The sequence below is a fragment of the Populus trichocarpa genome, chromosome 4 (assembly GCF_000002775.5).
Source record: "Populus trichocarpa isolate Nisqually-1 chromosome 4, P.trichocarpa_v4.1, whole genome shotgun sequence".
Classification (NCBI taxonomy): Eukaryota; Viridiplantae; Streptophyta; class Magnoliopsida; order Malpighiales; family Salicaceae; genus Populus; species Populus trichocarpa.
This window is the reverse complement of record NC_037288.2, coordinates 10,406,285-10,550,463: the sequence shown is the minus strand read 5'-3', so window position 1 is coordinate 10,550,463 and position 144,179 is coordinate 10,406,285. Positions and strand designations below refer to the sequence as shown.

Sequence of the window (144,179 nt, the reverse complement as noted above, 5' to 3'; positions counted from 1 at the left end):
AGAAATAGAGCTAGCTATGATTTGAGTGAATGTGATGAAGGATAGAGAAGTTATCATGGTTAGGTTGTTGAATGGTTTGAACCATAAGATAGCGAATGTTATGGAGTTACAATAATATATAGAGTTGGAATAGATGTTGCATATGGCTACAAAGATATAACGGAAATTTAAGAGAAAGGGTAGTTCATGAAAAATTCATAATTTGATTTTTTTTTTATTTGAAGGCAAAATTAAAGGCAGAAAAGGTTTGCCCAAACCAAGCCAAACATAGAAGTAAAAACTAAACCACATAAGAGTAAGAAAGAAGTCTTCACCAATATTATAGGTAAATGTTATTCTTAAACACCTCATCATCATTATATTAAAAAAAAATTATATATAAAAATAGGTCACATAACTTTTCAATATCTAAACAAAGAGAATTATGATCTTATGTGATCATAGAGAGGTTGAAACTAAAAGTGATAGCAATGATAAGGAGATGTTATCACTTGAGGATGCTAGTGATGATGATGTAGAGTATCCAATTAAAGGTGAATTGTTTATGATTAGGTGAGAAATGAATGTTCAAGTCAAGAAAGATGATTTGGAGCAATAAGAGGAGAATATTTTTCGTACAAGATGTCATATCAGTAATAAGGTATATAGTATGATTAAAGGTGGTAAGAGTTATGCTAATATAGCTACCACTATAGTTGAATCAGAATACTGCAAAGAACCATATTCCTTTTAGACTTTAGTGGTTAAATAAATATGGTGAATAAATAGGTTTTGGTTTCATTTTTTATTGGAAGATATAATGATAAAGTTTTTCCTATTTATCCAGGTCATTTATTATTAAAGAGGTTGTGGTAGTTTGATAGGAGGGTTGTACATGATGGATTTAAGAATGGGTTTTTATTTGTAAAAGATGGGAATTCATGACTCTTGTACCATTATCACCAAAATATATTTATGAGGACCGATTGAAATTGAAAATAAAGAGTGAGATCAAGGGGAGTGAAAATACAAATTTGGTTGTGAGTCATGAGAGAAGAGAAAAGTCAAATTCGACTAAGAGAAAAAAATGGAGAGTTAGTCAAAAGTGGAGAGAAAAATAGAGGAGTGAAAAAAATAGAATAGAAAAGAGTGATGAGGGAAAAACAAGGAAACATACGAGTTTTTATGCAAAAGAAAGTGAGATCAAGAGTGGTTTTTATACTAACTAGCCTATGTTTATACTTTTATATAAAGAGACATATTTTAATGCTAATGAACTTAATCCTTTTATTCTTAGTGTTGTTGTTTCCTTGTTATAGGAATTTGATGATGTGTTTCCTGAAGATGTTCCTAATGGTTTACCATCATTAAAGGAAATGCAATATCAAGTTGATATTATACATGGAGTTGTGATTCATAATTGACCAACTTATAGAAGTAATTCTGAGAAGACAGAAACTTCAAAGGTAAATTGAGGACCTTATGTTTAAAGGTTATATAAAAGAGAGTATGAGTTTATTTGTGGTTCTTGTGTTACTTGTACCTAAGAATGATGGATCTTAGAGGATGTGTGTTAATTGTTGTGCTATCAACAACATTAAGGTAAAGTATAGACATCTGATTCTTATGCTAAATAACATGTTGGATGAATTGTATAGTTCATGTGTTTTTACTAAGATTGGTTTGAAAAATTGATATCATCATATTATAATGAAAGAAAGAGATGAATAAAAAAAACTACTTTTAATACTAGTTATGGTTTGTATGAATAGTTAGTCATGTCGAATAGTTAGTCATGTCGAATAGTCTTACTAGTACACCTAGCACATTTATGAGATTGATGAAATATGTTTTGCATGTATTTATTGGTAGATATGTTGTTGTTTATTTTGATAATATCTTATTATATAATAAAAGTATAAATGAGCATATTGAACATTTATGATATATGTTTAATGCTTTAAAGAATGAAAACATATATGTTAATTTAAAAAAGTATAATTTTGCATGGAAAAGGTTGTCTTTTTCTTTTATATGCTATTAGTACAAAAGGTATAGAGATGGATGAAGGAGAAATGGAGGTTATCCATGAATGGCTCACACCTAAATCAATTACTAATGTAAGAAGCTTTCATGGTTTGACTAGTTTTTATATAAGATTTTTTAAATATTTTAGTACAATTTTTATATAAGATTTGTTAAATATTTTAGTACATTAGTCGCATCATTTACAGAAGTTGTTAAGAAATCTATATTGAGCAAGAGAATGCATTTAATTTAATTAAAAAAAGTCTATGCTTAACATGTTTATTAGCATTACCTTACTTTTCTAAAGCTTTTGAGATTGAGTGTGATACCTCAAGAATAGGTATTGAAGTTGTTTTAATGCAGGAGAAGTGAATAATTACCTATTTTAGTGAAAAACTTAGTGAAATAGCATTGAATTACACGACTTATGACAAGGAGATTTATACATCAATAAGGAATTTGAAGACTTAGCAACATTATTTGTGGCCAAAAGAATTTATTATCCATTTGGATCACGAGTCGCTGAAGCACTTGAAGGGACAATGTAATTTGAATAGAAGGCATGCCAAGTGGGTAGAGTACATTGAAACATTTCTATATGTTATTTGATTAGTACTTAAAAGTGCATTTTTATCAAGGTTTTATATATCATCATTTGCACTTGAAGTATCAATAACTCCTTAACTAAAGCATGTTTTATAATAACAAGTCTGATACCATAAGATACCTTTAATTTATGGTACATGTTCATCTTAAATGCAAGCCTATCACATAAATAAAAGGATTGATTGATGAGTTTAAGTACAGAAATTGAAAGGACAAAGAGAGGGCCAAACTTAGAAAAGAGATGCTGGTTCAATCCAAACTGGAACACTGTTCGGTCATCAGGTCATATCTGGAGCTGTAGATCTTGGATTTAGGTCTACCTTATATGGATAGAAAGCTAAGACATAGGCATAAAACTTTTATGAGGAGTCCAAGATTTAAAAAGGCCATTTTCAAGTCCAAATTGTAGCAACAACGGAGAAGTCTGAATCTGTCCTGCAGCCCAGATACTGTTCAGTGTTCAGCCCATATCTCGAGTTCTAGAAGTCCAAATGACCTCAACTTTTTTTCCTGGAAAGCTGAGACAATTTTCTAGAACTTTCATGTTCAAGTCTATTCAAATTATGATGTTATCAATGACATTTTTGGCAAACAAGAAGATAAGGATTGTCACCAAGTCAAGATATGGCCACCCACTTAACAATTAGTCAACAAATCAATAGTTCTGAATTTTGGCCTATAAAAGGAGGCATTTGCCATGTATATAGGCATCTTGGTTTGCAGATCAAGATCATGCTCTTGCTCTCTCTTTATATTTTGTAATGCTTAAGTTTTGCTTATATTAATCTCTTGCTTATGCTTTTCATTTCCTTTCCTTGTTTATTTATGTTTCTCTTTTTCATTATGTTTAGCTAAGTTTATCATGTCAAGGTGAAAAGGTTACACTAATGGTGTAAGAATAAGTATAGTATAAACTCAACATGGACCTTAATGTTTGATACTAACATGTTTTGTATTTGTTATCTTGTTCACTTTTAATACTTTGCTTGTTAAATGGTTAATCTAGATTTATGTTGTATAACCCTTGGTACAACAAATACTTGGCACTTTCATAGCCCAACCGTATGGTATAACTGACACCTGTGCTATGAAAGGAACTTGATTTGTTGTTAACATAAGTTATAATCATGAATGCCTAACAACATTTACAAGTATTAGCATTATTCGAATAAGATAACTAATGTAATCATGTTAACAATTTATAATCCGATTGGAACCACCTTTGTGTGTGGTTTCCAGTTGAGTAATAAAAAGAGTTTATACTATACTTGTTTGAAATACCATTAGTGGATCCTCTAACCTTGACAATTATTTTATCCTTGTTTAATCCTTATATCAATATCACATCTCAAAGCTCTATTTATTATTGTTGTTGTTGTTGTTGTTGTTATTTATAATTTATACAATAAACCTCCATGTGGTTCGATCCCGGTCTTGCCGGGTTATTTATTACTTTGACACTCTTGCATTTGGGAGAAGACATCAATATTTTGGTCGTGTCATTATTAAGTACTAGAAAGGTGAGGATAATATAATGGTTGATGCATTATCTTAGAGGTAGGTTTTACTAACTACTTTAAATTTCAAATTATTAGGTTTTGAGTATGTTAAAGCTTTGTATGCCAATGATAGTGATTTTGCTAATGTGTATGAGCTCATGAGATGTCAGCCTATGGTAAGTTTTATAGACTTGATGGTTATTTATTTAAAGAGAATAAACTTTGTATGCCTCATAGTCATATACATGAATTGCTTGTGTGTAAAACTCATGAGGGTGGTTTAATATGACATTTAAGTGTTAGGAAGAATTTAAAAGTTTTGTATGAACACTTTTACTAACCTAAAATGAAATGTGATGTACAAAAGGTGTGTGATATATGTATCATGTGTAAGCAAGCTAAATCTAAGGTCTTACCACATAGTTTATATACTTCTTTGCATATACTTTAGGAACCTTAGGTAGATATTTTCATAGACTTTGTATTAGGTTTACTTAGATCAAGAAAAGGTAGGGATTTGATTTTTATTGTTGTAAATATGTTTTCTAAGATGATATATTTTATATAATGTCATAGACAAGATAATACAATTAATATTTATTATTTATTATTTAGGGAGATAGTATCACTTTATGGTGTTCCTATGAACATTGTTTCCTATTGACATGTTAAATTCCTTAGTTACTTTTGAAAGGTTTTATAGGTAAAGTTAGGAACTAAGTTATTATATTTTTCTTGTCATCCACAAAAGAATAGTCAAATGGAAGAAGTATGTAGGACTTTAAACTACTTTATTACATAATTTAATTTAAAAGAATTTGAGAAATTAGGAAGAATATTTTTCATTTATAGAGTTTACATATAATAAAAGTGTGTATTCTACTACTAATCATTCACCATTTGAGATTGTTTATAGTTTTAATCTAATAACCCTTTTAAATTTGATTCATTTAATTGTTAATGAAATGGTTAGTCTTGATGGAAAAAGAAAAGCAAATATGGTGAAGACACTTCATGAGAGTTTTCAACAATATATAGATAAAAATAACGAACAATATGCATCTAAATCTAACAAAGGTCATAGGCATATTACCTTTGAACCAAGTTTAAGGGGTTTAGGTGCATATGAGAAAGGGAAGATTTTCATCCCATAGGAGGTATAAATTACATCCTAAAAGAGATGGTCCATTCCAATTTCTTGAACGAATCAATGACAATACATATAAAATGGATCTTCTTAGTGAGTATAGAATTGGTGCTAGTTTTAATGTTTATGATTTTTTAACTATTTGATGTAGATGATGACTCAAGGTCGAATCATTTTGAGAAAAGAAAGAATGATAACAATCAATAAGTATCACCAAATGATCCATTAGAGGTGATAATTGGACCAATTACAAGATCAATGGCTAAGAAGATTAAAAAGACATTTAATGGGATAATTCAAGATATTTAAGCTAAGTCAAGCATCAAGATTACAACAAGAAATGATCAAGCTTTAATTAATATAATCCATACAAAGGAAGGAGTTGGCTATTAGGCTTGAGGCATGTGGATTGGGATTATTTTCCTAATGTTTTATTTTATGTTAATAGATATAACTTTTGATCCAATTGTTTGATTGGGCTATGATTTTTTCAGAAGATTCTAAAGGTCTTGTTTCCTATAGATTTGAAATTTTGTAGCAATCACATGTTGGTAAGGAATTTTTATAAAGCTCAGAATTTACTCATATCTTTCAGGAACCCACAGCGCTGCCATCTGCGCGCAGCCATGATCACCAGATTCCCTTGATGCCAAATACATTCCCAGTCAATAGCAGGCCTTACAGGTACCCGCACTATCAAAAAAATGAGATTGAAAAATTGGTCAAGGAGTTCTTACAATCGGGAGTTATTCGCCCCAGTCGCAGCCCATTTTCGTCCCCGGTTCTGTTGATTAAGAAGGCAGATGGATCTTGGCGATTTTGTGTGGATTATCGGGCACTAAATGAGATCACAATTAAAGACAAGTTTCCCATTCCTGTCATTGACGAGTTGCTTGATGAATTGCATGGCACGAAGTTCTTTTCAAAACTGGACTTACGATCCGGGTATCATCAAATTAGAGTCCAGCTGGAAGACATCCCAAAAACCGCATTCCACGCTCATGACGGTCACTATGAGTTTGTGGTCATGCCGTTCGGGTTGACAAACGCCCCAGCAACTTTTCAGAGTCTCATGAATGACCTCTTTCGCCCTCATCTACGGCAATTTATATTGGTACTTTTTGACAATATTCTGGTGTATAGCAGGTCTTGGATGGATCACTTACGACATCTTCGGCAAGTGTTGAACATTCTCTCGGACAACCAGCTGTATGTCAAGCTCTCAAAATGTCAATTTGGGGTACTTACAGTGAGCTATTTGGGGCACATCATCTCTGCCGAAGGAGTGGCAGTAGACCCGGCCAAAATTCAAGTTGTCCAAAATTGGCCAATTCCAGCAACTCCCAAGGATGTCCGTGGGTTTCTCGGGTTGGCTGGATATTATCGCAAATTTGTGAGAGGATTTGGCGTCATAGCTGCCCCATTAAATCAGCTCTTATCCAAGGAGGGATTCCGCTGGTCTGAGGAGGCCCTCATGGCTTTCAACAAGCTGAAGCAAGCCCTCACGTCTCCACCTGTGTTGCGGCTTCCAAATTTCGCACAACAATTTGCAGTGGAATGTGACGCGTGTGGTGATGGGTTAGGAGCAATTTTATCCCAAGACAACCAGCCAATTGCTTATTATAGCGAGGCATTGAAGGGTAAGGCGAGATTACTGTCAACCTACGACAAGGAGATGCTCGCAGTAGTGAAGGCCGTGCGGAAATGGCGAGCATATTTGTTAGGCCGAACCTTTGTGATCAAGACCGATCATAAAAGCTTGAAGTACCTTCTTGAGCAGCGACTTACCTCCCCGTCTCAAGCCCGTTGGCTGCCCAAGATTATGGGGTTCGATTATAACATCCAGTATCGCAAGGGCAAGGAAAATCAAGGAGCTGATGCCCTCTCTCGCATTGCAGCAGCCCAATTACACGCCATATCTGCTCCTATTACCGACTGGTGGAAGACTCTACAACAAGAAGTCCAACAGCAGCCTTATCAAGGAGCTGATGCCCTCTCTCGCATTGCAGCAGCCCAATTACACGCCATATCTGCTCCTATTACCGACTGGTGGAAGACTCTACAACAAGAAGTCCAGCAGCAGCCTTATTACAGCAATGTAGCAACCAGACCGTCTTTGAAATTGGTCCAAAGAGATGGGGTTTGGATGCAGAACGGGAAGATACACTTGAGCCCTACATCTTCCTTGATACCTGCGGTTTTGGCCGATGGACATTCCTCTCCTGCAGGTGGGCATTTTGGCTATTTGAAGACCTTGACCCGCATCTCTTCCAGTTTCATATGGCCTGGCATACGAACTTCGGTCAAAAACTTCATTAAGGAATGTGAGGTGTGCCAGCGTTGTAAACATGAAACCTTGAAACCAGCTGGGTTACTTCAGCCCCTTCCAATTCCGCAGCGCATTTGGACAGACATATCTATGGATTTTGTTGAAGGCTTACCATCTTCGCAAGGATATAGCGTTATCATAGTGGTGGTGGATCGGCTCTCCAAGTACAGTCATTTCATGCCACTTAAACACCCTTAACACAGCTGTGACAGTAGCGAAATGTTTTCTTGATAATGTGGTCAAATTACATGGCATGCCGAGTTCTATAGTAAGTGATCGGGATAAGGTTTTCGTCAGCTCCTTCTGGAAATCCTTATTCTCGCTGCAGGGCACATCACTTAACTATAGCTCCAGTTACCATCCGCAAACGGACGGCCAAACCGAAGTAGTTAATCGGACCTTGGAGCAATACTTACGCTGCTTCACTTGCGACCACCCAAAGGCGTGGAAGGACTGGCTGGCTTGGGCGGAGTATGGTTACAACACGGCGATTCATTCAACGACGAGGTTTCACCTTTTGAAGCAGTTTATGGGATCCCTCCTCCATCAATGATCTCATATATACCAGGAACTACCAAGCTTCCAGAAGTGGATCAGTTGCTGCGAACCAGGGAAGTCATCCTGCGGGACCTCAAACGAAATCTCATTGTCGCACAGGGACGCATGAAATCTCGGGCTGATTTGCATCGTCGAGAGGTCACATTTCAGGTTGGAGATTACGTGTTCTTAAAACTGCATCCATATCGTCAAAAATCAGTAGCCTTCAGGAGTTCCTTAAAGCTGTCTCCCAGATTTTTTGGGCCCTTCAAGGTTCTCGCTCGCATTGGACCAGTGGCATACAAATTAGACCTTCCCACAGGATCACGCATCCATGATGTTTTCCATGTCAGTTTACTCAAGAAACATTGGGGAGATATAGCCAAAGACACTGTGGTCACCCTTCCTCCAATAACGACAGATGCTGTGGTGTTACCAGAACCAGAAACAGTCCTAGATAGAAGGGTGATTCAGAAGGGGAAATACAGGCCAAGAACGGAGATATTGGTGCAGTGGAAGGGGGCCTTACCAGAAGATTCTTCGTGGGAAAATTTATGGCGATTTGCAAAAACTTATCCTCAATTCAGCCTTGCGGACAAGGAAAATTCAAGGGCTAGGGAATGATAAGAGCTGGGCACGTGAAGCACTTGCTGCTACTGCATGGGGAGCATCTGCATACTATTATTATTATTATTATTATTATTTCATTGTTTTATGTTCTATTTATTTCATTGTTGTTTGAGTCAGTATTTGAATTAGTCAGTATTTGAATTGGTCAGAGGATAAGGGATTAGCCAGAGTATCCCTAGTCTTCAGCTTCCCACTTTTGTAGTTCCTATTATTAAGTTTATCGTTGTAGGGAATAGCCTATTTAGGCCACTGTTCCGAAGACGGAAGGTATGCAATCAATAAACAAGCACCTTTCTCTTTTATTTCTTTCCTTCTCTAAATTCTTCTTATCAGTCTTGTTTCCTATAGATTTGAAATTTTGTAGCAATCACATGTTGGTAAGGAATTTTTATAAAGCTCAGAATTTTCTATTCAAAATTTGCAATATTTTCCTAATAGGTTTTGGATTTTTTTTTTTCTATTTTTTTTAGAACTTTTTGTTATTTTTCTAGCCTTGTTAATGAAGTTTTACTTAGTATAAATAGGATTATTTAACTTAATTTTAGCCTTTTTTATAACTAGAATGTAAACTCTATAGCTCAAGAATCACTAACACCTTTACTTTAATCATCTACATGTCTAGAGAAGAATAATAAAGGGGTAAAGAAACCACAGTTTAGCAAGTAAAGCTCCACAAGCACTACCTAGCCTAGCACAAGTTTCATATATACATATATTTTTGCATTGCTAATAATAAAACTTAAAAAAATTAAAAAAATGTTAATATTTCATAGTTCAGAAAACATGTCGTAAAAAAAGTAATCAATACATGTTTTTACTTGGCATTCAATCTCATAAACATGATTTTACTCTCAAATCAAATTGCTATAGTTATATTATACTTGTGACCAGCCCATTAGTCGATTATTCTTGATCAACTATTGTAACTTGTTGACAAGGGGTCATTGCTAATTATTATAACTCATTAATGAGCCATTAGAACTAGTTCTTGTGTCGCCCACTCACCAAAGGTCATTACATCATTCATAGCTATTTAAGAGTCATTATGCAACCATTTGCAAATCCGTTCCAAAATATTTTCTTTCATAAACCAGTTTATAAAACATTCTTATAAAAAATCTATATCATGCACTCAACAATTTCACATATAAGCAAATCAATTTAAACATATCAAGTGTTTGATCTTCTTTTAAGGAGTGTAATATATATATATATATATATATATATATAGAGAAAATATACAATTAAAAAAAATATTTATTCTGTTTAAAAATAATAGTGTGTGTAGATTTACTTCTCTTGCTTTAATAACCAATGTTCAAAATCTGAGCTCCAACAACCTGTATATGGAACTTCAATCCCACTTCACTTATCTTTCTGCACCTATCAAAGGACAAGTGACTCTCATAATTTGTTTTCTCTAAACTATCATGAAATTTATAAAACTAAGGTAAATATACTTTCATATATATATATATATATATATATATATATATATATATATATATATATAAAGAGAGAGAGAGAGAGAGAGGGGGGGGCTACATGGCCCAACTTTTTTTTCTACTTAGTCTAAAATAAAATTATATATAAATTTAGGTTAGGGTATTACATTTACAAATCCATATTATTGATAATGAGTTGTTGCTGCTAACACAATTCATAATAAGAGTTATAATATATGGAGGAAAGCCAAACTCATCAAGAGTAGTTTTCAAAGATCTCCAATCTATATGATCATAAGCTTTAGCTAGATCAATTCTCACTACCATGCCTCTATAACTCCTCTTCATGGCACAAATATTATGAAGATCTTCTTAAGTAAAGAAGATACTGTCATAAGCTTTTCTACCAGAAATGAAGCTAGTTTGCATCAGGATAATCAAACCATCCAACAGGAGGCGAATTCATTGAACAAGAACAATGGTAAGAAGCTTGTAGACTATATTACATGAGATGATAGGACGAGTTTAATTATAAGTTAAAGAATAATTTTCTTTAGGAATTAAAACAGTAAGAGTTTCTACAAGAGAATGAGGGACCTGCCCTATAAGAAAAGCATCATGCACCATTCGCCAGATAATGGCTTCATGCTCATGGCAGTTGTATAAACTTCCTGCTTAGTGATTGGGGGCAAAGATAGTACTCCTATCAGATTCTATTAAACGAGGTTGCTTATCAATCTCAATTGGCGCTGCAGAAATGTCTGAAAATATTACAAAATCTTGTGCAAAAATTATTTTGGCCCTCCCAACATTTGAGCATGTTAACTCTTTGTCACTTTTTTTATAAATTATAATTTACATTCTATACTATTTACATGGTTGATAACATTTTAATACTGAGTTAGACGCTCTAACTCAGTCAATGAAGAAGTTTAAAAATATTATAAAAATATCATTATAATTGATTTAATATCCAAAATATCTTTACATATTATATATTTATCACAAGGGCCTCGTATTTCTCTTGTATGCTATTCATTTTCTTCTCAAGCATGTCAGGAGCAATCCAAAAACATAACCACCTCCATAAAAATTCAAATTCAATATAAATGAACATTTTATATCAAATGATAAAAGGAAAAAAAAAACCCTAAACTCATAAACCAAAAAACCCTAAAACTTAGAATCTAAAAACCATAGGAACAAATATTAAATATATCGAATCAAGAAGATATTAGGAACAAAACTTTCCTAAGTTTTGTAACTAGTTTATAATTCTAGCATAAAGTATCCATGTTTAATTGATTAAAAAGTAAAGACATAATATCAATAAAAAAAAAAAGAACTATGGAGTACTCAACTGCAAATTTAAAAATTCATAATGCTAGCAAGGTAGATTATGAGGTCAATGAAATGGGAAAGTAATTGAAAAAAAGGATATGACGTAATATATAAGCCGACAGAACGGATGATGAAGGAATTGATTTCTACAATTTGATAAGAAAAAGTTAAATCATTCAGAATTATCATTTGCTTGAATAAGAGAGATTTATTATATCTGTATTTTTGTTATGTCTCGTAAATATTTGATATATGGGTAAATTTTGCATAATTACAAGGAACTTCACGCAACCCTTGATCAAGATCCACTCCAACTTAAAGTTGCATCAATTGCTAGATCCAAGAAGTAACTGTAATTATATTTTCAATTTCAAAACCTTTTTTTTTTTTTCAAGAAGGGTAGAAATCGACCTAAATTTAGAGAGAGAAGAGAAGATGGGATGTTTTGAATAAAAAAAAAAAAAGAGATGAAGAGAGAGGGAACAGGGAGATGAGAAAGTAGTAGAAAGAGAAAAACAGTAGAAAAGAAAAAGAGGAAATCAAGGAAAGGGAAAAAAAATCAAGTTGGGGATATTTTTGTATTTTCATTAAAATTTAAATCTAGCTATAAAGTGTAATTTTTAAAAAGATAAAGACAAAAGTGTTATCGTGTTAAAATATTAGGAGCATCAAGATAGTTTTTCACTAAGAACCATCATTCAACTTCGTCCTTTCAGTTTGATTTTGTTTCCTGCGAGCTATAGTGTGCAAATGAAATAAACTTGTAACACAATCATCGTCTTTTAGCCATTCAACATGAGATTTTTAGAACCATATTATCTCCTCTCAAGCTAAATTTTTATTCTAATCATTTAATAATTCATCCTCAATATTAATCAAGAAATCAGAGTACTTAGTGATGGTACACCAAAAAAAATTTAAAAAATTATTATTATTATTATTAATCCTAGTCATTTGAGTTAGGCTCGAATGACCTCACCCCTTCAAATTGTTCGGGCCAAACCCGAACAACCTAACATCGTCCATCCAAACTGCTCACTAAGCTATTTGGTTCACAACCAAGCCTGAAACAAGATGACTGCCATGCTTTTTTATGTCTTGAACAAGTACCGCTCATGTGCATATACCTCAACGTATTTTTTAAGTTCCAAGAAGTTTGTGCACCACCCATTAGCACACGTCTAATTTTTATGGTGCACCTTCAAACCATCGATTAGTGTTTGTGGCACACACCAAATTCTTTACACAACAAAAGCATCAATCTCTTCATTAATGGCAAGAGGCACCACAATCAATAGCAAGCATCAACATCTTCATCAATGGTACAATAATCAACAACTCATTCTTTACTCACCATAAGATAGTTCTTCATCATTTCTCACTCTTCATGATGTAACTTCATGTGATCGAGGTATATAAATACCTCAAGTCACTATGTAAGTTAACATGAGAAACAACACAACACAAAAATAAATCCTCACAACAGGACTTGAAACACAAAGCAGAGCATACAATGTCACAGAGCCACACTACTACTCCTACACTCCTACTCCTGCTCATATACTACATTGTTCATATTCTTCATTACTAAATTTTCATGCTCAACATACTCCTCTCATTCTACATTTACTGATTTATTCATTGAAGGATCCTCTATTCCGATAAAAGACTTGTTTTGCAGGATATTTTGTGAAAGTTATCTCGTCAACCTACTAGACAAGTCATAACACCGGCCTAAATATTAATCATGGAAAGTTCAATCAGTTCATGCAAATCATGTCAACCTGTCACTGAATCAGTTCATATAAATCCTCATGGTTAGTATAACTATGAGTATTCATCTGATGAAGAAGATTTATTTCAGCTGATGGGAGGCACAAGCAAGAATCACAAATAGGAGAGGAACGTGGACTGACCTCAGGGTCGACCTTACCTTAGACGTATTCCTAAAATTCCACCTTGACAACCACTTGTCTATGTGAAGGGTGTTAGTAAAGATGAACTTGATGGAGATCATGGGACCTTGTCAAATGAAGATAAATAACCACAACCCGGGAGATAGAAATCGATTAACATGATTAAAGGTCGGTATGAGCAAGAACCTTTTGATGAAAAGGATGTTCTATGTGAACCTGATGGAGATGATGATGGAGATGATGATGAAGATTTATAGCATAAAGAAGATCTTCTAAACAAATACATGTAGAACTCGGTAATTTCTTACAAGTCTTTTGGAGATATTACAGAAAATTATTAAGGTGTTCCTTTAAATACAACAATTGAAGTATTGGAGGACATAGATGATGATGAACTCTAGTTTAAAATAGAAATATATGGGAAAGAACTACAAGTGGACTTCACAAGAACAAGAAGTATAACATCATATATGGATTTTTCCCTATCATACACGCACCATAAATTAAATTTTGAGGTTCACAAGTCAAAAACATGCTACTTTGTGAATAAGTTAGGTACAATATTATAATTAAAGTATTTGTTTCTTTGAAGTATAAGAGGTCGGTTTTTGACAGATAACTTGAGGATGAGTTTTTCTCAAGTAGGGGAGACAAATGTAGAACAAATAGCTCAGGAGTTTATGGACCAAATTTAGAAGGCCAAGCATGAAAAGAAGTTCGAGGAGAAACCCGGAACCATCTGATGTGAAGCTTGAAGTTATTTTTTTTATTTTAATTATTTTCATAGTTAATGTTGAATTTTAATTATTTCTCCTACTTAGTTTAGGGATTTTAGTTAATTAGTAATTTATTATTTAGAAATCATAAAGCTACATGGAAAAAGTTTTAATTAGAAATTCTTTTCTATAAAGGATTAGAACTATTATAAATAAGGGATGTCTTTATTTTTAGAAGATTCGGACTATTATTCAGATTCAATAAAAAAATACTAGAGAATTTTCTCTAGATTTTTGTACAGTTAGGTTTGTGACCTTAGAGTTTGAGAACTCTAATTTTATCTCTGTTATATGCTATGTCATGTAGTATTAGATCAGGTCAATATCTTGATACATGGAGAACCATAAAAAGAATAGTGGGAAAGTTGGTGGAGACCATCTCTGTAATGGTGATTAGGAGATGCAAACTATTTAGGATAAGGTAGATCTTTATTCAGTGGTGATAGCAACTTTAGAGAAACAAGTGCAAACTAGGTTTGGTGACATCAACACCAGATTTGATGAGCTTACATCCAGGCTTGAGGCACTAGGGCTGCACACCTGGAGAAAAAGAAAGGCACGCGTCAAGGATGAAGCCCGTGACCAACTTGCCACCGAACTGATTCGTGCAAATCCTTGTGGTTAGTATGGCTACTATTATTCATCTGATGAAGAAGATTTATTTTAGCTGATGGGAGGCACAAGCAGGAATCACAAAGAGGAGATGAACGTGTTTGGAGACTTACCTCGAGGCTAACCTTAACTTAGACCTATTCCTGAAATTCCACCTAGACAACAATTTGTCTATGTGAAGGTTGTTGGTGAAGATGAACTTGATGGAGTTCATAGGACCTTTTTAGATCAAGATAAACAACCCCAACTCGGGAGACAGAAATCTATCAACAAAGTTAAAGGTCAATATGAGCAAGACCTTTCGATGATGAGGATTTTCTATGCAAACTTGATGGAGATGATGATGAAGATCTTCCAAACAAAGACATGGTGAACTCGGTAATTTCTTACAAGTCTTCTGGAGATATTATGAAAGATTATTTTGGTGTTCCTTTAAATACAATTGTTGAAGTATTGGAGGATATAGATGATAATGAGCTCTAGTTTGAAGTAGAAAGATATGGAAAGAAACTACAAGTGGACTTTATAAGAACAGAAAGTATAACATCATACGTGGATTTTTTTTCTTATTATACATGCACTATAAATTAAATTTTAAAGTACACGGGTCAAAGACATGCTACTTGGTGAATAAGTTAGGTACAATATTAAATTCAAAGTATCTATTTCTTTGGAGTGTAAGAGGTCAATTTCTAACATATAACTCGAGGATGAGTTTTTTTCAAGTGGGGGAGACTAATATAGAACAATTATCCAAGGAGTTTATGGACCAGATTTATAAGCCCAAGCATTAAAAAAAGCCTGTGAAGAAACCCAAAACCATTTGATATGAAGCTTGAAGTTATTGTTTTCTTATTTTAATTATTTTTCTAGTTAATTTTGAATTTTAATTACTTATTTCCTTTTTAGTATAGGAATTTTAATTTAATTAATATTTTACTATTTAAAAATTCTAAAGTTATATGGATTCTATTAAGGAAAGTTTTAATTAGGAATTGTTTTCTATAAAGAAATAAAATTATTATAAATAAGGATGTCTGCGTCACTTAATTATGAGATATTTCTGAATCCCATTAATGCGATCAAGTAAGCATCTCTTCCTCTTAAAGTACACATCAATATTGCTAGAAATCTTCTCAAGGAGATCTTTAGTTGCATCAGTAATAGAATCAATAGCGTCAACAATTGAACTATCATTAGCACGCCAAGCATCATTAATGATTTGTTTGAAGTCTGCATGCTGCATCCATGCAGCTAGGATATCAAAGGGCCAGATTTCTCTAGCAGGGATACTTCTAGACAGAGATGACAGAATACGACTACGATCCGAGTTGTGTCTTGGTAAATGATGAACTGAGGCTTCGGGGTAAGGAAGACCATAGCTGATCAAGTCTGACCATTGCATTTTTTAGCATATGTAAAACTGCCATCCTTGAACCCAAAGTCAATGAGACTACACAGCTATCCGCCTGTCTCTTGAATTTGTCAGCCCTGCTACAAGAGAGAAAGTGCCATCACGCTTCTCATGAATACTCAAGTAATAACCATTAAAATCTCCGATTAGCTTCGAGGGGGCAATATTGATGTAGCCAAATTGAACAGGCCGTTCCACAAATTATCCCTAGCCGCCATAGAAGGACTAGCATAAACAGCCCACAAACCCACGCCTTGCCATCGAAGAAAGCCCTGAACATAGAGAGAAAGACACCATTGACGCTAATGCAGCACACAGATAGTAACATGCTGAGATTTCCATAATGCCCAATGCCACAAGAAAGAGCAGCAGCATCAACCTTGACAAAGCCTAAAGAAGATGACACCTCAGCAGCCCTTTTGTAGGCAATATGAGTTTCAAGAACGAAATTATTAATGGAGAAAAGGAGGAGCATAAGAAAAAATAAATCATGAAAGAAGTAATTGCACAGTGTCTCCCATAATGGAAACATCACCATTATCAGTATCCATACCAGTCGCAGCTGGAACAAAATCAGTATCATCCTGACTGGGGCCCAATTCAAGCAATTCACCGTCAGTGATGATGATAAAGTTCAAAGGATTCTTTACACCATGATTTCGCGCCTTTACTGCTAGTATCTTTGAAATTCTATGAACCATGCATGCTGGTTAGCATTATTATCAAATACCCAAAGAGAAAGCAACAGGTGGGTTAGCCAGAAACAGCCTCTTTAATATGAAGAGATTCAAACCAGTTGCTTATAAGATTTCCCAGAATCTGTGGCTTTTAGCTCTAGAATTACGTTGCTGCTTACGCGTAGCCACCATGCACTGCCCGTATTTCGATAGAAATATCATTTTGCAAACTCTTTCCACAATTGTTCGCTGGAACAGTATCTGCAGCTGAGTTGCTAGAGACCGGAGCAGTAACAGCACCAACCATCTTAGCCTTGTCAATAATATATAAAAGTCTATAATAGTCATCACCTTCGACGCGAGAAGATATGCAGTTTCTTTCAGTGGTAGTTTATTCGTCCCTCTGTTCTATTTATCCCAAAAGTTTTGCTTTGAAAGACGCAACATCTACATATCCTCTATTCCCAACATTTGGTGAAGAAGCAGCTGGCTTAAATGGATTTGAACTTTGAACTATTCATCATGAAATAATCATTCAAAACATAATTTGGTGGTCGTTTTTTTGTAGTTTCTAAAGTTTTCAGGATGAAGGGAATCCCATGCACGGTTTTCTTTTGTATATGTTGTTTGGAATTCAGAAAAGTTTGATTTATACTAGTTAGGTCTAAGCAAGAAGGAGCAAGGAATTTTTTCTATCCTAAGCTAAGTAAATATATAAAATTATTTTTTCAAAATCAATTATTAACTCATTTACATGAATTTATGAAATTAATAATAAAGTCTTAATTCAAATACATTATATAAAATGTCAATCTCATATGAAACATTTATATGTGATACGTTAATCTCATATTGTGTGCAAGCAGATTGTATATGTGCAAGAAGAAGATCAAATTTAGCATCTTTTAAAATTTAAATCAATGCTTTAGTAGTTCCGACAAAATTAAGTTGAATTTGTGTGATGTATAGTACCATACAATAAATGAAAAAAAAAAAGTGTGTTGCTTTTGTTAAATTTTATGAGTTGAATTTATAGGGAAATAAGAAGTAATCTAGCATGAGGGGGGATACGATTTTCGACTTTGGCTCTCTTAACTCAAAAAAATATAGATTTTAATTAAAAAAGGATGGGTGATTTGATGGATAAAAAATATATTTTTTTAGCTAATTTAGTTAAATATAACTTGGACTGATTTAATATGAAGCCCGGTTTGTTCACTAGAAAGTAGTTTTTAAAAAAAAAAATAGTTTTCTTTTGGAAAGTGAATTATTTTCCGATGTTTGGTAATGTCATAGAAATAAGTTGGAAAACACTTTTCAGTTGAAAATGAACTGGAAAATAACTTATTAATATTTTATTTTTAAGTTTATTAAAATAATGAGGAACAAATCTTACAAATTAAAAAGTTGAATGAGAATGAAATTGAAAAAAAATCTAATTTTATAAATTATCTCCAATAAAATAATAACAAACAAAATAATGGAGATCAATTTCAATAGATAAAAAAATTGAAAGATGATGAAATTAAAATAATAATAATTACAATTTCATAAATTATTTCAAATAAAATAAGTATCAATCAAAAGAATGTACATCAAATAAATTTTAAATAAAACAAAGGCAACAAAGAGCCAAGCAAGTGGGTTTGGGAAGGCTAGGCGTGTGGGCTTGAAAGACCCAACATGCTTGGGCCTGATTTTTTTTTATTATTTGAATGGGCAAATGATGCATCATTCATCCTTTTTTTAGAAGAAAAGAAGAAGAAGAAGAAACCAGATGACACATTATTTGCAGTGGTGGGTGATGTGTTGTCTACAGTGTCAAATAACTTCGTCAAATTGTTTAATTGGTGATCAAGAATCACTAGAAAATCTCCTCTCCCCTCTTTGGACACAAACACCATTTTTCAAGGTATTTTTTCATCTAAAAACACTTGAGAAACACAGTTGTAAACATAAATGAATCCGTTTCTAAGTTCAAAACAATGTTTAATTGGTCAAAAAACACAAAATTTATCTTAAGTCAAAAAGTATTCTCAATGTCAATTTACCTGTCCCCCGAGTTAAGGGGCAAAAACACCCCAATGACATTCCTATCGTGAAATGAAACCATTGACACCAAGAATGATGTTTTTGATTTCTAGGGTGTGGTCAACGATAACTTTTTTTTTTTTTCAGCGTAATTCAGTAACCTCTCATCTCACTTAAACTCAAAAACTTAAATATGAATAAAATAAAATCCAAAACCAAATCATATAATTCTCAAATTAAAAGGATCAAAAATGATTTTGGACAGAATCCTAAGCTTAAAAGCACTAATACAATTTGTTTTTAAAGAGCTTCCATTTCACCAAGCTTTTAATTTTAGTCCCCTCATTTTTTTATTTTTCTCAAACAATAAAATTAAATTATTATTTTTTTGAAAAATTGAGAACCAATGTCGAGATATTTTTAAAATAATAATAACTAGAAAGAAAGAAATATAAACTAAATAATGAAACCGAATCACCGATCGCTAAAAGGATGAATGTGGGGGAAAAAAGTTCAATAGCCAAACTAAAAAAAAAAAAAGAGAAACTAAGGACTAAAAAATAAAAATATCATCCTTTAAAAAAAAATACCACTTCACTTAACTTTCAATTTGTGTCCCATCATTTATAACTCATTGCAAATAATTAAATTGATTTATTCTCTCTATAAAATCAAGAACCAACTTAATACCAAGATAATTTTTTAAATCATGAAAATCTAGAAAAAAAAAATACATGAATCTCAATTCTAAATTAATAAAACATGCAGGGATTAAACTGGAAAAAAAATTAAAAAAAAAATGAAATAACTATGCAAATCCAAAGTGGTCACAATCTTTTACTAATCCCCTTTCCAGTTTTTTTTTTTTAATATCATACAAAAGAATCCTTGATCTTCGAACTATTTAAGTTCAATATTTGTATTTTTAATTTATATATTTATATCCAATGATATTATTTATCATCAAGAAATCATAAAACGTTGTATAGAATAACCATTTTAACCACAAAGAAAAAGAAAAAAAAAAACTTGCTGCAGCCTCTTTAACCGACAGATCACACGCATGCTGGGATTGAGCTCTTTAGACATCTCTTTTCTTGTCCTTTCCTTTCCCTCGTTTTAAATGGTTACAACCTAAAATGTGAAAATTGTATCCTTTGAGAGAGGAAGGTGCTGCTACTTATTACAGGCATGCAGAAATCTTTAAGAAATTGCTTGAAATTTGTTTGAATCGAATTTTATAAGATCACTGGTAATCATTGGTAAATTGCATAATCTTGGAACTGCACACACTGATCTGAATTTAGTCATGCCTTCAATTTTACTAAGACTCTTCGTTCCTGATTCTAGGACAGGAGAAGAGCTAAGAATTCTATCACAAGATCAACAAACAAAACTCAGCATTGGGAATAATAGGTAGGCCATAGCACATAGGGGAACGAAAGAAGAAACTGGTACACGGACAATGCTGATCATGCATGTTAAAACACTCCATTATTCTAATCCTCTAACTAACCACCACGTAGATGAGCTCAGCGAAAAGATGTCTTTTGCCAAATTCTATCCTCAAAAAACAACACCTCGTCAGCATAGAAACACAGCAAACATCCATTCATGTTTTTAAATTATCATGAAACTATAAGCAGATTTTTCATTCATATGGATGGGGAGAAAAAAATTAACGGGCTTTTGGAAGAGAATGTACTTTGTAACAATTGTTATGTAGACCAATCGTTCATTTACAATATAGACAGCAAACACTTGCGGTATTCACAAAGAACTCTATACAGTCTTCTTTTACCTTCTTCTCGTGCTGTAGCTTGTTTCATCCACGACACTAACCTTTGAAGCAAGATCAAGTCGTTTCATCGAATACCATCACCTAGAGGATCAAACCAAAAGACTTGGTTAAGTCAACATAGAAAAGATTCAGGAAAAACATGATATCAAACTTCATTCTACTTTTTTCATGTTAATAACAGCAGAAAACAATGATTTGCATATTTGAATGTTGAAGTAGCAAGCAAGTAGTTATGCTGAATGTGTCAGAAGAATGCTTTCAAAATGGAACATACGAGAGTGCAAATTATATTGCTGTTTCCGACTAATCTTGAGATAAAATCAATGTAAACCAGCTTTTACCATCCAGAAACCTGTGCATTCCAAGTATAAACAAAAACAAGAAGTAACCAAGATGGACATTTCATCCAAACTATCAAGACTTGCATGGCATCAGCAGATTTGATATGGGATCACTGAAAGTAAAATCATGTGAGAAATGAATTTTCTGCAATTGTGGTTTCTCAATGCCCCGTAGCTGGCAAACTAACTTGAGGCACAGCTACCTTTCATATGCACCAGGTAAGCAATTTGTAAGCCTCTTCAGTTCACTAAGGTGTGCGCTAGAATACATCACATCCTAAGTATCAATTTTATTAATTACTTTTTTGGCTGTTAAGCAACAAAATGCTGGCTAACCCGTCACCTCACAATTTCTTCCCACATGTTGCTGCTCATGACACTTGAGCAAAAGGCCAGAATAGCCGAAAGTCTTTTTCAATACTTCATGAGCCAACAGGGGACAAAAAAGTAGGTTTTCTGTAAACCTCTCAAATCTCAACTGCATAAAAAAGTTTTTAACACCCAGAAGGCGAGGTAAGGCAATATCTGACCCTCTAAATTGAGTGCAAAATGGAGTGCAATTAAGTAATATAAAATTGGAGTCATCAGAGACAAAAGAAAATCATGCAATAGAGCCAGCTCCTACAGCATTCAAAAGCACCCAATTCATCATTTAATATAGCTAACAAGACATGTCATTGCTATCCACAACAACAAAAGAAACTAGATTTACTCATGCAAGAAATGAGCATCCCTACGTTAAACCAAAAGAAGAATTTAATCAAATGCACAGGAGCAGGAAAAGTCTTGAAAAGAATTAAGTTTTTGGCAGCACAGAAAAGAAAAATAAAAATCTGTTGAACATTAAACTCATTGTGCTCCTCAGGTAGCAAAGGTACTGATTAATATAATTCCAGAATGAAAATTGCAAATTGAATGAGCAAGTTTAAACAAAATAAAGCAAAACAAGTTACCTTGCCACAGACTGGGCAGCTATCACTTCTTTCCATCCACTCATAAATGCAACCAAGGTGGAAATGGTGAGTGCATTTTGTCATTATCTTTGGGTTCTCTTGAGTATATTCTGCATAGGTAAGAGGGTAAAAAAATAACTTAATTGTCAACACACCAAGTCCATAAGAGCAAATTTTAAGCATCTTTAAAACAATGACAACAAGGAGGGTCACTATCCATCAGAAAACTGGTCTAGACTCCAAGATTTCACTTTTTTGCCATTGTGATGGCTATGGTTGCACTCTTCATAGAAACAGCTTCTTAATTACTGGAATTGGGCTTCTAAGGTTGGATCCAATTATTTGACAGGGTAGGATTAGAAGGAAATCCATGGCCTGTTGAAAAATAACCGTGACATGCTCATAGCTTCCACTTTTTTCAAGTTCATAACGTCTTCCAATATAGTTTTAACAAATTCCCAACTTCAAATTATCAGAGTTTTGTTTCTAAGGTTGGAACCAATGAACATGGAAGGAAAACATGGAGTGGAAGAACAACTGCAATATGGTGAAACAAATCTGACAAACTCAAAGCTTCCATCCTCTTCTGTTCTGTTCATAGTCATACCATCTCCCACTATAGTTTTGATAAAATCAAATGATTGTGCCAGTAGCTAGCTTAGCATTCCAACCAAAAAGACTAGATCAATGTCTCTTATAACTAAAAGTAGAATAATCTTTCTTGTTTTTTTTACATAAGTGTTGGGGCTTCTCAATATGCCTATAAAGTGAAAGTTTATTGAAATATCACTATTTGAATGATGGGTGCTATTCCCACCTAACATAGAGATATCAAAAGACAAACAAGTAAAAGAGTCCAAGGTGGCTTGGCTCATGCCAGGAGATGTAAGAGATTCTTAAACAACAAGCTAGCAAGGAAAGTGAAAAACAAAATTGTGTTCAAGACATGTTGGACTAACAATATCAGCAGAAACACAGTTACCATAGAATATCTTAATGGACACAACACCTATTAAAGCTATATCAAGAATTTTACCATCAAGACATGTTGGACAGACATCCTCTTCTTCTGAGGATGAATAAACATGTCCATTTGCAACTGTTGCTTTTGCAGATGAGAGCTTTAGTGAGGATCTAGAACGCTGTTCCTTGCCTCCATCTTCACAAGCAGACACATTCCATTTGTCTCCTGTGCTGAAGGATTCAGAATCAACATCACTATCACTTCTTAAGGGTTCTGATTCCTCATGTGAATGACTTGAACCCTTATCACGTCTTGAAACCAGACCATCACGCTGAAAGCGGATGCATCTGGGGTCAGCATCATAGGGCAAGGGCCGTGGAGGAGATTGGTACATGTCAGCAAGAGAGTTGTCAAGAGATGAAGAAGAAGTCAGAGATGCTGCCCCTTGAATGGATGAAGGGACAGAATGCAATTGCCCTCTTTGAAATATTGAGGTATACTACAAATATTGGAGGGAAAGAAAGAAAAAATTAAATAGTTAGAACTCCATCAGAAGGAATATTAACTAATATTGAATTACAATTCCAATTCCATTCAAATCAACTTGGAAATTCTGAAACAGTACTTTTTCGGTTTTTCCATACAAATGAGCTGCTCATTCAAATAAAATCAAATAAATGCATTGCACTCAAAAATACACTTTAGCTAAAACTAAGAATCTGGATGATTCTCCACATTAAGCAGCACACCAACTAATATGCTTTAATTTTTTCCAACAACTTTTACCACCCGTTTGATTACCTTGGTGGAAGACACCGATAGAAATATAGAATCGTCAGCTTAAAAGTGGTAGCAACAATGTTACATATAAAAACAAACATTGGTAACTTGTTGGGTATTTAGCTCATCCTTTAGAGCTCTAATATATTTCCTCCTTTTAACAATCAATAAATTGTCAACTTGTAAGAACCAACATCCAAGAGTAAAACAACACAGATGCCTTTCATCTTTAGGCATCAATGTTTCCCTGATACATTTTCTTATTCCTGATCTACATGAGGCAAGAAAGAATTGGAAATAATGAAAATGTCTTATGTAGCATTAGCAGCAAATATTCCTGACAGGTTATTACTCACAGGTTAAATAACAAACCTAATAATATATTAGATGCCATGAAAAAATAGTAATATATTAGAAGCTGCATATAACTTCTAGTCCTATTGCTATGACAGTGAAAGACAAACTTAAATTTCAAGAGTAACAGAAAAAGGAGGTAAGGCAAGGGGGGAAGCATACCACATGTAGGAAATTCTGAACAAAGCAACCAAGGCACATGCAGTTTCTATATACAGAATTCTCAGGATTCATATAATCCTCAAAATCATCAGCATGCAAACAGCAACAAACAGAACCCATGGTGTTACTTATCTCACTCTCTAGCAAATCTCATAAGCATCAAGAAGTATTCTCGTGCACAATAAATTGAGAATGAGAGAGGACTCTAAGCTCGCAGAAGTTAAATTGCCTCCACGAACCAGTATCCTCCCTCTCTTAGTCACCAAATGCCAATTGCCTTTTTTTCTCTGTTTGTTTGTTTTTTTTTCTTGTTAAACAATTGGTGGACCTAAATACTTCTTGACCTGTAAATCAGGAGAATCATGTTAAAAAAATCATGTCACTAATAAAGATAAAATCAGAAAGATTCGCTAAAATGATATCACTAGAGCTAAATAAGCAAGTAAATTTCTTCAAAAATTTCAGCATTCACAAGCACATAGCCCATAGACATTAAAAAAAAAAAGGACTTCATTTGATTGATCAATACAAGTTGTGACAGCATGATCAGTACAGAGAATCTTCAATTAACTACCAAACTAACTAAAATCGGTAACTTTCAGAATAAAAAAACTGAGGATCGTCTGTAAAAAAAATCGTTCTTTTTTTCTAGGAAAATAACAATCCTTGCTTGCTCTTTATGGGATCCTATCAAAATCAGAGAAAGGGTTCTTTCTTTTAATACAAAGTAACATTTTTTAACAATCAAAAACTGAAATTGAGAAAAAGAGGGAGACTTCCACAATCATCCCATAAGCAAACCCCAAGCAAAAAAAAAATCCTTTATGAACACCCCCCCCCCCCAAAAAAAAAAAAAAAGAAGCAAACTTTATCAAGCATGTCCAAAACCCATCAAAAAACTCAGTGAAAACAAAAGGATCAACACCAAAACATACACGGATCATTAAAATGAAAGATACCCAGTTGAGATTTTCATGTGTTCATGCCAAATTTGAGGTTTTGAAGAAAAAGAATTTGAGGGAGATTAAAAAAAAGAAAGTACCTTGTAAGAGCTGGGACAAGTCGAGGAGAAGAAACAAGAGAGGATATTTGGGTTATCTGTTTTAGTTAATGCTTCGGCGAGAAAAGCTACGAAAGCGCGGAATTAAAGCAGTGTCTGAAGATGTTTGTAATAGATTTTCAATTTGTTAAAAAAAAAAAGTTTGTTTTAAATTAAATTGTTTTGGTATGATAATATTAAAATTAAATTTTAAAAAATAAAAATATATATATATTATTTTAATTTATTTTTAAATAAAAAAATACTTAAAAAATAATCTTTCCTATAATTTTAAATACCTCCTATCTGTCCTTTCTTTGGTGGAGGGTGGTAGAATAAATCCACTCCAAAAAAAAAATTAAATCTAATATATGATTCTTATAATATATTAATTGATTATTAACGTATTCAAGGCCTTGGCAAATTTCATCATAGGAATAAAAAGGTTTTTTTAATTTTTATTCTCAAAATTTTTGAGGTTTCTTTGTAATTTAAATTTTTTTTAATTTTATTTTTTAATATTCAATTTATTAAGTATTGGAATTCATAATTTATTTTAATTTATTTTCTATAGTATTATCACAGTTTTATGATTCGTGTTGCAAGTTAAGCTAATTAACTTAGGTTTTTTTATTTTTTTTATAGTTTGATTTTTTTTCAATTTTATTATTTAATATTAAATTGATTGGGAATTAGATTTCATGACTTGTTTTGGTTTGTGTTCTATAAGATTATCTTGGTCTCATTATCTAGGTCACGGGTTTGGTCAGTTGACTCAGATGGTTTTTTGTGTCTTTTTTAATTGATTTTTTTTATTTTCTCCTTTAACATTGAGTTGATTGGAAATTGAGCCTCATAATTTGTTTTTATTTCCTTTTTACGAGGTTATTCTTGTCTCATGATCAAAGTTTGGCAGGTTAATTCAGGTTGATCTGACTTATTTTTTAGTTGAATTTTATTTTCAATTTCATCATTCAACATTGGATTGATTAAGAGTTAGGTTTAATAATTTTTTTTATTTTTTTCTATAGTGTTATCATGGTCTCATGATCTAGGTAGCGAATTCAATGAATCAACCTAACTTGATCTCAATTCATTTAATATATTGTCGTTTTAATTTTTTTTAATATAATCTTGATTTTTTTTAATCAAATATATTTTTATATGTCGTACATGTTGTCTTTGGATGTGTCAAATCGATCAATTCACATCATATCAATCATCATATGGTTTAAACTAGTGTATTGATCCACGCTCCGCGGTAGGTCAATAACAATTTTTTAAAAAATAAAAAATATATATTTTACATTTTAAAAAATATTTTTAAAAGAGACTTGGATCTGGCGGCCAAGGCACACTCAAGTCTCTTCGGTCTGGCGGCTTAGCCAGACCCAAGAGACATGGGTCTAGCAGCAATGTCAGACCCAAGATTTTTATTAATTATAGATTTATAAGAAAAACATGATTACTATAGCATTTTTGTTATTACATTTCAAAAATATTTTTGAAAAAAAATAATTTTTTTTATATGTTTGCTTTAAATTATTTTTTTATATTTTCAAATTATTTTAATATATTTTTTTAAAAAAATACTTTTGAACAAAAGTTATATTTGTAACAACCATAAAATCAAATTTCTATGGAAGGAATAACAAATTCATAAATATAAAAAATGAATTATTTCAATAGGAAAATATGACTTGAATTTTTAGATATAAAACATTAAATTAGATTTTTGTAATGGTTTGTTGTTTATAAATTATTTATATTTCATTTATAAATAATTTTTTGACCCACGTTACTTGGATCTGACAAACATGTCTAAATCAAGTTTATTTAAATAATAATAATAATAATCATACTAATAACACTAATAATAATCATATTAATAATAGAATTTCTATTGAATGAATAACAAATTTATAAACATAAAATATGAACCATTTCAATTGAAAAATATGATTTTAAATTTTAGATTTAAAACATTAAACTAGATTTTTGTGATGATTTGCTTACAATAATGAAGATATGTTTGCTTGGGTCTGGCAACCATGTGTGATGCCAGACCCAAGCACGAATTTGGCAGACCCAGGCGAGCGGGTCTGTTAGGCGCTCCGGCCAGATCCACGTTACTTGGGTTTGGCGCCCTTCATAGACCCAAGTTATTTGAGTCTGGTGTCCCTACGTGTTTAAGATTAGCGTGTCTAAAATAAATAAATAAATAAATAAATAAAAAGCATGACGACTCCAATCAATTTCAGACGCAAAATCCATCCACCCGTAATCCCTTGAATCCAGCAAAATCCAAAAGAAAAAATTAGAATAAACAACCCAATGCAATTATAGAGTACTTGTACCAACTCAGCGCAAAGATACAACATTTATACATGCCCAAAACAAAGAGAAACAACAAAGAAACCACTGTTATCCCATGCAAAATCAATTAAAATCTCATCCAACACACCAGACCAGCACTCTCCCAAGAACTACCACGCAACCAGGTATATCACAGGTAAGGTCTATATCTAACCACCAGCCGCTCCATACCAAACAAATTATGAGAATGGCAGGCCACCAAATACTCACTGACAACAAACAACTCAGGAAACCATAGCACACTATATATACCATGAAAAATAGCAAAAAACAAACCGCTCAAACTTATCACGAGAACCAACCAACTCCTCCCCAATAAACACTACTCTAATCTACATTGAAAATACTTATAGTCCATGGTAAAAAACTGAGCATTTTTAGCTTTTGTTATAATGTTTTTTATGCTAAAATACATACTAACAATATCTAAATATTTTTTTATATTAAAAAAAATATATTTTAACCTGTAGCACGACCAATCATCTAGTTACTTGACTATACAATTTTGTGGCATATATTGTTATGCTTTTTTATTTTTGTATTTAATTTTATCTTTTATCTTTTTATGAGTTATTTATCATAAGCTCATTCGAGGATTTCTTTCATAGTTAAATAAAAAAATAAAAATTTTATGTTATTCAAAATAGGAGGAGTTTCTCCAATCTAATATAAAAAAATATTTAAGAAATACCAAGTAAATAATTAAAATTATTAAATATCAAATCTCTTTTATCTTTTAGTTTTTCATTTTTCATTATAAAGTTTCCATTATTAAATATTTAATTCCATCTATAGATGGCAGTATTGTTCCTTGCCATATGTTGGGTTAGAACTCATGCTATCTTGGGCAGCAAAAAAAATTTTTCTGGAGAAATTATGATCTATTCTTTTTTTCAAGTGTTAGCAGTTCTTTTTGGTTGCGTTCATTTGTCAATTGAAATTGAAATTCTATTTAAATTATCTAAAAGATATATCCTCATAAATATAGGTATTAATTCTACAATTTGAATTAAAAAGATTAAAAAAGGGAACGAGACCAATTCTAGTTAATTTTATGTACAAAAAGTTAAGGACTGGATATTTTTCAATTGAATTTTAAATAAATCATTCACTCATTAATTAAAAAAATTATAGACAAACCTTAAAGTACCATCCAATTATCCAACTATTAATATACTCTCAGTTAATTAAGAGTGAGTAAAAAAATCAAAAAACTGATTAAATCAAGAAAATCAGAAAAAAATAACCGAAAAAATCGAACAGTGAAAAAAAACCAATTAAAATTTTGAAAAAACCAACCGGTTCGGTTCGGTTTCAATTTTATAAGCCTGAAACCGAAAAAACCGAACCGAACCCAAACCGAAAAAACCAGAAAAAAACCGAGTCAAACTGGAAAAAAACTGAGCCAAAATCAAGCCAAACCGAAAAACCAAGCCAAACCGGAAAACCCAATCCAAACCGGTTTTTGTCCAAAAAAACGAACTGAAACCAGTCGGTTTGAACCGGTTTCGGTTTTTTTAAAAAAATTCGGTTTGGTTATTTTTTTTTTATAAAAACCGAACCGAACTGAAAATGATCATCCCTACTCTCAATGTTACCATTAAATAATTTTTTTATATTAGTTTTATCTTCAAATTTTAAAAATCATCAATTAAGGATTTACATTCATTTTTAAAATTTCATGCTCATAATTTTATTCAGATTGTGTGTGTGTGTGTATAGTAATTCTAACAAATATTCTTATTTGACAAATCGAAATAATCTAATAGTAAAATTTATATAAAGAATAATAATTTAATGATATATTTAATGTTCATTTAAAACTTGATTTTTTCGAATCCCCTTCTATTTCAAATCCTTAACAATAGTTTGGTAGTGCAAGGAAGCTATTTAAAAATCATCAATTAAGGATTTATATTCATTTTAAAAAAAATTATTGATATAAAATTTTTTTCTTAATATACAAACTCAAGCACCCTCTAAAATTACACCTTGTGGGAGACTTGTCCATGCCGAGCATAGAACATAGTTTTAAGACCCGGTCCGGTGGTCGGCCCGGTCCAAAGCTCGGGTTTTGGGTTTTGACCGGGTCACGGGTCGGCTGGGTTAGTTTTTTTTTAAATCAAAACAACGTCGTTTTAGTAAAAAAAACAAAAGTCAACGGGTTTGCAACCGGGTCTTGCCGGGTCAACTCACCAGGTCAGCCGGGTCACACCGGGTTTTTTCTTCCACTGTTTTTTTTCAACCCGGCCCGGTTCTAGCCCCGGGTCGGCCGGATCCCGGATCGACCCGCCAGGCTGAGCCGGGTTTCAAAACTATAGCATAGACTGTCACCCATGGTTGTTAAAATCGCGATTCAACTCGTAAAATCGTACGATTTTACGAGTCAATATAGGCTAAACGTGCTAAATCGTTCACAAAACTCAGAAATAGGTAAAATCAGGTAAAATTGTTAAAATCGGGTGAAATCGCGATTTTACACCCGATTTTACGCGTCTGTATCAAAACAGAAAATGTTGTGCCATTGTTCCCTCCAGCTCCACATGTCAAGCAAGTATTGGCCTATTGACTATTACACAGTACACACAGTCACACCGTGTGACTCACACGCAGAACAAAAACACGATCTTCATTCTTCATCTTTTTTCAGTCTTTCACACAAGTTAACAACACAAAACTGGAAAAAATCAAAATCCCTAAGTCACTAAATCCTTGTTCTCCTTCTCTCAGCCGTTCAAGTTCCAGCAATCAACCATCGGTCCACCACCAACAGGCAACAACCGTCTTTTTCACCAGCCACCGTGAGGTCCAGATTTCAGACAACAACAGCGGCGGCTCTCCAGTGACCAGTCTCCACCAGCCATAGTAAGTTATTCTATTTATCTTTTTGCACCTTCTGCAAATAGCATCATGATTTAGAGTCTAGAGTAATTTATTTGTCAAATTGCAGACATGTCCATGTCCCCTGTGTCATGGGTCTCTCACCGAATCCCAGTCTTTACACAACTGTTTGAATTTTTATGAATTGATGGGTATGTGAATGGGTTGCTCACCGAAAACAAGTCTGTGAATGGGTCTCTCACTGACTGCTTGAATTTTTATTTTGTGATAACAATGTTTCCTAATTGTTTATGAATGGGTCTGTGAATGGGTTTGCTAATTGAATTTCTATTTTGTTAAATTTGTCTGTGAATTTGTTTTGATAACGGTGTTTCGATATCAAAGCCTGTTAAATAAGTCTGTGCATTTGTTTTGATAACAGTGTTTGGATTTTGAAAACAAAGTCTGTGAGTCTGTGACTGTGAATGGTTTGACAAAAAACTGGGTTCTGATTTTGAAAATGGTTTGTTTTTTTTTCAGAGCTTACGGGACAGAGAGGAAAACACTATAAAGTTTGTGAACAACAAATAAATTATTTGGAGAAGAAAAACATAAGTCATGAGTTATATTCTTTCATTTTGTGTTTTGGATTCAGTGTTTTATTTTAAGAAATTGTTAACTAGTTTACTGATTTTAATTAGTTTTTGAATTCAGTATTATGGTAATTCTTTTTTGATAGCTGGATGTTTAGTATCTAAAATGTTTATGAATTCAGTATTAGTTTCTGAATGCAGTATTAGTTTTTTTTTATAGCTAGATGTTTAATATCAAAATTAATTATAATCATAAAATGTTTGGATTGATTACAGGGTTGATTGAGTTGATCTTTGAATTGTTAAACTTATGGCATCTAGAAAAAATGCTTCTGGTAATAGGCTTGATGTGGGATGGCAGCATGGTATAGATGTTGATAAAAATTCTAGAAAAGTTTTGTGCAAGTATTGTCAAAAAATTATTAGTGGAGGTATATTTCGTTTCAAACAGCATTTGGCTTGCACTCGTAAGGATGTTGAGCCATGTCAGCAAGTGCCAGAAAATGTTAAGCAGATGATTTGGGGTGTTTTAGTAAAAAATCTAGAGGCAACTGAAAAAAAAAAAAAGGCCCTTCAATATAGTGGAAATGATGATGATGATGATGAAATAAAAGAAATTAGCTCCAAGGACAAAGGAAAGAGAGTAGCTAGTGGGAGTGGAAGTACACAAACAACTCTAAATCAATTGCTAAAAAAGGATATTAGAGAAGAAGCATGTCGACAAATTGCTAGGTTTTTCTACACTAGTGCAATTCCATTTAATTGTGTAAAAGACCCTGAGTTTATTAAGGCACTTGAAATGGTTGCAAAGCATGGGCCATGTTTCAAGCCTCCATCCTACTATGATATTAGAGAGAAGTATTTGAAGCAAGAAGTGGATCAAACAATGAAATTGCTTAAGGAGTACAAGCTAGAATGGAAAAAAACAGGTTGTTCAATAATGTCTGATGGATGGACAGATAAAAAAAGACGTTGTATTTGTAACTTTTTGGTTAATAGTCCTAAAGGGACAGTTTTTTTTGTCATCGGTGGATACTTCTAATATGTCCAAGACTGCTGATAAGGTATTTAAGATGTTAGATGCCATTGTGGAGAGGATTGGGGAGGAAAATGTTGTCTAAGTAGTCACCGATAATGCTGTAAATTATAAGGCAGCGGGACAATTATTAATGGAAAAAAGAAAGAGTTTGTTTTGGACACCATGTGCTGCCCATTGTATTGACTTGATATTAGAAAATTTTGAGAAGAAGTTAGAGGTTCATCAAGTAACTATTGCTAAGGGGAGGAGAATCAGCTCATATATTTATTCAAGAACCATTCTTATTTCCATGCTAAGGCACTTTATGAAAGGAAGGGATTTGATTAGGCCTGCTGCCACTCGGTTTGCTACTGCATATTTGACTCTAGGATGTTTGAATGATCATAAAATGTAGCTGATGACTATGTTTACTTCCAACCAGTGGAGTTCATGTAGGTTTGCAAGAATAGAAGAAGGGAAACGAATTCAAAATTGTGTTTTGGACAGCAGGTTTTGGCATGATGTCACTATATGTATTAAGACAGCATATCCTCTAATTAAAGTGCTTCGATTAGTTGATTCAGATGAGAAACCAGCTATGAGTTTTATATATAAAGCAATGGATGAAGCAAAAGAGAAGATACAAGTGAATTTTGGTTCTGTGAAAAAAAGGTATATATCTTGCTAATTTTTATTTCAAATGTTGTCATCTATTAATATGAATGTTTTCCAATTGAGATATTCCTATATTGTAATGATATTTTTATTGTTTTTTTTTTATAGTTATATACCTATATGGAATATTGTTGATGCAAGATGAGAACTTCAACTCCATAGACCTTTACATGCAGCAGCTTATTATTTGAATCCTCATTATCATTATAATCCCAATTTTAAGGTTAATGCCAACATTAAAATTGGATTATATCAATGCTTAGAAAGGATGGTGCCTAATGCAAATGAAAGGTGCAAAATTGACTTACAACTTGAATCATTCAAAGATGCAAAAAGGTTGTTTGGCATTGACGCTGCCAAGACAGCAAGAGATAAAAAAACTCCAGCTCAATGGTGGGATTCTTATGGGGATGAATGTCCAGAATTACAAAGATTTGCAATCCGAGTTCTAAGCTTGACTTGTACTTCATCTAGATGTGAGCGTAATTGGAGTGCATTTGAAATGGTGAGTTTTTTTTTTGTTTTTTATTTTAAATATTGAAATATTTGATAAAAATCTTATAAATTTGAATTGTTTATTTAGGTTCATATAAAACGAAGAAATCGTTTGCACCAGAAAAAATGAATGACTTGGTATTTGTAATGTGCAATCTGAAATTGAATGATAACCAAGTCAAAAAGCAAGCTGATGATTTTGGTATAGAAGATGATCTTTCATCTGATGATGATTGGATAACCGAGGGAGAAAAACATCCAAACTTTGATTTGCTTGGTGCTATTAACAGTGCAACACGAAGACAAAATGGTGATGAAGATGAAAGTGATGAAGAAGAAATTCCTAATGATGTTGAAATGGAGAGTCATGGTATTGAAGATGATTTGGACATTCAAATTGATGATATTGGTGTTGGTACTAGTAGTAGCACTAATGTTCATAATATTGGTATTGGTACTAGTAGTGATACTAATAATCCTCTTGATGCTAATGATATTGATGAATGCTTGAGGAATGATGAGGAAGATGAAGGGAATGAAGCTGGTTTTAGTTTACATGACACACCAGCAGATTGTTTGTTTTAAGTTTGTTAATTATTAGTTAATGAAAAGTTATTTTAAATTATGTATGACTTTTATTTGAACCATGTATTTTAAGATGTTTGAACTATGTATGGATTTTTATTTGAAGGCTTGAAATATGTATGAATTTTTATTTGAAGCATGTTTTTTAAGGTGCTTGAACTATGTATGAATTTTTATTTGAAGCATGAATTTTTTTTTAATGTATTTTAAAATTCCTTACGATTTTACGATTTTACGATCTGAGTTTGTGTGCGGCTTTCCGTGCCGTGTTAAAATCGCGATTTTAACAACCTTGATGTCACGTATAGGACACGTACAAGAATCTAATTAGGACGATATTTGTTATAAAATTATAAATAGATGGTGGTGCAGTTGTTAGTTAGATTATCATTGAGGTTAAGGTTCTCTTGCTTGTTTTTAAGAATGTTACAAGTAGTGTCACATGAGAGCATCTGCACCTTGTATTGTCTGAAGTATATTTATTTTGTATTAAGAGTACGTTAGTTTTTGTGTTTTAAAAATATTTTAAAAAAAATTAATTTTTTTTTGTTTTAAATTAAATTTTTCTAGTGTTTTCAAATTGTTTTGATGTGTTTGGTATCAAAACTAATTTTTTTAAAAAAAAACACTATTTTGATATATTTCTAAGCGAAAAACACTTTGAAAATTTTTTTTTACCACAATATAAAACGAGCTCTAAGTTATAAAGCTAAACACAGTATCAAGGGTCTCTTTAAGAGCGTGATAAAAAAAAAATTTTACATTTTTAATATATTAAAAGTCTTTTTAAGAGTGTGGTATAAAACGAGCTTTAAGAAGTTGAATATTTTTTGAGATTGTTTTTAAAAATATTTTTTTATTTAAAAATATATTAAAATAATATTTTTTTTTATTTTAAAAAAATTTATTCTTAACATCATAGTATATTAAAAATATTCAAAAATTCTAATTTAAAGTTAATTTTTTTAAAAAAATTAAAAATATAATTAAACCGTGACAGAAAAGAAAAAGGTAAGTCGAATGTATTTCCTTTCAAGCAATTAGTTTGACCTTTTTCCCGGGGATTTAAATTTCATATTGGGGGGGACCAGAATTTTAAAATTCAAAATCCATAGAAGGGGGTAAAGAGGGTTGTTTTCCAGTGCAGTTTACGATGGCTGGTAGGCTTGGTTATGGTCAATGGTCAATCAAACTCTTTTGGTTGAATAATCCATCAAACCACACGCTTGAAACTTTCCTCTTCCAAACCGTGTTTTATAAAAAGCCAATTTTTTTTTATTGTTTCACTAAAAATTAAATTTTTAATCATTTTGATGTGTTTATTTTAAAAATAATTTTAAAAAAATAAAAAATATATATTTTAATGCATTTCAGCATTAAAAATATTTTAAAAAATAATCATAACCACTCTTCTAAACAGCTACTATGAGCCATACTAATTAATTTAAGTGGTGATTTTTTTTGAAGGTTGACGATTAATTTATAGAAAATTTTTTAAGATTTTTGGGGTCAAAATCAAGAGAGATGGAGGTTCACATCCATGCTGGAATTTTTTTTAGTTTTTTTTTATAATCCTTTTGCTTGAAAAGGGGTCGCCCATTTCAATGTGAAAGCTTCATGAGCATAAAATAAAATAAATAAATAAATAAATAAATAAATTTGATCATTATCATGGATTAGGATACTTGCTTTGATTTCACACTTGACAAAAAATATTACATCTAATTTGGTGTTACGTTCTAGATAAAATTAGATAAAATTTAAATTTTTTTATAGTTTTAAATGATATTAAAAATAATTTTTTAAAAATAAAAAATAATTTTAAAAAATAATTGCTATTCAATCTCAAATATTAATATTACAGGATGTTTAATGGACATAAATAAAAACATTGTTATACGATGATGGAAGACATGACACCCAATTTGATTTGATTATGACAAATGAATCAATCAGATTGAGATTAATTTTGAGTGTTGTGAACGGATTCCAAATTCTAACTTATTGGTTTAGTTCTTCATGGAAAGGCGCAGCATCTTTCTTTATTTATTAATTTCCAGTTGCTTGAAATTACGAGTATAGTTTCCAATGCCTCTCTCTCTCTTTTTTTTTTGTTAAAACTCCTTGTAGATGGAATTTCAGATGCACAAGGCTGGATGTAAAGGTATGATTTGACGCTGCACTGATGTTTTTGGTGAAATCATCGGGACAGTTTGTCTGTCTTGTGCATGCCTGTACTCGCACCTTTTTTTTTTTATATATATAATTATAGTATAGTCTGCAATTTGATGAATCTTTTAAAATCTTAAAGTTAATAATTAGATAAATTTCTAGTGATTCTGAAATTTATAACACTCAAACTAGTAACATTTAAGAAGCAAACCCAGAATTTGATCAATTGAGCTACACCCCTTAAAATTATATTTTTACATTTAATCCCTCTAAAGGTAGTGTCTTGAGATTGATTTTTTTTTAATTTTATTACATTTAATTTTATATAAGATTTGTTCATTGTTCTTCTTGTTGATAATTATTTGATTTTATTTTTTAATTTTGGATGATTGATAATTTTGCTTTTTGATTTTTTTCAGTTTATCTTTCATGGGGTAACCTGATTTTATGACTCGAATCACGAGTTTTGAAAATTAGTCCGGTTTGATTTTGATTCTTTGTTTATTTTTTTATTTAAATTGATTAATTGTTTTTCAATTTATTCTTTAACATTAGGTTATCATACCATTAGCTTCGTGAGTTTTGCGACTTTTTTTTTTATAGAGTTATTTTGATTTATATCCCAAGTCATGGTTTAGTCGAGTTAACCTGTGTTAACTTATTTTTTTTAGTTTTATCTTTTATTATTTTGTTTATTTGAGAGTTGACCTCTATTATTATATTTATTTTCTTTTGTATGTTGTTATCCTGCTCTTGTAATCAAGCTGTGTGATTGGCTTACTGACTAGAATAGGAATTCTTTTATTCTTTTTTAAAATTAATTTTTTTTTAATTTGTCCTTCAACATTTGATTTGCTAGTAATTGTTTTTGGTTTTTTTTGGTTTTTTTCTTTATAAGGTTATTATGATCTTATTTAATTTTTACTTTGTTATCAAATAAGATCATTGAGATATTTTAAAAATATTTAGAGGATATTTTTTTATAATATTAACAAATATTTTTTTATTAGCATTCTCATTTTTTTTTTACTGTAGCTGAAATAAAATATGCATGTGCATGTATAATGAATGTGTTTGGTATTGCGGTAGCTGTTGTGGTTGTGGTTTGAAAAAAATTGTTTTATAAAAAGTACTTTTAGTTGAGGTTGGTTTGAAAAAATAGGTGTTTGGTTAAAACTGTGGTTAAAATTGAGGTTGAAGAAAAAGTAGTTTAATGTGTTTGGTTAAGAGTGTGTTTGGTATTGAGGTTGCTGTTGTGGTTGTGGTTTTAAAAAAATTATTTTATAAAAAGTACTTTTAGTTGAGGTTGGTTTGGAAAAATATATATTTGGTTAAAACTGTAGTTGAAATTGAGGTTGAACAAAAAGTAGTTTAATGTGTTTGGTTAAAAAAATGCTTTTCAAATTGAGGTTATAAAATATATATATATATATATATATATATATATATATGAATGATTTTTAATTTAAATATTATAGATTTAACTACTGTTATTACATTATGAAATAAATAATATTGATGTCAAATATTTTTTATTATTCCATTAAACTATGTGCAATGTCATCACATACGAAATAAATCTATCAAATAAGGACTATATTTTCCATGGTTTCTTAAGCGCGCAGCAACAAAAACTGAAGTTTTTGTTACGTCATCAAGCGATCTCCTTCTAATTTTTTGAATAAAACACAATTAAAATAAAAATAAAAACTGATTTTTTTTAACTGGGTCGGACCCGGCAAGAACATAATTGGAATTACGATCAAATTCCATAAATGTTACGTCATCATGCGATATCCTTCTAATTTATGTAGTGTTATTAAATAATATTAAATACTAGTTTTTTTGAGTAAAAGTCAATTTTTTTAAAAAAAATTTACAATTTCATTACATACAAAATTCATTTGACAAGAACTACAGTTTTCTAAAAAATTTTGAGCGTGCAATAAAATTAGGTAAAATATTATCATTTATAAAAATTAAGATTACAGTACGAGTAAATTTAATTCATCTTAAGCTAATTTAAAAAACAAATTCAAAAATATTGTTCACGTTCACGTGAATAGTATGAATGAAATCATTTAACTGTACTGGTTTTTTTTTTAAAAAAAAAACAGTGAAACTTTTTATGTTAATAGTGCAAGTGAATTAATTCACTCTGGTTTTTTGAAATTTTTTTTTTAAAAAAAAACAGTGAAACTTTTCATGTGAACAGTGCAGTGAATTAATTCACTCGCACTGGTTTTTCGAAATTTAAAAAAAAAAAAAATGAAACTTTTAATGTGAACAGTGCGAGTGAATTAATTCACTCGCACTGGTTTTTCAAAATTTTTTTTTCAAAAAAAAAACAGTGAAACTTTTCATGTGAACAGTGCGAGTGAATTAATTCACTCGCACTGGTTTTTCGAAATTAAAAAAAAAAACAGTGAAACTTTTAATGTGAACAGTGCGAGTGAATTAATTCTCTCGCACTGGTTTTTTGAAATTTTTTTTTTTAAAAAAAACTGTTCACTTTAGTGAACAGCTACAGTGGAGCCACTGTTGCTGTTTTTTCCAGACGAGAAGCAACAAAATGCTGCTTCTCCTAAACCAGCGGTGCCATGTGGGTCCTACCCACTGAAAGTACTTTCATTTTGATTACCAAACGCTTATTAACGTGGTTGCGGGTGAACCTCACCCGCAACCACGTTACCAAACAGCATCTAAGAATGTTTTTGAAATTGAAGTTATAAAATAATTTTTAAAAAATATATTAATATTGATGGTTTTTAATTTAAATACTGTCGATTTAACTACTGCTATTATGTCATGAAATAAATAATATTTTATATAAAATATTTTTTATTTTTCATTAAACTATTTATAATTCCATCACGTATAAAATTCATCGGACAAGAACTACAGTTTCCATGATTTTTTGAGCGTGCAACAAAATCATGTAAAATATCATCAGAAACAAAATTGAAATTACGATCAAATTCTGCAAATATCACGCCTTTATGTGATCTCCTTCTAATTTATGTAGTATTATTAAACACTAATTTTTTTTTAATAAAATACAATTAAATATTAAATATTTTTACTCTTTTTTTTTTCACTCTCCACTGTTCACAACAGTGGAGAGTGAAGTTTTGTAGAGAGTGAATTAATTCACTCTCCACTGTTCACAACAGTGGAGAGTGAATTAATTCACTCTCCACGCAGACAAGGAAAGCACCTAAAAGACTAAGGGAAGAGCAAAGGGAAAACAGAAGAGAGGAAAGTGGTTTCAGTAGGCCAGCCCTCCATCACCGTCATCATCATCTTCAAGTGTAGCAACAATTACGAAGGCTAGGGGAAGAACAAAAGGAAAACTGTTAAGAACAGCCCTCGTGGTTGAACAGAAGAAAAATGGTTTCAGCAGGCCAGCCCATCTGTCTCCCTCGATGCCTCCAGCAGCGCCACGCCCAGGTAAGAACAGTTCTCATGGTTTTCTCATCTGGACAAAATCCATCCATACCCGAAGCACTGGTCAAGGAAGGAAGATGGGAACAACTTTATACTGTGTTTATAAACACAATTGCATGAACAGGAAACGAAAAGCATATAATTTCTGCTTCAGTAAAATTGAGTTTTGAACGCAAATAAAGGTGGGGTCCATACATGAAAACTGCGGCTCATTTTGTAACCGAACGATATGTTGGTACTGTTAAATGAAAACGCTGCCGCAAGTGCTTAGCCAAACGGGCTTATTGTCTTACAGGAAAAATTAGATTCTCTTTAATATTTTGTTAGATTGAAAAATATTTTTTAATTTATCAATTCATATATTTTTTATATTTATTTTAATAAATATAAACATTATTTTTCTATTAATTAATTAAAAAAATATTATATCCAAATATTTTTTTTATTATGTTAAAAAATAACATAAAAGTATTAGCATGATGTGACTAGTCAAGTAAGTGACCACATAGCACTCGTAAAAATGATAATTTAATGACATCAATAATACAATTAACTCCAAACATTACTTCCTCAGAACAAAAAAAAATCTCTCTGTCCGAATCTCTGCGTTTTTTCTTTGCGTTTAGAATGTGATAAAAATTATTATTTTCTTAAAAAATATATTAAAATAATTTTTTTATTATTTTTATTATTATATCAAAATACTAAAATTAATTTTAAAAAAAAATTCAAATTTGAATGAAAAACAGTTTAACTGTGCCAAACGGGCACTGAATTGCCGGCCGAAGACAACCGGCGTGTTGTCTGATCTACTTGTCTTTCTCTGCAAATCTAGCGTTTCTTTAGAGAATCCATTTATTCGAAGAATTTAGGGTTTTGTAAACTTTTAAATTAAGAATGCTGCTATCTTAGTAGTGTTTCAAAAAATTCGTTGTTGAAGAAGCAATCGAAATCTAGTGTTCAATGCAGGGGTCATCGAGCGCAGTGGCGCAACCAGAGGCCATACTAGAATGGTTGCAAAAGGAGATGGGGTATAGGCCATTAGGACCGTACAGTGCAACCACAAGCAAATCTCAATTGCCTTCAATTGATGCGATGAGGAAAATTTGTCGTGGAAATATGATACCCATTTGGGGGTTTTTGGTAAAGAGAGTGAAATCGGAGAAAACGGTGGAGAATATAAGGAAGAACATATTGGTACATGGTAGTGGTGGTGGTTTGGTAAATGCTGGGAAAGATGAGGGGAGAAGTAAAGGAGGGAGGAGGAAGGAGAAGGTGGGCGGGGAGAGTGGGGGTGGTTCGAGCATGCCGGAGAGTAGGGAGGTGGCATTGCAAGAGAGGGAAATGGCGGCGAAGGAGGTTGAGAGGTTGAGGAGTATTGTTAGAAGGCAGAGGAAGGATTTGAGGGCTAGAATGATTGAGGTTTCGAGGGAGGAGGCGGAGAGGAAGCGTATGATTGATGAGCGTGCTAAGAATAGGTTCGCTTGTTTAACATGTTTCTGATGCATATGTTTTTTTTTTGTTTATTGATTAGTTAAAGTGATTCATGGTGTGCTTAATTGATAAGGAATCTGATCTTTGATTTGATGGTTTTTGATAAGAATGGACAATTAGTTTCTCTCAGGATATTTGTTCGTGCATGCTGGGATAGATCTTAAATTGGTTCTCTAGGTTTATTGATTAATTTAAATTATTAATGTATGCTTTATGGTTAAAAACCAAGGAAATTAGAGGAATGTGGGGTTTGGCCGGGATGGGTTTTTTTCTTGGTTTGGAGAGGAACGCAAGAATTTTGTTTGTTAATATTGGTGGGAATTAAGTTGAAAATTCCCATTTCTGGATGCATAGGAAATGTAAAATTTGTTTTGCAAAAATCTATGTTCAGTTCTAGAAGTAAAAAGTTCACGAGGGCACGTTCAAGATCAGATGGAGTGACAATATCAACTAGGATTAGTTGGATTCTGTTGCTATTGATCATTCCTAAACTTGTGTACCTAGATTGATGGTTGGCATCCGCTCATTGTTGTTCCTACTGTTCTTTACACATATTTCGTTGAAGTTTCGTGTCGCACTGCTATGGACCATGTTGTTCCTTTGAAAGTAAAAGATTTCTATCATTTAATTCTATAAATTCTTATGGACAAATTTGCTTTGCTTGGATACATATTACATGGCCATATCAATTATATAGCAGTTCTTGGTAGAAAGTACAAGTCAACATTGCCGCTTTGCATAAAGGCCTTTCCTTTCTGATTATAATAGTTTCATGTGCATTTGTGAAACTTGATATTGAACTTCAATTATCTGGGAAGCTATTGAGGGATGCAGACTCTGACATGATTATATACATTGGAAATCTATTGGTGTCTGAATCATAAACCCCCGATCCTCTTAGCAGGCACTTTATCACAGGAAAGGACAACTAGGGAGTGACAGTGATTTATTTTGTTTTGTTGAGTAACAATTTTAAAGAGGAATCCTTTTGATGAGGATGTAATCCATCCCAACCCTTGTGATGTGTCCTATGGGCTGCAGGCACAAACAGGTCATGCTGGAGGCTTACGACCAGCAATGTGATGAGGCAGCAAAAATATTTGCAGAGTATCATAAACGTCTTCATCAACATGTTGATCAAGCGAGGGATGCTCAAAGGTCAAGCATTGACAGTTCTATTGAAGAAGTTAGCAGTTTCAGTGCAAACAGTGAGAAGGAAGCTGTTTATTCAACCGTTAAGGGCACTAAATCTGCTGATGATGTCATTCTAATTGAAACAACTTGTGAAAGAAATATCCGGAAGGCATGTGAATCTCTTGCAGTTTATATGGTCGAGAGAATACGCAACTCTTTCCCTGCTTATGAAGGAAGTGGCATTCATTTGAATACTCAATCAGAAGCAGCCAAGTTGGCCATTGATTTTGATGGGGAAATACCTGATGATGTTAGAACTGTTATTGTGAATTGCCTGAAGAATCCTCCTCTCTTACTCCAGGCAATTACTGCATACACTTCACGACTGAAAACTTTGGTTTCTAGAGAAATTGAAAAAACTGATGTTAGAGCTGATGCAGAACTCTTAAGGTACGTTCATATTTTCTTGCCATTTCTTGTTGGCTCATGCAAGTACAATTTTTGTCAGATTGTTGGAGTGGCCATTTACCCTGCTCACACCAAAATTTCTTGTTACTTGTAGAATGTAATAATTTCTTTGTTGCCTTAATTCATTTGATCATTCCTGTATTTGATAAATGTGGATAGCTGCATAATTTCTCATTAACTGAATGGGGGCTTAGGCTTCTAATGCATATGATGGAGACAAGTCACAATGAATTGCAAGATAAGTTTTTTGTTGTGGCCATTACACTATGTGCAATAGTACCTAAAAGCAATTGTTTTGTTGTGATAAATCATGTGCTTGATCTGGTCCCCCATAACAAATGTTGTACTTTCTTAGTCATGTAGGTATGTGTTACTCGTATATTGTGAATTGACTAAGGCAGTCATGTAAGTAGTCTGTTTAGAAGTTGTTCTGGCAAGGCATTGATGAAATGGTATTCTTGTTATTTTCTTCAAATTGACGAGGACCATCATGCATCATGCATTCATGTTGTATTTACATGCAAAAAGACTGTTAACTTTTGTTACACTTACTGTAACTGATATAGTCAATTTTTGTTATTGTCGTTTCCAAAGTACATGGTAACTACATTAAAGAATATGCAAATTGTCTCCCGATTCTTCCACACTAATATGGATTCTGTCGTTGTTTATTACTGTACATGTCAATAACATAAATTTACAGTTGCTTTGTTGACTTGAATGTTCCTTTTACTTGATCAATAATTCTAAATCGCTTGATCAGATACAAATACGAGAACAACAGGGTAATGGATGTTTCTTCTACTGACACAAACTCATCATTACACCACCAGCTTTATGGCTATGGGATGATTGCAACAGACATGACTTATAGAGGATCACAAAATCAGCTTCTTGAAAGACAGGTTTTCTTCTTTATAGATGGTAGCTTTTGTATTTGAAATTTACCTTTTAGTTTTCATATAAAGCAATATATGTGTATATATATATATATATATATATATATATATATATATATATATATATATATATATAAATTCTTTCGTTTAATTTAATGCCTCCTAATTCCTGTACTTTTAAGTTATTATGCCAATGTGGTTAAGGGCTTTGGGTGCCAAACTGATACCCTCCTATTGTGAAAGGATATATAGTGGGTGCTTTTGCATTTGATTTTGTTTCTGTTATTTTATGCTATTGCTTTTATATCTGCACTCTCGTGTCTGGAGCTGTTCATTTGACATTGTTTTGCATGGTTGTTTTCAGAAAGCCCATGTTCAGCAATTTTTGGCCACTGAAGATGCACTCAATAAAGCTGCAGAAGCCAGGGACTTGTGTCAGAAGCTTTTAAAACGATTGCATGGAACTGGTGATGAAGTTTCTTCCAACTCAATTGTTAGTGGAGGCACAACACAGAACATGAGCAGTCTGAGGCAATTCGAGGTAATTGCTCCCATTGATTTGCGGTTAATAGTCGTGAAGGTCTTGAACAATGCTACGATGAAATGGTGGCTTTACCCCTTGCTTTTGATACTAGCCTGTTTTTTAGTGTTTGGTTATGGAAATTTGAGTATTTCATTGAAGTTCCTACTGATTGAGATTGTTAGATATACTTGGCATGCAAAAGTGTTGGTTTTCTGCTGTAACGTATCTAGAACCATTTGTTCTTCTGTGCTCTGAAATTTTTCATGTCAACCATCTTGCTCCTAACTAGTGATGATGTGTCATTCGTGCACATGAACTTATTTTCTTGAAGGGCGCAACATAATAATACTCATGCTCGACACACAGATAATCTATACTGCTTGCACTTACTCTAGGCAGCATCACTTTGAAGTTCATTTATATAGTTCTTCAGCGTGATATCAAGGCACTGACCTCACAGAAGCTTCAAAAACAATGGTTAATGCTATTGTACCTTAAATTAAGCGTACAATAAATTTACATCCGAGACATCATAATGCAAGTATGCCATACATTTTTACTTATCTAATACTCATTTAATCCGTTCATTATGCTAAAGATACATTTTGAAATTCCTTTTTAACTATTGTCCAATATTTTCTGTGCAGTTGGAGGTTTGGGCCAAGGAGAGGGAAGCTGCTGGACTGAGGACAAGCTTGAATACATTGATGTCTGAAATACAACGCTTAAATAAATTGTGTGCAGAGAGGAAAGAGGCTGAAGATTCTTTGAGAAAGAATTGGAAGAAGATTGAAGAGTTTGATGCACGCAGATCTGAACTTGAAGCTATATATACCACTTTACTGAAGTTTAACACGGAGGTATTTGATTTTGAAGATTTTTGAAGAACTCAAAGCATTAGTTTATCTGACATTTAATTAATTTAATCATATGACTGGATATTGTTAATTCACGTGTTAGAATTAATTATGAAGACTTGTAGGTCAAATGTTTCCTGATGGAGATCACTACCTTGAGTTTTGTGTGCGTTTGTCTGCATGCTTTTGTAGCATAGTTCAATTTGTCCTTTTCTATGCTATAATTCAACCTGGTGATTTTAATGTCCCAGGCAATAAGTTTTCTATGTTTCACAAGAAATGGGTGTGTGCAATGGGGATGCATCACATTTTGTTGAAATGTTTTGGTTGTCTGTTCAAATCGAGAGTAGCATAGCTTAACTTGTCTTTTGTATGCTAAAATTAAACTTTGCTGATGATTTAACTGTTTCAGCCTAAAGTAATAAATGACTCAAAAGAAATGGATGCGAGCAATGGGGATATATTACATTTTGTTGTTAATTTTTGGATTTCTTCCTTTCCATTTGTTTTAACCATTGCTTTCGCAGCCTTGTTAAACTCTTAAGAAATATGTGTGAAATTATAACACTTGTAAAAATTTCATTTGCCTCCTAGGATGCGGCAGCATTCTGGAAACGACAGCCATTGATTGCAAGGGAGTATGCATCAATTACTATCATCCCAGCATGTACAATTGTTGTGGAAATTGCAAACAGTGCCAAAGATCTTATTGATAAAGAAGTTAATGCCTTCTCGCAATGTCCTGATAATAGTCTTTACATGCTTCCTTCAACTTCACAGGTTTGTGAAATTGAAACAGCATGTTGGTTTTCTGGTATCAAATATTGCAGTATTTTTAGTTGTATATTCATGCTAAAAGAAATTTATTTTTTAATTAAATTCTATCAGGCACTGTTGGAGTCCATGGGTTCTAATGGATCTACAGGACCTGAAGTTGCTGCTGCTGCAGAGAAGAATGCTGCTTTATTGACAGCAAGAGCTGGTGCTAGGGATCCATCAGCAATCCCATCCATATGCCGTGTGTCTGCTGCCCTTCAGTATCCTGCTGGTTAGTTCTTACTTTTCTATAGAAGCTTGTTCTGGGCTATCTTTTTGGATTTTGGATAGCTGTTTGGGCTGGGCGTCACGTGTGATATCTGAGGTTGGGACTTTGGGCATATTCATTTGTCAGGGTTCCACTTAAAGGATTCCTGTTGTGCAAAAGGTTTGTAGATCTAGTTGCATCTGGCAAGCTGGAAGATTTGCATAGGCTGATCTCTTACTGAAGTGGAAGACCAATAATCTCCAAGAAGCTTTGAAAAAAAATAAAGAAGAACATTTGGGTTAAGAGCTGAACATGTTCATAAAATGATATAATTGTGCCTTTTCTTTAATAGCCTTATATCGATTTTCAAGGAAAAAAATAAAATAAAATTCAGAGGATATTTCTTGCAGAGGATTCATTATCTTCATCAAAGCGTGGTTGACTACATTCAAGTTAAGATTTTTGTCATACTAATGAAGCATGATAATTGTTGAAGGAAAAGATTAGTATTACCAGTTGGCATGCATAACAGTTAACTGTCTCCCGAGCATAAGTTGTTTAATTAAGAAGTATTGTTCCTTGATCACTGCTTAGTGATGAATTGAATGTTTGTGTGGATTCCTGGTATTTAGTTTGAGCAGCAGCAATATATTTAGCGGAATTGAATATTTGAGTTGATGACTTCTTCCCATTGGTTGCAATGACTGTCTGTTCTATGTGCATTTCTGAATACTGAGCCTGCTAAAGGTTGCTTTACATGTTATTCTTATGCCTATAATTTTGTTGACTATAACGTGGTTTTAACTATGTAAAATAGAAGTGAATTGGAAATGCATTCACTGACTTGACATCCAAAGTATGTGCTTCTTTTTATTTTCTTATGTTCTAAGTGAGTTGCAAATGACAAATAGGTTTGGAGGGTTCGGATGCTGGTTTAGCTTCAGTGTTAGAGTCCCTGGAGTTCTGTTTAAAACTTCGTGGTTCTGAGGCTAGTGTGTTGGAGGACTTGGCAAAGGCAATCAATCTGGTCCATATTCGGCATGATCTTGTTGAAAGTGGTCATGCAGTGTTGAACCATGCATACCGATCTCAACAAGAATATGAAAGGTACAACTGGACATGTGCATGCTTGTTTTACTGTGGTATTGTAATTATCCAAATGGTCTGCATTTTGAGTAAATATTTTTTATATCAATTCTGCCACTTTTCTGTTTTGACGACAAACATTTGTAAATTGTGCAGTTGTTGACATGGAACTCCTCTTTTAGACTTAGCCTTTAAACACCTTTCCCCTAGTTTCTAGTTTCTAGTTTCTACCATTTTGTCAGTGATTTGCCTGTCCTGATTTATGTCCTTCAATAGAATTACTTTCTGACGTTGTTGTAAATGACCAAACTATTTGAGTCATGAATATGTTTTGTGTTTCATGTGATCTCTCTCTTTCTCTGACACACGAACATGCAAACAATCGCTTAGATCTCATGTGCATGGATTTGGTTTCTTTTTCAATTTCCTTGGGAAATCTAACAGGTGTCTTTAAGGCACTTCATAAGAGGTTAATTATGATATTTAATGGTAAATGTTGTAACGATCAGACAATTTTAAATTTTGAAAATTTTATCTACTCACCATTACGCAGCCCATTAATTATCTGAAATAAGATTTCTTTTTTTGTATTAGTAATGTGACTGGATTGAAATATTCACAATTAAAAATTGTCTAATTATTATAATTAAATTACCAATAACTAATCTCTTAGAGTGCCTTAAGGACACCTATTAACCTGACCCCATTTCTTTTCCTATCCTAACCTTTTTTTTATGTGACACTGAGAAGCTTCACATTTGTTGTTATGTCATCCAGGACAACAAATTTTTGCTTGGACTTGGCCAATGAGCAAGAGAAAATTGTCGTGGAGAAATGGTTACCTGAGCTTAAGACTACAGCTTTGAATGCCCAAAAGTGCTTGGAAGATTGCAAGTACGTGAGAGGTTTGGTGAGTACATACTGTAACTGAAAATGTATTAATTTTGTGTTGCAATTCCTGCATGTTGTTTCATGAAGAGAGAGAAAGATCATTGAGATTTTGGGTTGGGTTGGAATGAAGATACTTATGTCTTGACTATCCATTTAATCTCTTGGTTCTTGATTTTAAATTGGAGGGACATTGACTAGATTACTGATGCTGTTTAAGCAAAATTTGAAGATGTCTGCAAAAGCAGATTTGCTTTGTATTGTGTTGATGTCTGTTGCACTAGCTGGTGAGGTTGCTAGGCTCTTTTATTTGGTAGTGGGTTAGTGGGACTTCTGGGTATTTAGTTAGAAAGATATATGATTCTCAAAACAAGTTAATTTCTGGAATTTGTAGATCAAACTTGACCATTGACCTTGTTGGGACCACTTAAAAAACATGCTTAGATTGTCTTTTTGTAGTAGGTTTGGGATGGGATGGAGTGTGGTTAATTCTTTGGATGATATCTCATGTCTTTTTTTCATGGTTGTTTTTCTTAGTTTATATGGTTATAGGAGGAAACCTTTTTTGTTTTGTTTTGTTTTGTTTTTGAGAGTCTGAGTCTTGTGTCATTGCATTATGAAAAGCACTCGTTCATGGCCATTTCTTTTGGCAAATCAAATGTGGAAGGCTAAGGCACCTTCTAAGTCCAAGAAATCTGTTAGGTTGCTGTTTTTAATAAGATAAGATGTTGGAGGTGCAGTGGCCATAGAAAAAATTGTCTTCATATGCATGTGTTACATGCCTTGGGTGCTGTCACCTTTTCATTGTATTCTTTTGTCGTGTTAAATACACAGAATAGGTTTTTTGCTTGTTTTGGTGGATATAGGATAGGAATGTCCTTGAATGTTAAGGATTCATTATTCATTCATATCTGTAGTGTGGGGGGAGGACATGTAAGGACTGGCTACAGAACAATATGATGAAGTTTCCACCAACAGATACTATGGTGTTATATAAGAATCAAATGTGAGAAACAGGCAGATGAAACAATGTTAAAGTCAAGATAGAGAAGATTAGATGGATCAGTTTGGGTGTCTATCTACTGGCACAAGTTGTTTTTTAGATTTCATGAGTTGTATGGGCTGGAGCAGCATTCTGTTTCGAAGAGCTAATCAGCTGCACCCTTGAGAAGCAAATTTTAGGACAGGTTAAAAACTCAAGAAATAACTGCCTAACAAAATGCTGATGCAAACAGAATTAATATTTGTTGCCATATCTTAAGCAAAAGGACAAAATTCTTTATTTGGTTCTAAAAAAAGGATCATGCCCATCAATGATCACTCACAAGGCTGTTTATACAATTCCCGACTTCGCTTAAAATTGCTTGCTATGTTTGGACTTAATTGTTGTTTTGTGTCATAGTATGGCATGTCTAGGTTTGTGGTTTATATGTTTTTCTGCCCGCTCTCGTCTGACCTATTTTTCACCATTTTCTTATGATTCTCGTTTCAGAAGTGATGGAAAGAATTGAGTATGAATTGTTAATCTAGTAATCTGTAACTGTAATTCTGGTTGTTTTTTTTGTTCTGTTCTATATCTAGCTATAAATCCTTGACATTGTTTCTGCAGCTTGATGATTGGTGGGAGCAACCAGCATCTACTGTTGTTGACTGGGTTACAGTTGATGGACAAAATGTTGCTGCTTGGCATAATCACGTCAAGCAACTTCTTGCATTTTATGATAAAGAGCTCATGTGAACAAGATCTTTGTGCACTTTTCCTTGTTTGACTGATTTTTTTTACCACTTTCATGTCAATACGGAAAATTACATTTGGGTCGCATGGGATACACTTGAGAATGTGATGAAGAGATCTTCGATGATATCCTTCTATTTAGTTTCCAGGATGAGGGAGGAGGCGGTTGGATGGATTTGGTATGTGTACATGAGGGTAGGCAGAGGCAATCAAGCACCATCGATTGGAATACTAGTCAAAGCATCCTCCATTGGCTTAGAACGTAAAAGGGAGTGGTGGTGGTGGTGGATTTCTGTACTCTGCTTTTTGGTTGAGGTATCTTGGCCTAGTGTCTCCCTTTCCCACTAATTTTGTACAGACTGGTTGGTTAGTGTACTATAGGGCATCTGTTGTCATTAAAAGTTATGAGGCGGTTTATGATTTGCTTGTTGTTTATTCAGTCTATATATGGCTTATAAAAAAGTCATTTCTCCTGTATTGATGGGTGGAGCTGTACCTAATCTCTTTTATAATGGAAGTTAGGAGGAAGTGTGTTCCATGGCGTGAAAGAACAATCAAAATATCTGACTGAAGGCTCAGAGCCAGAAGGGATGGCTCACTTGCTGTCTTAAATTTGTAAGGCTTTCTTTTTTAATTTATCGTAGTTGTCAGAATGGATTTTAACATGTCCTGTCCTTATCTTTTTATGAAGCGTTTTACAGCGGACATTGGGATTAAGAAACTGTAAAAGATAATGCTAGAGATACTTGACTTTTATACTAAATGATGAGAAATTTTATAGTGCTTAAACTCTAACTAGTGACATTACAGCCGACCACTCTGCCTACAAAATAACAGCACCACCCTCCTCCCCTCTCTCTGCCGACCAAAAAAATTAGAAAGTGGGCCTGTTCGTTGTTCTTGTTCTCGTTGCAATAGCTTGCCACCATCCCTATCTTCCCCCTTCTTTCTGTCGATAAAAAAAATTAAGTAATCATGTTCCTTGTTCTCGTTGCGAAGGCTGCATAAATCCTTTTATGAAATTCGTTGTTCATAAAAAATTAAGAAATTTTTTTGGAATTCTCTTGGCTGTTTTCATTGTTAGGCTGTCTAAAAGCCGTAAACTATTTGATTTGCTAGTGATAATGGATTTGAAATAGTATCAACTGGTTATCTAAGAGGAGAAAAAGTCATGTATAATAAGCGTCATACTTGGTTTTATCACTGTAAGAAGTTCTCGGGCAATGTTGTATGCTTCCATTCAGTGTCGTATATACTTTATTCAAGATTATATATTGCTTATTATTTATGTTCAAAAAAACATTTCATAGACTTGGCCTACTAATCCCTATGTATTAATATGCGTAGAGTATATTTTTAGAGTTATTCTAAGATACCAGACCAAATTCACTTGGTCATAATTGGTAGTAAATAAACTGAACTTAGACAGAGAGATTGAGTGATCAAAACTAGTAGTATTTTGATAATCCATGGAAGACCTTATTGCAGGAATACTGACAACTATTTCAAATGCAAGGAAGTCAATTAAACCCTAACTTGATATGTAAACTCCTAGATAAAATTCACAAAATTAATAATGGAGAATATTATGTTAAGTAAGTAAGTATTGGAATTAAAAGGGTGACTTTGGATTTTCGGAACTTGAAATAAGATGTTCATATGTTAACTTAAAAATAAAAGTGTGAAAATGGTGGAAAAATAACAATAAAAATAAAAATAAAAAACAAAGAAATGCATATAAAAATCAAATGAAAGAGAAAAAAAGGGAAAGCAATGTTCTGGAATATAATTTAATGAATTTCAATGTAGTCTGTTTAAACTCAGTATTAAAAATACGTTTGAATCTGGAAAATATGATCCAGTGAACATAGATGGTACAATGTAGACTCATGGCCCAAAAATTTATAAATTAGTTTTTATAAATTTGGGGTGAAAATATTTAAAAATTTATTTCAAAATTTTCAAATGAATTAATGTATGGTTCTACGCGCGAATGATTTTGATATCCAGTGTAAGACTGCGTGCAATCACATAGTTTTTAACCCGCAAGTGAACAAAATTTGAGGAAACTTTTTACTATAAATAGGGATGGAAGTTCCCAATGAATTAGTAAAAGATATAAATGAATTAAGTACATAAAATAGTATAAAAATTCAGATATTTGGCTTAAAATTACATACCGACTAGTTATACACTATAAGCATAACTTTCAATCTGATCCTTGGATCATACTGAAATTTTATGAGGAGTCTTATAGCATATTTATTTAGGGTAAGATAAAATCTCAATACAATCGAAATTAAAGAAGGCTGCATGAAAATATTGACAGCTGAACAAAATTGAAAAGGGTTCATTAAGGGTAAATTGGTCAATTGAACTTAAAAGTTGAAAAAATCAGCCTCTTATTCTTCCTTAATTTGCCGGCAGAAATGGAAAGAAAGAATAGAAAGAGAGAAAAGATCAGTTGAAAGCTAAATATTAAAAATCATTGAGATAAAAGTAGAAATTGGGTAAGATTTATGAGTTAGGAAGTGTGAAACACCAACCAATCTATCAAGCAAAGATTTAAGAGGAAACTAAATAAGGAAGAGTAGAAAGTCATATATGTAACTTACGACAAAGAGGAGAAAATTTGAAAGAGCAGAAAAAACTTTGACTAGTTAACTTTCAAAGTCTATTTTATTGTCAGGTAAGAAATTCTAAGCTTGTTTAAACAATTTTAAATGAAAAGAAATGGATTTAATGCATATTTCTTAGATTTTTTAATTAGGGTTCTTAGGAGAAATTTAGAGAATTTAAAAAATTGTGTGGATATGATGTAATTAAGGTGCAGTAGAGTATGAATGACCTAGTTTTATGAATGTATAAAGAAGAAATTTGAGTGCTTGTACCTGGGGAGGAGTTTCAGCCAAGAGAAGGAAAGAATGAGGAGAGGCATAACTACTTTAAATTCTTGTTTATTTCTTGTAATTCAATAAAATATTTGAAGTAAATATTATGTCAAAGGCATTAAATTGAATATTTGAATTAAAAAGATGACTTTGGATTTTGGAAAATTGAATTAAAATTTTCAAGTGTTAATTTTAAAAATGAAAATATGAAAAATGGTCAGAAAAAAATATACAAAAACACGAATAAAAATTAAATATAAGTGATGTATGAGGAAACAAAGGTATCAGAATATAATTTAATGAAATTCAAAATAGCCCAACTTAAATTTGATATAAACAAGTGATGGAATCTGGAAATATTACTCGCGAACATAAAAGGTAAAATGTAAATTCCTAGTTGGGAAATTGATAAACTAGTGCTAAATATGTAGAATGTTTAATAATTTAGGGTGAAAATAGTTAGGAAAATATTTAATAATTTTTAAATAAGTTAATGTATGGTTTTACGTGTAAATGACCTTGACAGCTGATATAAGCCATGCGTACAATCACACAGTTTTTAACCCGGAAGAGGAAATAGTTGAGGAGAATTTTTAGTATAAAAGGGGATGAAAGTTTTTGATGAATTATTTGGAAAATATTGATGATTTAAGTAGATAAAACAGTACAAAAACTTGGATTTTTGGCGTAAAAATAACATACTGACCAGTTTTATGGTATCAAACATAACTCTCAATCTGACTGTCGAATTGAGAGGAAATGTTATGTGGAGTATCTTGACACATAGTTCCACCTAAGGTTAAAATTTCAGGGAAATCGGAGGTTAGAAAGGCCTCGCGAGAATAACAACAGATTGGACAAATTCATGGGCTCATTCAGGGCAAAATAGTCTTTTAGCCACAAAACATAGCTCTCCTTTCCTTTAAGTTGATGGGAAGCTGCCGGGGAAAAAATAAAGAAAAAAAAGGAAGAGAGAAAGGCTTACTGAACATCAAAATCCTGGGTGAGATTATAGGAATTGTGAGAGTAAAGTAAGAGTAGACAAATCCAATGAGAGGAGCATTATTTGAAGGGCTTGACAATATAGTTTTAAAATCCGGCCCAACAGGTCAACTCGGGACCGCAACTGGGCCGGGTTTATGAAAAAATAAGGGAAGTCAAAAACCCGGCTGACCCGGTGACCATGTTGACCTGGCAAGATCTGGTCGAAAACTCAGTTGTAACCCGTTGACTATTTATTTATTTATTTTAACCAAAACGATATTGTTTTGATTTATTAAAAAAATTGGGATTGACCCGGTGACCTAGTCAAATCCCGTGACCTGGGCCGGGTTTAAAAACACTGCTTGAGAGAGGAAGACATGAGAAAGAAAGTGACGACCAGAGAGAGAAAGAAGGGATTGGTGAAGGAAAAAGAAGAGGAGTGAAGAAAAGTCGGCATGTTAATGTTCGAAGTCCATTTTATCGTATGGCAAGGGGTTTCAAACTTATTTATAAAAGTTTCAATGAAAAGAAATAATGTTAATGCATGGTTTTTTGATTTTTAGTTAGGCTTAATAAAATTAAAATTAGGGAAAATGAGATTTTATTGTTAATTGATGAAACTAGGATGTATTAGGTTATGAGTAATGTATAATGATGGTTAAATTGGTTCAATTATTAGAAGAATTGAAAAAGATTTAGAGTATCACCTATTATTTTGGTCACTAGAACTTTATTTGGTCTTCATAATCTGGATAAAAGAACTAGTTATGTATAGGGAGAACAATATCAACTATAGTATACCCTATCTAAGGTAAGCTGCATTGTTTATTTATCTGATTACTAAGGCACTGTTATGTTTTTCTAATAATTGGTTTGTCTATTGGTTAAAAGTCGGTCCACACCAGTAGAGTTAACAATGATATTATGGGTCAAGCTTAACCATTCTAAAGTCTAAGCATATTTTTGCATTTGTTTCTTTTAATATATGAAATATATCTTACATGTGAGTTCATAATTCTTGGTATTAAAATAAAAATATTGAATTTTTTGGTATTTTTGAAATGTAAGCCAAATTGTAATGGATTTAATAGACTTTATTAAATTCAAAAATAAATACAAAGATGTAAAAAAAACTATTTTTCTTGAATCTTAATATTAAAAAATATGCTAAATCATGCGGTGGTGTATTTTTTTTATTTTTTAGTCTATGCAAAATTTGGGTTTAGGGCAAAAATCTCCCCCTTAAGAAGATCAAGACGGGTACTGCAAAAATAAAATAAAATCCAGAACTGTTCAAGTGTTTCAAAAATTGAAAACAACTTATTCCCTTTAGTTGCACTCTTCTTTCCAAAATAAAACCATTACTTCATAACTTTATTTCATTACACAAAATCACATGCATATGCTGACAATGTAGTCTTGGAACAAAGAAGTCATCACTTAGCTACGGGTCTGTGACTAAACCAAGACATCAATTACACGAACAAGGAAAGGAGCAAGGAAAGGAATCAAAACGAAATTTCACCTACTGGCTACTGCTGTATCATGCCAAGAAACATTGGTTTTTTACTAATCACATTTTATGGGAAATGAAGTTGTATGGCTTGAACCAAACTTGTAAGCTGGAGCGAAACAATTGTTGCTACTGCTGTGATCATTTTCAAGGCTAACACAGTTTTGTAATTCCACCTTTATTTTGCAATGGAATGGGTCGAAGATCGCTTAACAGATCCAAGTTTAAAGTTCAGTCCAAACTCAATCTAATTAACCTACTTATATAAGGAAAAGTTGTTTTCTCTCCTTTAATTCATGTGGCTGCTGTGACCCTCCCCTCGTTAAACCATTGAAAAAATGATATTACCTTTTCTTATCAGCAAGGCCATTGTTTTTCATTGAGAGAAAAAAAAGAGTAAAATATTGTTCTAATCTATAATATTTTGTTTATTGATCCGACTCAATCACTGCCCTCTTTTAAATTATTTTAATATATTGTTTTACTTCTCCTCCTCTCTCTCTCTCTCTCTCTCACTCTCAATCATCCTTTTTGTGCACCTCTCATTAATTGTAACACTTCAATTTATTTTCGTTCCCTTTATCTCTTGTAATTTAACTTATTTCTTTCCTCCATGCAAACCTTTTATTTGAACGTATAGATGACCTCTCATTGTATTGCATTCTATGATCTATTTTATCAATTAAGTTTCTCATAATAATGGATTAACTAAAAATTAATTACTCTTTTTTCATTACTTAAATCGAAGATGACCGTGTTAATCTTTAAAAAAAAAAAAATGATCTCGGCAAGAATTAATAGTTAGTAGAAATTATTTAAAAATTACGATAATAATTATTAATAATGATTTTAGAAAAATTAATTAGTTTGGAAAAATTATGGTGATCATTATTACTATAATTAATTAATAATATATTTTAATTTATGAATATTAATTATTTTGGGCTAATCAGAATTTTATCATCTTTTTTTTGTATTTTACAATAAAATAAATTTGTTATCTGCAAGCTAAATAGAAAAGTTATTATTTGATATATTAAACTTATAATTACTTCTATTAGTCCCATTGTTCTATAATTACTTCCATACCATCAACTTATTTGCTATAATATGCTGCAAAAACAATTACAAATCTTCAAAAAACAAACTCATAAAACCTCTTTGATGGTTAGAAGTAACAATGGACCTTCTTGGAAACATTGGGAAAGTCTAAACCACAGGGGCTGAGTCCAATTACTTGACACAGTAAACGAGTGACATCAACATTAACCCCACTTTCCAGTTTCTCAAGGCCGAGGGTAATTGGACCCTTTTGTTTGCAATTAATTAATAATACTTTAGGAGTATATGGTATAATTATTTTTTAAAATATTTTTTATTTGAAAATATATTAAAATAATATTTTTTAAAAAGATATTAAGATGTAAAAATAATCTAAACACGTTAAAAAATTTCAAATTTTAACATACTCAAAACCCAACAGGACCTTCATCTTCATTCATTTCATATTGTTGAAAGAACATATAGAATGGAATCCCTGCTATTCTCCACAATGCACTCAAAACTTCGAAAAGGATTGTTATTTTCTCTCTTTCAGACCCTTACATTGTAAGAGAGTATCTGGTAGTTCAACTAATCAGGTTTTGAGTTTATTTTTTAATGATCACGAGTTCGAGTCCTCTTAAAGTTATTGAAGGCTTATATAATTGTTAATTTTAAAGCCCGTGGAATTAGTCGAGATACGCGTCCGGCTACCGACGTTAATAAAAAAAAAAAGAATGAGCAAGTTTCTAGTTTCCGTCATGCCTTTTATCATTAAAATCAAAGGGAAGCATAGATAAATATCTTCCAAAGACTTGATATTTCTCGAAAGAAAAGCAAACAGCCACAGTCATGTTCAGCCAAAACTCCTATCCTCAAGCAACCAACCCCCATGCTCTGGCGAGACTGCTATCTAGTAGCTTGCACCGACTCTCACATTTTTTCTTTTAATTTTTTTTTAGAATTATCCCAACTTTACTAGTACATTAATAGTAGAACAATACTCAATTGATGGATTATTTCATATAGAGATTTTGTTTGTGAATCAGAACACTAAAAAAATTAGAATGGCGGCAAGCTGTGGATCTTAAAGGGTGGCACTTCACGAGAAGCAGACAAGAAAGAGATGACTACCAGACATATAGATTCTAAATGGGCCCGTGAAGGTTTGGCATTTTTGTGTTTAATTTCAATGCACCCGTGAAGATTAAGACTGGCCTTTGGAATTTGAGGAAAAAGATTGCGGTTTTTCTTTTATATAAGAACAATTCTTTCGCTATCACAACCCCTCTTGCAGTACGTTGTTCATACTGCGAATCTCATGATATCACATGCAAACGTATTTCAGCGGTGATTGTCCTTCTTCAGGTCTGAAGATAAGCTTGTGTCTGCATCGTGAATATATATATAATCCTTTTAATTATTTTGGTTCATTCGCTTCGAAAAGTGCTTTAGATTTTTAATTGATTCTTGTTAATTTTATACAAGATGAGGCCATTCTTATTAAACATAGGTAAATCTTAAAACTGATCGTTTCAGTTCTTTACCTAACTCAAGTTTTCAATTAAACTGCGTAGGAGCTGACTCGATTTAAATTGATTGATTTTATGGATTCAAAGATAACCTGTATGACCGGTATTACTTGTAATTGTTGCATTTAAGTGTGGAAATCCTTTTTCTTATCATACTAGGTTGATCTTCTTCATCTTTTCCTCTCTGATTTTTCCTTAATTTACCCACACTCATTTTCAAGTTAAAAGGAAGAAAAATTATATCTTCTTCCTTCGAGCCAAGATCAGCTTTTAGCAATAAGTGTGCCACCTCAAAGCATGCATTCTTAAATGTTTCAACATTGTAATATACATGACATACTTCTTCAAATTCAATACTCTTATAATACACACAAGACACCATATACTTAATGGAATTCCAGTCAATATCCACTCATCACAAGAGCACTATCATTTCTTCAAATCAATAAAAAGTCTAGTTTTATCCTCATATACTTGATATTCATCAGAACTAGCTAGTTAGAATCATTCTCATGTTTATCGCCATTTTAATATATTTATCTAGTATTTTCTTGATATAGGGTGTGCTTTTTGATTCCCAAGTTGAGGTCTGAATAAATCTATCATGAAACCTAGCTAGAAGTTTCATCCTTTTTTTATGCTAAAATAACAATTTGCAAACTCCTATATTTCCTAACCCAACTATTAAATGATTGTGCTATATTGTTAGTTACATTCTCTACCTTAATTTGATAGTCAAACATAAGCCTAAACCAATGCTCAAAAGGGATTTTATTTAACCAATTCAAAGCAATAACATCCACATCTTTGATATCCTTCATGAAATTGTCAAAATTAAGAATAGTGTAAGCTTTTAATGCCCTCCAAAATCCAATCTTGAGTTCCGAACCTTGAAATCCTTTTTTCCTCATATTGACATAAATATGCCTTGAATAGTACATGTGTGATACAATAGGGAATATCTCTACAACTACTCCAGGTAGACTCTAGTTTATAAAAATCTCAGTTAGAAAAAAGCATTATAAGCATTATACGCATATTTTACTAAAAATATAATTTACACATATTATGCAAAATGTCTTCTGATGTATGTCATGCTTAATATATCTATAAAATGCATATAAAAAAATCATCATGTGTTGTTATTTTCATACTCAACAGCAATACACGTGATGAGAAACAATCCATTGTTGTCATTCAATACCATTGCAGATAATAAAAATCCTCTCTTTTATACATAGACCTTTAAGATGACATCTATCTATACCAATGAATGATCTACATCCATTTACAAAGTCCTTGTTCATCATTTTCAAGCAAATATAAACCATCTAAAACTCCCTTTGTGAATGCACTTTCGAGTTGTAATTAGGGTCAAACCTTAAAAATACATCTGACCCTAGATTACATTGCTTTAACAATTGCACTTATTGAGGGAGTCTTTTAAAAGACTTTTTATGGCTTCATTTGATAAACTCTTTCATCTTTGTTCTAGCTCTCTATAATTGCATTGATTGTGGTTTAATCCAAAACTTATCTTCTAGAATGGTATCGATGACTTTATTTGAGATATTTGGGTCAACACTTAATATAAGCAATGATGTTTTTGCAATCATGTTGAATTAACATCTTTTATACTTGCTAGCTAAATGCAACTATGTTTCTCTCTTAAGAACTTAACCATGAATGTATTGAAACCGGAAATGAGAGAAGTATATATTCGCCAAGAACAACCATCACCCATAAATGTTGTTGTAACCTTTGGTTTCTAATTAATATACATTTCAAGTGATAATCATGTTTCACTTCATACTCTTTCAACACTTCTTTAAATTCATTTATATTGCTGAAAACATAAGATTATTTAAACTTAATGGAACCATCAACTCTAACCTTAAACTTTTTATATTTAAAATTAGTTATAGGATCAATCTTCCTTTTCATCTGCTTTTTACACTCATTAACATTGTCTTTATTAACAAACTCATCACTACCATCACTTTTAGATTTCTCACAACCTATATCATCATCATCATCATCATCATCATCATCATCAGTACTAATATTCCATGTATTTTTTTTTATCTAAAGAACCATATACATTCTTTCCAATGGAACTATCACTAAACAAGTTGTCAATCCAATCATCTTCAACTTCATTTATAAAATCAAATCCCTTCTCATCATAAAAGATATAGTTCTCTATCTTTTTTCTCTTCATCAACCTTATTATCATTACATATATTAACAACAAAATCACCCACAATAACATCCACACCATCATCAAAATCAATACATGTTTTAACATTAACACCATCAACTATAACAAAACCTCTCATATTAGTACCAATTCAGCATCAACACCATTACCATCACCAATAACAAAACCTCCCACATCAGCACCAACTTTAGCATAAATACCATCACTAACACCGGAACCTCCACAGTAGCAACGACTTCAATACCAACACCATCACCATAACTAACACCAACACCAACACCAACACCAACACCAAAACCTCCTACATCATAATCCACTTCAACATCAACATCTTCATCATTGAAATCAAAATCTTCTATCCCAACTAACATTATAACCTTATTGCTTTTTCTTAACTTCATCATTATAAGCATAAAAATATTTAGTACCAGTTGACATTACCATTATTAGGCTTGCCTTAATAACACCTTAGCATTGTGTATGTTAGAAGAGCAACATCAATATCCTCATCAAAATATAATTTTTTCTTCTTTTCTTCTTGTTCATGCATACTCAATACCTTTAACATTGAGGCATCATCCAAAAACATATTCTCTTTATAATCCCTTATATTGAAGCCATGTAAGTTTACATTATATACTTGCTTGCATATGAATATGATGTTAATATAAGAAATGTAGTAAGAATAACAATTTCTTTTGACATATGTTAGAACTTCCATGATGATTAATTATATCAGACATTTCGTATTTATATTTCCATAATAAAGGATATAATATTACATTAATGATAAACATAAGCTTATAAGCAAATTATTGATGCTTATACAATACCTATAAACTATAGTATTTGATTTTTTATTAGGATAAAAAAATTGCTAATTCGATTAAACAATGGTTAATCACATTTAATAGAAAATTAATTATGTTAATCAAACACATATTTAAGCAGAAATTATAAAATTAGGGTTCTTTGAATAGTAAATATGAAACAAAATTTGGGTTTTTTAGAGTATTCGTAAAAAGCTGCTAATTAGTGTGTGTGTGTGTGTGTGTGTGTAGGGTTTAGTGCATAATGATCCATGTTTTAAAAAAGATTAAAAATTATGGTTTAAAGAACAACGACGTTGTCAAATTAAAATTATTGGTTCTTTTTAGGTTTTCAAATAAACAAGAATACAAGTTTTTCCACTAGCAAAATCATGTTTGTGATGTTTATTTTGTCAATTAAAGAAGAATAATTGATTCTTTTAGGGTTTTACAATCTTCAAAATTGATGTGCACATTCACAAATTTGGGTTTTTAGTTACACAAACACTTAACAACCTCTAAACAAATGAATAAATTGTGTTTAACAATAACACATCATACTATTAACAATTTTCAAAGCCTTGATTTTAAAAAAATATTAATGTTTCTTGTTGATTTCAAGGTGAAACTTGTGTGAAGTTCCAATAGCTAGACAAAACACAAATTAGTGCAAAAAATCAATTTTAATCAATAGTTTTTGTTTTTTTTTATTTGGGGTTGAGATTGGGGAGAGTGATTTTTTAGTGAGAGAATAGTGTTAATCGATGAGAGAAAAGAAATGATATGTCATTTAGATCTATTGTTGGTTATAATATATATAAGGGTACTTTAGTGATTCTCTTATATTTGAAATTTTCTTTTGACCTGTGATGCAATATGTAGTTTTTCAAAACACAGCGTGCAAGGGTAAAATGGATCAAACTATAGGATATTAGTGGTAATTTTAATTCCTTTAAATTCCTTTTGATTGAGACGGGCACGTTGGAACCCCAACACATGGCATCTTATATAAATCTTATTTTTCTTAGACCAGGCATACTTGGAAGACCGAGACTACATGTGACTAGCCTTTTCTAAATATCTTTTTTTTTCTATTTAGTTTTTCGTAAAAAAAAACTAAGAAAAAAAGAGTTGCATTTCAATTACCCAATTATTCAAATGTTTTTAAGAAGATTAGAGTATTTTTATGATGATATTATTGATTGCTTTATGAAAAATTATGTATTAGCTTAATATGTATAATTTTTAAATCAAACTTAATCTTAAAAGGAAGATTTCAATTTGATGGCTACACAATGGATGTCAAAGTTAGTCTCTTCTTAAGCTCATCAAGCGTATACTTGCAAGCATCATCAAACATGAAATTGATATCCTTCTTAAATAATTTGCATAGGAAAATGCTATTTTTGAGAAATTCCTTGATAAATCTCCGATAAGAACCTACATGTTGAAGAAAAGAATAATACGGGATAAGGCAAAGAAAAGATAATATCTATCTTAGCTTTATCAACTTCCAAACCTCTAGAAAAAACTATATGCCGTAAGACTATCCCTTGTTCAACCATAAAATGACACTTTTTATAATTCAAAACAAGATTAATTTTCATGCATCTTTTCAAAATAAGAGTTAAGTTTTCAATACATGCATCAAAAGAATTACCATAAATAATAAAATCATTCATAAAATCCTATATGATTCTTTCTACATGATCTGAAAATATACTCATTATGCATATCCAAAAAGTAGCACGTGCATTGCATAGACCAAAAAATATACTTCTATACGAAAAAGTATCGGAAGGGCAATTAAAAATAGTATTTTCTTGATCTTCTAGTGCAACAACAATATAATTACAACCATTATCCATCAAGAAAGTAATAGTGAGACTTATTTGTCAATATCTTAAGCATTTGATCCATGAAATTTAAAGGAAAGTGATCATTATATGTTATTAAGTTAAATTCAATTTGTGATAGTCACATCTTTTTATATCAAGACAGAATCCAAACTTTGACTTATTATTACATTTAATTTATAATCACTACTCAAATCAAATATTTGTTATACAAATAATATATAATATTGAAGTACATAACAAAATATACATCACTACAAAAATCAGATGGCATTTAAAAAATTAAATTCAATTATTTCATCATCAAACTCTATAGTTAATATTGTCGTACGCACATGTCTTATGGAATGGTCTTCCTAAAATTCCATGGGCATTTAACATTTGATTATGAATAGAATAACAGTTTTTCCATAGGCATTAACTCTTATTTCATCATCATTCCTTTTGTTTTCGACAGAAAACTGACCTATTAATTATTATTATTATTATTATTATTAACATATTTTCTTAAGATTTAGTCCTTGATTGTGCCAATTAAGCAGATCAGCCCTTATGAAAGCTTATTTGTAAAATCTACCTTATATGTGTCACACTTTATCAATTCAATCTAATTGGACTGAATTTCAACCAACTATGACGAATTTACCCTGTAAGGTCTGCCTATGTTGTTTACAATTTCTCATCGTTGGGCTAAATTAATGGAGTGTGATGAATAAATACATGAGTAAATTAGATGAAGTACTTATTTGCCTAATTACACAAACACAGTAGTAAAATTAAGGGATTTCCCCATATTTCACTGGTTCAAGAACCAGCTTCTTCTTTTTTTTCTTTTTTTTTCGCAAAAGCATGGATGAGAATCAAGCATTCTATGAACTGTACATGTATTTCAACAAATCAAATATTTAAAAAAAAAACCTAAAAATTTGCATTAATCCAATGACACGGTTAAAAAATTAAATTGAGTTGACTCAGATCAATCTAAAACATAATCGTTTTAATATATTTTTTAAATAGCTCAAACTACATGATTTTAAAATCTCTTAAAAGTCAAATTAGACTTTGATCCAAGTATCAGGCTAACTTGTTAGGTCAATAAGAATATACTAAATCAACCTTCATTGTCTAGTTTAATTTGGAACGACATTCAAACTACTATTTAGAGTTAAAAGAGAACAAGCATTGGGAATATATATTTTTTTCTATATTTTTTATTTTAAAAATAAAAAATTCACTTCAAAACTATTATATTATATCTTTTAACTTCTTTTTTTAATCCATACACATTTTTCTTTCCTCTATGTTTATCTCCAACACAACCTCAAGAAACAGCCTACCTATGTCTGTCCATACATTAGTTCAAAAGGTGAATAGCATTTATACATATATCTTACAAGCGAGCTACATTCTCAGATTTGTTGGTATTAGCTAGGGTGTTGTTGTATGCGCATGAAATTTGTGGCTACTCTACATGTCTCGTGAACCAACAGGGACCCAACTATTCATAATGGTATTTTAAAGCCAGCAAAGGAACAAATCGATAAATGTAAGAAAACAAGGGGGAGGTGGATGAAGGGTAGAGCTAGAGTCTTACCTTATCTGCCTGTATATTTACCTCCTTTTGAGCTGTTAAATGGTAGGAAATACACCCTCATTCACTGCTGCTAGTTTGCAGTTGAATGGTTTCTGCATGAATGACATAAAGATTCTTGGTGGGTAAGACGGTATATTATCCATTCATATCTCAAACAGCAATAATAGAACATGGGACACGGCACGTCAGGAATAGAGAACAAGTGTCAAGCTTGGCTCAACTTATAAAGAGGAGACTCTGCCAACTCTTATTCTTCTCTAAATCATGAGTGATCGTAGAGAGAGAAGAAGAATACTCATAATGCCTTGGTTTTTCATAATATTCCTTCTCGGTTTCACATTTAATAACCCCTCAGAAGCCAGCCATGGAAAGAAACTTCCATCTGCAGTTGTCGTTGGCACTGTCTACTGTGACACATGTTTCCAAGAATATTTCTCAAGGAACAGTCACTTCATTTCAGGTTCTTTTCGACAACTTCCTTAATTATTGGATTAACATTAATTTTTACGGGTTATGTTTTGCAGTGTGATATAGAAAAATGATTCTGGGGGCTATTGTATGCAGGTGCACATGTTGCTGTAGAATGCAAAGATGAGAAATCAAGACCAAGTTTCAGAGAAGAAGCGAAAACAGACGAGCATGGAGAATTCAAGGTTCATTTGCCTTTCTCAGTGAGCAAACACGTAAAGAAAATTAAGAGATGTTCAGTGGAGTTACTAAGTAGCAGCGAGCCTTATTGTGCTGTGGCATCCACAGCAACTTCATCATCACTTCGTCTCAAGTCAAGAAAGGAAGGAACACATATATTTTCAGCTGGTTTTTTCACCTTCAAGCCTGAAAAAGAACCGTTCTTATGTAATCAAAAACCAAGTATAGAAAATCCCAGGGAATTCAGTTCCAAAGAAGCCTCTCCTACCTTCTTTTGATAACCCAACATTTCCACCTCCACTTCAAGACCCGAAAACACCTGTTCTCCCTCCTCTTCCTCCGCTTCCAATATTGCCACCATTACCGCAACTCCCTCCTCTCCCACCTCTTCCAGGGCTACCTTTTCTTCCACCAATTCCAGCAAATACAGAAAATACCAAAACTACAGAATCTCTTAAGAGCACAACATTACCAGATGAAAAAGCGGTGCACCATCCTAATCAGTTTGGCTTTCCAACACCACCACTTTTTCCACCAAACCCTTTTCAGCCACCTCCAATACTTCCTCCAATAATTCAGCCACCTCCACTATTTCCACCAATACTTCCTCCTAACCCACTTCAGCCTCCTCCAATACAATCCCTTCCGTTGACACCAATACCATCCCTTCCGTTGCCACCAATACCATCCCTTCCGTTGCCACCAATACCATCTCTTCCGTTGCCACCAATACCATCCCTTCCGTTGCCACCAATACCATCCCTTCCGTTGCCACCACCTCCCTTCTCACTTATTCCTCCTCTCCCTCTTCTCCCTCCTCTCATCCCTGGAATCCCCCCAGCTTCTTCATCTTCACAGAAAACATCTCCTTGACTGAACAGTGAAAACTATCTAGCTATCACTGCATAGCTTCGAAAAACAACTATCTATGGCTTTTAAACCCAGAATTTACCCTTTCTTTATTATTTTCTTTCTAGTGGAGTTCTGCTTGTTTAGTATCTAGTAGTGTATTTATGTATTTCTGTCAATAAAAGATCACAGATATTATTGCACTAGAATCTAATAAGCTTTCAGTCATCAGCCAGGCTTTACAAATGTATACTTCCGTGACATATATAATTAGAAATGTTTGAGACATGAGCTACTTTGGTTAAATCATTTAAAGAATGTAAAGTTGTAATCCTTGAACAGTGGCATACCTCCACTTAACCTATTATATTTATATTAACCTATCATCATCATCATCATCATCATCAGTACTAATATTCCATGTATTTTTTTGAATCTAAAAAACCATATACATTCTTTCCAATGGAACTATCACTAAACAAGTTGTCAATCCAATCATCTTCAACTTCATTTATAAAATCAAATCCCTTCTCATCATAAAAGATATAGTTCTCTATCTTTTTTCTCTTCATCAACCTTATTATCATTACATATATTAACAACAACATCACCCACAATAACATCCACACCATCATCAAAATCAATACATGTTTTAACATTAACACCATCACCTATAACAAAACCTCTCATATTAGTACCAATTCAGCATCAATACCATTACCATCACCGATAACAAAACCTCCCACATCAGCACCAACTTTAGCATAAATACCATCACTAACACCGGAACCTCCACAGTAGCAACGACTTCAATACAAACACCATCACCATAACTAACACCAACACCAACACCAAAACCTCCTACATCATAATCCACTTCAACATCAACATCTTCATCATTGAAATCAAAATCTTCTATCCCAACTAACATCATAACCTTATTGTTTTTCTTAACTTCATCATTATAAGCATAAAAATATTTAGTACCAGTTGACTTACCATTATTAGGCTTGCCTTAATAACACCTTAGCATTGTGTATGTTAGAAGAGCAACATCAATATCCTCATCAAAATATAATTTTTTCTTCTTTTTCTTCTTGTTCATGCATACTCAATACCTTTAACATTGAGGCATCATCCAAAAACATATTCTCTTTATAATCCCTTATATTGAAGCCATGTAAGTTTACATTATATACTTGCTTGCATATGAACATGATGTTAATATAAGAAATGTAGTAAGAATAACAATTTCTTTTGACATATGTTGAACTTCCATGATGATTAATTATATCAAACATTTCGTATTTATATTTCCATAATAAAGGATATAATATTACATTAATGATAAACATAAGCTTATAAGCAAATTATTGATGCTTATACAATACCTATAAACTATAGTATTTGATTTTTTATTAGGATAAAAAAAATTACTAATTCGATTAAACAATGGTTAATCACATTTAATAGAAAATTAATTATGTTAATCAAACACATATTTAAAAAGAAATTATAAAATTAGGGTTCTTTGAATAGTAAATATGAAACAAAATTTGGGTTTTTTAGAGCATTCGTAAAAAGCTGCTAATTAGTGTGTGTGTGTGTGTAAGGGTTTAGTGCATAATGATCCATGTTTTAAAAAAGATTAAAAATTATGGTTTAAAGAACAATGACCTTGTCAAATTAAAATTATTGGTTCTTTTTAGGTTTTCAAATAAACAAGAATACAAGTTTTTCCACTAGCAAAATCATGTTTGTGATGTTTATTTTGTCGATTAAAGAAGAATAATTGATTCTTTTAGGGTTTTACAATCTTCAAGATTGATGTGCACATTCACAAATTTGGGTTTTTAGTTACTCAAACACTTAACAACCTCTAAACAAATGAATAAATTGTGTTTAACAATAACACAACATACTATTAACAATTTTCAAAGCCTTGATTTAAAAAAAAATATTAATGTTTCTTGCTGATTTCAAGGTGAAACTTGTGTGAAGTTCCAATAGCTAGACAACCATGCTAAAACACAAATTAGTGCAAAAAATCAATTTTAATCAATAGTTTTTGTTTTTTTTTATTTGGGGTCGAGATTGGCGAGATTGATATTTTAGTGAGAGAATAGTGTTAATCGATGAGAGAAAAGAAATGATATGTCATTTAGATCTATTGTTGGTTATAATATATATAAGGGTACTTTAGTGATTCTCTCATATTTGAAATTTTCTTTTGACCTGTGATGCAATATGTAGTTTTTCAAAACACAGCGGGCAAGGGTAAAATGGATCAAACTATAGGATATTAGTGGTAATTTTAACTTCTTTAAATTCCTTTTGATTGAGACGGGCACGTTGGAACCCCAACACATGACATCTTATATAAATCTTATTTTTCTTAGACTAGGCATACTTGGAAGACCAAGACTACATGTGACTAGCCTTTTCTAAATATCTTATTTTTTTTCTATTTAGTTTTTCGTAAAAAAAAAACTAAGAAAAAAAGAGTTGCATTTCAATTACCCAATTATTCCAATGTTTTTAAGAAGATTAGAGTATTTTTATGATGATATTATTGATTGCTTTATGAAAAATTATGTATTAGCTTAATATGTATAATTTTTAAATCAAACTTAATCTTAAAAGGAAGATTTCAATTTGATGGCTACACAATGGATTTCTAAGTTAGTCTCTTCTTAAGCTCATCAAGCATATACTTGCAAGCATCATCAAACATGAAATTGATATCCTTCTTAAATAATTTGCATAGGAAAATGCTATTTTTGAGAAATTCCTTGATAAATCTCCGATAAGAACCTACATTTTAAAGAAAAGAATAAACTTCTCGTATACTTACGGGATAAGACAAAGAAAAGATAATATCTATCTTAGCTTTATTAACTTCCAAACCTCTAGAAAAAACTATATGCCCTAAGACTATCCCTTGTTCAACCATAAAATGACACTTTTTATAATTCAAAACAAGATTAATTTTCATGCATCTTTTCAAAATAAGAGTTAAGTTTTCAATACATACATCAAAAGAATTACCATAAATAATAAAATCATTCATAAAATCCTATATGATTCTTTCTACATGGTCTGAAAATTTACTCATTATGCATATTCAAAAAATAGCACGTGCATTGCAAAGATCAAAATATTTACTTCTATACGAAAAAGTATCGGAAGGGCAAGTAAAAATAGTATTTTCTTGATCTTCTGGTGCAACAATAATATGATTACAATCATTATCCATCAAGAAAGTAATAGTGGGACTTATTTGTTAATATCTTAAGCATTTGATCCATGAAATTTAAAGGAAAGTGATCATTATACGTTATTAAGTTAAATTCAATTTGTGATAGTCACATCTTTTTATATAAGACAGAATCCAAACTTTGACTTATTGTTACATTTAATTTATAATCACTACTCAAATTAAATATTTGTTAGACAAATAATCTATAATATTAAAGTACATAACAAAATATACATCACTACAAAATCAGATTGCATTTAAAAAATTAAATTCAATTATTTCATCATCAAACTCTATAGTTAATATTGTCGTACGCACATGTCTTATGGAATGGTCTTCCTAAAATTCCATGGGCATTTAACATTTGATTACGAATAGAATGACAGTTTTTCCATGGGCATGTAATCATTCCTTTTGTTTTCGACAGAAAACTGACCTATTAATTATTATTATTATTATTATTATTATTATTAACATATTTCCTTAAGATTTAGTCCTTGATTGTGCCAATTAAGCAGATCAGCCCTTATGAAAGCTTATTTGTAAAATCTACCTTATATGTGTCACACTTTATCAATTCAATCTAATTGGACTGAATTTCAACAAACTATGACGAATTTACCCTGTAAGGTCTGCCTATGTTGTTTACAATTTCTTATCGTTGGGCTAAATTAATGGAGTGTGATGAATAAATACATGAGTAAATTAGATGAAGTACTTATTTGCCTAATTACACAAGCACAGTAGTAAAATTAAGGGATTTCCCCATATTTCACTGGTTCAAGAACCAGCTTCTTCTTTTTTTTATTTTTTTTTTCGCAAAAGCATCAAGCATTCTATGAACTGTACATGTATTTCAACAAATCAAATATTTTAAAAAAAAAACCTAAAAATTTACATTAATCCAATGACACGGTTAAAAGATTAAATTAAGTTGACTCAGATCAATCTAAAACATAATCGTTTTAATATATTTTTTAAATAACTCAAACCACCTGATTTTAAAATCTCTTAAAAGTCAAATTAGACTTTGATCTAAGTAGCAGGCTAACTTGTTAGGTCAATAAGAACATACTAAATCAACCTTCATTGCCTAGTTTAATTTAAAACGACATTCAAACTACTATTTAGAGTTAAAAGAGAACAAGCATTGGGAATATATATATTTTTCTATATTTTTTATTTTAAAAATAAAAAAATTCACTTCAAAACTATTATATTATATCTTTTAACTTTTTTTTTTTAACCAAACACATTTTTCTTTCCTCTATTATTATCTCCAACACAACCTCAAGAAACAGCCTACCTATGTCTGTGCATACATTAGTTCAAAAGGTGAATAGCATTTATACATATATCTTACAAGCGAGCTACATTCTCAAATTTGTTGGTATTAGCTAGGGTGTTGTTGTATGCGCATGAAATTTGTGGCTACTCTACATGTCTCGTGAACCAACAGGGACCCAACTATTCATAATGGTATTTTAAAGCCAGCAAAGGAACAAATCGATAAATGTAAGAAAACAAGGGGGAGGTGGATGAAGGGTAGAGCTAGAGTCTTACCTTATCTGCCTGTATATTTACCTCCTTTTGAGCTGTTAAATGGTAGGAAATACACCCTCATTCACTGCTGCTAGTTTGCAGTTGAATGGTTTCTGCATGAATGACATAAAGATTCTTGGTGGGTAAGACGGTATATTATCCATTCATATCTCAAACAGCAATAATAGAACATGGGACACGGCACGTCAGGAATAGAGAACAAGTGTCAAGATTGGCTCAACTTATAAAGAGGAGACTCTGCCAACTCTTATTCTTCTCTAAATCATGAGTGATCGTAGAGAGAGAAGAAGAATACTCATAATGCCTTGGTTTTTCATAATATTCCTTCTCGGTTTCACATTTAATAACCCCTCAGAAGCCAGCCATGGAAAGAAACTTCCATCTGCAGTTGTCGTTGGCACTGTCTACTGTGACACATGTTTCCAAGAATATTTCTCAAGGAACAGTCACTTCATTTCAGGTTCTTTTCGACAACTTCCTTAATTATTGGATTAACATTAATTTTTACGGGTTATGTTTTGCAGTGTGATATAGAAAAATGATTCTGGGGGCTATTGTATGCAGGTGCACATGTTGCTGTAGAATGCAAAGATGAGAAATCAAGACCAAGTTTCAGAGAAGAAGCGAAAACAGACGAGCATGGAGAATTCAAGGTTCATTTGCCTTTCTCAGTGAGCAAACACGTAAAGAAAATTAAGAGATGTTCAGTGGAGTTACTAAGTAGCAGCGAGCCTTATTGTGCTGTGGCATCCACAGCAACTTCATCATCACTTCGTCTCAAGTCAAGAAAGGAAGGAACACATATATTTTCAGCTGGTTTTTTCACCTTCAAGCCTGAAAAAGAACCGTTCTTATGTAATCAAAAACCAAGTATAGAAAATCCCAGGGAATTCAGTTCCAAAGAAGCCTCTCTACCTTCTTTTGATAACCCAACATTTCCACCTCCACTTCAAGACCCGAAAACACCTGTTCTCCCTCCTCTTCCTCCGCTTCCAATATTGCCACCATTACCGCAACTCCCTCCTCTCCCACCTCTTCCAGGGCTACCTTTTCTTCCACCAATTCCAGCAAATACAGAAAATACCAAAACTACAGAATCTCTTAAGAGCACAACATTACCAGATGAGAAAGCGGTGCACCATCCTAATCAGTTTGGCTTTCCAACACCACCACTTTTTCCACCAAACCCTTTTCAGCCACCTCCAATACTTCCTCCAATAATTCAGCCACCTCCACTATTTCCACCCATACTTCCTCCTAACCCACTTCAGCCTCCTCCAGTACCATCCCTTCCGTTGCCACCAGTACCATCCCTTCCGTTGCCACCAGTACCATCCCTTCCGTTGCCACCAGTACCATCCCTTCCGTTGCCACCAATACCTGGCCTAACTCCATCACCACCACCTCCCTTCTCACTTATTCCTCCTCTCCCTCTTCTCCCTCCTCTACCTCCTCTCATCCCTGGAATCCCCCCAGCTTCTTCATCTTCACAGAAAACATCTCCTTGACTGAACAGTGAAAACTATCTAGCTATCACTGCATAGCTTCCAAAAACAACTATCTATGGCTTTTAAACCCAGAATTTACCCTTTCTTTATTATTTTCTTTCTAGTGGAGTTCTGCTTGTTTAGAATCTAGTAGTGTATTTATGTATTTTTGTCAATAAAAGATCACAGATATTATTGCACTAGAATCTAATAAGCTTTCAGTCATCAGCCAGGTTTTACAAATGTATACTTCCGTGACATATATAATTAGAAATGTTTGAGACATGAGCTACTTTGGTTAAATCATTTAAAGAATGTAAAGTTGTAATCCTTGAACAGTGGCATACCTCCACTTAACCTATTGCCATGAAATGATTCAAGCTTTTAGCCAATTTAGGATGTGTCGTAAGATGAATTTAACATGTTATTGGGACATCTTCTGTTTCCTTCAAGACAGAATAAAGCGCACTCATCTTTAACTTGTTTTTAGCATTGAATGCTCCAAGCAGAGAACAAATTAATCATAGGTGTTGAAGGAGAAAAATTTCATCCTTATAACCTGGATAATGTAGCAGGACCTAAAACATAATGTTTCAGGATAACAACACTAGAGATGTTTAACAGCTAACTCAAATGGCCTATTGGCTGTGAAACCAAGTCAAAGGTTAAGCTAGTTTTACACAAGTCCATACACTCTGAATTCTCTCCTCTGCCACATATTTGGTCTATCTCTTAGCCAAAGCCCAAAGGCATAGTTTCTCCGGAATTTCTTTCAGCCCTATCCCATGAGATTTGTTTTATTTTTTCCTGAAAGAGTTCTCAAGAGGAAAACATTAACAGAAATAAAATCTGCAAAAAAAATGAATCACAAACTCCTTTTTTTTCATTTTATGAAATTCAGCCGAGTTTTTTGATGGGAGAGTACAAAGTTTTATCCAACAAAGAAAATGGAGTCCCTTGTGATCGCATGGTAAGAGACTCCATTTTCTCTCTTGGAAAAGACAATGAGCTTAATTTGTTGATCTTGGGAACTCTAAAAATTGCTAAAATAATGAGCTTTATAGTGATAAAACTGAATCTTTCACTCCTTTCTCTGTTTTTTTTTTTTAATTTATACTGAAAATCAGTACTAGTGGTCCGCTTGGAAGGCTCTAACCGAGCTATAGAAAGATGAAAGTTCAAGATGCCAATTCAACCAGTTTTTTTATTCGTTGATCCAAGGCTTAAAATATATTTATTCAAGTTAAGTGCCTTAAGTCAATGTTTAATTTCATACATAGAACTTGTGGTCTTTTGACTTTGAGCCCCTATATAAACTTGACTAAATCATACATGTTGTATATGATCAACGGCTCAAGAAGCTGCAAAGGAAGTCCCGCACACAAACAGCACCTCTTTCAACACAGACTCTAGTCTGCTAATGACAAACCAACTCTTGCTGAAAGAGATTGAAAAAGGGTCAAGTTTTGTGTCATCTCCTTTGTCATTCCATTTGACTTCGAGCCTTGTCGTTGCAGGATCAACAGGCAAGACTTTAGAGCAGCTTCTTTCTTTTCTGGGGACACAGTATTTGGGAACTCAATCAGTTGGCATCATTTATTGCCAGGATTACGCTGCCTGCCGAGGAAGGTAATTAGCAAAGTAGCTAGGCGCTGTTGTTTTTTACATTCGAAAGTACTCTATCTTCATAGGTATTTAGCTAACGCTAATTAATTTGCAGAAAAAACTGGAAAGAAACGTGCCAGAACATCAGATCCAACATTGTTGTTCATTAGTGGTGTTAGGGTCGATCAATGTTACAGCTTGAATCCTTCTTTTGAAGGGATTGTAAGAGAGGTCTACAATGCTGAAGCTGAAGTTGACTTTCTAAAAAAGGTGCCTTTTCTTTTTCTTTCTTTTTTTATGTAAACCATATATGGCAAAAAATGAGCCTAAAATGCTTGGTCTAACAATAAATATATGTTATGTTTGTCCCTCAAGCCTGATGAAGCAAGAGAAGGAGGTGAGTTTGTGGGCTGAAAGAAAGACGAGAGGATTGATCCTTTGAAGCTTACAAAGTGCTTAAACTGCCCTACCAAACTGGTCTAGACACCTGGCACTTTTCTATGTATTTCTTTCTTCCAGATAAGAAAGATGGCTTGTCAAATCTGGTCAAAATGATTAATTCTAAACCTGGATTCTTTAATCAGCAATTCAATCTGTGGAAAGTAGAACTTTCATGTTCATGATAAGGGAAGAAGCTGCTAGAACTGTGTTCTTCACTGGAGCTGTGCTTAACCCACTATCCATGTCTTGAAACATAATCTGATGGTCACGGTTTTTCATTTGACAATTAAGAAATAAAATTTCTGTAGTTTGCTCGTATGATGCTGCCAATGTCTACTTGATTTCACCTTCTTACATATTGTAATATGCCAAAACAGTGGTTAAAGTGGTTATCAATAAGAGTTCTCCACTAAAACTTGTGACCTATCACATTTACTGATGTAAAAAGTGCTGTTTCATCATCTAAGTCATATATGTTTCTCTTCAGGGTTAAAAATTCAACTTGCCAACGCAAAAACTTTTCCTGCCTCTTTATCCCCCTTCTTTGGCTATCAACTAGGTAAGGCAGTTGTACAAGCACAAATACTCTGCTTCCCCTTCCCTGTCATGCCTTGGTTGGTCATTCATAAGTCGAAATCGTAGTTTCTGTAAAATTTCTTTCAGCTCTGCGGATTGGTTTTATTTTTACTCTTGGAATACTTTATGCAATCATCCAAAACTACATACGTATGTAGTAGTCTCAAGAAGTTAATACTGGGACCTCTAGTTTTTGGCACAGGACATTCTTCGTCTGCCATACTTGCATGTGCAGGTTTGTTTTCGAGGTTAGATTTGATTGAAAGAATGGTAATCGACTCAATCATGCCTCAGTACGGAACTGATTGATTGACCTCTCAAATATTAGTTTCTCAGTCTTGGCCAGTCTGCACAGTGAAGATGTGATAGGAAATGCAGTTTTCTCGGTTGCTGTTATCCTTAGGCCAACTTCCACGCACCGAGACTAAGTCCATCTCTCCAGATTGATTATAGCAGGCCACCTTCTTGAGCTTCCAAGTTCAAATCCAAATACCTGTTCTCTTTCCTATTTAGTTTTGTTATCTTAGGGTTTTTCGGTTCTCTGTATGTATATAAGAGCATCCATATTCTGCTTCTTCCTGCAGCGGTACCCTGTATAACAAACTTCACCAAGTTAAACATAAGAAACATAATTAAGGAGCTGTAATGGGATCTCCAAGGAAAAACACCAGTACCAGTATCAACACAGACTTCAGTCTGCTACTGACAAACATAGTCCTGCTAGAACAGATTGAAAAAGGTTCCAACTTTGTGTCCTCAACATTGTCACTCCATGTGATGTTGAGCCTTCTTGCTGTTCTATCAGCAAGGAAGACTCTAGAGCAGCTTCTTTCTTTTCTCGGATCAGAAAGTGTCGAGGAAGTCAATCAGTTTTCATCACAGATTACAACCTCACTGGGAAGGTAAAGATTTTATGTAGCAGCTAACCTGTATCTTTAACTTTCAATATTGAAATGAAAGTACTTTATTAACTAGCCAACGTTTTTTTGTATTTCCAGAGAAAACTAGAAGCAAACGTGCCAGATCAACCGGTTCAATCTTGTCCTTTGCTAATAGAGTTTGGATTGATCAAATTAAGTTTGAAATGAATTGTTTATGTGGCAATAACGTGCGACTACACAACTAGCTAACAATACGTGATGACTTATGAAACAAGGTAGTCCATAGACACCACATTGATGACTTCTAAGATGAGTGATTTAGACAGCATTAGGTGATGTCGTTCTAACATTTTAAAGGGTTGTGGCATGAACATTGATTAGTGAGCTAACTTTTTCTTTTTTTAGCTTGGCATTTAACCCAAGAATCTCCATTCAATTGGGCTTTTAGCCTAACAAGTCGCTTGGTTACCCAGATGGGCAACTATTCAGTGGACTAGACCCTAAATAGTTGATTGGTCAAGTGGTTTTGACCGAACAAATGTTGTTAGGCCTCGGCTATCGGATCATGGCCCAAACAGCCTTGGTCAAATAGAGTTGTTCGGCCTTAGCAATTGGCTGCCCAACAGTTGTTTGATCTGACTAGATGATAGGATAGCAACTCTGATGCCTCATTCTCTTACTTCTTTTTGCCACAACAGTTGCCCTCTCTAGTCTTTGAAACTACATGTAATTTTAAACATTTAATTTTTCCTCATCAAGCTTGAAGAGCACTAGTAATTTTAGTTCTCAAGTTGCTTTTTTTTAAGAGGTTGCCTAAGGTGTGTCCAAACAAAGAGTATGATACGATGAGGTTGCTCATGCTCAAATGAAAAATCAGGCGGAGATGTTAGAGAAAACATGGAGAATATTCACAGAGACTTTATGGTTACTCAAAAAGTTTATAAGCTTGGAGGTGCAATGGCAACTGCTAATTTTGATATTAGAGTTAATGGAGACTGTACCCAAGTAGAGAAACCTATTAGAACACTTTATGCTCGGGCAAAAGACATGTTTTGTCAAGTGTTATGCTAACACTAATGGAGGTTCTCCTAGGTTGCCCTTTAGTGTCTGCACTGTATTGGGGTTGAGTGTTATACTCAGTCTAGAGAGAGAATTATAAACATTTTATACTAGGTAGAAAAAGAGAATTCATGAAGAAATTGTCATGATAAATGTTCAGGGAGATCTTTATATAGAGAGAAGAAGATTTCGTATAAAGATATGAAGATTCTTCCTGGGGATCAATTTTTTTATAGGAAATGTCTAAAAATCAGGTCAGGTCATCCTATATCCAAATATAGATCATATTTTGTGGGAGTAAATAATTGTATGTTCTCGAATAGGATGTTTTTAACCGAATAAGTGGTTTATGCTCTAACCAAAAATCATTTGGAGACTTTGTAGTTTGTATAGTATAGAGACATGAAGATGGGTAATATTTATAAAGAAAAACATATGGATATTAATTAGAGAGACAATATTTCTTTTTAATTAAAAATTCCTTACATAAATGGAGGTACAATTCCAGAAAATTATCTAATCCTGGGCACCATATTATAGGATGTATTAACCTCTTTTTCTTTTTGTTCAAGTTATTTCCTTTTTTATAAATTAACTATTGAAGGTAACCTTGACAATTATATTTTCTATCTCTTTTTTAGGGCATAACAATCCTTGGTATCGTGATTATTGTCATGATGAAAGAGATAAAATTTATTAGGTTGCATGTGTTTGAGTTACTTTCAATTGAAGGGGGTATTGTACAAATTCTCTTTTCTTAATAGAAGCTAATACTTCAGTGCTTGTGGTATTCAAAGATGTGCTCATGAGCTGAGAAATTACAAGACGATGATGAATGCATCCTTTTAGGTTATTTTTAGATTCCTTAGGACTACTGGGAGATTAATGATGATTAGGAGATTCTTTTCTGATCTATTACTAGAACTGGGATTGCCCTCTCAAGTTCATGATCAAAGAGGAGATCAGGAATAAAATTCTTTATTGGAGCTGTGATCAACACTGAAAAGCTCTTCCTTCTTGAGTTACAGAAGATAATGTGGGAGCTAAATATTCATTAAAGATGCATAATGATTCACACAACTAAATCCAAATAACAATGGGTGGTAAAAAATAATAATTGAAATACGAATTTTAATTTCCAATACGAACCACGCCAAGTTGATTGTGTTGTAAGAGATCTAGAGTCAAGAATTTTAATGGAGTTGCAACAGACAAACACTGCCCATTTCCACACAGATTTCTGTCTGTTAAAGACAAATCAAGTCATGCTAAAACAAGCTGAAAAGGGATCCGATTTCGTATCCTCTCCTCTGTAACTCCATGTGATGTTGAGCCTCGTTGCTGTAGGATCAACAGCAGGCTTTAGAACAACTTCTTTCCTTTCTGGGATCGAAGAGTATTGCCGAAATCAATCCATTGACTTCACAATTTATTATTTTAATCATGTGTCACACGCCGAGGGAGGTGATTTATGTTACTCTTATCAGTGTACCTGGTAACAAATATACCACAGCTTCTCCAACCTTGTTGTTCATTAATGGCATCTAGGTCGAACAGTGTTTCGGACTGAAGCCTTTTTTTGAAGAGGTTGCAAGAGATATTTACGAAGCAAGAACTGAAAAGGCTGACTTTACAAACAAGGTAATGTTTCTTAGATTGTCTTGAATGTTCATGTTTTATGACATTCTGAAATAATTGTAGTTTTTTCTATCCAGAGATTAGTTGGCCACGTATCAAATGAATAATAGTATCTTCTTAAAAATAAGATTAAAAACAATTGATATGTTAAAACAAGAAGATCGGCCATATATAGTGATCTACTATTAATCTATTATGCTTTCCTCTGAAGGCTGATTGAGGAAGAGGAGAAGTGAATTCATGGGCTGAAAGGGCAACAAGAGGACTAATAAAGGAAATCCTCCCGTCAGGATCTGTAGAATGCAATAGAGCACTCATCCTTGAAAATGCGCTGTGCTTTAAAGGAGCATGTAATCAATAGTTTGATCCATCAAAGACGGGACATCATGAATTGCACTTGCTTCACAGGCACACAGTCCTCTTCATGACAGGAAAGGAATATGAGCAATATCTTTACCGAACCTTTGATGGTTATAAGGTACTTCAACTTTCCTACCGAGTGTACAAGGTACCAGGAACTTCTCGATGTTTTTCTTTCTCCCTGACGAGAAAGATGGCTTGCCGAATCTAATCAAAATTCTCAATTCTAAACCTGGCTTCTTCAACAAGCAATTCAATCTGTGGTGAGAAATGATTTCTGATTTTTGGATCCCAAGATTCAAATTTTCTTTTGATTTTGAAGCCTCAGAAACCATAAAAGAAATGGGACTTCAGCGACCCTTCTACCCTGGGGAGCTCAGAGAGATGGTGCATTCTTCCAACAATGAAAGCTCTATCTTTCAAAAGTCTTCCAGAAATCATGTATTGAAGTTGATGAGGAAGGGATCGAAGCTACTGTTACAGTCTGTTAGTGCTGCTGCTACAAAGAGAAAGACTTGTGCTCCATATCCAGCTCCTAGTTTTGTAGCTGACCATCTTTTTATGTTCATGATAAGGGAAGCGGCTGCTAGAACTGTGTTCTTCGCTGGAGCAGTGCTCAACCCTCTCATAATGTCCTGACTGCATTGGTAATTGAATGCTGCATGTGTTCTTTCTAAATTTCAGTATCACATCTTACTGCATGCCTTTTTCTATGCATTAGTATCGCATAATGCGCAATCTTCATCACTGCTGTTACGCAAAATGCCTGGAAAGGCCTTCGTTGGTCAATAGCACTGATTAATGTTACAACCACCTTCAAAATGTATCTTGCATGTAACAATTTTGTCCCTTTTATGCTGGACAATACTTAATTAGATCATAATCGCAAAAGTACTCGCTAGCTAGTTAGGAATTAGAATTGAGCTTCCTGTGATTGATTATGTATGATGGTTTACCAGTTCAAATCAAATGTCCAGATCTGTACAATTGCAACTTCAATACCTGAACAGCATTATCACTAGTACTGAATGTTACATGTCGCAACAAAATCAAGATGGCAGAGTCCAACTCTGGCCTTCTGTTCCTTGCACGATACAGAAGGAGATGTGAAGGCTGAAGATTCATCACAGATGCATAATGATGCTACGGATAGAGGTTTTGAAAACAATGGCAAAAGTAGAGATAAGCGTGGATTGATTAGATGATGAAAGTTATTCAGTATGCATCCTTAAATTCCCTTATATGTGGCGGAACATCATCTCATGTTCATGATCAAGGAGAAGAAGTCAGGAATGATATTCTTTAATGGAGCAGTTCTCAACCCTTTCTTGGTTTCTTGAACTTGTGCGAGGACAATGCTTAAGAAATGAAAAATCTAGTCCTTCCGATTTAAGTAGAAAAGAAGATGTGAGAGCTAAAATCTCATTAAGTTTCCATAGTGATTCTCCATTCGATAGGTTTCACTTTCACAGAGGTTTAGCTTTGTCGATATAGAATATGGGAAAACAACAAAAGGAGTGTCCAAATCTGGCCTGCAGTTCCTTCCAAGTTCTTGAAGAAGATGGAGATGGCAAGAATTCATCAGCGATGCGTAATGATGCTATAGATAGGTAGGTTTTGGTGTCCTGTGGAGTTTTTGTAAACAAATGTTTTGTTTCATTTTCTGCTGTGCTAAAACATGTTGTTAAATGAGCAGGCTCGGATAATAAAAGTAATCCAGAGAAGAAACTTCACTGATTCCATGAGACACAGACTATCCATGATTAAGCTTGGCTTGGCAATCTTCCAGGACATCCGGGTTATATCTAGTTTGCTACTTGTTTTTTTATGAGCTGCCTTCTGTTTTTTATGGGATGTCAACTTGTTTGTGCAAAACAACAGGAATTACATCGGTCTTTTACCAAAACTATCACAATTTGGTAAAAGATTGATGATACAGCACAAGATAGGAAAAATACTAGGGAAATATCACTTTTTTTTTTTTTTTAGTTTAACATGGATGTCCTGGCCAGCTTGCGCGCACCTCGACTAATCCCACGGGCCCTGAAGTTAACGACCATGTAAGCCTCTAGTGGTCATCATATGAGCAACCCAGGGTTCGAACCTGAAACCACAGAGGGAGCAAACCTCTTGATCCCAGGCTTTTACCACTGGACCACCACCTAGATGGTTAATATCACATTTTTACTTGACCGCTAATAGAAATTGCAGTTGTTTCAAATAACTGTTAACACCAATAGCGATTATTCAATCAACAAATCCTAATGTAAATAGCAGTTGTGTTACAGCATAATTTTAGCCTAAACTCAATTCTAAATTTTACATAAAACAAAGTTTAAACTACCACACCAAAGCCTAAACTCAATTCTAAATTTTACATAAAACAAAATTTAAACTACCACACCAAAGCTTAAATAAAGTTATAAATTACCAAACCTCAAACCCATAACTGAGAATGCAATATTTTAACATCATTTTTATTTGTTAATTATAATCTCAAATTAATAGGTGTTATTTTTAAATATTTTTTATTTATTAATTATAAAGATAATTAATAGTAGCAATAACAAAAGATTATAATGTGTATTTTTTAACTTGTAAATGGATTATTTGAGTTTTTAAACAATATGTTCACGATGTTCACCTATTAATTAACGATTTTAAATCATATTTATCTAAAATAAGTATGGAAATGCTTAATATGTAAGACAAAATTAAAATCAACATGATAATTAACTAAAACAATATTACAAAAGTGATAATAATAAAAATAACTCTTAACTAAAAAAAATAACACAACATAATTATACACAACATAATAAAACATTTAAGCCTATCGATATCTTCTGCAATGACGAGTGGATAGGCTAGCTTCATCAATAACACAACTTCTACATGTCTTTGTGGTCTCATCCTCTAAGACAACTTCATATAGGCTCAATGCCTCTCCTTACAAGTCAAATGTAATATGACATGTCTCAAACCAAGTCAAATGTAATAACGTGCAAGTCCATCATCATCATCATCATCATCGAGATCACGAAGATCAACCGCAGCATATCGACCATCACGTAGCAATTGTCCAACCTATGATATTCAATCAGTTTAGGCCAAATTTATGGCATTACATGCTTAATACCAGCATGCCTATCCAATAATATACATATGCCACTACAGTCACTTATAATATGATGTTGAATAAGTAGTCAAAATCAGTTTTAGTTGACGTTATTTTCTTCTTCAGCTAATGCATAAGCCAAAGGAAAAATCTCATTGTATGCATCAAAAGCAATTGCAATCAATAACTTTTTACTAAACCTTCCATATAAATAGGTGCCTTCTATACTGATAATTGGCCTAGAAGACTTGGACCCCTCAATTGCATGACCAAATGCCCAAAAAACTCTACCCAAAACAATTATTTCACAATTAAGTTGTTTATTATGCTTCCACTCAACAACTATCCCAGGATTTGATTCTTGTAAAGCCAGAAGCAATCAAGGTAATATTTCAAATGAGTCCTCATATTTTTTAAAAGTTCCTCAAATATTTTTTGTTTTGCAGCTCATGCCTCAAAATACAAAATTTTAAACTTATAATGCAATTTGACTTCTTCTTATATACTGGAAACAATATAAGTAAGGTTATCTTGAACAAGAGTTCAAATCATTAATGCAATAAATTTTGTATCAAGCTAATGGTGATTTTTTTTTTATGTATGTATTACTACATATGAGTTTACCTTTCAACTTTGCTATATTAAAGGAATATGATCTTTTATGGTATCCCTCATGCAATTATCATTGATATTCAGGCGCATGAATACATTATAATTGAATAAATGTTTTGTTTGAGCGATAAACTCGATATCAAGTGAATGTGCAAGTGTCATTGCTTAACAACATTCATCAAATCATCTTTGGTTCTAAAATTTTATCCAACTATCAAATCACCATTACCAGATGATTTTTTATTATAAACAAACCAATCATTACAAACTATATCATCAACTCTAATATCATCACCAGATTCTAGAACAAGAGACCTCATTACCTCATCATCATTTGATGATTCAACTAAACTCATGACAACCTCATCTTTATTATCATTAGGTTTAGATAAGTTATACCTACGTTGATCACAATATGCAGTTTTATTCCTATTATTATAAATTCTCGTGAATCTATCTTTCAATTTCCTAGACGTATCAACACCAGCTGAATGTGATAATTGTCTAAGTGGTCGAGCAGATATTGGTATAGATACATTAGTATCTCTATGCTTTATATTATATGATCTTCTAAGTTTAGGTTGATTACTTGCATAAACTACATCATGTTCGTTCCACTTTGGACAAATAATTCCATCATATTTCTAAAATCCATATCACATACAATCGGTATCGAGAAATACTGATGTTCCTCCAACAAGAGACCTTCAAGTGATATCTATTTCAATATCATTATAATTCAACCCAAGTCTTCCACATATGATTTTTTTGGTATCTTCAAATGACAAACCTCTAGTAGCATTGAAGAACACGGTACCTATCAATATAAGTGAAACTATTATTCATATCAAGAACAATATTACCATCATAATGACATAACATAAAGAAGTTTGAAGAAATATTTTGTAAAATAAGAATACTTATTTCATCAAAATCAAATTATCTCACAATTCATTGCAAACTTTAATTGCTACTACTTTGACCTTAATAATATCAATAAAAACATATCTAGTTGCATCAATTAAAAACTAAATAATCTCAATTGAATAAAATCCCTAGTTATGACAATTTTTTACCAAATTTCAATGCAGACTCTAGTTGCCATGATTTCGACCATAACTTTATTAATAACATCAATTGATTAAAAAATCTATCTAATTGTATCAATTCAAACAATATTTATCTCAATTCAAACAATTACATTAAATATGGCAAGTAACCCAATAATCAATTTAAAATCTAATTTCTTTAGTTCATACCTACTTGATTCCATAAATAACATCAATTGTATTAAAAACGCATAAGTGCTACACTCAAAACCTAAGATTATCTCAACATCAATCAAAATACCTAATTATCAAACACAACACAAATAGTTATAAATCAAAACTCAAAATTTATCAATTCAATAATGAAACCCATAAAACTAAGAAACAATATTGTTGTTATACCTTGATTTTTTTTCTAGGTGGCGGGGAGGTTGTTTAGGCCAGCAAGGAGGCTTTCAAGTTGACGGTTTGCAATAAAACAAATAGTATATAGACTTGTGAAGACAAGGGGAAGATGATTTTGGTGTTTTGGTGGAGGATTGAAGGCTCTTTTGGGCAATTTCAGGCTAGTTTAGGCAAGGGTTTTGCAGTTTTTTAGGGTTTTTTTCTTTGTATAAGCAGCGGCCATGGATAACAGATGGGGGATTATATACCCAACGTAACTGCGATTCTGAATCGCGGTTGTATTATGTAACTGCTATTTAGAATCGTGATTACATTAAACTTATGATTCTGAATCACGGTTTATAATAAAACTATGATTCAAAATAGCTATTGTATTTAAAAAATGTGATTCTGAAAAGTGGTTCTATTAAACTATGCTATTTTCCCAAAAAAATTCTAAATTATATCATTCATCTAAAACTTTCTTACGATTGTGTCAGTTTCAAAAAAAAAAACATCGAATTATATCAAGTCATGCTTGGTGCAATGTTTCAAGACATGAGTTGTTTATGGTTCATAGTTATAAAATTTGGACTAGCCCGGGGTGTTAATCTAAAACCTAGATCGATCCAAGTTGAAGATAAAATAGAAGAAGGAATTGACCTGATAAAAAACTTGGGTTGACCTGCAACCTGATTAATCCGTTGACTTTTAAAAAAAATATGTTAAAATGATGTTGTTTTGATTTTTTTTAAAATAATAAATTAGCTCGGGTTACCCCTCTAAACTTAAGACTTGGGCCTTATCTCATATTGAATTTAATAATGTTATTCTGGTTATTTTAAGTCATTATGATTATAGTACCTTTAAATTACAAATTATTAAATATTTTTATTTATTGTATTGTAATAACTTGTCTTAATTTAACTAATTAAATTCTAATAATGCTAGATACTAATATTATTACACAATTACAATTCAAAAAATATATAGTTACTTTAAAAAATAACATAAATACTCTTTATTTCATAACAAGTGATTACCAACCATTAAATAGATTCACTAAATAAACTGCAAAAATTATCTTAGCCTTTCATAATTTAGATAATTGCTTCGTAATTGTAATAGTTGCCGACAATTAAGTATAATTTCAATTGAAAAAAGTTTTTTATATATATATTAGAGAAGAAATAAGATATTGTTTAAGTTATAAAACAAAAATCTTATTATTTCATACAGTTACTTCAAGTAACCATGGCAAATCCTTCAAGGTGCCTAAGAATTTTGGGTCGTTAACAAACACACTTTGTAACCCCACTTAATATATATATATATATATATATATATATATATATATATATATATATATATATATATATATATATATATATATATATATATATATCTGTGTGTGTGTGTGTTTTAAATATCAAGTAAAAGAAATTCAAGTTGATTTGATACTTTGGACATAACAATGGAGGGCCAAGAACAGACTCCTACGTACGGGAGATTTCATTGCTAGCTTCTGCTTCAATATTCCACATTTTTTTTTAAAGAAGCTGAGAAGGCATCAAATTTTGTGTTATCACCTTGGATAATCATTTTTTGTTCGGTTTGGTTTTTATCAAAAAAATAACCAAATCGAATTTTATTTTTAAAAAAAAAAACCGAAACCGAACCGAAACCGGGTCAAACCGACCGGTTTCGGTTCGGTTCGGTTCGGGTTTTTTAGGGCAAAAACCGGTTCAAACCGGTTTGGCTCGGTTTTTCCGGTTTTGGCTCGGTTTTCTCGGTTTTGGCTCGGTTTTTCCGGTTTGGCTCGGTTTTTTTTTCGGTTTTTTATCGGTTTCGGTTCGGTTCGGTTCGGTTTTTTCGGTTTTTTGTTTATAAAACCGAAACCGAACCAGCCGATTTTTTAAAAAATTTAATCAGTTTAATCGGTTTTTTTTTTCAATTCAATTTTTTCAGTTATTTTTTTTCTGATTTCTCGGTTTACCTTCTTCGTTTCATTGTATGTTGAGCCTGATTGCTGTAGGCTCAAGGGGGTCTCTCTGGACTATGTGCTTTCATTTCTAGGACTGAAAAGCTAGCATCGATGAGCTGAACTCTATGGCTTCGCAGGCTGTCACTTATGTATTATCGCCATCAAACCCCAGAGAGGACCAAACCAGATGTCCAATTGTCATTCGTCAATGGTGCGTGGGTGGATCTACGTTTTCGTTTGAAGCCTTCCTTTCAGAAGGTGGTGAGATGTACTGACTGTGCCACAGCCCAAGAGGTTAGCTTTGTAAATTAGGTAACGTTACGATCATTTTGATGCTTCTTTATGCTGTTCAAGTATTGATTGTGGTATTTCTTTGATTTCATGAAACCATTGATTAGTATAATGCTTCGTTTTTAAATATTATATACATAATGGAAGCTATGAAACAAAATTATTTGAAAGTTCTTAATAGTTGTTTAGAGATTTATTACTTGAAAACCTGATTTTTTTTTACTTTGATTAATTTTTTAAAGACTAGGTTGTTGCAAATAACAAGTCGTCTAATTGTCCGACCTTCAACGATAATCCATACGAACCACTTGTGAGAAACCTCCTACATTCCTATTTAGGAGAGAGAGATTGCAATGTCTAGAGTACTAGCTCTAATATTGTGTTTACATAGTTTTTCTGTCTGACAGACAATCTCCCTTAATAAGAGGCATAACTTATTATTTATAGAAAAATCTAAAAAACTCTATAAATTAGCAAAATATCAATTTGCTCAATGAATAATATTCATATATTAATTCATGATAATTTTAGAAATTAACTCAATTAAGTCCTTACTTGATTTTTCTAAGTCTAGAAATATAATTCATATATTAATTATATTATAGTTCTTAATTATTAAAATATATTTTAATCAAGTCATACTTAAATTAAATCATCGCAGTTTAATTTATGACTAATAATTCTTAATATGTGTGACTCATTAAGTTCCTAACATGTTGGCTCAAATATAAATTTTAATTTTAATTAAATAAATTAAACAATTAAAAAAGTTGAAGGGGGATGAAATTGAAAAAAATCTAATTTCATTAATTATTTCAAATAAAACAAATAGTAATAGAAAAAATAATGGAGACCAGGTCTAACCGATAAAAAAGATAACAATAAAAAAAATAAGGATCAAAGTTGATAAAAATTAAATTAAATTCTAAGGGATGAGATTGAAAAAGAATAAATAAAATAAAAATTCAAAACAAAATATATAGCAATCAAAATATTGAGGATCAAATTTAATATAATCAACAAATATTTTTTTATTTTTTAGAATTTTTGGAAAGTGTGTTTTATCTAAAATAAAAGAAAAACATTTTTTAAAAAATAAATTAAAATTTTCTTTGATTAAAAAATATTTTTTATTAATTAATTTTTCTAATGATAAATAAATATGATAAAGTTTAGGAAATAATTTTTAGAAAAAGAAACAAACAGAATTAAACTTGTTTGGCTACGTGGTAGCTTTCATGTTTAGGTGCTACAACAAGTATCAGTTGTTTGGTAAGTGATAAACCATTGTTTACTGTTAATAGGACCTACCAGAATTTGCAGGCGCGTCCGCGTGCCGCTGAAAGCAGCTCCAAGTTGCTTCAACCTGTAGACAATGGAGAGTTTCACTCTCCACTGTTCTGGCCCCATATTGAACCGGGTCCGACCCAATTAAAAAAATTATGTTATTTTATTTAATTGTGTTTTATTCGAAAAACTAGTGTTTAACATTATTTAATGACACTTCATCAATTAGAAGGAGATCGCTTGATGACGTAACATTTGCAGAATTTGATCGTAATTCCAATTTTGTTCATAATGATATTGTACCTAATGTTGTTGCGCGCTTATGAAACCAATAAAACTATAGATAGTTTAATGGAACAATAAAAAATATTTTATATTAAGTATTATTCATTTCATGATGTAATAGCAATAGTTAAATCAAAAATATTTAAATTAAAAATCATCAATATTAATATATGTCTTTTTTAGTTATTTTATAACCTCAATTTGAAAAGTATTCTTGTAACCAAATACATTAAATTTCTTTTTGTTCAACTACAGTTTTAACAAAACATATATTTTTTCAAACTAACCTCAACTAAAAGTATTTTTATAAAACAATTTTTTTCAAACCACAATCATAACAGTTACCACAATACCAAACACACTTTGACAGAAGTTAGAATTTATGAAAGTTAGGAAAAAATAGTTTTTTTTGTTGCAAATTTATCTATATTTCCACTAATTCTAAAGATAAATTTTCCCACTTAATCTATTTTTTTATTAAAACCAGTTTTAAATATTTTCCCACTATTTAAAATTAATAAAGATAAGAAAAGTTTTGGATTGATAAATAAAAAACTAGAAGAAACTAGGACTATACTTAGATAAGTAAACAGTATATTGATAAAATTGAAAAAACAATTTTTAGGGTTTGGGAGGCCTATGGGCTTAGCCTTACTCTCTCCAGTCCACGTAACAAAGAGAAAATAAAACCCTAACAATAAAAGGCAAGCCGCTGCAGCTACTCTTCCAAGGTCTAAGGCTCTAACCCTTCATCGGCAGAGAACTACCAGGGTTTCTCTCGATCTCCTCTTCCGCATGGTACGATCTTCACTTCTTGTATGCCCTTTTCATATTTTCATGCATATTATGTTCCCTTTGTTCTGTTTGGTTTCTTTTGTTTGTGAAATAAATGGTTTATTTTTTATGGATTTTGTGTGTGTGTGTGTGTGTGTGAATGGAGACTCTGTCATTTTTCCTCTCTACGTGGTATTTTTATTCTTAGTGACCCAACAGCTTAAAAACCTGCTTCAGTGGTGTTTTGTTTGTCTGTTGACAGAACTCTTTTTTTTTTTTTTTTTTTTTGGGGGGGGGGATGACAGTTCATCTGGGTGGATAATTGAAGGTTTGATATCAGTGTATATGTAGGGCTCTTTATAGTGGCAATGATATGATTTAGATATTGGTGAATGATTGCCAATTTAGTAATGAATCTGCAATTGATATGAGTAGCCCCAGATAAGCTATGTCTATTGGCTTACCATCGCAACCAATGCAGAGCTGTAGAAGTTTCAAGATGGGACTGTAATAAAATGCAGTGTACTGGTTAGAAGTTAAACTAAAAACGTTGCATACTACTCATTTCATTTTTTAGATGGATTTTCAATAAGCTCGGGAGCATTATGTACTTTTTGAGAAGTTGGAATTCTGGTCATTGTGTGGAACAGTTGTTTGTATTTACAGGCTCCAGACAAAGAATATAATCTGTTGCATGATCAATAATGTAACATTTTGTCATGTAGGTCCTGCTGCTTTTTTATTTGCTGTATGAATTACTACTGTTCATGCCTCAAATATTTTGAAATGGTGTATTGATTAAAATTTTCATTGAAAAGTTTGTGTTCTTAGTGTTTCTATCCCCACTTTTGATTCATTAGCTTGTTTTTGTACTTACTACAGGCTCCCAAAAGAGGTGTGAAGGCCCCGTTAGCAGCAAAGAAGAAGCCAGTATGTCTCCTCTCTCTCTCACTCTCTCCATTATATGTGCACACGCACACACAAAATAAGCATGTGCAAGTGAAAAGAAGGCAGTTTAATTTCCCAAGTGTGGTAGAGTCTTTCAATTCTTGGGAGTGTTGTCTACAACATTTATCTAAGTAGTTCACTGACTAACCTACTTATAGTTTAGTGTGTAATGGATCTATATTCTTCCATGGAAGTCCCTGTTATTTCCTTTTTGAATTTTGTAGCTAGCTAGATATGGCTAATGTTTGTCTCAACTATCCCCTTAATCTTATGCAATTGCATATATGAAATTGCTAAAAGTTGATAATACAAGTTTTCATAGATTATGCCCAGTTCTTAGAACTCAGATTTGATGAATCATAATTCTGCCCCCCTGTCAATTTTGGGGCCTTATGTGCTCTACCCTTGCAACTAAAGATTTGGTGCATTGATGCTGATTAATTACAGGAAAAGGTCGTAAACCCTTTGTTTGAGAAACGACCAAAGCAGTTTGGAATTGGTGGTGCCCTTCCACCCAAGAAGGATTTGACTAGATTTGTCAAGTGGCCACATGTTGTTCGTATTCAGAGGCAAAGAAGGATTCTGAAACAGCGTTTGAAGGTTCCTCCTGCTGTTAACCAGTTCACAAAAACACTTGACAAGAACCTTGGTAAATTTTCTATTCCTGTTACAGGGAACTTGACAAAATTTGATGCTAAAAATCACAGATGCATTGTTATCGATATTGTAGTGCATTGATAGAGTTCATTTTAACTACTGAAACTGCAGATTACTTATCTGGTACTGAGATGTATTTTTTCTCTCGTCATTTTGTGTTACAGCTACACAACTTTTCAAGTTGTTCCTAAAATATAGACCTGAGGACAAGGCTGCTAAGAAGGAAAGGCTTCTTAAGAGAGCACAAGCTGAAGCTGAGGGGAAGACTGTGGAAACAAAGAAGCCTATTGTTATTAAATATGGTCTTAACCATGTTACTTACCTCATTGAGCAGGTACAGATGTTGATTTCTAGGGCTTTCTTGATTAACTATGTAAATATTTAGGTAATGGATGATTTGGTGATTTGTTTAGCTAGTTTGATTGACCTATATGGGAGTTGTGTTATAATCATGATTGTGTAGGAGAAGATGGCTTTCAATTTGGTTTTCTACCTTTTCTTCTCTCACTCTCTTTCCTCTCATTTCTTCAGTTACTTGGCTGATTTTGCTGCACATTGATTTTTTATCTCCCTCGTTTATTTTTTGGGTGCCTTCCTTTCAACATTTTTTTTTGTTTGTTTCATGTTGTCATCTGACTTGGATGGTGAACATGCATGGCAGATTGATGTGTTTTTGTATAGGTTATCTTATCTTTTTCCTAAGACTCTACTTGATTCATATAGAACAAGGCCCAGCTGGTGGTTATCGCACATGATGTTGATCCAATTGAGCTTGTTGTTTGGTTACCTGCATTGTGCCGTAAAATGGAGGTTCCTTATGCAATCGTGAAGGGCAAGTCACGTCTTGGAGCGGTGATTTCTCTACACCTTTTCTATGCATTAAAAGAACCATTGATTTTTTTGGAAATTGGATCCTCCGGTACTATCTTTATGACTTGTATGTTTAAAAAACAGATTGTCCACAAGAAAACAGCATCAGTTTTGTGCCTTACATCAGTGAAGAATGAGGATAAATTGGAATTTAGCAAGGTTTTGGAGGCAGTCAAGGTAATATTACTACCATGTTTTTGCACTTTATATGTGATATCTCTAAAGTGCATCCCAAAGGAGAAAAAAGGTGTTTCAATTTCATATTTGTAATCCTCCTAGAAGATTAGCTTTATGTCACAAGGAGAGGCAACTGGTCCTTGATTTGCTTATCCCACAGTGAACTTGTTTGTTCTAACAGCATTGCTTTTGATGCTTGTGTGGTTTATTGATTGAGGTGGTTTCTTTCTTTGATTTGATATTCTATAATTTGTTGGCCACTCTTTTGAACTTCATTCTTCTTTGCATATTTCACTTTCGTTCCCTTTAACTGCAGGCTAACTTCAATGATAAGTTTGATGAGCACCGAAAGAAATGGGGCGGTGGCATCATGGGTTCCAAATCTCTGGCTAAGACCAAAGCTAAGGAGAGAGTCATAGCCAAGGAGGCTGCCCAAAGAATGTCTTGAGCTTCTTCTAGCAAGCTATTGGAGATAAGTTTTAGTCAGAAAGGAACTTCCGTGGATGATTTTAGCTCTTCTTTTTCCCCTGCAATTGCTCTGTTTGTTGTTGTGAACAAGTTTTGTATTGATTGGGTAGTTAAAATATTATCATGAGTAACATTTATAGTTTTTATGGAAAGAATGTTTTCTAAGTAGTTTTTTCCCAGTAATTTCAAATTAAAAATACCTTTTCAAACACAAAACGTTCACCTTTTTCATCTACCCTCTCACTCAATGCATGGATCCCCGGTTTAGATCACGTTAAGCCACGCTGATGACTTCTTTTTGCGAAGGCCCATGTGTGAGGGAAACAGTTAAATCATAATGTCAGCCACATTTTCATAGGTTAAGTTTTTCGGGTGGCTTTTTCCCAGAAATATTGTCAAGGAAACAGGAACTGTCAACAAGAATTAGCAAAATCACCATCTTAAAGTTCAACAAAAAAGAGATATTAGAATAGAACTATATGAATTTTTATTATTGTTAATTATATATGTTTTATTTAAAAGTAGATGAAATAGTTTTATTCCGTGAGAATTATATGAAAATTGGCATGAAAATATCTTTATTACTTAAAAAGTAATATGATGTTGTCAATAATAATCATTTGTTCCTAATGTTTTCTATGTCATGCATGTTAATATTGCTTGTTGTCTTTATCATATCATGCATGCATTATGATTTATCATAAAAAAAGTTATGGATTCTACTTTCACATTAACAAATAGAAATATTTTTTTTGTAATAAGAAATGATTTCTGAATTAAAAGCAAAACAATCAAGATTGTTAATTCAATTTAATTACACATGTATTTTAAATAGTAGAATTGAATTTAATTATGTGATTTAGTATTTTATTTCAAACATAAAAATTATAATAGATTATTAATTAAATTTAAATTATATATGAAATTAAATTTAATTTTATATATAATTTGGTTCCAAACAAGCAAGCAATTATGATTTGGAAGTCTATTAGTTGAGAACAAGAAGAAGAAAAACAAGAACCAAATTATTTAATTTTTTTAGGTTGAAAGTGAAGCACATTGTATATATGAGAGTCCTCACGGATGCAGATTTATGTGTGACCAAGTGATTTCATAATGCAAATCTCCCAACAACAGAGTGCACAAGTATTTCTAGAGCTAATAATTGTCATTGACTAAAAGGAGTAAAAAGACAACTAGATCTTTTTGTCCCCACTATACTGTATGTCAAGTTAAATTTTTCCTGACATAAAAAATATATATTCAAGAAATAATAACCTAAATCAACTCGTGTTAACTTGTCTAGCACGTAACTTAAGATATGAAATTAAGATATCCTCGTAGAAAGAAAAGTAACAAAAATCACAATACTCAAGGGCTAATAACTTAATTTCAAAAAATAAAATTGAAAAAAATCAATTTCAGAAAAGAAACTTGAAGAAAAAAACTCGAGTCAACCCGAGTTTACTCTACTAACCCGCCACTCGCAATATGAGATCGGAATAAAAAAAATTTAAAAAAAAATGAACTAGAAAAAAGGATCAAGGATAAAAAAAAAAAAAAAAAAAAAAAAAAAAAAAACTAAAAAGGATTGCGAAGCCCAATTCTCAAGTCAACACAATTCTGAAAAAAAAATAATCTAAAAACATTAACAAAAGAAATTATTCGAGTCAACCCTAGTTAACTTGCAAAACTTACAACCCGAGTGATGAGACTGTAATAATCTCATAGAAATAAAATAAAAAAATAAAAAATTCAATTCTCAACCAACAAAATATTCAAGGATGAAATTGAAAAAAATAATAATAATTAAAAAAGACCCCAAGAAGAAACGCCCCAAGTCAACCTAGCTCAATCTTCCGAGCCCGCGACCTAGGTCATTAAATTAGGATTTTCCTATAAAAAGCAAGTTGAAAAAAAAGACTGACGCTCAATTTCTAATTAGTCAAATAATAAAGGATGAAATTCAAAAAAATAATTCAATCAAAAAATCACCTAAAGAAAAAAAAATATTAAACCTAATTCCAAATCAACTCAATGTCAAAGAAATAAATCGAGAAAGAAAATATTAAATTAGAAAAAATAAAAAAAAAAGGTGACTCGAGTCAACTCGGGTACACCTGCCAGACTCGAGAACCACAAGATAAACTTGTAGAAAACAGACTGAAAAGGATTGTGAAGCCCAATTTCCAAATCAACACAATGCCAACTGGTGAAATTGAAAAACAATTAATCTAAAAAAATTAACAAAAGAAATGACTCGAGTTAACCTTAATTATCTTGCAAAATTCGTGATCTGAGTCATGTGACCATGATAACTCTATAAAAAGAAAAACATAAAAATAAATTAAAAATAAATTCCAAACGACCAAATATTCAAGGATGAACTTGAAAAAAGAAATAATAAAAATGACCCAAACAGAAAAGACTGAAGTCAACATGGGTTAACCTTCCAAACCTGCAACCCGGGTCATGAAATCGAGATTTTCCCATAAAAAGAATAGAAAAGACACAAATGAAAAAAAAATGAGAACCAGAATTAAGAGAGAGAAAAAACATTGCACAAAACCCGAGTAGAAGAGAAAGATAAGAGAGAGAAAAAAGAAGAGTGGAACGTTGGCAACACACTACCACTAATCAGTGACTATGCGCCACATCAACAAGTAGCCCTCTTCAAGAGGCTTTGAAGGACATGGCAGAATGCCACCTTTGGTGATCAAAGAAGGCCACGTGCACCTCCAAAGCACGACAAACCTCTTCACATATTGGCCCGTGCAACACATGCCCCAAGCATTCCTTATTTCCTGATGATTTTTGTCCCTGCTTTTGTTTCAACGTCAATTATGGTCTCTCAATCGCTAATTGATTTAAATGAGTGAAATTGAATTTTATTTTATAAAATTGAGCATCCACCACTCACCAAGATTTTTCTTACACGCCGTAAAATCCCCATATATAGGCAACCAAAACAAACTATTAAGTCCAATCTCATATAAACTCAATTCTAGAGGATCAAATTGAAAACCAAATAAATCAAGTGATAAAAAAAAAAAAACAAATGGGATGAACATGTATCCTTGTTTGTTCAATTCAACCCCTTACGGTAGTAGCTAAAAAAGGGATGTATATTTGTTCGATCTTCAAATTCAATTCCAAAATCTTTAATTGTTTTAAATCAATAAAATCTCATTAAATTTTGTCAAACCAAGTATCCATCGAGTTTTGTAATTTTTTTCGAACACCATGAGCTATATTCTAGGTAGCCGAAACAAATCACCAAGCCTAATCCAAAATAAACACAACGTCAAAGGAACAAATAAAAAAAATAAATTGAGGGACCAACATGAAAAAAAATCCAAAGATCTAAAAAAATAAAGAAAGAAAATATTATGGAACACTATTACAAACTATAGTGTTTTCTCTTTACCTACATAGTGAATATCCTATAACCTTTAGTTTTTTATTTTTGTAATTGTACTTGAGATTTGTAATGGCTGCTAGCTAAGGAGGACATGTACACTCCTAGTTAGCAAGCTCTTGCAAGAGCAGTAAATTCTTGATAACACCTGATACTTGAGTTGTGGATCTCACACGAGCGTTTGTTTCATGAATAACATTTTCCTATAAATCATTTTCCAAAATTTTCCATATTTGTTTTACTTTAAGAGAGTTAGTCAATAGAAAGTGGTTTCGAGTTGAAGGAAAAGCTTAAGTCTTTCCAAAGAAAAGTGTTTTCCTTCTCTCAACTCTAGAAAACTCCTTTTGAATCTTTTACAAAAAAAAAAAAGTAAAGTAAAATGAAAATTACAATTAAAATCAAAGTTTTATGAAACTGGGGTTCAAAGGTTTCCAATTTTTATTTTGGTTTTTTAGTCATAATCAAGTTGACTGAAAGAAAATTTGGTATTTTGATAAACATAAAATATAATTTTAAAATAAAAAGTGGTTGACACATGCATTGGTCGCGCCAGCATGTGATACCACATACGGTGTCTAAAGGCAACCTTTCTTGATGTAGTTAGAATTGTCTCAGTGGCCCCTCCCTTTCTAGGCGGCGCGTACAGCGTACCAATTTCTAATTTGGTGTGGGTGACCTTTTTTCCCCCTTTTTTTTTCTCACCCCTTCAATTTCCATACCTAGCCCTTCAAATTTTTAAACTAGCTTTTCAATTTGTTTGTTCATTAAATTCAGTCTATATTTTTTTTATTACTATTTGTTTTATCTGAAACAATTTTTAAAATTATAATTTTTTTTCAATTTCATCCTCCTTCAACTTTTTCATAAATCATTCTCGATCTTCATTCTTTTGATAAACTTTAAAAAAAAAGTGATTTTCCAACTTATTTTTTAAAGTATAACCAAACACTGAAAAATATTTTCAACTTATTTTCTATAACATTGTCAAACATTAAAAAAATCAACTTTTCAGAAATTCACTTTTAATTAAAACTATTTTTCAGCAAATAAATAGAATATAATAATTACCAATTGTTACTCCTTATACTCATTTTAAAAATAGAGATAGAGACTGGTACGAAAGAAAAAATTAAAATCAAGTGATTTGACTTGAATATTCTTACCTTAGTCTTTTTTTTAAAAAAAAACTAATTTTCTTTCTCCTTTTTCTCTATTCTAATGCTTTCTTTCATTGGAAAAAACTACTAATAATTACTCTTATGAGTAACATGAAATTTCTTGTTACATTGAAAATGTTTTTATTAAAAATTTAATATGGATAAAACTCACATATAAAGAAGAGATTATTAGAAAATATCACATTGATTGAGAATTAAATGATGACTTGTATATAAGAATTGACTCACAAACCTAATAGTCTAGTTTTTTTACTCTTATGAGTTGAATGCTTCAAAATGAAAATCCATGACTTATTAAATCATAATAATAAAAAAAAAACATTACTCAAACTGCTCATCTTGGAATTGACCTATACCAGGTCTAATGACTTGATCAACATTCAAGCTACTTTAGATGGTGTGATTTGTCTCCAACCTCATATATCTGAGAATTTTCTTCAAGTGGCTTGTTCTTTATCAAATTCGTGTAGGAAGCTTTGAGGAATAAGGTGCACAATGTATATTAGTTTAAAATACCATGGGAGTCCTTGTATATTCTTAAACTTGGATTTATCTCATTGTCGACTAATAAATTGATCCTTCATGTTGTATAGCAATACAATAAAATAGATCAAGATACCATTTGTCTATTGATTGCAACTATGATCAAAAGTATTTGGTAGCAGGTTCTAAATAGTTGTGGGATTCAAAACCAAATTAGACCTAGATCTATAGAGTTTGTTATGGTAAAAAATTAGTGTATATACCTTGTAGTCAATCAGTTGGTTACACTTGATATTGACGTTATTCATGTAAATATATTTAATTTATTAATAAAGACTTATTTATTTTTAATAATCATCAACAATTTTATTAATGAATATAATATTTGATTAATAAATGTAGATTAAAGATAAAGTTCTTGGAACAAAAATATTTTGCAAATAAAATTATAAAGTTATTATAATTATGAGATTTTTATTGCATTAAAACATTGTTCCTAAATGTTCCTGGTCAATGCTTTATTAATACTCGATATTAATTAGAGTTGTTGCAGCTGATATATATTATGTTTTTTTCTTTATGAAATGGAGTTGTTCTTATAAATTGGGGTATGAGAGATATCTAGAACTAACATATTAGTGCTTATCAATTGACAAGTAGTCTCATAACCCGATTTTTTGTCCTTTTTTCTTACTTTTTTGAAAAATCCAAAAAGAATAGCAAAAACAAAAACAAAGAATCCAAAAATATATATATTTTTGATATATTTGTGTCGTTTTTGATATTTTTAGTTTAAAATCATTGTTGACATTGACATTACTTTTTTCAAAAATACCAAAATACAAAAAAATAAGAAAAACAAAAAAATTTGGATAAGGGGATCAAAAATACAAAGGAAGAAAAATAAGGAACCAAATTTTTTTTAGTTTATCTTACTGATTTTTTTTTTGTACACTGGATTATCCAGAAAATCAATTAGACACAAATTAATAAATTTGAACAAAGATGCCATGCACACACATGGTATCCTCGGTTGCATTGTGTAATTCTTTTGCCCATTAAATTTTGTAGATAGGTATGAATAATAATAAGTTGAGGGCTGGATTTGGAGAACCGATGATGACTTTCTCTTCATTATATATATACAAAGATCAAAATAATATTCTCGCCAATGTATGGCATAATATTATATAATATTAGAATAATATTACCCAATATAATTTAATTTTGGGTAATAGAAGATATTTTAAATTTACAACATTAGTGAATAAAATTCAGAGTCTTATTAATATTTTATTGTCTCAAATGAAAAAAAATTCTCATCTATTATTTTTATCCAAAAAAAGACAAAACAGGATTCGATTTCCATGTATAAGGAAGGAAGGTTAGATACCTCTATCAAGGTTGTATTTAAGCATTTGTAAATGCATTCTAAATTTAAGCATTTTTAAATGCATTCTAATTTTATTAGCTTGGGATTTGATACCAAGCTAATGCTTTGCTTAATAACTGCTTGTCGAGCAACTTCTCCTTTTCCTTTTCTTCCATCGGACATTCATTGTAGCAATTTGCTTGGGTCCTGCTAGGGAGGACCCAACTCTAATGGATCCAGCATGACCTAACGTCATTGGATTCTTGTGGAAGTAGGACCCAAAGCTTCCCCCAGCAGGACCCAAAATAGATTTGGATTCGGCTGAGAGTAAGACCCATTTGAGTTGGGTGCTGCTGGAAGTAGACCCATCAATTTTAGGTCATGTTGCGACTAGGACCCATCAGCGTTGGATCTTGCCCCCAACAGGACCCAACAGTGTTTGGTCCTGCTTGGAGTAGGCCATCAGTGCTAATAGGACCCATCAACATTAGGTCCTGCCCCCAGTAGGAACCAAGACTCAACAGCTTTGGGCTCTGCCTCCCACCTCACCATGACCCAACGTCTAATTGGGCCTTGCTGCCACTGGACATAATAGCTTTAGGCCTTGTCTACCACCGTGACCCAACGTCCAATTGGGCCCTTCTGTCACTAGGACCCAACATCTTTGGACTCTTTGTTAACCAGGACCCAACAATTTGGGTCATGCCCAAAGCAGAACCCAACGCTTTGGGTCTTGCTAGTAGGTCAAGCACAGCAGCGTTAGGTGAGTCTCTTTCATTCAAAATCTGTGCCTGCAATTGACCCGGAGTAAACTAGTTGACCTATCGGATCAGTCCAAAACTCAGGTGATCCGGCAAAAACCCGAAAGGAACTTTTTTTTTTTCAAATGTGTTTTCTCTCCTACCCTAAACCCTTCTTTTTTATATATTTTTCAGATGGTTTAGATACAAAATAAAGTGACACGACAAGTTAAAAAACTAAAAACTAAAAAAATAGACAAAACACCCTCTTTTTTTAGGAACTTCTTTAAAAAAATTTTTATTTAACCCGCGACGGAGCGCGGGTTACATAGCTAGTCAAAGCACTAAACCACGAGATTAGAATAAAAAACAAATACTAGATTAGTTAATAGGTCAAAGAGAAATTAGCAAATACAATTTAAATAAAATTCATATACAGTATAAAAACACATATAAGTAACAGTTGCGAAAAATCAAAAGCGATGTAAGGAGAAATATAAATGTCTAATTAACATCTAAAAATAAGATACAAAGTTAAGATTTATCTTTAGTTTACATTGAAAAATAAAGAGAAAAATATAAAATATTTTAAAAATTAGATAAATATTAAATTGGAAAAAACCATAAAAAGATTAAAACCTTCAAAATAAAAGTCTAATGCTAAGGATAAAAAAACTTGAAACTTTTATACTGTTAAAGGGTATATAACATCAACAAACAAACCAATAATATATTTGAAAAAAATAATCAATGCTGACATTTTGTCGTGATGCAATGTTTGATTCATAAAAAAAACACTAAAATATTTATTATTATTTTTTCAAAGAGAATTTTCTCTTTAAATATAATTTTTAGTTTGATATATATATATATATTCTATTTTTTTTAGAAGAGATATAATTTGAAAGTAGAAGATTTTATCTCGTTAAATAAATAATTTGTAAGATATTCCATTTGGACAAATTTTAAGATTTTAGGAATTGGGAAAATTTGATAATTGATCAAATTTTAAGAAGAAGGGAGGGCTTAATAAATAAAATAAAGATAAAGTAGAAGTAAAATAAACCAATTAGCATAATGAAGGGACCAAAATGTAAACTGAAAGAACAATTTAGGGTTTGGGCAAACCCTACTAAAGCAGCCGTTTTTGCTGCTCTTCTGCCCCTACCCATTTTCATCTCAAACACGTTCAGGTTTTCGATCTGCAAGTCTCCTCTTCTAGATGGTAACATATATCACTCATCTTTAATGCCCCTTTCGTTTTTCTCTTGCAACGTTGTCTATCTTGTGCTCAAAAAGCTTAACTGATGATTTTCTGGTGTAAAATTGTACTTCTTTTTTTTTACGCCGATGCTTTTATTTTTGTTGGGATGGCGGTGTATGATCTTACTTCTCTATGTGAATAAGATTTCAGTCTTAGTCTTTCTAGTGTTTTTTTTTTGTACTGTGTGTGGTAAGGCAGAAAACTTATTGGAAAAAAAAAGTATTAAAAGTACCCAAAATACTTAAACTTTCTTGAGTTAAATTTTTTTTGGAGATTCTGCTGGTTTGTTTTTATTGGGGTGTTAGTTAATAGCTGCACTTCTTGTTGTATGAATTGAAGTTTCATTGCATTTTGTTATTTTTGATATCTCTGCTGTGAGGCTATGTGATATGGTTTGGAAATTGGTGGATGATGGACTTTTTGAGGCTATAGTGTAGAAATGTTGCATTTATAAGCACCGTACAGTGTATATATTGGTGGATGATGGAGGACTTTTTCAGGCTATAGTGTAGAAATGTTGCATTTATAAGCACCATACAGGGTATATATTGGTGGAAAAGACCAAAAACATGGTATTTTTACCCATTGTTTTGATCAGCTCTGTTCTTGACATGCATATTTTGGAATAATGTTCTTTGTTTCTTTCCCTTTTTTTGATTCGTTGGCTTATTTTTATGTTTACTACAGGCTCCCAAAAGAGGTGTGAAGGGCCCACTGGCAGCAAAGAAGAAACCTGTGCGTGATCTCCCTCTCTCCCTCATTCTCTCTTCTGTGGTTGTCGTCGTTTATTTCCATTTTGAATTTGTAGCCAGCTAGAGCCAACCATTTTTTCCTGCAACTATCCCCTTAATCTCATGCAATCATATACTTCTAAAAGTCGAGAATACAAATGCTAAGAGATTATGATTTATACTCAATTCATAGAACTTGCATGTGATTATTATAATTCTGCTTCATTATTGACAGTTGGGGTTTATACTTTGCTCCTTTGCAACTAAAGGTTTAGTGCACCGATGTTGATTAATTACAGGAAAAGGTAGTGAACCCTTTGTTTGAAAAACGTCCAAAGCAGTTTGGAATTGGTGGTGCACTTCCACCAAAGAAGGATTTGACTAGATTTGTCAAGTGGCCACATGTTGTTCGTATTCAGAGGCAAAGAAGGATTCTGAAACAGCGTTTGAAGGTCCCTCCTGCTGTTAACCAGTTCACAAAAACACTTGACAAGAACCTCGGTAAATCTTCCATCCCCAATCTAGAAAAGTTAACAAACTTTGGCTCCCAGGATCATGGATGTTGGTGCTTAAATGTAACGCCAATTATTCTTATAGATATTGTAGTGCTTTGATGCATTTTTTTAAATTACTGAAGCTGCAGATAATATTTGTTGTTTTGTTTTCGTCATTTTGTGTTACAGCTACGCAACTTTTCAAGTTGTTCCTAAAATATAGACCTGAGGACAAGGCTGCTAAGAAGGAAAGGCTTCTTAAGAGAGCACAAGCTGAAGCTGAGGGGAAGACTGTGGAAACAAAGAAGCCTATTGTTATTAAATATGGTCTTAACCATGTTACTTACCTCATTGAGCAGGTATTGATGTTAGCATCTACAGTTTTTTTTTTATTATTATTATCTCTGCTGCTAATTGGGTAATAAAGTGATAATATATGTTCTGGTGCATTGTGTACCTTTTCTAATTGACCTATTTGGGAGTTCTGTTGTAATTAAGGTTTTATAGGAGAAGATGACTTCTGAATTGATTGCTTTGTTTCATCTCTTAACCTCTTTCCTCTCATTTCTGTCAATTATTTGGCTGGTTTACACATTGATTCTCATCCCTCTGTTTACACACACACACACCTTCCTTTCAACCTTTTATGGGATCCGTGGGGAGAAATTGCAAGGCCAATTTTTTGTGTTCTTGTCTAGGTAATATTGTTTTTTTCTTGATGCGTGTAGAACAAGGCCCAGCTGGTCGTTATTGCACATGATGTAGATCCAATTGAGCTTGTTGTTTGGTTGCCTGCATTGTGCCGGAAAATGGAGGTTCCTTATGCCATTGTGAAGGGCAAGTCACGACTTGGAGCGGTGATTTCTCTGAACTTTTTCTTATGCTTAGAATAATTTTTTCAATTAATTTTTCATGGATAATGAAGGATATTTGTTTTTTAAAAACCAGATTGTCCACAAGAAAACAGCTTCAGTTTTGTGCCTTACTTCTGTCAAGAATGAGGACAAATTGGAATTTAGCAAGGTTTTGGAGGCAGTCAAGGTAATATCTTAATGAGCAACGACCCTATACCATGACAGGCGTTAAATATAATGATCATGTGCTTGCTCTGTTCAGGAATGTCTGTTGCTAGGCCTATCCATCACCCCAAAATGTTATTTTGAAGTCTGATCTCAAAAAAAGAAAAGAAAAGAAAAAAAAAACAGCACATTTATTTGAAACCCTCCTAGAAGATAGCAAAATTCAGAAAGGGGAAATTTGTCCCTTTTAAACCGTTTCACGATGAAGTCTTTATCTAACAGCGATGCTTTTTTATGCGGTTGACTGAAATGATTTCTCATCGAACTTGCTTTTGTATGTGGTTTACCTTTGCATGGTTTACCTATTTCTTGAATTCTGTTCTTGCTTCTCACGTTTTTTCTCTTCAACTGCAGGCTAACTTCAACGACAAGTTTGATGAGCACCGCAAGAAATGGGGTGGTGGCATCATGGGTTCCAAATCTCTGGCCAAGAGCAAAGCTAAGGAGAGAGTTTTAGCCAAGGAGGCTGCGCAAAGGATGTCTTGAGCTCATCTCCTTTAGAGGCTTTGGACACGAGTTACAGTGAGAGGATCTTTCCTAGATGATTGTAGCTTTTATTTATCTTTGTTTACCGCTCTGTTTGTTAGTACTGTGGACAAGTTTTGTATTGATTGGGTGGCGGGAACATCATCTTCACATCCTCTGTTATCCATCCTTTTGGTGGGAGAACGAAAATCTAAAGCCATCTCTTCTCTTAAACTTAATATTATTTTGCCAAGAAACTAGTCATTTCTAAAATTGAAGGTTGCGGCCTTCAATTGTTCAGTATGAAAGCTCTCGATTGTGAGTCTATAGCTGTTCCCCCATCTGGAAGAACCCCTTCCTTCATCTACTGCAGCATGGGCACCATTGCTCCATGTTGAGAGATTTATATATTTCACTATAGAGGGACCAATTTTTTAAAGGCAAGTGGCCAAGGAACGTGCTTTTATTTAATACATGCAAGTTTTATTTCAATGGTGGATGGCGAGTAGACAATGTTTGAGCATGAGGAGATAAAGCACGTTCAAATGTTGTAGCTGACCTTGATGCGGTAGCCTGGCGTGTTTTAAGTTATTTTTGTTTTTTAAAAAAATTAAATTTTTATTTATTTTTTTTAATTTTAAATTAATAATTTTTAGGTGTTTTCAGTTATTTTAATATGCTAATATTAAAAATAATTTTTTTTTTTAAAAAAATATTATTTTAATAAATTTTAAAACAAAAAATATGAAAAAATAATCAAAACCGTATTTAATCTAAATAAAAAATTGTATAGTTGCGAGTTTTATTTAGGCCTTAAATGCATTAATCACTGTAAATGGACATAAAGGCATGACGTTGGCTAATCATCTGAAATTTGATTTGTAGGGCAAAAACTTTTATTTTACCAGTCACATCCCTCCCTCGACTCGTCCATATTCTGCCTTGAAAACCATCAAATTAAACCTTAAATTTCCAGAGATCAAGATTCACGGCCATTTTACTTGCGACAGAAAATGGAAGTGCAGATAGCAGAGGCGCTGTGGCTGTGATGCGTGACATTAATGAAGGCACTGCTCTACCTGAAGTGAGGTCTCCTCCAGTGCAATAAAATTAACTGCAGTAACAACCAATCACAAAGCATGAGTGTATATTTGTGATGTCCCGGAAAAGAAGAGTAAGATTTTCTTTTACTCCAACCAATCAGTAAAATTTGAGGAATTAAGATACGATACCCTAGTTCTTTTTGAGTCACTGATTGGATACAAAAAAAATTACCCAAAACTCCTGAAAGGTATGTGCTGTTTCTATGACATGGTATATCTGTGAATCAAATAAAGCCAATGCACCCTCGGGAAAAAGGGGCGTACAAGTTCTAACATGAGAGGGTTCTAGTCACCTAAGAAGCACTTTTAAGTGACCAATTATGGCTACAACCATGATGGAATCACATGTCATGTGAAAGATTGCAATCCGCGTGACGCATGTGGCCTATGAATTCTTTGATTACATATTCAATGGACGTGAGCTAAGCTCCGCTCAACAGCCCTATCTGTAAAACCAAGTATCCGCGCTCAAGAAAGCATCGCGACAATACTTGCCTGACCAGTCAAGTTAGGTATCTGTCCGTGTTGCAATGGTGACCACGCCATACATGAAAAGGAAAAAAAAATCTGAACTTGCTTGGATGTGTTTGAAGGAATAGCAGTAAGAGCATGCCATATCCATATGGCAGAAGAAAAGTAGAACACTCAAGTGGCAATAGTTTTTCATTCTTCATTACCGATGCAGCGGTGCCTGACTATGAAGCTCTAAGGCTCTCGCAACCTGGGCAATTGTGCAGGCTCTCATGAATGTAAATGTCACAGTCAAGGCAAAAGTACTGTTTGCATTTTGGACAAGCAACTTGAAGGCTGGGTTTATTGCCTGTGACAAAACAATTAGAATAGCTGAGCAACAAATACTTGCCAAACATAATGAGAGTCTTAACCACAAATCCATCAGCAAAAGAGAAGAAAAAAACTAAAATATGAGGTGGACCAGTCAGTAGTAAGTAAGTTTTCTTTTAAGCAGAGAAAAAAGGTAAACGGAGTCTCAGCCCAAATAAATCTGCCAGCTAACATTGGTCCAGCAGTTTGACACCAGAGTTAAAATATATTTCTTCTTGATAATTTTACCAGAGATGGGCAACAAAGGATCTAGGTTATCATGATGCACCAATGACACTCCAAAAAAGTTTGGTTTGCAGGCAGAGTAAATTTCAAACATCTCTGTGTGTGATGCCCCAATAATAATAGCAACATGAGAAGATAATTCATCCGAATCTGGATATTATATCTGTATTCCATAGGCATGCATGGTCATGAATAGAGACGTATAACAAGGAGCATGTACAAATGCAAAACCTCCACATCTATATAACTCACCAGGATTGACAAGGCTTTGTTGGCAACCAAAACAAGTTTTCTGTGATCTACGATGTGGTTCATTTTGACGTGATGGTTTCACCTCATCAAATGGTGCTATGGGAAAGAGATGATGGTACGACCTTGCTAAATGGGGTGAAGAAACAAGTGTCAACCCACAAATACGGCATTCGGTAGGAAGCTCACACACACGCGCTTTACATCTTGGACAAATATACCCCTCACCAACTTTCGATTCTTTATGACAAGAACATATCGAGATGGAACCCTCTGCTGCTCTTTGTGGGAAACCCATCTTGATCAAGTTAGCTATTGCAAATTCTGCTATTGCCGGAGGAGGGGGTGCATGCTCCAATATTAACTCTTTAAAGTGGCTCTGCATAAGAAAAACATAGCAGCAGTGCTTATGAAATATGCTTTCAGCTTTAGGATTGGTAAGAAAATATTAGATGCCCTTGCGTTTTGTAGAAGATTTTCTTTTCTTGGAATTTTTGAAAGACTCAGATTTATTTTAAGCTTTTAGTTTTCAATAACAGCCAGATTGCTTACAACATGGCAAGTTATTCTCAAATTCCTTTTAGTTAATATAACTCACCTCATCCAAAGCAACAGAGTACAATCCACCAGTTTCTTGGCAGAGATGCTTGCATATGAACATTTCAGCAGAGAGGCCAATAACTGAGCATCTCATTTTAGACTTCTTGCATTTCTGGATTGTCTCCATTATATCTCCCGGATCACAGGTCGTAAGGGCAGAATATAAGATGAGAACTTCACGATTACCATATGATGGAATTTTATCAAGATACTCATGAACAAGCTCCAATGCATTCTGTAGTGACGAATCACCTGAACATTCCAGCTTAGCCATCAAAGCCTTAATATGAGACTCAGGACTCCCACCAAGCTCCGTTAAAGAATAAGCAACCCCATCTTTTATAGTAACCAAAGCAATCTGACTAAGTGGATTCTGATCAAAAAACTCCCTTATAAACGCCTCAACATTTTGCGCAACCACAGCCATTCTGCTTGGTCGAAAATCCATCACCGATGCAGCCTACAAAATTCATTTCTAATTTGTTACTTTCATACCATTTGAAGACCAAGTGATAGTTCAGAAAATGTTTTTTCATTCCTTTATCACATAATATGAATGAGAGGACATAATAACTCCATTTCTTTTGTCCCATTCATAAGAAATTATTTTCTTAATGCAGGGAGCAAATCCACCTAACAATTAAATATTAAATATTGAAAATGTAGTCAGAAATTGAAAAAAGGAAGAAAAAGAATAAAATTATGATTACCCTTGAGAGATCTAGGACAACGTAGAGAAAGCGAATGAGCCCTTTCTGAATACGCTGGGAATTAGAAGCAGTAGAAAGAGAACGAAGGCGACGGCGATACTGAGCATGGTACATCGCTTTGTTATCCAAAGGACGAAGGAGCCCAGACTCATCCTCTTGTAAAGCTTCCCAAGATCTCTCATCAGAATAATTTCTCTCTCCCCAACCGTCGAGATCACCATCTTCTTCATCATCTTCTTCTTGCTGTCTTCTTTTTTCAGCAATTTTGTTAGTCATGCTTGCTTTGACTCCTCCTCCTCCTTAGAGTTTGTTGAATTCGTCTTGGATTAGGGTTTTGTGCTCAAGATTTCTGACTGTTGAGAAGACGAGTGAGAGGAGGGGGGGGGGTCCCTCATAAAAATTAAAGATTCAGTTTTTTGTTTTGCTGATAAATGTAGCTATAATGATATCTAGAAAACATATCCAGCAATGAAACATGATACTTTGTTTTAATTGGGAACAATTCATAAAATTTCCACACATTGTAGAAACTCAATAAATTTTTGCATGTTGTGTGATCAAAAGATGAAAACGAAAAAAACTTCAAGTCAAGGATTTTGTTTTGCATGTTGGATCCTTGAGAGCCTGATAATTTGGATCGTTTTGGTGTGCTTTTGTAATGAATTGAATCAATGAATCAATAAATTTTTGCATGTTGGGTGAACAAAACATCAAAACGAAAAAAACTTCAATCCTTGATAACCATTGAATCTGATTCATTGATTCAATTCATTACAAAAGCACACCAAAACAATCCAAATTATCAGGCTCTCAAGGATCCAAATCTAAAGTTGTCCAAACAAAAAGACAACAAAACAGATATAACAGCAACATTTTATATAAAAAAAAAATCCCATATCCCAAAATCAGGAAATAAAAAGAAAACCATTTCAATATTGTCAATAAACCAACAAAAAAACTGCATAAGATCTAAAAGCAAAACATCAAAATTAAGAGTTCAATAGGGAGAAATAATGCAGTAATAAGACAAAAAGGTTAATTGGAAAATGGGTAGAAAAGACACAAGTGCTTATGATATATACCTGAGAGAAGAAAATGGGAAAACAGTTGTTGCAGTTATTAGTAGTAGCAGCAGTAACTGTACATGCAGCACTGACTATGAGACCCATCTAAGTAGAAGTCACCATCTCGCTAAAAAAATCTTCTCTCTCTCTCTCTCTCTCTCTCCAAGGAACAGCAACAACTGGCGGGTTGTTCTACCTGCAAAAGAAGAAGAGAAAAGAAACCACCAAATTAAGAAAGAGAAATAATGTAAAAAATGAATCTTTTAATATTAGTTATTAATATTATTAGCATAGTTATCAAACCAAACCCCGCTCAATGACCAGTTCACGGGTCGGGAGTTAATCTAGATCAACCCGGAAAATTGAAAAAAAAAAAAAAAGAAGCTTATAACAGTGGTGATTATTTCCCACAACAAAAATACAATTCCAGAACCTCTTTCCCACAGCAAGGTTGTTAAGAACACATTTTTGACACGACACGAAAAATGTAGGATAAACTCGGATCGTAAAATCGTAAGGAAAATTTTTTTTCATTCATAGTTCAAGCACCTTAAAACCTTAAAATACATTATTCAAATAAAAATTCATACATAGTTCAAGCATCTTAAAACACATGGTCCAAATAAAAATTCATACAAAATTTAACTAACTTTTCATTAACTAACAATTAACAAACTAAATAGTACCATAATATGATTCTAATTAATTTTTTTGTTAAAAAAGATGTACCATAATACATGTGTTATACATAACAATTCATATAATCCAAAAGCATGCATAAAGAACTCACAAAGCTAAAGTAATTGATGAATGATGATAGCAGCTCCACTAAAATCTGCATATGTTAAGAGCTCACTTGAGAACAATTTCAAACCTAAATAGTTTGCTGCCAGGTTCGAGAACCAGCCAGATGAGTTAGGTCCTCTCTGTTTTTGATGTTTATCCATAAAAATTAGAATGTCAACAGCCAAGTTATATTAAAACCTAAAGGTACTAGAGAAGTGACCATCTATGATTAGATATTGTTGGTCCACTAATCCCAACAAATAAATCAAACACTTACAATCAGAGCTTCAAACTCTCAAATATCAAGTGACAAAAGAAACCATAAGGTATGCTTAACAATTCAACATTCAGTAACAAGTAACAGCATAAAACCAAATTTCATGATAGCTGAATCCCGCAACTTACGTCGAGGGGGCCTGCAAGCAATAACCAAGAAAAACTGCAAGTCTGCAATCACTGCCCATACACCCCTGTGAGAAATAGCACACGAGGTATTTAACATAAGCTTGCATTTCATAGTATCGAAGCAAAAGTACCGAATTAACAAGCATGCACAAACCTTTTCACTGATGTAACAACATCACCAGATGTGCTGATCTTTGGATCAAGGGCTCCACTTGCCCATCTAGTCATGATACACGGAGACAATGAATAAAACTTGAGTGAAGAATTACAGTACTTTTTGAAATACAGTAGCAATGCATGGGTTAGGCTTTTTTTCAATAAATGCATGGTCATCTTCTGTATCGACAGCAACCAGTTATTGGAAAATATCCTATATCCTATGAAAAACAGACAAACACTCATAACTGACACATACCGCTTTTAGGTAGGCACAAAGCATCCCTCAGTGGGTAAACTAATAAGAAGCGTACACACAGAGCATCAATTCATTCATTAAAGATCACAGCAGCATGGCAACATTAAAGAATCTTACACTAGTAGATATGAATATGGCAAGGGCATTTTGATTTCAAAAGTCAGAATCTGGTGTCTTACTTGGTATGTTAAGCACATGTATCATCAAGACAATGAAAAGCAATTAGCTAAGAGCAACTCTGAAATATAATATAGAGGAGCACCAAAGGCTATCAAATACAAATAAAGAGCTGCAACATCAGAGTTCATCACAACAATGATTTCCTTTTGATAACTTTAATCCACATGCTCATTAATTGACTACGGGATATATGAAAAGCCAAAGAAACAGCAGCCACTTTAAAAATAAGTTCAGGTTAGAAAACATAATAAAATTTGATTAAGCAAAATTTCATTAATTGACTCTGAGATTAGTAGTTGCAAGAGGAAAAAAACTTGAGCTCGGCTGCTTACAATGGCTTTATTTTACCAGGTGCAAAGGATTTTTCCACATGGTTTTGTCAAGATTTAGCAAAATTATTTGCCATTAAAATGAGCAAGGGAAGAAATTGTTGTGCTGTGCATGTTATAAGAAATCAAGATCACTTATTACTGACTCCCCGGCTCCCTCCTAATTAGTTTCCCAACTAAGAAAACTAATTCAGAAATCAGAAGCTCCATACACAAAAAAAATCCTTCAAGGTTGCAGATCACTTACCAGTAGGTTGCAATTTGCAGATATAATTCTTTTCCACCCAGATGGAAATTGGAGAGATGGAAAGAGAGGTAGATTGTACAAAAGTGGAATTTGGTAAGTTACGGAGAAATGGAAATTGGAGAGATGGAACACTGGATGGTAAGTTACTTAAATGTTGCAGAGATGGTTTGTTTTGAATTTGGAAATTGGAACTGGAAGGACTTTGAGAAAGAGAGGCGCTAGGAGACGCTAGGTTTTTTAATTTTTGGTGCTGTTATTGGCTTACTGTAGTGCAGACTGCCAGTATATATAAATTTTTGAACCAGAGCTGAACCACTGAAATTACCCGAGAGTCACTCCAGAAGACCTCAAGTCACTGGCTGCCCTTAGAGCAGACTAAGAATCAGATACGGAAGGAAGTGAAGGTGAAGCAAGCTTGCGGGCTAGGCTTTCTCAGGCTTGACAATATGACAGGGCCTTTGAGCCTGGGCCAACCCAATAGGGGTTGAAAAGAGGGAATCAACCAAAGATTCATCAGAGGTAAGAAAGAGTTAAACTCCGAACTAAGAGACAGTAGCTGAAGCAGAATAGTTCCTTGTGTGTGCTGCCTTAGGAAATGGAATATAATAAGGGAAAGCAGTCAATCCGCTTACCGGAAAATCGGTTGTCGTTGTTCTAGAAGCCTCACTACCAGAGAAAGAAAGAAGAGAAGCATCCACCTAAAGACCAAGGGCCTTTTTAAACACGTAAAACAGGGTTCAAAATCGTGATTTTAAACAATTTCAGCCGATTTCAATGTTTTCGTACGATTTTACTGCGATTTTACCAAATTTCGAGTTTATAAACTGATTTAACACGATAATATATATTGACTCGTAAAATCGTATGATTTTACAAGACAACTCGTGATTTTAACAACCTTGTCCCACAGCTTATAGCAGTGGCAATTCATACTTTCACAATTCCAGTACTGAAAAAACAGTTCCAGTACCATAACTCCAACACGTCCAGACTGAAAAAAAAAGTACAGCTCCAGTACCACAACTTATTACAAGCAATACCTCACCATTGAAAAAAAAGAAAAGAAAACAGTTTACATCCTTCACTTTAAATTAACAACAACACAATTAAAATATATAAAACCCTGAACCAAACATAAATTCTAAAATATTTAAACAAAGAATCCACATTCAGAGATAAAGCAGGGGGTGCAAACTTATATATATATATATATAAAGGGGTTGTGACAGTGCCAGTATCCTCAATCAACATAATAAAGCGGGGGATGCAACACGCTAACCACATGCTATAGAGCCACATTCAGAGAATACAAAAATCAGCAAATCAGTCATACAATGAGTTAGGAAGGGTAGGAAAGTCCGCACGCCATGTAAAGCAGTCTTCCCAAAGCAGTACGAAAGACCTGCAATAGCATTTCCAACAACAAGAAACTGACAGTTTCTTTTATTTCTCTCAAAAACTGAGCATAAAATATGACATTATCCTCAGAAGATTACCAAATTCCCTAAATCTTGAGAACATGCCACTAAACCAAACCATAAATTTCCTCATGTCACTCAATTCGATAGGTGAAAAACGTTCATATAGATGCCATAGACCAAATAGTATCAACTCATGCATATATATACAGTGAAATAAGCCTTTAACAGAAGAACCTAAAAACCAAGGTGTAAGAACTGTGTATGTCGGAACCTGTGGAGAGAAGAAGAAAAAAAGGAGAGGTTGACTTGCCTGAAATGGAGCGTAATCCAAGCTTGAACTGAAGGTCAGTACTCAGTAGTAGCTGATTAAGAAAAAGAAAATGAAGAAGAAACAGATTAGGAACTGAGGGGAAGAGGGGGAGATGGGATTTGTGTTCTGCGTGGTGGCTGCCTGTTTTGAGACCCAGGGGATTCTCATCCCTTGTTCAAGACGGCGCCGTATATTAAAAAATAGCTAGCCTTTCTTTCACCATGGGATTATTAATTATTAATTTTTTATTTACTAATAAAAAAAATAATATTTAAAAAATAAAAAATATTATTTTAATATATTTTCAAGTAGAAAGTATTTTCTATTACAATTAATATAACCCCTTTTAATTATAATTATCAATAAAAAAAATTAAAATAGTTGTGGTTGGTTTAAATATTCATATTACCATGTTAATATATTTTTTAAAATTTAAAAAAAAAACTTTAGTTGATTTCTAACAACTATGAATTTAAAATAAATTATAAACTGAATTTTTTTATTTAAAATATTGTATGTTTGCCACAATATCAAATGTTAGGTATATTATATTCTAGTTTTTCTTTTACACTTTATAAACGGTTAGTTTATTGAACCCATACAATATATATTTTATTTTATTTTAGTCTTAATAATACACGTGGCAAAATCATGTATAAAAAGAATAAAGAAATCAAATATAAGAATTGTAGAACAATAAAGACCACCTTATTAGTTTCTAAAAATAGATGGTAAGTTATAATCTTTTTTAGCCGGTAAAAACTAAGAGCAAAATTCTAATGCAAAATTGGCTGATTTAGCATTTTGCTTTTGATATCTTAACTATAAACCCTAATCTTGCAAGTAGAGTTGAAGCTTCTTCACAAAACCATAGAACACAAACTACTAGATATTTTAGCCATTACTATTTAACTAGTATATAACTAGTATATAACTAGCTTTCCTTCGTGCGTTATGCTGTTGAATGAGGGGAAAAAAAAAACTTTGAATGTAAGAACATAATATCCTGATAACATGAAATTTTACTAGTATAAAAAAACAGTTTTTTAATTTCTTTTTAAGACAAAAAAAGGTACAACAATCAGAATTACGGTAGAACGGGAAATCAATTTAGCTTGAAGAAAAACATTGAGAGAAGGCTTGCTCATAAGATTTCACAAATTACAAAATATTTGTAAATTGTAACACCATAAATTCTGGCTCTTGAGGGTGGTGTTCTCAGCAGTAGGGTAGGGCAAAACTCCCTCTAAACATCATTCTGACACCATATTTTAATCATTTATGACCAAGATTTTGCTTATGTCGTAAACCCACAGACACAAGGCATACAAAAAAAGTTTCTCCTAGTTCATTGCATCATAATCATCCAGATTCTCATTATATTCAAGCACCTTTCTCTTTATCTTGGATGTATCTACCCAAGTAACAAAGTCTTCCATGCTCCTTGTTACCAGGAATGCTGGGTCAGTAACGGTCTCGGGACCTGCACGAATATGCCCCTGCTCAATGTATGTTATGGCTTCTTTTAAGTGTTCAGCAAACTTCAATCTCATCAAAACAGTTGAAAGCCTACGCCTGCAAGCAACAAGATATACTCATTAACAAAACAAACATGCAAGTAGGTAAAGATTTGAAAGAAGAGAATTTCCAAGCAACCAGTCAGTACAGCAGTAAGGGAGAACACCATGCTAAAGTCCAATGGAAGTTTGGGATTTCTCTTCACACCATAAATATCGAATTGCACCACATTTTCTGTACACATCCTCTCAAGAGAGAGAGTAGAAAAGGGGGAAGGGCTCAAACAGAGGGGTCTCATTACATAGCAAAAGATTTCAGTTCAAGAAGCATTATCCTACCTGCAAAAGGATGACACTGACAAGCGATCACACAAGGCCAAGCTTTTCCTGCTCGGTATCACACCCATGTTGTAGCTGTCATTTGCAACGAGACAACCAAAACATCAGTACTTAATTGGAAACAACAGCAACAAGAGAAAAAGGGTGCAACAAAAAGAACCACTTAGAACATTACTTGTAAAACCAATTTAAAAAGACTATCTCGGTCAATTGTGACTTTTCATTGCCTGATGTTCAAACCTTAAAACCAACAAGCAAAACATGAAGCTGGACACTATCCATAACGCATTTACAAGAATGGAACTTAAATCAAAGACTAAAAAAGATTGGTATTCATCACAATAAAATCAATCTGCTGCCAGTGAAGCAATGCCACATATCAAAAGCAGCACGGGTAACACTAACTACTTTGTTTCCACCAAGATTAAAATGTTTATTTAGCAATCTTTACTCCTTAAGCTCAGATTTTACCATATCAAAGCCTCAGCAATCCTTTAGCCCAAATTATCACTAACATACACACATTTTCCACTAATGATAAGATTAAACAAAACAAAATAAATAAACAAAATGAACTTACAGCTTCTCCAAAAGAACGTCAGTCATTTCAACACGATAAGGGTCTCTAGGATCCATCTGCTTCAAAATATTTGTCAACTTCTGCACCATCCGGCACACACTAGAATACCTGCATTTCACAATTTTTACCAATAATTAAACTAAAATATAACAATCCCCAGTTCAAGAAACACAACAACAACAACAATAATAAATTTCACGTTTCATAAATAAGTACAGAAAACTAAAACAGGCAAAGTTAAAGAAACACAAAAAAAGTAAGTATTTTCATAAAGAATTAGAGAAACTTAAAAGAGAGATTCAAGAAACAAAAAAAAAAACAAAAGTTTTCAATGCATACAACGTACTTCTTGTAATCATCACGCTCAACGATGTGGTAACGTTGCATAACATGTGCTTCTCTGTGATTCTGCTCTCTTTTCCAGTCCAAGAAATTTACTTTCTTTAGCAGCTTTCTCTCGTGAAACTTTAGCTTCCTCATTCTTTAAGAAACTGCTTCTGTAACAATAAAGAAAAGTGCCACAGAGAGAGATTGATTGATAAACCCTAATGATAACTATTTGATTTTGTTTTCGTTTTTTTCGCAGGGGAGGAAGAGAGGGAGAGCGCCCAGATGTTTTTTTAATTTGGGCCTTAAACCCTAAGCTAGATGGGCTTGGGCTTATGCTTTGGCTTGTTTTTTAAGGAGCTCCAGCAGAATTTGGTTTTCTAAAAATTGATTCAAAATAAAAGTTTTTGTAATATGAATTCTTAAGGGAATAGGAGCCAGTTATTGGCAAAAATAAAATGTAATAATAGAAAAAAATAAAATAGAGCATGAAAATAAAAGTAGCAATATAAAAATAGAATAAGTTTATCTCCTCGAAGAATATTTCTTGGTGCAATAATTGATTATATATAAACATGTGCTCATAATGTATATATACGTACTCACAATGTATATAGAATAAGAAAATCTTGTTTGAAAACTTCTAAAAAAAAACATTATTTCTTACAAGAAAATATCATTATTTAATTTTTCTTAAATGTTCATGAATGTATATATAAGATGAGGATAGATAATGAATTAATTATTAAAATACAATTAAATTTTAAATAAAATTACAAAGACTATATAATAGCTAGTAATTATTATAATAAGTATTAATAATGATGATGCTTAAAAAAACCAGAATGTTAGGGAATTTATTTTTTGTCGTGTTTGGAAGATGGATTGATCACAAATTCATGTTAATATTTATTATTTTATTCTCCATAATAGAGGATTCCAGGGGTTAGCGACAATGATTGAATATCTTTCAAAAACAGTCTTTTTTAAAAAAATTAGGGACCCTCCAATGATTAAGTCAATAATTTTATTATGAAGATTTGCAGTAAATAAGTATTAAATTCTAAGAATAAGAATATTTGTTTTTTTTGTTTATGTATCATAAATGTTGGGGATAAATTTTGAGAGAGTGAAGATTATGAACTCTTGTTTAGGTTGTTCAGAGTGTATTTATAACCTTTTTTTCTTTTTTTCTTCGAGGGGTAAGTCTTTTTCTTCTTCATCCAAGTGGGAGGAAGACCATTACAATCAACATTAATATTGATGGTTGATGTCTCCTTTCCTCAACATTTAATGTTAAGGATATCACATGTTTATGGAAGATGATCTTATATCAATTTGTACACAATATTAATGTTGATGGGATCATCCCTTATTATCAATATTAATAATGATTTGACACAGGGATGACCTTTTAACGATCTTTTTGACCTACTTGAGGGCAGGGAGATGATGATCGTAAATTCCCACTTTGAACACTTGTTCTTGAAGAAAGACTTGGCTTATGCGAGGTTAGGTCTTGCAAGGACCTACAAGGACGTGGGCCGGGCATGTAGCCGAGCATAAAGGGCTTGGATTTCACGGGGTGCTAGACTCACATGCGTTAGGGCCTAACACATAGTTAAGTCCAAAGGGCTTAGGTCTGGTAAGGTGTCAAACCACATAATGCGTAGCCAAGCTCAAGAAGGTTGGATCTAACAGGATATCAGATCCACAAATGCTTTGACTTGGTATGTAGCTGACCTCAAGAAAATTGAATTTAACAGGATGTCAGACCCATAAGTACTTTGACTTGGTATGTAGCTGACCTCAAGAAAATTGAATCTAACGACATTTCAAACCCACGTATGCTTTGGATACGTAACTAAAAGAGAAAGTGTGATATCTTTGCTTGGCTTCTTTTTTTTTTTATGCTGGGCATGCCCTTCTTGTCATGAGTTTACGTGAAGAAAAAGCTAATAGGATGTTGATCCATCAAATAATAATTAAGATAGTTTAATATTATAATGATTAATTATATTACAATTATCATAACTATAACCATTCTTCCCTTTAATAAATAAATAAAATATTAAAAGCCAATTGTCATTATAAAATCTGAGTCACACGTTGTAGATATCAAAAGCATCACATCTCACTATTTAGTGCTTCAATTTTACTATTATTATATTAACTACAGTGGATTGTGCAAATCTAGTTTTTTGTTAGGAAAAATGCATGTATGGGTGAGATTGCAAATTTTAAAGGACATGCTGGCGAAACTATGAAAATTCAAGGACATATAAGTTTGAAACTTTAAAAAGCCTTTAATAAGGGTAGACGGGTCAATTAACTCACATAATAATTAAAACTAGCATATTGGTCCGTGCTCCGCAACAGGTCGATAATAATTTTTTTTTTAAATATAAAAAAAATATAAAAGGTATAGACAATATATTAAGTGTGTTGGGTCTGGCAGCCCAACTAAAACTAAAATAGCCTTGGATATAATTAAAAAAATGACCCAATATCTTTTGAGTCTGGCGATCAAGAAATCTAAAAGTTGTTGGGTCCTTGGAGACAGGACCCAACACTAAAAAATAAAATAAAATTAAAAAATATATTTTAAATGCAAAAACAAAAACATTCATAGCTTGATCCAACGTTATTGGATCTGGCTGCTCAGTAGGACCCAACGCCATTGGATTCTACTGGTAGCAAGACCTAATAATATGCTAGTATAGTTTTATTACCTGTACGTGTAGCATAATAGTATAGATTAATTTTTATTTTCTTGGCTTGATTGTGAATATCTTTGGATCTAAATTATTTATTTATTTGTGACACATCCTCTCCTTCTATCATGTCTTTTGGTGTAGCTGTGAGAATGCTCCTTACCATAAAGATTTTCGGTTAACGATCTTGCAGTTACTTGATAATGAAAATTTTAATGGTGGTTGTTTTTAAAATGTTTTTTTTATTCGGAATTGTATTAAAAAATATTTTTTTTAATTTTTTTATATTTTTTATATTAGTATATTAAAACAATTCAAAATTAAATTAAATTAAATTAAATTAAAAAATACTTTTAAATGAAAAAAAACACACTAATAGCTTCCGGCAAGACCCAATATTATTGGGTCCGGTTGCCCAACATGACTCATCATCATTGGATCCTGCTAGCAACAGAACCTAATAATATACTAGTATAGTTTTATTACCTGTATGTGCATCATAATAATATGTGTTAATTTTTGTTTTCTTGGCTTAACTGTGAATCCCATCCCATGTATTAATATATTTTGGTCTAAATTATTTATTTATTTGTGACAAATCATTTCTTTTTATCATGTCATTTCTTTTTATCATGTCATCACTATAAAGATATTTTGTTAATGATCATGCAGTTACTTGATGCTGAGGATGCTGACAATTTTAATGGTGGTTATTTTTAAAATGTTTTTTTTATTTGGAATTGTATTGATTTTTTTTAATATATTTTTTATATAATTACATTAAAACAATTCAAAATCATCAAAAAATAATTTAAAATAAAAAATTAAATTAAATTTAAAAAATACTTATTAAATGCTAAAACAAACACACTAATATCTTCCCGCGGGACCCAATGCCATTAGATTAGGGCCATTCGGCTACCAACTGAACCCAATAATATGCTAGTATAGTTTTCTTACATGTATGTGCAACATAATAGTATGGATTAATTTTTATTTTCCTAGCTTGATTGTGAATCCCATGTATTAATATAATTTGGTCTAAATTATTGATTTATTTGTGACAGATCCTCTTCTTTCATCATATCCTCTAGCTGCTAAGCTAGACCTAACATTTTTTGAAAGTGATTTTGGTCTGCTTGAAAGCCAGACCTAATAGTGTTGGGTTCAGCTACTCAGGCAGATCCAATAACTTTTGGCAGAGCAAACAAAAAAACCAATGCCCCACAACAATATTTTTTTACTAAAAAATAATAAAGACAATACCGGCATTACGCTATAATATCGTCTATAATACAAATAGTCTATATTTATAATATGTTTCATAGTGCAATGAGGTAAATACAAAGTGTTTTTCTACACCTTTTAAAATATAATATAAAATCGATAAAAAAACAATTAATTGAGGCAAATTAAAACAGAAAGGGACCACAAAATAATTCAATCTAACCATTGAATTAATGATAAAAAAAAACATAATTAAAATGGCAGAGTAGTTTTTAACTACACTAATCAATTAAAATTAACAAATAATAAAGTCGAAAAAAAATGGATGGTAATTAAAGGTTTTTAATATCAAAATAAAACATAAAACCAACAATTATTTGAAACAAATCAAAATGGAAAAAGAAAAATAAAATAATTGTTGGAATTACAGAGATAACCAACGTTCTTCGGAATGATGAATTCAATATAATAAAAAATATTAAAAACCCTTAAATCACATTGATGCATCACTTTATATAATTAAATTATGAAAATGAGGCCAATGGCTCATTCATATTATTGATCTAGGTAATTAAAAAATAAAATATTTTAAAATCCGATAAACCAAATATTATAGCATTAGCTTACAGAATTACAGAGATAAGTGCGAGGGACTGATAAAATTAATGTGATTTAGGATTGCACTGATTATTCCTCATGCTTTATGGCTGGACCAGATTTTTAAAAAATAATCCCCAAATCAAGAATTTTATTTTTAATGATATTTTATTTTATTATTTTATTCAAATTAGTTCTTATTTTTTTTTTTTAATTTCATCCTTCAATATTTTATTTCATTTGAATTTTATACCAGATTTGATCATCGTTGTTTTGATTGCAATTTGTTTTTCTTCTTAATTTTTGATGCTTAGAAATTTTGTTTCATGATTTTTTTTTTGCCTTCTATGGGTCAATTCTTATCTCGTGACCTGGGTCACGAGATTTGAAGATTAACTTGATTTAACTCTATTATTTTTTTAGGTTTCTTTTTAAAAAATTAATTATTTTTTCATTTCATCATTCGACATTAGGTTTTTGGGCCTTGAGTTTCATGATTTTTTTTTTATTTTTATGGATTATTCCGATCTCATATCACACGTCACGGGTTAATTAAGTGAACTCGTGTTGACTTAAATTTGTTTTTATAATTTTTTTAAATTGATTTTTTTTCAGTTTTGTCTTTCATCATTTAGTTTACTTGAGAGTTGACCTCTATTGTTTTACTCAATTTCTTTTATGTAGGGTTATCTCGGTATCATGACCAGGTCGTGAGTTTATTGTATTGATTTGAGTAAGGTTTTTTTGTCCTTTTTAAAATTGATTTTTTTTTCAGTTTGTCATTCAACATTCTTTTTTCTTGTAATTGAGCTTCGAATTTTTTTTATTTTTCTCTTTACAAATTTATTTTGTTCTGATTCAATTTTTTCTTCATGGTGAAATAAGATCTTTGAAACCTTTTTAAGAATATTTGGATGATATCTTTTAATAATATTAGCAAGGGTTTATTATTATTATTATTCATTGACCTTTTTTTATTATTATACTTGGTTTTTTATTATATTATTAAATTAACAAAGATTATTGAGCTCATTCAAATTAATTATCTAGGTCCTAGATTTTTCTTGCTCTTTTGAGTTGGTGTTTGTTTTTACGGTGGCACCGTATTTTTGAAAAAAACTGATTTTTTTACTTCAAATTAATTTTTTTTATTTTTGAATTGTTCTAAGTAGTGTTTATAATAAATAAATAAAATATAATTTTAATATATTTTGAAACAAAAAAACATTTTAGAAAATAATCACTATCATATATATATATATATATATATATATATATATATATAACCTAAATTGTTTGGATATTGTTTTTTATATTAGAAAAAATTTAATATTGCCTGCTGCATGTGTAGACGTTTACTATTGCAAAATCATAATGGGGGGTTGCATCCCTATTCTAGCTCCTAATCCTAGGTGATCCACAACATCTCCAGGCCATAACGAATTGAGCAATGAAGAACGCCCTGAAATAAATCACCTTGGTACGTGTGGAATATAATAATACCTGCATTTAATTCAATAATAATAATAATATAAAAAAAGGTAGCATGAAGCTGTACGTACCTCTTGTAAATTTATGGCAGGAAGAAAAGGGCCATGGCTGTACTACTCGTGATAAGGATCCCTCACTTGTACGTATTAACCAAATATAAAAGCAATGCCTTGTGAATAAGGGAAACTCCCCCTTCCATGACTGGATTCCGAAGCTAGAAGTCCCCACTTTTGATTTAAAGCAACGACCTCAGTCACCTTTTTCACCTGTTTTTTGGTTTTTAGCATCTTTGTTTTTAAAGTAACACAATGAAATTCTTTTTGTTAAAAAATGTGACTTCTATCACTTGTTACTGTTCAGGATAATAACATTATTTAAAAAATATTAAATGAGCAAGAGAGATGAGAGAACAGAGAGAAAGAGAAAGAAAAAAAACTTGTAGATACACTCAAAACTCCGATTACAACACTATTTATACCATAAGAAAACACTTTCCGCCTGAAGAAGGAGAATGACCCACTTGTCTTTGGTGACAAGTGTGACCCTTTCGAGTTACCATTGATAACCTTTTTTGATATCGCTTGATTTGTCTCATCAAGATCCTTTCTGATAGTACTAGTGATGTTCTAATTGGAGCTTCAATGTATCCCTAGAGTCTTTTTTTTTTCTTCTCTCTCTCTCCTACTCATTAAATATTTTTTAAAGAAAATCGTTATTCTGAACAGTGATAAACTATAAAAGTCATGTTTCCTGATCGCGAAATATACAAACTATGCTATTTTGTTTGTTCTTTTTTCAACTGTGATATTATATCAATATTTTTAATTAATTGTGCTAAGTAAAAAAAAAGAATATAATTATCTTAACTAGGGTTGGTTTAGATAGGCAAAAGAAGATTATGCATTTACTTTTTTAAAAAAAAACGATGAAACAATTATTATTGATTCTTTGAAGAGGTGATTTATCTACATTGAATTAGCCTCATTTACAAGCATATTTTATGCTTCCACTTCCATGTAATTAAAAATATTACTTTATTTATGTGTGAATGTGAAACGTAAAATCTTTCATGTAAAATATATGTTTAACTTATTTATGCACCAAATTTGCTATAGTAATAATAATAATAAAAAGTACAAAAAAATCAATCACTATACTAAAAATCAAGAGTTGAACTACTTGATGGACATTAATCCCCTTTCAAAATTGCTCATTAGGTGATATTTGTTTTTATAAAAAGTGGTATATTTGTTTATTATTAGGAAAGTTGGTTAATTAAAAATACTTTCTGATCAAAGAAAAATTTGACTATATTTTCCAGAAAGTATTTTTCTTTTAATTCAGGTAGAAAACACTTTCTAGAAGTTACGAAAAACTCAATTATATCGTATTAGTTGTTGATTATATCAAATTTAATCCTCAGTCTTTTGATTGCTATATATTTTGTTTTGAATCATTTTTTTCTTTTATTTTTTCAATTTCTTCCCCTAGAATTTGATATAATATGATTTTTATACCAGCTTTAATCTTCATTCTTTTGATTGTTATTTGTTTTTCTCCTATCCTTTTCTTAATTGAGGTTTTTTATCTAACATATTTAGTCCCTATTTTTTATTCCTATTTGTTTTATTAGAAAGAAATTATGAAATTGAATTTTTTTTTAATTTCATTATCTTTCAACTTTTTTTTATCTATTAGGTTTGTCTCCATTCTTTTTATTGCTATTTGTTTTATTTGAGATAATTTATGAAATTGGATTTGTTTTTAATTTCATTCTCCTTCAGCTTTTTATTTGTTTGCTATATATTTTGTTTTGAATCATTTTTTTCTTTTATTTTTTCAATTTCTTCCCCTAGAATTTGATATAATATGATTTTTATACCAGCTTTAATCTTCATTCTTTTGATTGTTATTTGTTTTTCTCCTATCCTTTTCTTAATTGAGGTTTTTTATCTAACATATTTAGTCCCTATTTTTTATTCCTATTTGTTTTATTAGAAAGAAATTATGAAATTGAATTTTTTTTTAATTTCATTATCTTTCAACTTTTTTTTATCTATTAGGTTTGTCTCCATTCTTTTTATTGCTATTTGTTTTATTTGAGATAATTTATGAAATTGGATTTGTTTTTAATTTCATTCTCCTTCAGCTTTTTATTTGTCAAATTTGATCCTCATTATTTTAATAAACTTGAAACAAATTAGAGCACTAATAGGTTATTTTCCAGTTTATTTTTCGTGACATGACTAAACACTGAAAAATATTTTTCAATTTATTTTCCATGACATTACTAAATATTAAAAAATAATTCACTTTTCAGAATCCCCTTTCCATGGAAACTATTTTAAAAATAGGTGCCTTAATGAAAATCATCTCTTAGAAGTTCAAGTGGTAAAACATTCAATGCACAAATGTTTATCGGTGGTATCATAACTCATTTTTGGGTTATTCTTCCTAAAATTGCCTTTTTTTCTTTTAAAATAAAAATAAAGTAATAATAGCAAGCAGACTGACGATTTGGTAAAAGCAAGCTAAAGATTATTTCAAATATATAAAAGAATCAACATGCAATTTTGGATGGAATTAAGAGCTTAATCGTATCTCATTATACCCAATACTAGAAAGACAATGCGGATTCAAGGTCAAATTAAATGATTATTGGATGAATCTGCATAAAAATTAAGTCCAGGAACATAATTAGACTTTTAATAAGCTAATTTGATTTAATCATGGGCCAAATTAAAAGTTTAATTATGTTTAAGAGTTAATTTGGGTCAAATTAAAAGATTTAATTAAGTGCAAGGACTTAATTATACTTTAAATTGGTCAAATTAATTTTATTAGGGATTCAGTTGGTGAAAAATTAAGTTTAGGAGCTTAATTTGGGCTTAATTGAGAATATTGAATTTTAGAGGACCAAACATATTTTTTTAAAATTCAATTAGTTGAAATTAATGGTAAAATTGCAAGAAAATCAAAGTTTAAAGTCAATTAAGGGTTAAATTGAAAAAATCTACAGCTAATAACCCTTTGGAAAAAGTGCCAAACTTCAAGGACTTAATTTAGTTGAAGACATGGGTGAAATTGAATAAAATTGAAAGTTTGATGGTCAATTTGCATAAATCCAAAACCAAAGATCACAATAAAAAAGAGGCTGAAATTCAGGGTTGATGCTGAAAATTGACAGGGGCAAAATGACATAAAATAAAAAGTTTGAAACCAATCAAGTGTGCAATTAAAAGAAATCAAAACCCGAAGGACTAAATTGAACTTTGACCAAATCCTAAATGAAAACCCTAAAGCCAAAACAACACCGTTTTGACAAAAAAAGACCAGACGACTTGTCGTCTATTTACTATTCATCTTTTTCTTTCTTTTAACCTGAAAAAGTTGCTCGGATGACTGCTTTTCAGGGGCATTTAATGCTTCTTCTCCCCACTAAACCGGAACAAACCATACACCCTCATGATGGCCTGACATTGTACTACACCTCATAGTAGGCCTTCCCGGCCAACTGCCTTTACAGCTGCCGTAACGCCGCCTCAAGGTGGCCAACCCAACCAACCTTTTTGCAACCATTTTTACAGGGCATGATGACACATTTGATCAAATGGTTGGGATCATTTCCGCTTAAATCAAAGGCTAAGATTTGAATAAAAAAAACTCTATTCTGTTTATTATGATATTACAATTCAATTACCTCTTCTAACTTTCTAAAATAATCAACTTCAAACTCATTTAAAATTGATCCTTTAACACAAACTTCACTATTATAGGTCTTTCTGTCCTGAACATACTTTTTAGTATGAAATATATATCCATTATAACACTTGACTTTTCTTTCAAGACCTAAACATAGTAAATTCAAACTACCACTAGCATTGCATTCCATTTAAGAAACTTGTTTCAAGATTACAACTATTAACAATTAAAAAGAAAGATGTAATAAAATTAAGTATTATGAGAATTAAGAATTATTAAGTACTACTTAGATTTGTTTTAAATCACGTGGTGAATTATTTATCTTGTAATTGGAAAACTTAAGTTTCAGTCAAATGTAAATTTTAGGATAGTAAAAATTAACAATGTTGCCTACAAAGAATTATTCAATCTATTAGTTAATATGAGAGTAGAAATGAAAATTATTTTAAATTAGCAACATGTTAATATTGTACTTTCTAAATAAAAGGTCTCAATTCATTGCAGTTAAATAACATATAATTATATGCATGTTTGAATTCAATTTCTGTCAAGTATAGTCTCCTCACTATAATTTTGATAAAAGTCATCCAAGATGGAAAAATATTAACAAGAACATTTGGTGGCAATAGAAAAAAGACGTTTTACCACTATTTGTTAAGGTGAAATCCTTGCTATCTTCTATAAATTATGGACATGCTAATTTTTTTATGCATACTTCAACCATAAACCATTCTATACTAAGAAAATCATTGATACATCAAAGCTGCCTTCATCTAAAAATTATGTTTCCTTGAGACATCATACATCAAATTCCTGAATAACCACAACTGGTTCAACTCATCAATCAACAATCGAAGATAAACATCTATATTCCTACTCGGATTATTAGGACCGGGTATGACCGTAAATAAGAACATAAACTTTGGCCTTATACACATCCCCCGTGGCAAGTTGTAAACCATGAGTATCACCGGACAACAAGAATAGGGTATGACAAATGATTCAAATAGATTGAATTCATCTATACATAACCTAAGATGTACATTATATGGTTTCATTGAAAACCAAGGATGCACCCTATTAAACTGCTTCCAAGCTTCACTATCAAAAGATTTATACTGAGCATCATGTGCTCTGCAGTCTCTGGAGACATGAATATGCTTTACAACCTAGGAGTGATTGAGAAGTATCTCAGTTTTCTATGTGCAACAAGATTCCTTCCCTTACTAGCTTTAGATTTATACCAAGCATACCCATCGGTTCTGCGCTAGGTAAAATCTATATTTGAAGGGTAGTACAACTTGAAGAAATTTAGACATATGTTAATTTTCTAGTATCATAGGCTAAGGTTTTTCATCATGGATTTAGCATCATATAAATTCTTTTTCAGCCTCTTCCCTTCAAGTAAAATGCTTCTCCTCCATTCAATGATTCTGTCATAACCAGCCTCATTCAACCCATAATTTGACTTGATAGTGAACATACATGCAATGATTGATAATTTAATGTGGTGAGCACCTTTGCAAAGATTGATAAAATGTTTCTTGCCCATTTGATGATTTTATCATAACCGGCCTCACTCAGCCCATGATCTGACTTAATGGTGAACACTTGTGCAATGACAGATAACTTACTATGATTTATACATCTATCCCATAATGGTTCATCAAAATCTTTCAAAAGTTCAAAAAACCTAGGTGCATTTGTATTTGGTTCTTCATCTACACATGAACATTCATCTGCATAACTCTGATTTATTCGCATTGCATCCATCATCAAACTCCTATAAGGTTTACTATTCTCATCTATAACTCCATGCACGTTGTAAGAACATAGGGTTCTTTGTGTGCAAACCAACATGAGTATTTTTTCATGAACCTTTTTTATCGAAGATACATCGCAACAACATTTGGATTTAGAAACTTTTTATTTTTACACCCTTTACATGGATATTTAATACCCCATTCACTAATATTTTTTGAATTAGATATGCGTAATTAATAAAACCCTGAACTTCATTTCAATAATCCATCTCGCACAACCCTTTACATGAAACTTGATACATCTAAGAATGATTATTCATTACTTATATGAAACATATATAAAATATTGATGACAACATGTATTAATTAATAATGTGAACTAAATAAATTATCAATACCCAACTAATTAGCTATCATTGACTTAATTTAAACTTATTCAATCTATTTCAATAGTACCCTTTAATCATTATCAATTTTCTTACAAAATCCAAATTCCTCCAAATTTATCGAAAATTTCAACTTAACAATAAAATTGACAAAATATGAAACGTACCCATTAAATAACCAAGTATTTCTTTCATTATTAAACACCAAAGTTACAAAATCAAACTCAATTTCATCAAATGACAAACAAATATAATTTTTTAAAATCACAAACAAACCCTAACATGTACAAATCATGCATCTATACAACAAATTTTGTAGAAAAAAGCTATGAAATAAATAAACACACAAACAAACTACATATACTACACAAAAATGCCAAAACATTAACATAATAAAATGGGTTATAACAAGAAATGGGTAGGTTTGCTTACTTGATGTGGTGAATCTTTTTAAAAAATTGAACCAATACAGTGATACTCACAAACTAAGTGTTAAGGTGACTAAATTGTGATTATAAAAGCTTGATTTGTGACAAAATAAAGCGGGGAAAGATGTTGTTTTCTATATAAAAAAGGAAGAAGAAGGAGAAATGAGGGAGGGGAGGTCATGTGGCAGGTTATAACTTAAATATTACTAATGGATTCCCCAACAGAAATTAGTGACAATAATTTTTTATTGGCAATTTCATTAGAAATATTGACACGTTAGATTTTCCAACGAAATTAACAAGGGAATGCCTAATTTTTTTTTTCATTCTCTAAATTTCATCGATAATTCTCTATGTATTCACTAAAGGATTTTTTCCATCGGTGAACACCAACAGAAACAATGACGTGATGTTTTCTTGGTAAATATTATCGTAATTTATTGATGATATTTTTTTCATTGATATTTCCGTTAATATTTGATAATTTTATAGTAGTGTGCCCTCTTTATTGCATGGGTCAAGCTTTATTTACACCCCCTCTTTATTTTGTATTCCTTCTTATCTTATCTTCTCTTCTACTCTCTTTTTTATTTTACTTTTTAATTATTTTTTTTATCCTTATTCCCTTATCTCTTAGTTGCTTAGAGAGGAGGCCAAAACCTTCTGTTTATTTTGATCTATCTTTCCTTCATTGATTATTTTAACGCTCACCGATCTCTGTATTTTATTGTTTTTTTCTTTGATTTTCTTTTCTTTTCTTTTTCCTTTTTGAAATATCTCAATTTTTAAAAATTCGTTAACATGTATACGACAAGCAAAAGGGTCAAAGTTTAGGAAATGGAGGCAATCTGGCATAATTGATTAATTGCAATGAAAATGCATATTTTTGGGAATTTGTTCGTGAATGAAGGGTAAACTCATTTTTTTTTTCTCATTTTTATATGTCTACTTGAAATTAAAATTAAAATATAAAAATTACAAAAAATATAAAAAAATCCAGGAAATAGCTAAATTAAAAAAAAATTAAAAAAAGATATATTTTTTGAAAAATTTGTATTTTTAAAACATATTTGAAAAATTAAAGATAAAAAAATAGATCATGAATGATATTATCTAAATTTCAAAAAATTGATCCAAAATTGATGTTTTCTGATTTGTTTGTTGAAAAATACTTTCCATAAAAAATGAATTCCATAAAAAATATATTTTTTTTTGCTAAAAATTAAAAATTTTCCTAGCAAAAATACTTATTTTTTAAGTTGACTAGAATCCACTTTTCATCAATTAAATTTCCTAAAATTTATCCAACATAAAAGAAATTTGAAAAATGATTTTCAAGCAATTTGTTGTCAAGATTTTCTTTTCTTAAATAAGAGATTCATAATTGATATTCTAACATAGACAAAATGAATAATAAAGAAAAACAATGGTTTCCACTTTAACGTTGGAGCAGTTAAAACCATCAACACTCACCCTCCTTTTAATTACTGCCCCCTGCCCCTCCCTCTCTCTCTCTGATTTTCCCACTAGTTTCTCTGGCAAATCTCGTCGGAAAATACCAACCACAAAACTCTTCCTCTTTCCATATCTTTCCGTCTCCAAAACCCACATTCTCCTTTTCAAGTTTAACCACACCTCATTGGCGTACCAGTGAGCTTTTTATGAGAGATTGTCAATATTGAGCGCAAACTGGGATCTTTGATTATCAAGATTTCGCAGAAATTCTTGCATCTCATTTCTGGGTTTTCTTTGGATACTGAAGTTATTTGTTTTAGAGTTGTGTAAGCTGACAAAGTTTGGTGTTTTGGAGATTAAAGTAATGAAAGAACATGAAACTGGTGTCTTTGATTATTTTAATTGAAAAAAAGAAGTTTATATAAACAAGGAAGGGTTTAGAGCTTCAAGTTTTTTTTATTATTATTATCTTAATCAAGCTCAAAGAATCTCTTTGTCTCTGTAAGGGTGAGCATTGTCTGACAATTCATTTAGACACAAAAGATCAAGTAGGGAAAGAGAGAGCATCTATTGTGTTAAATCTTAAATTTGACACATATTAAGGGATTGTTAAATTGGGTTTGGTGATATTGGAGGGAAAATATGTTAAAAATGTGGAAGACAGAGGACTCTGGTGAGGAATGGGAGATGAAATTGAAATTATGTGGTGGTGGAAAGTTTAAAAAGTTGAAAACTTCTGTGGTTTCAAGGTCTCCAATGAAGCTATGGATGACAAGGGCAATCACAACTGTATTGTTATGGACTTGTGTGGTTCATTTGATGTCAATGGGAGAGACCTGGGGCCCGAGATTGTTAAAGAGTTGGACATCTTGTTATAGTCATCAAGATGTTGAGTTAATTTCTGTTCCTGCCGAAGTTATTCTTCCTCCAAAGAGTAAGTTCATAATTTCATTAATTTCAGCTTAGTTATAGTTGAGCATTTACATTGGAAAAGGTTGTTGATATTCATTAAAGTAGAGAAAAATCATGTGCTTTGGTTTTGTATATTCTTTGCTTTCATCAATTTGTTCCAGCTATTAATTGGAGATAATTGATTTGATTAGTTATTGTCCTTTCATGTTCATACATTTTTTTTCTGTCTAACATGGATTGATTTGCTGCTCATGACTATAATAAATGTTTCTGTAACATTGCTGATTTGCTCAAGATTTTCAATTTGTTTGTATCGTATATCATTTCTAATTTTGTTATTTTAGTTTTCCTTGAAAAATCTGATTCTTTTCTCTTCTTATTCCTAAGTTTGGTAATTGTTGCTTGCAGGAGTTTATAAGAATAATGGGTATCTCATGGTTTCCTGCAATGGAGGACTGAACCAAATGCGAGCAGCAGTGAGTTGATAGCAACTTAAATCATAAATCATCAATACTGAAATTGCGTTTTGATTATGCATGGCCTATCTAGTTTGCTGCTATAACCATTTGATATATTGTCACTTCTGGACTTGTAATGCAGATATGTGACATGGTCGCTATTGCAAGATATCTAAATGTTACTCTTATAGTCCCAGAGTTGGATAAAACCTCATTTTGGAATGACCCAAGGTAAATTCAGTAGTATAAAGTCTTGAAAACACTCCTACAATTTGTCTGATCAATTCATTCATTTCATTGTGGGGCAGTGAGTTTCAAGACATATTTGATGTTCATCATTTCATCGCTTCCTTGAGGGGTGAGGTTCGAATATTGAAAGAGCTACCGCCTAGGCTCAAAACACGAGTAGAATTGGGATTGTTCTACTCATTACCTCCTGTTAGCTGGTCAAACATTTCTTACTACACCCATCAGGTTGGTACACACTAGAATTATAGAATTGTAAAGTGAGCATTAGCCTTTTCATTTCCCTTTTTATTTTGCTAATGTATTTGGACTAAGGCGACTAATTTTCTAAAGTGTTTGCCAACAGATCCTTCCTCTGCTGCAAAAGTTCAAAGTTGTACATTTGAACAAAACAGATGCTCGCCTTGCTAATAATGGACTTCCTCTTGAGATTCAAAAGTTGCGCTGCCGAGTAAATTTTAACGCTTTCAAGTTTACGTCAAAGATAGAAGAACTGGGTAGAAAGGTTGTTAAGATATTGAGGGAGAAAGGCCCTTTCCTGGTGCTTCATCTCAGATATGAAAGGGACATGCTGGCTTTCTCTGGCTGCACTCATGGTTGCAATGATGAGGAAGTAGAAAAACTGACAAGAATGAGGTAATTTCTCTTTGATACTTTGTTAATATGCTGTTAATGTCAAACACAACTAACTCTCACAAACTTCACTTGGTCAGATATGCTTATCCCTGGTGGAAGGAAAAAGTTATTAATTCTGAAATGAAAAGGAAAGAAGGTTTGTGTCCTTTGACTCCTGAGGAAACTGCCCTTGTGTTAACTGCACTTGGAATTGATCGTAATGTTCAAATTTATATTGCTGCCGGAGAAATATATGGTGGGGAAAGAAGGATGAAGACTTTGATGGAAGCTTTTCCTAATTTGGTGAGTAGGAAAAAGCAGCAACTTCTTCTAACAAATGTATGACGGAATGCCTTAAAATAATCCATCCTTCTAACATGGAACAGGTCAGGAAAGAGGATCTGTTGGAACCATCAGATTTGAAGTTTTTCCAGAACCATTCATCTCAAATGGCAGCACTAGATTATCTGGTGTCCCTAGAGAGTGACATATTTGTTCCTACATATGATGGCAATATGGCTAAAGTTGTTGAAGGTCATCGCAGGTAATTTATTGCTGCCACGTCTAATATAGATTCTCAACTGAACTGAGAGTTATTGCAATATAAAATGAACTAAAATGTCCTAAATTATCTGATGTAACCCTGATACCATGCACAGCATAATTTCCCTCGCCAATACTTCAGGAATAATCTGTAAAAAAGAAGAATGCTATCTGTAACTGAAGGGCTTGTTGATATATAATTTGGAGTTTATAGTTGATAGATTTAGTTTACATTGTACTGTCCATAGTTCCATTAAGAAAAATGAAAGAAGGAAAGAAAACATCAATTGAAGATGATAAGTTTCTCTTGTCTTTTGATGACTTCCAGATTCTTGGGGTTCAAGAAGACTAGTTTGTTGGACAGAAAGCTTCTGGTAGGTTTAATAGATGAATACAACAAAGGGTCATTGAGCTGGGATGAATTCTCCTCCACTGTGAAGGAAACTCATGCTGATCGGATGGGTAGCCCAAAGAGGCGAGTCGTTATACCAGATAAACCAAAGGATGAAGATTATTTTTATGCCAATCCGCAAGAGTGTTTGCAACTGTTAGATGAACCATTGAGAAGTACATGAACCTGGTCATGCTAATAAGATGATCATCCTGAATAATACCCAGTGCCAGTGCATATTTGTCAAAGGAGATGACCTAATATATATTCAATGGAGACTGCAGGCATAAATGGTTCATTTTTTAGGATCGCGCCTCAAGTTGGATTCAGGGAGACTAAGGATTTCATCCGTGAGTTTCTTCAGCAGTCTCACAAGAATATTTATAATGGTTCATTTTTGAATAATCAGATTTTCTATGGGGAACTCTGTCATTGGAGGGCTAATATCCAATTAGCTGGATTGTAAAGAGGAGCTAATACAAAACTTTCCTAGATGGGGAAGGTTTTGGGATGTATAGTCCATCCCACATATTCTTTGTCATAATTTTTTCAGCATGAAATATGCAATAAAGTCTCATTTGTCATTTCCCTTGTCATGAAACTTTGATAATCTAGTATATTGAGGAATGAAAATTCTCCTCCTTCTCTCTTCCTACATTCATAGAACTCCATGAGTTGAACATGGGATGCATGCCTACTAATTAATCATGTCTGTCGCATGATGCTTCACACACACGCCCACGCAAAATTGATTTTCTTGGTGTCAAAATAAACCCTTCAAAATTGGATTTCCAGATTTCATTGTTGGGTTCTTGCATGCCTGAAAAGATTTTAGTCATCTCCTTCCTTGAAAGTCCAAGCGACACGTATAAATTAACCATGTGCTTGCAGACATGAACAACATTTATGACATTGTTAAACACACCTCGTGGCATCTAGAATCATTTTGATGCTTCGGTTGCTGTATCTTGAAGAAAACAAACAAACAAATTGATTTTCCTTGGACATTGTTTCCAATGTCTTCACCAGTCAGCTAGAGAGATTTGGCAAAAGAGAATTTCCATGATGCCGTATCATTCCAGTAAGAAGACTTGGCAATGGGTTTCTTAGTTGTCATTAAATGATGGGCTATAACTCCTCTTTTTTTTTTCTTTTTTTTATCATCTAAAATATTTCAAGTATAGAGTATGCTTCCTCCATTTTCCCATGATCTACTTGTTAAAAGGATCGTGCTCATGGGGATTAGGCATCATGATAATCATACATGATAGTAAATGATTGCCACTGAAGCACTCGAAGATAACAAGACTTTTCATTTTCTATTCAAGTCATGATTCGAAACCCCAAGAAAGTTCTTTGAAGCACATACTGGGGTCGAGAGAACGAGAGAGGTGACAAGAAAAGGAAGAAAAGAATATGTCCATTGGTGTTTGTCAAGGAATATAACAATGAAAAAATTTGTCAGTATTTGCTAAATTTCTAACAGTGAAAAAATATCAAGAGGCAATATAGACAGAGAGTGAACACTAATAACAATGTCTGAATGAGCATCCAGCCACTCAAGACATGGTTTTCGAACCACATTAACCAGTGCCGAAAGTGGGAATGATTCATTATTTCAAGGGCTCATCAATGTTTACCAAAGAAAATAAATGGTTGAAACTTGAAGGTGCTTAAACATTGCATTTCTTGAGTATATCTATATAGTTCTTGTCCTATATTATGCCCCAAAATGATTTCTTTCAAGCTTAAATCATGATCCTGGTGAAGGTTTTCATGTTTAAAAACGTACAATATGATAATTTAATCCTTTCTTCCTTTTCTATTAATAAGAAAAGCCTTCATACTGTATTGAGATCCAAGGAACCGGGTCAGCCTTGGACACCTTCGATCGAGTTGCCAGCGCAAGAAAGAAAAACAAAAGAATAATCATGGTTTGTACAGAACATGATTGTGTTTAGTTTGGGGAGACAGAGCCAAAAACCTGTCTTCATAAGTATTGTCATGGTTTTGTTTCCTGAGCTAAAATCCACTTCTGTTTTATAAAATCAAGCAAGAAATCTGAATTTGAGATCTTATCAGATGCAATAGTGATTAACAATCAATTCTTTATGCTTGTCTAGAGTTGAAAGGTTTTCATCTTTTTCTCTGTTTTTTTTGCTTTTGTGTTTTAAAAGCATTATTGAAAAAAATTATTTTTTTATTTTTCTTTACTTCAAATCAATATTTTTTTGATGTTTTTAGATCATTTTGATATGTTAATTTTAAAAATAATTTTTTAAAAATAAAAAAAAATAATATTTTAATCTATTTCTGAATAAATAATATTTTAAAAAATAACTATTATTATATTTTCAAACACCCTTTAACTCAGCACAAGAAACCTTGCTCAATTATAAAAAAAGACAAAAGCAAGAAAGTACAAAAATGGTTGTAAGAGCATCTCCAATGGAAAATGCTATATTAAAGAGTCAAATGGATAAAATGGCTTTTTGAATAGTGTAAATATAGCTTTTTTAATTATGTGCATTCCAATGTTAAAAAACTATTTAGAAAAGCCAATTATATTTTAATATATTTCATGTTAAATCATGATGTTATTAATATAATTATATAACTAATTTAGATATTTTATATATAATATAATTATGATGTTATTAATTATATAATTAATATGAGTAATTTATAAAAGTAATATAAAATTAATGAAGCAATATGAAAGTTAAAAGATATAATTTAAAATTAAATTTAAAATTTATTTATATGAATATTTTTAATTTTCAGTTTTATATGTTATTGTTAAAATTTAATTTTTTAAAAGTAAATTCAAATTCAAACTTTGAAAAAAACCGCCAACATTGAAATTAGAATTGGTAACGTATTTTACCATTACATCTTCCACAAAACCTACACCCACACAATTCTAATTTCATCAAAACATGTATTTAATCAAGCTTACTATATTTTGCCAAAACTAGAAATAGATTCAAAAACAAATAAGTCATCAACCTCTGATTATTGTTTTAAACCCAACCGTCAGACTACATATCATAGAGTTGTGCATAATATATCTCAAAATCATAATGATCCAACGGTTAGATCTCCCTAGATCTGAATAAAACCGAGCTTGCCTGAAAATAGACGAGCTACTGTTCACAATGTACGAAACCTTGCTGGAGAATGATTTTCCGATCTCCACCGTCCACAATGAAGGCAACCTCTAGGTGCACCACATATCCAAGAATGAGCATGATCAAACGGTGGAAGAAAGAGAAACCGTCCGGCGACCAAACTACACTGCAGGTGTATTTCCTTTTTGTTTTCTAGGAAATTTTCGATGATGATTCTGTCCAATAGATTGTGTTCCTTCCAATCTCTCCGGTCTGTTAGTAGAGGAGTGTGATAAGAACAACATATCCAAAACACAGCATGATCCAACGGTGGAGTCAAGATATATGGCCACCGGAGCATTATTGGTTTTCTCCAAAATCTGGAGTTCTCTCTCTATCCAATTTTCTCTATTTTTTTTTCTTTTTCTTGTTTTTTCATTTTTTTAACTGGTGGCCTATTTGCAGTTTTGTAGGCACCTTTTTCCATAATTACAATTTTGTCCCTCATTTATGTCTTTATGTATTTTATTTATTTTTCATGTAAACTATATGATTTATTTCTGCTTAAATCGCTAGTCTTTACCAAACTCCGATTGGGATGAGATATTTAACCATGGTAGGAAAACATATTAATAGACTTCAAGCAAAATTTGATCCTGATCCGACGATTGGATTGAGAGCTCTGCTTCCTAATGTAAAATTGGTCAGTTCATGACTTTTTCGTCAACGATCCAAATTTTCTTGTTCAATCTTCACATAAAATCATATCAATTTTCCTTCTAAACCTTTAAGGTCATTTTATTATTTTTGAATATATTCATTTTAGAATTTCCACCTTTTTTTATTTATCGGGCTTATTATCGTTTCAAAATAACGTCACTGATTTTTAATCGGTGCTTCCACCTTCAATCCTACCCTTTTTATTGCACTATCCTTTATAATAATGTATTCTTTATTACCTCACTTATTTCTTAGAAATATTTTGTCATTTTTCTCATTATTTTATCTATCAAAACACGTTACCAGTTTCTCTGTCCTTATAAATTCTAAACCAAAATTACCTTATGAGAAGAGAGCATATGTATGGCCCGACCCACTCCCCCTTGCAGAATATTGTCCGTTATGGCTCAGCCCAACCCGGCTTTCACGCCTCACGGTTTTGTTCTTGACAGCCCACAAGCCCAAAACACGTCCTTCAGAGTAGCGCGACACACTAACCCTGTCAGATACTGTCCCCTCTAGGCCTCCCAGTCCACCCATTTCCAGGGCTTCCACCCAGGTCCCCCTCAGGGTTTTAAACGCGTCTTACAAGGTTAGGTACCAACTGCCTTAATATGCCCTGGCTCTGGACACTCTTCTTTCGATGTGAGATGTTACAGGTTGACTTGGTGAATGGAAAAATATTGAAAGAATGGAAGCTCATCGACTGTTAGGTACCATATACCTATGGATTTTAAAGGTGTATGTGCTTTGTATTTTAAAATTATCCTGACAAGGTATAATTGTCACGCTTTGAGAATTGATTTATTGTACATTTGTAAAATATCATAGAAAATGTTTTGAATGATAAGATTTTATGGTAATGAAGGATTGTATGACTACGAATATAAAATGAAATATTTTTTAATAATGATGTGGTTGTGTATGACAAGTGATTATCGAATGATTATCTAATGTAAGAAGTGAAGAGAGTTCGATCCAACGTTGAATGCACGAGAAAGAACTTGTTGTGATATTTTAAACCCATGGTAAATGAATTACCTAGGGTTGAAATTATATATGCATTACATATGTGGTATTTAGTTGCAAAACATTCATTAATATGTAAAGGATTAATAAAATATAAAAGGTAATGGTAAACCAAATGTATTAACATATTGATCTAAATCGACATGAAAATAAAGAGAAAGCACCTTGAGACCAAGCATGTTAATTGATAGTATAAAAGGTAAAGTTAAAGAGTCAAATTATTGGATAGTTTGAAGAAAATTAACATTACTTTCAAGTAAGTGGTGTAGTTTGTGAGGTAGAATATTGCTAGTAAGTCAAATAAGACCTTAAATAAGAAGTAAAGGAAATGAAATGTAAATATTAACTAATGTGGAAAGTTTATGACAATACATGAAAACATCATTAAGTAAAATGAGTAATTTAAGAAGGTGGTAGATAATTTTTGTTTTTTTAATGAAATATGTGATTTTAATTATTTATTGAGTGGAAAATAAAGTTTTCTATAAATACTAATTTCTTGTATGAAACTTAATTATTATGACGTGGTCAAGACATTTAAGACATAAAGGATTCAGAGCATAAAATGATTATTTTGATATACGAACAAATTTAAAATTTATGATATTTATAATACTGTTAATTAGAGTTTATTTACTAGGCTATAATATATCATGACTTTTCCCTTTCATATTTTCCACGAATTAAATTGCATTGCTTATAATATTTAATTATTGTATTAAATATGTATCAAACGAATGCAAAATGTTGGAATTGTGAGATTAGACGTAATCTAATCTTGTTATATGTTTTGTAGGTAACGCCAACCCAATTTGATATCAGCCGTAGAAAAGTCTCGAGATTCATTGAATTTTTTCTTAGACTTTACTAATTGATTGTCTCATAAATGTCAACGGAATGACCAAGTCCCTTAATCCATTATAATGATAAATCCATTTAATACAATTTATTTAAATGATGATATCATATAAAAAAAAACATGGAGAACTCTATAGTATCTATCGAAATATTTTCTTAATTTATTAATTCAAGTAAAATAAAAAAGTTAACATTGATACACCTTTAAAATTCTAATATAATTTATTTAAACAATTTGAAGCATGATCAAAAGAAAAAATAATAAAGTTATTAAACCCAATATAAAAAAAAAAAAACTCTTTATGTCTATGATAACCTTACTTATGGTTTTATTCATAGTTATAAAATCTAATATGAAAGTCGATTATATTCGAAGCTCGAGGCATGGATTAGATAAATTAAAATGAATTAACCCAAACTTAAGTTTTATTTTTTAAAATAAAAAAACAAAAACCTCTATAATGATGTTATTTTAGAGGTTTTAATATTTTTTTTTGGGAAGAAAAAGTCTAAAATAACGTGTTTTGGTAAAAAAAATCGAATTTTTTTTACTAATTTGCTTTAAGTTAGGCCTCGTGTTGATAGGATTTTGTTAAATAATAATCACATATATAATCAATTGGACTGCATATACAAGTAGTAATTTAGGGGGAAAATGAGAGTAATAAAAGGTGAACCAAAAGACAATAGTAAAAGAGCCAGAAAGTTGGTAAAGCCGCGAATACGCCAAAGCATTTGGCTAAGACCTACACGGTCTTTTTTTAGTAAAGTTATAATTTAGTCCCTTTATTTAATCTAGTTACAAGTTAGTCCTTTATATTGCTGTAACCTATAAGTTAACTCCTTGACTCTTATTGACCGTTGCCTTATCAAAACGTTGATTGGTTTTGCTTTAAAATAAATTATTTGGTGTTTAAATAAGAATTAAAATCACCAAATGGTGTATTTGGAATGTAGAAAAAATAGTCAACATATGTTTTGACAGGGCAACGGTCAACAATTGTCAAGGATTGAGTAATAAATTATCAAACATGAAGGACTAAAGTATAATACAATTAGAAAGAAAGGACTAAAGTAGCCTTGAGTAATCAAGATTTCACCGGCCTTATTTATTATTTTCCAATTTAAAGCCACCGATTAGGACTCTTTATTTTCAGTTTTGTAAATTAAATTAAATTTAATTGATCAGGGTCTTTGGTCTTCTTCAGTCTACGGTTTCTTTGTTTAACCAGGTCATGCTTTTGAGGTCTTCATTGAAAAATCAAGGACAGACTTATCAAACATGTGTGTTTTGCACGGACAGTGATCGGCAGTTTTATAAGGTATGTTTGAGGATATTTTCATTTTACTAAGCTTCCTTTTTTGGATACCTTCTGCTTTCTTGGGTTAGTTGGTTTTGATAGTCGACTTCTTGCTGTTTTTTTTTTCACTCTTGGGGTGAAGCTCTGGAGGGAGGGAACCCATTTGATAGTTTTGGTGAAGAGGTATAGCTGTAGAAAATATGGGGCTGTTGGATATTTTCATGACTTGTTGCATCAGTAAGTAATATTTATGGTGGGATTTGCTAGCTTTCAATCCGAGCTTAATTTATGGTTCTATGATGATAAGCAGTGATGTTGTAGGTACATAGAAGATATGAGTAGACACAGAGTGTATTAGGAAAAAGATAGACAGTGCCTTGCAGAGGACTCTTGATTGCATTTCTTCCCCAAGTTGGTTCTTGTGCATAATTTGTGGCTTTATGTTGACTGATTCAAGAAAACACAGTTTACTGGGATTTGGAAGTAATGAATGGCTTGTATTTTGTTTCAAGTTGTCATCATCAAATGTGTTGTTGCTCATTATTTAATGCATTTGAAAGATGAACACAACGAATTTGCACTGTTTTGCGGTTTTTGGCTAAAACGCACGCTAACCAGAGGAATAGGAAAAGCTAGATATGAATATCCTTGAAACTTAGTTGAAAGTTTCTGTTTCGGAAAGCAGGTGATGAGCAGCAGAGTTTTGTCTGGTCATCTCCCTTGTTTTTCCAAGTTTTGTGATTCTCTCTTTGATGTCTGTCCTGTTAATTGGTGACTTCTGAAATTTGTGTTACAAATGTCAAATTGTAAAATTGCCTTTCGGACCTTGTTTTTCCCTCTGGTTCATAGTACAAATATGTATTTTCTTAGGTTTGTCTTTGCCTAGGCATCGTTGCCTTTTCATACTTGAAAATACGTGCTTTCTTGCGATAACCTGCTCAGTTGAATGCTGCTTTCAGCGCCAAAAATTATGCACGGTTACAATCTTTGTTTGTTACTTTATAACTCTGCCCCGGTTGGTTTAGTCCTTTACTTCTGTTTATACAGACTTGCATTGTAAAAAACACCTGGATCCTTTTTTTTTCTTCCAGATTTTTTTTAAGAGAGATTATGTAAACTATTTATATCTAAAATGCTGGAAAATATGAATATTTTGTTTCTAGTTTATGTGATCTTGTTCCTTTCCGATTCAATAAATTATAATCCTTGGCAAGCATTTCCAACCATAATACTAACAGGCATAGGGAAGGAAAAGAGAGAAACCATATTTATTATCATTGTTATTGTTGATGAGCTATGTGCTTTCTGGCATGACTAGTCCTACTTTTCTGAGTAAACTTCTTTCATTTTACATGATATTTTTGTTTGTTTATGGCAGTGAGCCTGCTGAACTTCTCAACTCAAGATGTTTTCATTGTCTAAGTTTCAAAAGAGACCAGAGAATGGTTCATAAAGGTGATTTGGTTGTTATTGGAATCTCTGTTGGTTTGGCCCTTGGTATCTTGATCGCTTCACTCATATTTTTCGGCATATGGTGGTACAAGAAGCGTTCTAATCTCCGACAGTGCTCAAACGAGCGTATTCTTCCAACTCTTCCAATACGCATGAATGGCTTGGGGACAAGCAATGACTTTAGTGCATCCCTTGCAAGTTCTATTACCATCCGGGGATCAGAACACCCTCAGAAGAGCTCTCCGGTTTCTTCTTGGTGGAATCATCACAGTAAAGATCAGTTTGCTTCTGCATCAGGCATACTTAGATACTCTTACAAGTACGTAAATCTCTAAAAAGGAAGCGAAGTTCTGTTATGTGCTGCATTAAAATTCAACTTATGATACATGTATTAACTCTTTTTTTTTTTCTGGTTACTTCATTAACTACATAGAAGTTCATTTCTATATCTATTTCTTGATAAAGAAAAAGAATCCACCCCTCTTACTCTACTGAAAGATATACCTCTTGAGAAGATATTAATCCTACACAATAGTCTTTGATTTATATATTGGTTCCTTTTCTATTCAAATCTCCATAGTCAAGAGAGTAGTGCTGTGGTAACGGTAACCAACCTCTGGTTTAGCTTAGATATGATTTTGGGTCTGGGGTATAGCACCCCACCAACTTTCTTATAGTAAACCCAAGTAGACAATACATGTAGTTGATGTATTGTAAAGCATAAGTTGATGTCCCAATTTGTTGGTTTTTCTTTTCCAGGGATATACAGAAAGCTACACAAAAATTCACAACTGTTTTGGGACAAGGTTCGTTTGGTCCTGTATATAAAGCTGTCATGCCTACTGGAGAAGTATTAGCTGTAAAGGTTCTTGCTTCTAACTCAAAGCAGGGGGAAAAAGAGTTCCAAACAGAGGTACTACATTGCAACACTTGTACTCGAGTATATGCAGAACATATAATTACTGCAAGAGATGCCTTTCTGGCATGATTAAGAAAGCCTTCTCATTCTACACTGACAGATTTGATTGTACTGGGGCCCTTCTTTTTCTATATACTAAAATACAATTTATAAATTTTGAAGGCATTTTCTAAGATAATAATGATCTACAATGCTTTGATGATATTTCATCTTTTCTAGTAGTGGCTTGCATTTTTTTAATATAACAAGGAAAAACTGTCAAACAATGATAAAAGAAGATTGATCATCACAGGGAACATTCTGGGCAAACAAGGTCTGTTTGACTATTTGTTCATAAAAGCTACTGAACTCTGTGATGTTCATAGATCAATTACACTAATCCAATGAAAGGTTTCTTGTTTCAAAAGATACTCACCCAAATTTTTGGGAAAATAAGGAACTAAATACAGAAAGCCAGCTTTTGGAGCGTTCATTGCTACCCTTTTTTGCAAATTTTGCATTTATATCTACAAACTTTGCAAAAACTCTTGCATTTAATGCTATCTGAAGTTCCTAGAAAGCATATTGAGTGTTCATTTTTTAGCCTGGTCCTGCAGATTTCTCTATTAGGAAGGCTGCATCACCGCAATCTTGTGAATTTGTTAGGATATTGTATAGATAAAGGAAGCCACATGTTGATCTATCAGTTCATGAGCAATGGAAGCCTAGCAAACCACCTTTACAGTAAGCTAAAAGTCCTCGCTTCTTTCATTATTCTTTGTGATGAACCATCTGCTAGTATTTGTGATGAACCATGTGCTGGTATGTAACCACCAATACAAAAAGAGCATTTCTAGATTAAAATTGCAATGAATATTATGGTGTAGGGATGTCATCCTTTTTTTGGTTGTACTGATTTGTGTGGTGGTAATCTTACAATCATCTTGAACATATGCAAACATTGCTGGTTCCCTTACGAATACTTTTAAGCCATATTTGTTTTATGGAAATTAGTTATTTAGAAATTATTTTCCAAACTTTCCAGTTTTTGTTTACTATTAGAAAAGTTGATCAATAAAAAATATTTTCCAATAAAAAAAAAATTAGTTTGATTTACATGAAAGTGTTTTTCTTTTATTTTGGACGGAAAACACTTTCTAGAAGTTGTGAAAAATTTAAAAATATCTTATTATTTGTTGATTATATCAAATTTGATATTCAATTTTTTGATTACTATATATTTTGTTTTGAAATTCTTTCAATTTCTTCCCTTAGAATTTGATTTAATTTGATTTTTATATCAATTTTGGTTTTCATTCTTTTGATTGTTATTTGTTTTTCTCTTATACTTTTTTTAATTGAAATTTTTTATCTATCATTTTTTGTCCCTATTTTTTTTATTGTTATATGTTTTATTTGAAATAATTTATGAAATTGAATTATTTTTTTCAATTTCATCATCTTTCAATTTTTTTATCTATCGGATTTGTTTCTATTTTTTTTATCATTATTTGTTTTATTTGAAATAATTTATAACATTGAATTATTTTATTTTTAATTTTATTCTTTTTAATTTTTTTATTTGTCAAATCTGGTCCTTATTTTAATAAACTTGAAAAAAAATTAAAAAGTTATTTTTCAATTTATTTTCCGTGATATAGTCAAATACTAGAAATTATTTTCTAATTCATTTTTCATGATATTAACAAATATTAAAAAATAATTTCCTTTTCAAGAATACACTTTCTATATAAACCACTTTTTTGCTATTCAATTCCTTGATAATGAACATTCCGACTGTGCATGTTTCCAGATGATGAAGAGCGATTTTTGGGTTGGGAAGAAAGACTTCAAATTGCTCTTGATATTTCGCATGGAATTGAATATCTTCATGAAGGGGTAGGTTGAATACAGAATCTCTTTGTTCTCTCGGTCGAATGCTGGATTTGCTTGTTCCATTAATATGACCATTATTCTGGCTCAGGCAGTCCCACCTGTTATACATCGTGATTTGAAGTCAGCAAACATATTGCTGGACCAGTCAATGAGAGCTAAAGTAAGCTAGCATGCTCAAATTAACTGATTTATTATGCACAGTAATATTACCTATCTATCCCTGGATCCGCAAATTAAAAAAAAACCACCATCTTGGGATTTGAAACTTTAATCTCTGCATGCAAAGTGGAGATCTTTAGTTAATTGAATTTTGAGATGCTGGTGATGAGCTTTTGCAGTTAGCATATCGTTGTTTACAGTGATATTTTCTTGAGCACGAATAGCTAAAAATATTAGTTACTAGAAAACATAGATCAAGTTTCATGTTGTGTGTTTCTATGATTGACCTCTGCTGCTGCCCTCATGGTAGGTTGCTGATTTTGGACTTTCAAATGAAGAGGTCTTCGATGAGCACACCTCTGGCTTGAAAGGTACATATGGCTACATAGATCCAGTGTACGTATCCACAAACAAGTTCACCGTGAAGAGTGACATCTACAGTTTTGGTGTTATCATCTTCGAACTTATTACAGCCATCCACCCACATCAAAATCTAATGGAATATGTTAATCTTGTAAGTCTCGTGCTCTGTTCTAACAAATAGATGACTTTCTTTTAATAACTTACGATTGTCTGAACCCAAAATGTTCTACTTTTGTGGTTTCTATTTTCCCCCACTTTGAAGGCTGGTATGAGTCCAGATGGTGTTGATGAAATACTAGACAAGAAGCTGGTTGGAGAATGCAACATTGAAGAAGTGAGGGACCTAGCTGCCATTGCCCACAAGTGCCTGCAAAAATTCCAAAGGAAGCGACCTTCAATAGGAGAAGTTTCACAGGCTATATTGAAGATAAAACAAAGGCTCCTCGATAGGGAAATGTCTAAAGAATTTTCACGAGTTCTAAGCAGGATAGAGGATCAACAGATGGAGTTGAGTAGGATGGCCAGCATAAAAGATGGCGACTGAATGCGCAGAGGATCCAACCTTTTGCTCCGCTGGTTCTTTTCTCTGTTCTAATCTCTCCCTGCTCAACTTTCGTCAAACCATCATGACATACCACGATGAGTTCTTTTAGAGATGATAATGGGTATATATCCATAAAGTTTTTACTATATCCATATTCTATTTATTATTCATGAAATAAAAATTTAGATATTCATAAATATTTATATAATTTCAGGTATTTGTATATATAAGCAGTCTTATTTATCATGTCAATATATGGGTATGTATATAATATATTAGATTCAAAAAAATAAAAATGTTCCAAGTATATATATATATATATATATATATATATATAGACACACACACACACACACTTGAACCGTGCTTGCACATTAAAAGGAATTGTTGTATTGGTTGATCCAGGGATGGTCCAGTGCTCAAGTGAGATTCTATTGAGTTCTTTACCTTTGAGTTTGATTCATTGAACTTTATGCACAGCCATGATGGTGAAGAACATTGAGAAGGCTCCTACCGAAAGAGAAAAAAAAAAAAACAAATGGGATTATAAAGAAGAATAAGAATACAGTCAATGTACGGCAGATTTTGTTGATAAAAAAGGAAATATTACTATAAACATCATAGGTTTATTTATATTGAAGGTTTACATATCATATTCAAAGAATACTTCATACAAGTATCCTAAC

The 144,179-nt window shown here is 32.4% G+C and overlaps 11 protein-coding genes and 2 long non-coding RNA genes across 22 annotated transcripts; 9 read left to right on the top strand and 4 right to left on the bottom strand.

The window, feature by feature from the left end:
* Nucleotides 1-20,554: 20,554 nt before the first annotated feature.
* LOC18097684 (E3 ubiquitin-protein ligase At3g02290) lies at nt 20,555-25,505 on the bottom strand. The gene is made up of 5 exons (XM_006384220.3): nt 25,365-25,505; nt 24,323-24,666; nt 23,099-23,525; nt 22,063-22,172; nt 20,555-20,849 (listed from the first exon to the last, which is right to left on the bottom strand). Exons 2-5 carry the CDS (start codon nt 24,440-24,442, stop codon nt 20,823-20,825), a joined length of 684 nt encoding a protein of 227 aa, XP_006384282.1. The 5' UTR covers nt 24,443-24,666; nt 25,365-25,505; the 3' UTR covers nt 20,555-20,822.
* Nucleotides 25,506-33,111: 7,606 nt separating this feature from the next.
* On the top strand, nt 33,112-36,546 carry LOC112327329 (uncharacterized). The gene is made up of 3 exons (XM_024600114.1): nt 33,112-33,319; nt 33,427-33,882; nt 36,515-36,546. Exons 1-3 carry the CDS (start codon nt 33,112-33,114, stop codon nt 36,544-36,546), a joined length of 696 nt encoding a protein of 231 aa, XP_024455882.1.
* Nucleotides 36,547-40,113: 3,567 nt separating this feature from the next.
* Nucleotides 40,114-50,315, top strand: LOC18097682 (AUGMIN subunit 5). 2 transcript variants are annotated; one of them, XM_024600242.2, is made up of 10 exons: nt 40,114-41,020; nt 42,078-42,620; nt 43,402-43,543; nt 43,902-44,078; nt 44,708-44,920; nt 45,512-45,697; nt 45,806-45,965; nt 46,853-47,048; nt 47,805-47,921; nt 49,525-50,315. In XM_024600242.2, the coding sequence occupies exons 1-10, from the start codon at nt 40,506-40,508 to the stop codon at nt 49,682-49,684; spliced, it is 2,409 nt and encodes an 802-aa protein (XP_024456010.1). In that variant the 5' UTR covers nt 40,114-40,505; the 3' UTR covers nt 49,685-50,315. The 2 variants fall into 2 exon arrangements, with proteins under 2 accessions (XP_024456010.1, XP_006384280.1); XM_006384218.3 differs by having other exon boundaries at nt 40,115-41,020; nt 47,805-47,937.
* Nucleotides 50,316-64,355: 14,040 nt separating this feature from the next.
* Nucleotides 64,356-72,097, top strand: LOC112327364 (uncharacterized). 2 transcript variants are annotated; one of them, XM_052452337.1, is made up of 2 exons: nt 64,356-64,551; nt 70,975-72,097. In XM_052452337.1, exons 1-2 carry the CDS (start codon nt 64,356-64,358, stop codon nt 71,916-71,918), a joined length of 1,140 nt encoding a protein of 379 aa, XP_052308297.1. In that variant the 3' UTR covers nt 71,919-72,097. The 2 variants fall into 2 exon arrangements, with proteins under 2 accessions (XP_052308297.1, XP_024455974.2); XM_024600206.2 differs by lacking the exon at nt 64,356-64,551 and adding an exon at nt 70,656-70,870.
* LOC127905229 (uncharacterized) lies at nt 64,653-72,362 on the bottom strand. Its single transcript, XR_008059031.1, has 2 exons — nt 72,256-72,362; nt 64,653-65,949 (listed from the first exon to the last, which is right to left on the bottom strand). It is a non-coding gene; the product is annotated as an uncharacterized LOC127905229 (long non-coding RNA).
* A 784-nt stretch (nt 72,363-73,146) lies between these two features.
* LOC18097679 (uncharacterized) lies at nt 73,147-74,375 on the top strand. The gene is made up of 3 exons (XR_002981184.2): nt 73,147-73,526; nt 73,618-73,772; nt 73,878-74,375. It is a non-coding gene; the product is annotated as an uncharacterized LOC18097679 (long non-coding RNA).
* Nucleotides 74,376-75,164: 789 nt separating this feature from the next.
* Nucleotides 75,165-79,096, top strand: LOC112327328 (serpin-ZX). Its single transcript, XM_024600113.2, has 2 exons — nt 75,165-75,421; nt 78,754-79,096. Exons 1-2 carry the CDS (start codon nt 75,165-75,167, stop codon nt 79,094-79,096), a joined length of 600 nt encoding a protein of 199 aa, XP_024455881.2.
* A 9,028-nt stretch (nt 79,097-88,124) lies between these two features.
* On the top strand, nt 88,125-91,526 carry LOC18097676 (60S ribosomal protein L7a-2). The gene is made up of 7 exons (XM_006384212.3): nt 88,125-88,265; nt 89,124-89,171; nt 89,637-89,838; nt 90,011-90,180; nt 90,570-90,698; nt 90,801-90,893; nt 91,210-91,526. The coding sequence occupies exons 1-7, from the start codon at nt 88,263-88,265 to the stop codon at nt 91,339-91,341; spliced, it is 777 nt and encodes a 258-aa protein (XP_006384274.1). The 5' UTR covers nt 88,125-88,262; the 3' UTR covers nt 91,342-91,526.
* An 8,124-nt stretch (nt 91,527-99,650) lies between these two features.
* LOC18097675 (60S ribosomal protein L7a-2) lies at nt 99,651-102,824 on the top strand. The gene is made up of 7 exons (XM_006384210.3): nt 99,651-99,777; nt 100,504-100,551; nt 100,847-101,048; nt 101,231-101,400; nt 101,770-101,898; nt 101,990-102,082; nt 102,475-102,824. The coding sequence occupies exons 1-7, from the start codon at nt 99,775-99,777 to the stop codon at nt 102,604-102,606; spliced, it is 777 nt and encodes a 258-aa protein (XP_006384272.1). The 5' UTR covers nt 99,651-99,774; the 3' UTR covers nt 102,607-102,824.
* A 930-nt stretch (nt 102,825-103,754) lies between these two features.
* LOC18097674 (general transcription factor IIH subunit 2) lies at nt 103,755-111,634 on the bottom strand. 5 transcript variants are annotated; one of them, XM_024599576.2, is made up of 9 exons: nt 110,374-110,450; nt 109,742-110,205; nt 108,725-108,790; nt 108,571-108,635; nt 107,398-107,575; nt 106,316-106,668; nt 105,604-106,065; nt 105,009-105,384; nt 103,755-104,508 (listed from the first exon to the last, which is right to left on the bottom strand). In XM_024599576.2, the coding sequence occupies exons 6-9, from the start codon at nt 106,589-106,591 to the stop codon at nt 104,384-104,386; spliced, it is 1,239 nt and encodes a 412-aa protein (XP_024455344.2). In that variant the 5' UTR covers nt 106,592-106,668; nt 107,398-107,575; nt 108,571-108,635; nt 108,725-108,790; nt 109,742-110,205; nt 110,374-110,450; the 3' UTR covers nt 103,755-104,383. The 5 variants fall into 5 exon arrangements, with proteins under 5 accessions (XP_024455344.2, XP_052308295.1, XP_052308296.1 ...); XM_052452335.1 differs by lacking the exons at nt 109,742-110,205; nt 110,374-110,450 and adding an exon at nt 111,473-111,628; XM_052452336.1 differs by lacking the exons at nt 107,398-107,575; nt 108,571-108,635; nt 108,725-108,790; nt 109,742-110,205; nt 110,374-110,450 and adding an exon at nt 111,469-111,634 and having other exon boundaries at nt 106,316-106,664.
* A 925-nt stretch (nt 111,635-112,559) lies between these two features.
* LOC18097673 (uncharacterized) lies at nt 112,560-114,519 on the bottom strand. The gene is made up of 4 exons (XM_006384208.3): nt 114,255-114,519; nt 113,909-114,016; nt 113,329-113,403; nt 112,560-113,047 (listed from the first exon to the last, which is right to left on the bottom strand). The coding sequence occupies exons 1-4, from the start codon at nt 114,386-114,388 to the stop codon at nt 112,816-112,818; spliced, it is 549 nt and encodes a 182-aa protein (XP_006384270.2). The 5' UTR covers nt 114,389-114,519; the 3' UTR covers nt 112,560-112,815.
* A 13,471-nt stretch (nt 114,520-127,990) lies between these two features.
* On the top strand, nt 127,991-131,747 carry LOC18097672 (rhamnogalacturonan I rhamnosyltransferase 1). The gene is made up of 8 exons (XM_006384207.3): nt 127,991-128,932; nt 129,319-129,386; nt 129,511-129,599; nt 129,677-129,842; nt 129,961-130,250; nt 130,328-130,532; nt 130,616-130,773; nt 131,101-131,747. The coding sequence occupies exons 1-8, from the start codon at nt 128,641-128,643 to the stop codon at nt 131,345-131,347; spliced, it is 1,515 nt and encodes a 504-aa protein (XP_006384269.1). The 5' UTR covers nt 127,991-128,640; the 3' UTR covers nt 131,348-131,747.
* Nucleotides 131,748-137,975: 6,228 nt separating this feature from the next.
* On the top strand, nt 137,976-143,745 carry LOC18097671 (calcium/calmodulin-regulated receptor-like kinase 2). Of its 4 annotated transcripts, XM_006384206.3 has the most exons (9): nt 137,976-138,202; nt 138,324-138,418; nt 139,560-139,952; nt 140,393-140,546; nt 141,149-141,275; nt 142,345-142,430; nt 142,516-142,587; nt 142,897-143,100; nt 143,212-143,745. In XM_006384206.3, the coding sequence occupies exons 1-9, from the start codon at nt 138,116-138,118 to the stop codon at nt 143,491-143,493; spliced, it is 1,500 nt and encodes a 499-aa protein (XP_006384268.2). In that variant the 5' UTR covers nt 137,976-138,115; the 3' UTR covers nt 143,494-143,745. The 4 variants fall into 4 exon arrangements, with proteins under 4 accessions (XP_006384268.2, XP_024454488.2, XP_024454490.1 ...); XM_024598720.2 differs by lacking the exon at nt 142,516-142,587; XM_006384205.3 differs by lacking the exon at nt 138,324-138,418 and having other exon boundaries at nt 138,035-138,202.
* The last annotated feature ends 434 nt before the right edge of the window (nt 143,746-144,179 follow it).

Excerpts from the sequence above, each read along its gene's own strand:
- LOC18097684 (XM_006384220.3), bottom strand. The coding sequence starts at position 24,442 with ATGGGTTCTGTTTGTTGCTGTTTGCATGCTGATGATTTTGAGGATTAT. Across the intron at positions 23,526-24,322 it reads TTCAGAATTTCCTACATGTG|TATACCTCAATATTTCAAAG; the intron begins GTATGCTTCCCC and ends CAATATTTGTAG. Across the intron at positions 22,173-23,098 it reads CTGTCCAACATGTCTTGATG|AATATACTCAAGAGAACCCA; the intron begins GTAAAATTCTTG and ends TTACCTATGCAG.
- LOC112327329 (XM_024600114.1), top strand. The coding sequence starts at position 33,112 with ATGGTGCCTAATGCAAATGAAAGGTGCAAAATTGACTTACAACTTGAA. Across the intron at positions 33,320-33,426 it reads GACTTGTACTTCATCTAGAT|GTTCATATAAAACGAAGAAA; the intron begins GTGAGCGTAATT and ends TTGTTTATTTAG. Across the intron at positions 33,883-36,514 it reads AGATGAAGGGAATGAAGCTG|TTTATCTTTCATGGGGTAAC; the intron begins GTTTTAGTTTAC and ends GATTTTTTTCAG.
- LOC18097682 (XM_024600242.2), top strand. The coding sequence starts at position 40,506 with ATGCAGGGGTCATCGAGCGCAGTGGCGCAACCAGAGGCCATACTAGAA. Across the intron at positions 42,621-43,401 it reads GCTGATGCAGAACTCTTAAG|ATACAAATACGAGAACAACA; the intron begins GTACGTTCATAT and ends TCGCTTGATCAG. Across the intron at positions 47,922-49,524 it reads AAGTGCTTGGAAGATTGCAA|CTTGATGATTGGTGGGAGCA; the intron begins GTACGTGAGAGG and ends TTGTTTCTGCAG.
- LOC112327364 (XM_052452337.1), top strand. The coding sequence starts at position 64,356 with ATGAGTGATCGTAGAGAGAGAAGAAGAATACTCATAATGCCTTGGTTT. Across the intron at positions 64,552-70,974 it reads GAACAGTCACTTCATTTCAG|GTGCACATGTTGCTGTAGAA; the intron begins GTTCTTTTCGAC and ends TATTGTATGCAG.
- LOC112327328 (XM_024600113.2), top strand. The coding sequence starts at position 75,165 with ATGGGATCTCCAAGGAAAAACACCAGTACCAGTATCAACACAGACTTC. Across the intron at positions 75,422-78,753 it reads ATTACAACCTCACTGGGAAG|ATTCAAATTTTCTTTTGATT; the intron begins GTAAAGATTTTA and ends TTGGATCCCAAG.
- LOC18097676 (XM_006384212.3), top strand. Across the intron at positions 90,181-90,569 it reads TTACTTACCTCATTGAGCAG|AACAAGGCCCAGCTGGTGGT; the intron begins GTACAGATGTTG and ends TGATTCATATAG. Across the intron at positions 90,699-90,800 it reads GCAAGTCACGTCTTGGAGCG|ATTGTCCACAAGAAAACAGC; the intron begins GTGATTTCTCTA and ends TTTAAAAAACAG.
- LOC18097675 (XM_006384210.3), top strand. Across the intron at positions 100,552-100,846 it reads TGGCAGCAAAGAAGAAACCT|GAAAAGGTAGTGAACCCTTT; the intron begins GTGCGTGATCTC and ends GATTAATTACAG. Across the intron at positions 101,049-101,230 it reads AACACTTGACAAGAACCTCG|CTACGCAACTTTTCAAGTTG; the intron begins GTAAATCTTCCA and ends TTTGTGTTACAG.
- LOC18097674 (XM_052452336.1), bottom strand. The coding sequence starts at position 106,591 with ATGACTAACAAAATTGCTGAAAAAAGAAGACAGCAAGAAGAAGATGAT. Across the intron at positions 106,066-106,315 it reads TTGTCCTAGATCTCTCAAGG|GCTGCATCGGTGATGGATTT; the intron begins GTAATCATAATT and ends TGAATTTTGTAG. Across the intron at positions 105,385-105,603 it reads ACTCTGTTGCTTTGGATGAG|AGCCACTTTAAAGAGTTAAT; the intron begins GTGAGTTATATT and ends TTTCTTATGCAG.
- LOC18097673 (XM_006384208.3), bottom strand. The coding sequence starts at position 114,388 with ATGAGGAAGCTAAAGTTTCACGAGAGAAAGCTGCTAAAGAAAGTAAAT. Across the intron at positions 114,017-114,254 it reads GAGCGTGATGATTACAAGAA|GTATTCTAGTGTGTGCCGGA; the intron begins GTACGTTGTATG and ends TGTGAAATGCAG. Across the intron at positions 113,048-113,328 it reads TCAGTGTCATCCTTTTGCAG|GCGTAGGCTTTCAACTGTTT; the intron begins GTAGGATAATGC and ends TGTTGCTTGCAG.
- LOC18097672 (XM_006384207.3), top strand. The coding sequence starts at position 128,641 with ATGTTAAAAATGTGGAAGACAGAGGACTCTGGTGAGGAATGGGAGATG. Across the intron at positions 129,600-129,676 it reads TCATTTTGGAATGACCCAAG|TGAGTTTCAAGACATATTTG; the intron begins GTAAATTCAGTA and ends ATTGTGGGGCAG. Across the intron at positions 130,251-130,327 it reads GAAAAACTGACAAGAATGAG|ATATGCTTATCCCTGGTGGA; the intron begins GTAATTTCTCTT and ends TCACTTGGTCAG.
- LOC18097671 (XM_006384206.3), top strand. The coding sequence starts at position 138,116 with ATGCTTTTGAGGTCTTCATTGAAAAATCAAGGACAGACTTATCAAACA. Across the intron at positions 138,203-138,323 it reads GTGATCGGCAGTTTTATAAG|CTCTGGAGGGAGGGAACCCA; the intron begins GTATGTTTGAGG and ends CTTGGGGTGAAG. Across the intron at positions 141,276-142,344 it reads CCTAGCAAACCACCTTTACA|ATGATGAAGAGCGATTTTTG; the intron begins GTAAGCTAAAAG and ends GCATGTTTCCAG.